The 144,179-nt window shown below is 41.8% G+C and overlaps 3 long non-coding RNA genes across 3 annotated transcripts; all 3 read left to right on the forward strand.

Moving 5' to 3' along the window:
- The first annotated feature begins 252 nt into the window (after positions 1–252).
- Positions 253–12,859, forward strand: LOC148124723 (uncharacterized). Its single transcript, XR_015745168.1, has 2 exons — positions 253–614; positions 12,773–12,859. It is a non-coding gene; the product is annotated as an uncharacterized LOC148124723 (long non-coding RNA).
- Positions 12,860–13,057: 198 nt separating this feature from the next.
- LOC148124724 (uncharacterized) lies at positions 13,058–75,156 on the forward strand. The gene is made up of 3 exons (XR_015745107.1): positions 13,058–13,286; positions 36,987–37,347; positions 72,096–75,156. It is a non-coding gene; the product is annotated as an uncharacterized LOC148124724 (long non-coding RNA).
- Positions 75,157–88,693: 13,537 nt separating this feature from the next.
- Positions 88,694–142,818, forward strand: LOC148124725 (uncharacterized). The gene is made up of 3 exons (XR_015745106.1): positions 88,694–89,039; positions 136,486–136,578; positions 142,274–142,818. It is a non-coding gene; the product is annotated as an uncharacterized LOC148124725 (long non-coding RNA).
- Positions 142,819–144,179: the final 1,361 nt, after the last annotated feature.

Here is a 144,179-nt window from a genome sequence, read left to right on the forward strand (position 1 = left end):
GGCTGGGGTGGAGCGGCAAACATCCCCACGGCTACCGGTTCCCCACCCCACCCCACCCCGGCCCCCACCTGCTTGGCCCTCGTTGCAACTCCCGTTTCCTAAGCCCAGGCGCCATCACGGATGTGTACGTGTGTTTGTTTTAATCGGAGCCCCACCAGAGTCTTAATTGAGACGGGGAAGGAAGGGGGGGGGGCGAGCGACCCTCCTGCCTCTCTCCCCCTCCCTCTCCGCGCCTCCTCCTCTTCCACCCCATCTGATTGGCTGGAGTAAGACGCGGCTGCTCTGACGTCACTCAGCCGGCCAGCAGACCCAGCATCTCGGAAACCCACCAGAGAAGAGAAGAGAAGAGAAGAGAAGAGAAGAGAAGTGCCGGGAGTGGAAGGCAGCATCTTCCTTTTCCCGAGATCCATCGGAGACGGGGAGCGGGCCGGGGATGAAAAGGGGCCAGCTGGAAGGTCAACTCGGCATCGAGGACCGGCCTGGCTGTAGCCCAAAAGAACTCCGCAGTCGCTCCGCTCGTCACCCCGCCGTTCTGCTGCGCCTTCTCTTTGGCTCGGGTTGCGTTTGATGGGCGAAGGATGTTGCCTCGCTCTCCGTTGCCCGGGCTGCTGCGCGTAAGTGTGCAAGATCTTGCTCGCTCTTCGCCGCCGCCGCCGCCTTTTCTCTCCTTCCAAGGCGGAGAGGGAGGCAGCGGAGGAAGGAAACGCGCCCGTTCTTGGGGCCTGCCACCCGTGGCGAGAGGGGGGAGGGGAGAGAGAGAGAGACGGTCTTGGGTTGGGTACCTGGGATGCGGGGCCAAGAAAGGAAGGAAGGAAGGAAGGAAGGAAGGAAGGAAGGGGCTCCATCGGCCCGGTTCGCCCGAACACGCCAGCCTAGGTAGAAAAGGGGTTGGGCTGTCAACGGTGCAGTAGCGTGTTGTGGGAACGCAGCCATTGTCTCAGCTTCTTGTCCGAACCAGGCCAACTCGTTGCCCTCATGCCGGGTTGGGCATCTCCTCTTGAGCCGACAGAGGAACGGCGATTTTGGTTGTTGTTGTTTCCTTTTCCATCCGGGTTCAGGATTTGTGGTGCGGTGTGAGCTCAGCCGGAGAGCAAGGAGGACAATCGTTTTGGGTTGCCTAGGCGGTCTTGAGTGCAGGAGGTAACGCGGGGCGGGAGGGGCGGGGACGGCGTCCGGCAAAGATTTTGGATGCAGGAAAAGAGACGTCTGTAGGTGCAGAGCTGGCCAGGTGACACATTTCTCTCTCTCCCCCCCCTCCAACGAACAGAGGAGGCAGAAGCGGTGTGTGTGTGTATGCGCGCACTCCATTAAACGAATGTGTGAAAGAGAAGCTGCTGGAAAAGGGAAGGGGTCAAGAGAGTTCTCCTTCTCCCTTGATTGGGATGTTGGATCCTGACAGAGCCGCGACTTTATTTCCACTTTCTTCTCCTTCCTGAAAAAACCAAGGAGCTAGTCGCACAGCCCCTTTACCTGGGCAATTAATACTAAAAGGTAGCAGTTGAATGTCTGAAGGTTGGTTAGCGCTAACCTTACTCAGGTTTGGTGTGTGTATGTGTAGAGAGAGGGAGGGAGGGAGAGAGAAGGAGGGAGAGGGAGAGAGAAAGAGGGAGAGAGAGAGAGAGAGAGAGAAAGAGAGAAAGAGAAAAAGAGAGAAAGAGAAAGCATGTATGTCTTTTTGTATTTTAGTGTAGCAATGTGCAAATCCAGCCCAACTGGGTTAAGATACATTTTGAGGATATGGACATGGGTTATTTCAATAGCCACATTAACCAGGTTTGAGAAAAGGTGTCCATTGGATGTATACTGCTCTGGGGTTGTTGTCTGTACACAAACACAGGCAGTTTTGGAAAAAAAACAGAAAGAAAGCCTATGGACAACAGCCTCCCCTCAAGAGGACCCAGTAGATTTAGAATTGTGCCCCAATGCACACTTCCAGACTGGCTCCCATCGCAGGAGATTGTGCCTGGAAGTGTGCTTCCATGTGCATTTATTTGGAGGAGCCAACCAAGGGGGAGAAGAAGAGATGGGTAGCAGGAGAGAAGAGGGTGAACCTGGGAACAGCCTATTTTATTGTCGTTGGCAATTTGAATTTTAGCTCTTAGAATGTGAGGGATATATTTGGGGGGGCAAGTATTCAAGAGAGGCTGGGGTTTGTAACTCCCCGTGTTATTGAGATTTAAAAAAAAATCACCCGAGGCTTAACCTCAAAGCAATTACTGATTACTTAGGATGGTAATCAGAACCCACAAATATTGGATTTAATTCAATAGTTTTCTCTTTTTGCTGCTTCTCGGCCACCTCTTAACATCTTAACATCTTACATTTCAGAATTAGGTTAAGTTTCGATTGCAAAGTTGCATGGCAGAATCAAATGGGTGGCTGTTGTTTTCACTTTGAGTTCTTTGAGCCCCTTCCACGGGAGTGTTGCTACGTGTCCACAAGAAGGGTCTCAGCGAAGAGGCAGGAGCCCATCCAACTTTGCATGCTTACAACTCCTTTTCAAAGATTTCTTGAAAGGAGAAGGAGCAGCAAGGTTTATTTTACATCAGTGGAGTTTTTTTTAACCTACTTGTGGGTTTTTTTAAAATCTTGAATGTGTTAGGACCAAGTTGGTTTGATTTACATGTGTAATTTACATGCATATGTTTATTACTATTTCTTCTTATATAATAATTTGGGGGAGGGTTGTGAAAGCTGGCAGGGGCCCACATGCAAGCGGGGTTCCGTTATCATAGGATCTCAAGCATGTTTATGAATAATTATATCAATAATTATTATGTATTATCATTAGCAACTTTTTACTGAATGAATATTTTTAAAGCTTGAGTTTGCAAAGACAGAGTTAAACTTAGGTCTATTCCCTTAATTTCAGACTGAGAAAGAGAGAGCTTCTAATTATTATTTTTAATGGATGTTTCTTCCACATTATGTGGACAGAGGCATTTTCAGGAAGAAAGGCAAACAATAACAACTCTAGTGGACAGAGGGACTTTCCTCTAATACCTTGACTTAATTTTGGATTGACTTTTTTACTGGTTAGGATTTTTTTTCTTTTGCCTTTTCTCCTTTGCCTTTTTATCTTTCGATCTATCTGCCTCCTATTATTATTATTATTATTATTATTATTATTATTATTATTATTATTATTATTATTATTATTATTAATTTATTCATTCATTCATTTATTTATTCATTCATTCATTCATTCATTCATTCATTTATTTATTTATTTATTCCTTTTCAAGTCAGTTAGGCCTCAGCCTTGACTCTGTGCATGGAGATAGTATTTTCATTCTCTGCCTGAAAGCACAATTCCCCTAGTGTCAGACCCATCACCAAAGCCCCTTGCCAGCCCCGGCCAGAAAAGGGAATTTAAAGGAGGAAACAGATACGCACTGGCTCCCTTCTATGCTCTTTACACTGACCACTTAATTTCATGCCCCCTCCAACCTCCTATTCCTCATATCTATCTATCTATCTATCTATCTATCTATCTATCTATCTATCTATCTATCTATCTATCATCTTTCTTTCTTTCTTTCTTTCTTTCTTTCTTTCTTTCTTTCTCCTCTTTCTCTTCCTCCTCTTCTTCCTCCTCTACCTCCTCCTCTTCCTCTTCCCCCTCCTCCTTCCAGTTTAAATTATGTAAATTTGCCAAACATGCATGCTTGCACATACCCTTGAATCTTCCAGGGTGGGTGGGGGTGATGGGTGATGGTATTCATGGTTAGCTAAACATGACCTCTTCCTAGTTCAAGGATCCCTGGCATCAGATATAGGAAGAAGGAGAGTACTGGCTGGAAAGTGGAGGGTTGGGGGGTGGTGGTACAAAAATAGAAGCATTTGCAACCCGAAGGCCTGATTCTCCATGAGAGGCTTGGTATGCTTGGAGGGAAGACAGGTGGAAGAAAACCCTTGGTGCAAGGAAGCACAATGGGTGGATGCCCGTTTTGGTGTGCAGGCCTGCAGGTCTGTGGTTTGTACTGCTTTAGAATGTGGTATCAGTCCTGGCTTGTGTAAACCAGCTGAACAAGGGAGGGAGAAAGGGCTGATGAGCTTTGCAGGGCGAAAACCAAGAGCTGTTGCTGCCTTCACCTCCCTGCAGTGGCCCTAAGGGAGCCGGTGCTCCCAGCAAGTGTGAATTTAACTTGGCTTTCTACCCCAGTCAGCCAGGCAACCTCCAACCTCTTTGAAGCTCTCCTTGGCCTTGAGAACAAAAGCTAAACGGCAGCATTGGGCACAGAGAGAACCATTCTCTATTTGTCTCCCCCCTCCAATCATTTCACAGTGTTGGTGGGGCTGAGAGAAAGAAGCCCTTCCCCTTCCTTCCCCTCACCTTGGCTCGGTTTCCACAACACACTGAGCAGCAGAGTAGAGTAGCTGATCTCCTTGTTTTTTTTAAGCCAAGTCGGTTGTGGGTTTGCGTAGGGTTCATTGTGTCCTGGAAGCCTAGAATATTAAAAGGGTTAAACCATGGTTTAGTTATGTGCCTTGTGCACACAGAGGTTTCTGGCCTTTGATCTGGGCCAAATGCCCACAGAGAGGTATTAATAGGCTGCTAACCTCCTCTTTTTGCTTCCATTCAAGTGTCCTTTCTCTGCATCTTCTTTTTATCTTTTCAGTCTTTTGACTGAAACGTTATACCTTTCAGTCAAGGGCTGTGCTGAGCTACAGACATCTAGGGCATTCTGCTGTGAAAAGACCATTAGAGTTCTTGTAAACAACAACAACAACCCACCCATGGCTCATAGCAAGGCCACCTTAGGTGAATTTCGTCGAGTCCACCTCCAGGGCCAGCCCAAAAAAATTTGAGCAGCCAAACCAAAAGTGGCTTAGAGGAATGTTGGCCATGACCCTAAGAGAGGAAGAGTTGGAAGGGACCTTAGGAGGTCTTCTAGTCTAAACTCCCTGCTCAGGTGGGAGACCTTTTTACCATCTCAGACAATCTCGTTTTTTTAAAAAAAACTTCCATTGAAGTAACTAACTCATAACCCATATATGTGGTTGCTCATTTCATTTAGAGGTGATTTGCAGGAGCTGATCAAAAGATCAAATATGGGGGATGTTTCTGCAATCACCTCTTCGTCCAGAATAGGACTGGTCTCCCTGAAACCCCCGCCAGCCTGTATTTTTACTAGTGGGTGGAGCCAGGATTCCAAGGAGGCGGGGTCACAAGTGAAAATGGGCAGACATACCCACAGGATTTTTGTCTTTCCTTGCTAGCCACCGGATGAAGGATAGATAGCCCTCCTTGATGCTAAATATTGTTCTACCCTGGTCCATGCCAAAGAGGCCTTCAAGATTGGGCTGCAGGCGATTAACTCAGGTGGGCTATGACTTCACTTTCTTTTTTCAGCTTTGGGAAATGGTAGTGTTTTTCTTTCTTTCTTTCTTTCTCTCTCTCTCCCTCTCATTCTCTATTTCTTTCCCTTGCTTTCTTTCTCTTTCTTTTCCTTCCTTCCTTCATCTCTCTCTCCCTCTCATTCTTTTCCTTCTCTCTCTCTCTCTCTCTTTCTGTGTGTGTGTGTGTGTGTGTGTGTGTGTATTCATATTCAAAGGGACAAAGCTTTCAATAAGATCAAGACCCCCTATAGGATTAACCCTTGACTAGGGCACAAGTTCGTTTTCTGCTGATATTAATAAAACACAAGGATGCTCACGGAGAGGAGAGGATTTTCCTTCTCTCCTCTCAGTTTGAGTGGGGAGGAAGGTTGAGGGTTTTAAATCTTACTGGAACCGTTACACAAACAGAACAGTATTGCTACGACTTTACTCCTCCTAAAGAGAGGAGAAATGGTGAAGATTGGCAAAGCAGCCAAAGACGTCAGCTAGAGAGTAGGAAGGATGGATGGGCGGCCGATTTCCAGCACCTTGGTCAGTACCCTCAACTTCTGGCAGGTTTATTGTTAGCTGGAGGTGCAGAAATTTGGTCCAGGGAGGGAAAACAGACCCACCACCCATCAAGGATGATCTCTTTCTGGGGCTGTAGGATGGGGGTAGGGGGACTCCCACATCCAAAGATCTTTCCATTAGGCCTTGGGATGCCCCCAAGCCTGTCCAAAACATGGATTATTTTGCCTGCTGCCCAGGGAGGGATGGGGGGGGGGGCAAGACTTATGTGAGAAGAAGACATTTTGTGCCTGATTAGATAACTTACTTCCTCTTAATTTTTAATCCCCGCTTGGTAGGTAGCTCATTCTTGCCCACACCTTCTGAAATCATGCTTGTTTTCTTGCTTCCTGGACTTCACTGAGGTGGTGGTGGTGTTTTTTTTAATGAATGCTTCCCTTTCTTGCCTTTTAAATTTGCTTTCTCCCCTTCAAAAGCCCCCCCCCCCTTATCCGATTACACCATCTGAATTCCCTTCTTTAATGCAATGCGCCTGCAATGACCCGGTTCAGGGGAGGCTCGATTGAGCCGTGGAGTCCGAAGAAGCTGGCCGTCTTTTCTCCCTCCCGCCAATGCAGCCTCCCGTGCCCGGCGACAATGCTAGCCTGCTAGCCGCGTACTCGGGGTCATCCAAGCGGTTTAAGGAAGGGTGGGGGAAAGAGACCTTACCTGCAGGGGTGTGAGTAGAGCTGTATGGGTGCCGAGCAAGTGCTCCGAGAGGTTCCCCTTCCCTTCCTCCCAGGGCGAGGACAAGAGGAGTGAACCGCACAAGGCTGGGGCAATCGAGGGTGGGTGGGAAGAGGCTGTGACCGCCAAGATCTCCTTCTGCTCAGCCACCCATGTGTCCCCTTCACCTACAGTACTAACTCCCCCTCTCTCAGAAGTCCCTCCACCGCTCGCCTCTCTTAGATGCGCTTAGATGCACGCCTGAACCGCAAAATCCGGAAAGCCGCTAGGCGGCGGCTGCCCGATCCCGCAAACTCTCCCTTTCATTGCCCGTTGGCATCCGGAGTTTTGCACCTCCAGCGTGGGACCCCGCGCGCCATCCGAGCAGCCGCGAATGAGCGGCGAAGGGCCCCCCTGCATTTCCCAAAGGCAACGGCCTGCCCGCCATGGGCGTGTTTCTTCCCTGCTCGAGGTCCCGAGGCGTTCAACGCTTCATTGTAGGTCTCTTCGTAAATTCCGGATCCAACCGCGAGCCGGGTTTCTACTGCGCGGAAAGAGCGGAGAGCTCCTCTGCGCACTTCAGCCGCGGAGAAAGCAGGCACGGCCGAGGGATCCGACTCCGGGCCGAAAGAGCTTTTCTGCAGCGTTCTCCTCGCCCATTTCAGACACTGGAAGGGTTGCAAGGTTTGGCTTGGAAGATGCTGGCTGGTTGTGCCGGGGACGGCCGAGAGGAAAGGGCCAACCCAGCAGCCAGCGGCCCCGGGTACAAACTCCGAATCGCCTGCTGGACGAGCGCCGGGTTCGGTACCCTTCCCGCCCCAAATGGCTCAACCTTAGCTCTGAATTCAGTTCAATTCCACAACTCTCTCACGGAAACCTCCGTGGTAGAGAAGCTCCCAAGGCGCATTCCCAGGCCCCCTCAAGCACAATGGGGCACGCACGCCAGTCCTCAAAGGCAGGACGTTGCTTGTGTGCAGACTAGCTTCTAACCACAGCTTAAACCTCCCCACTGCGTGCCTTCGCGAATTCGGCCTCGGAGCCTGAGCGCTCAAGATACGTTGAGAACTCAGAAAACTGGAGGAATTGGCTAAAAACCGTGGTTAAGCTCGCCAGGGTGTAGTGAGCCACGCGAATTACAGCACAAGGCAGCTTTTGGGGCCCTCCAAGTGAGAACTGCCTTGAAGAGGAAAAATGAGGATTTGAATAAAAGCGCCGAAAAAAAAGAGAGAAACAGACGGCGGAGGAAAGGACTTTCAGATATTACCGAACGGATTTTTAGCTCGCAGAAAACTGCGGAACGTCGACATGTCTATTTCCTGTAGTAAAACAGACTCTCGCCTGTTCTTCCCAGCCGCCAGTACAAGTTTGGGAAGTAAATTTAAATATTTATCCCGAAATAGGGAAACCGTGTCCCTATTTCTGTGTGGAAATTTCTGTGGGATTTTTTGTTTTTTTGCTGAAGCAGTTATGGGCATGGAGAAAAGAAAGAAAGAAAAAAAGAAAGAAAGAAAGAAAGAAAGAAAGAAAGAAAGAAAGAAAGAAAGAAAGAAAGAAAGAAAGAAAGAAAGAGGAGGAAGAGGAGGAAGAGAGGGAGAAAGAAAGAAAGAAAGAAAGAAAGAAAGAAAGAAAGAAAGAAAGAAAGAAAGAAAGAAAGAAAGAAAGAAAGAAAGAAAGAAAGAGGGGAAGAGAGGGGGGAAAGAAAGAAGAGAAAAGAGAAAAGAAAGTAAGAGGAGTGAGAAGAAGAAAGAAAAGAAAGAGGGGAAGAGAGAGAGAGAAAGAAAGAAACGAAGGAAGGAAGGAAAGAAAAAAAGAAAGAAAGAAAGAAAGAAAGAAAGAAAGAAAGAAAGAAAGAAAGAAAGAAAGAAAGAAAGGAAGGAAGGAAGGAAGGAAGGAAGGAAGGAGAAAGAAAGAAAAAAAGAGAACATTGGGAGATTTGTTTGGGGAGTGAGCTTCTAACCATGTTTTAACTAGAGACAAATTCTGAAATAGTGCGGGAGTTTGACTTTTGAATTTGAGCTTAAGTCTCAAGCATAGTTTTCAAACAAAAAAAAAATTAAAAAACGCGGGCAGGGAGAGGGTTTAAGTGTTTAATCCAGGCGCATTTTTGGGAGGGAAACTGGGTCTGCCAAATTTGGGGGGGGGATTATTTTTCCCTTCAGAGTTAGTCCTGCATTCTTCTGATCGTGAAAATAAATCTCGATCCTTCCCATTATCCGAGAATTATTCTTGTGGGCCTCCTGGCCTAGGGAAATTTAATTTAGGCCAATTTTTCCAGCCACCCTTGAACACACACACCTTCGGAGCGGTAGGAAAAGGCGCGAAGTTGGAGCAGAAGAGGAGAAAAGGCGCGGCGCGATTCTCTACCCCAAACTAGCCCATTTATTAATCGTTGCTCCCCACCACCCTTCCTAACCCGAGTCACAGATTTTGCGCGCCATCCAACCGCATTGTGGGAATATAGACGGGTTTATAATTCAGCAAAATGGCCTTTGGGACAGATGCGTTGCGATTCTAAAGCGCCAGCGAAATTCTTTTATTCCGAGCCAAACCTGGCGTTTACAAAAGGGGTTTTTGGGTTCGCTCTCAAGCAAAGCCGAGCGGGCAGGGGAGGGTGGAATAGAAGGCGAGGGTGCGGGAAAGGGGAAGAGGGAGGGGCTAAATTGCAGGCTCGTTCGAAGAGCCGAAAAGCCCTGAGATGAGAAAACAAGCGAGTTTTAAACCAGCGGGCTTTCCCACAGCAAAGGCTTAAAACACCTACACGACGGTACATCCAACCAGCCATCTTGGTTCTTCAGAGAAATTAACTCAGTTTTTATCAGCTGAAAACGACACATGGATTGGGCCCCAGGCAGGTAGTCAGTTTATTTATTTTCTTTTTAAGATCCTCGCCTATTGAATGTGGAACTCTGGCGATCGATGTGAAGATTATTTATGGTTGTGTGTATGTGCATTTTGCCTGAGGTTATGGAAGAAAAAATTCCATTCCGTTCCTGTCAATTTCCAAAGACAAAGATTGGGAAATCAAAGGGATTTACTTGCAAGCTAACCTATTCAGAGTAGGGAGATGGGTGGGTTAAAATACATAATATGTGATAGAGTAAATTTAATCCAGATTTCATGTTTTGGAAGGGAACAATCCCATTATTAGTTTTTCTGTATTCAGGTTCTGGGTAGGTGCCCAGTGAAAATAAGGTTTGCACAGAATATTATGAAGTGACTTTAGAAAAGATGGGGACACATTAAAAAAAGCAGCCAGTTTGAAGGGAGTAGCTTTTCTGGAAAAGGTTTTTTTTTTAAAAAAAATCTAATAAAAATAATAACCCACACAAATACAAATCAAAATCAGAGTTAAGCCAATAGGAATTCAGCAAGAAGTGGTCTGCAGGATTTGGAACATTCTTGACTAAAAGATACCATGGATTTTTATTTCTTTTTTGGATTTGATTGAATGATGATACTATTAATGCATCATGCCTTTATGCAAGAGCATTTAACCCCAATTTTCCTAAGTTTGGGGAATGTGAGGGTTATCAGAAAAAAAAATAGGACTTGATGCTCTTGGTTTGAAATCTCATCTACAGTAAGTCACACTATAGTTCTGGTTTGTGTGTGTGTGTGTGTGTGTTGGCTTTCCAGTCTGCCTTAACCCTTGATGATTGCCTGGACAAGTCCACACAATTCTCTAAGCGTCATTTTGGGGAGGTGTTTGTTGTTTCCTAATTCCTTGGGCTGAGAGAGAGAGAGAGGAACTGGCCCAAAATCATTCAGTTTGTGCCTTAAGACAGGATTACATCGCCAGCAAACCAGCACCCTAACCTCTAAACTGAATTGACTCCTATAGTTCTTAATTCCTTTCTGACTATAATCCTGACTTCCAGGCTTATGAATTCTGAAAGTCTCTCCTGTTGAGAAAGGCATGGTGACAGCAAAGCACAGATTACAGTTGGGGTGTCTGAATTAGCCCAATATATTCTTAAAATATACCCGGTCCAAAGTAATGTGCTTGGGTTTAATTCCAAGCTCATTATACAGTTTGAAGCTGGGTTAAGACTGGTGGCAGAAATGCACCCCCACCCCCATGCATTTGATGGAATACAAAGGAGGAAAGACATTGTTTTTAAGTCATCTCATTCCTCCTTCCTCAATTCTGAGTGGTGTTTGCTGCTTTGTGACTTGGTCTTTCCCCCCACACCTTCCTGGATGTTGGAATAAAATGTTTAATGGTTGTTTGTAAGATATGACAAGGGGTGGAGGGGGAAGGAGAGAATATAGAGATACATGGAATGGTTTTTGTTTTAGGACTGAGAAAAATAAGTCTCCCTTCCATTTTAAACATTTTGGAAATGAAAATAAATGTATTAGGGAAATGAGAGAGCCTGTTACAGTGGCATTTTCTTGGGTTGAAAGGACCATGTCATTTAAAATCTTAATAAATGCATTCATCTATCCATCCATGTTAAGGTTGGTCAAAGTTAACCTCGGTTGGTTATTTGTTTCTAGTGTGTAATGTGAAACCAAAACCAAATATTTTGTTCATGATTCGAGAGAAAAGATTAATTTACCAGGTTAAGGCTAAATTTGTACCTGCTGTGCCTGGATTTCTAGCCCTTGCTAAACATTGCCTTGTCTTTATTCAAGCTGGGTGCTAGAAAACATAACTTTGTGTCTAACCACAGTCCTAACAATCGTTGTTCAGCTCCCGGCCCTTAAAATTTTAGAGTAAGAATCTGGGAGTAACCCAGTGAACCAAGTTCATGGTGATGCCTCTTGGAATTGGATGTTAACCCCATTGAGCTCAATCGTCTGGGCACACACACCCCCTTGAAATTGTTCCCCTTAAGTTCAATGGGCCTTGGAAGCATTCCAGTGGGGCTGAAAATGGTGCCAAGCAGCAAGAGAGGAATGAGCAGGGCTAGATGGTTCTGGTTCTATTTAGGAGATCTCCTGTGTGCCCCCTTTCCATAATAGTTAGACAATCTCAAGTGTTAGACAATCTCAGTTTAGCAGGAAGGCTCCCATCAAAAACTGGCAAAGATGCCTAGAAATGACCGCGTTGGTACAATGAATAAACAGAGTTGGAAGGGACCTGGGAGGTCTTCTAGTCCAACCCCCTGCAAAAGCAGGAGACCCTAAACCATTTCAGACAAATGGCTGTCTGGTCTCCTCTTAAAAACCTCCAGTGTTGGAGCATCCATAACTTCTGAAGGCAAGCTGTTCCACCGGTTAATTGTTCTCTCCTTAATGCTAGGTGGAAATAGTGAGTGGTGGGATTAACTAACCCAACCCCAGCCTATCCTTGTGCTCCTTTTAACTCGTAGCGTTCAAGCAAATCTCGGATATGGTTTCAGGCGAGAACCTCAAAAGCCACGGCCACCGCATTGTTTCCTCTCCACCCAGTTAAGTAGGGTTGGGGCCTCGGGTTGTAACGAAAGGAAGGTTGGGTTCACCCCAAACGCCCCAAGCAGATGAAGGAACTAACCGCTGTTGCACTTTTACACGCGCTCGGTGCGGTGGCTTCGTTCATACCGGCCGGAGTAGCGCGCGCGCGCATCCACTAAGGGGGTTCACTTACTCTCCAGATTCGGGGGGTGGGTGGATGGATGGGAGGTGTGTGTGGGAGGGGCGGCGACCTGCGAAGCCAACCGGAGCCCTCCTCCCTCCGCGGGGGTTTGTTTTGAAGGACCTGGAGTAAGACCGTTTCTCTCTTAATTGAAGCGGGAGGGACGGCTTCATCTGCAGGGTTTTTGAAAAGAAATGCCGGAGCAAAGGAAAAGTGGAAGGCGGGGGTGGGGGTGGGAGGAAGATTCAAAGCGGCGCGAAGCTGCGATGATTTGAATGCGAGGCCAGCCATTGGTGCAAAACCGAGCTGACGTCATTTCCCAACAAGGGGCAATTCACATCAGAAAAGCATTTCGGGGCAGGGTGGCCCGAATGCAAACCGGCTGCTTCGCCCGAGGGAATGAATGAATGGCTCGGATGCTGGGGAAAGGCAGCGCCCTGAATGGGTGGGTGTTTTTCCTTCCTCCCGAATCACTTCTCCCCCCAGCTTCAAACCTGCAGATCAGGTCAGGTCTGGCTGTCGATCTGCTGAAGGAGCGGGCTACATCCCACCCCGCTCTCTCTTTCTCCCTCTTCGCGCCCTCCCCTCCAAAAACACCCTTTTATGTATATGCATGTATACATATGGTTATTTTCTCCTTTATTTTCCCGGTGGCAGCTCGAAGATCCAGAAGCATTCGACATTGTGACACAGCACGTTGAGCCTGATGCCCAATCCCATCGGAAAGAAAAGAAAAGGAAGGAAGGAAGGAAGGAAAGAAAGAAAGAAAGAAAGAAAGAAAGAAAGAAAGAAAGAAAGAAAGAAAGAAAGAAAGAAAGAAAGAAAGAAAGAAGAGAAAGCCTCAAGCAGGAGGGCCGTTTCTGTCTTTGGTTATCTAGCTGTATGAGTGTTATCAAGCCATCATAAAGCTAGATAACCGAAAGTAGAAATGACTTCCAAAGACTTCTGGGAAGAGAGAGATAGAAAGGAAAGGAAGAGAAGAAAGAAAAGAAAAGAAAGAAGGAAAGACAACTCGTGGCCATGGACACAACTGGAGGAATGAGCGAGCACGAAAGCAGCCAGAACAGATCAAGCTTTCTTTTTTCTTTTTCTTTCCCTTTTTCCCCCTTTTAATCTACCAGGTCTTTAAACTTAATGTTCAAGGAGTTCGCCTAGCCTCTCTTCATCACAGGTATCCTTTTATATATTAGTAGTTGTATGTGTTCTCTTAATTTGTTCATTCTTTGGTCGGTGATTCCGTGCAGTTCTTTTCAAGGGATTTTGCCAGGAAGCCTTGATGTCTTTGTTTTTTTTTTTTAATCAATGAAATTAAATCCAAGGTGAATGTTTAGGAATCGGGATAGCTTTGAAAAGAGAGGCTGGACGGGAACAGACCAGCAGGCACCTGTTCAGACGGGGTGGGGTAGCAGGGAGGAGGAGGAGATGCTGCCAAACGCATTCGCAAAAGAATGTCTTCTCCTAGCCACAGCATAGCTAAGAAAGAAAGAAAAAAAGCCAAATAAAACTCATGGATCAAAAGTGATAAACGTGGGCTGGAACCTGTAGTTGGAAAAGTAACTTGACAAACCTTAAGGAATGTAAAAAAAAGGAGTGGGAGAGGAAGAGTGGAGAACCTCTACAATTGGTGGGAGTAGGTGGTGACTAAGGAGGGATTAGGTTGTAGACTTTTTAACAATGCCCCTTTGCAAATTAATCCAGACACCCGGCCTCTACCAATTTATGGAATTGCTCTCCACCACCGCTCCCCTCTCCCCGTCTCACAAGGCTTCTCATGCCCCCACTTCCTCGGTTTCTTTTTTCTGGGTTGTTATAAGGCACTCCCTCTCTCCACCCCTCCCTTTAAATTCTGTCCCTCTGTGAGGTCAAGTTCTTGATAATTTGATCACTTTTCATGGACTTTATCTGCCAGCTTTGTGTACAGCTAGGGGGTCCCCACATAGAGTGAAGTGAAGCAGAAATGAAGGGGAAATTTTGAATAGAAAGCAGCCGGGATTTTGCAGCCAAGCCTTCACACTGGGAGACTCTGCCTGCATACAAACTACCTGTTTGAATGGTGGAGACTTTTCTTTCTCTCTCCCCTCCCCCCTGCCCCATATTGCCCCCTTGTCCGAGTTGCCTCAATGGTTAAGATTCACAAAGTCTCCTTTACCTCACCGCAAACCCCAAAACATAATATATATTACAATGTCTAGCAAATAAAAAAGCTATTGGGCGATATCTGCATTCGGTTCCCATGGTAACACAAAGAACTACGCTAGCTTGGCCTAGCTTCTCTCTTTGGGCACGTTGGAGTTCCCTGTTTGAGACAAATGAGCGAGTTTTTTTCTTCTTCCCCTTCTTGGAGCCAAACCTATTCAAGTCTCCATATCTCTCTTTCTCTCTCCCTCTCCATCTCAAATCAAGCCACCAAAACCATTCACGCCAGTATTTCACTATTTTTCAAAAGTCTGGCTGAGATTCCTATTAGAAGATACTGTCACTCTGCTGAAGCTTCCCTAGGAAGTTCTCCCAAAGATCCAGGCATTATTTCCTACCTTCTCTTCAAGAGTGAACAGCTTAGTGCTGTTTGAACTTAAACTTCTTATGTTTAAGGGGGAAGGGTTTCTAAACCTGGGAGACCCTGTGTAGATGTAGCTCCAATGGTAGCCATTCAAAGGCGTTAGAGAAGCTTGTAGTATCTGAGCTTCAGGTAACTATGCATTGTCTCCAGTTGGATGGAGAACACGAGCTTCCTTTTACATCAAGGCTAGAGCTGATGGTTGACCTTCAACCCAGCACCTTAGTCCATCACTGTATTGTCTGTATTTTCACTCTGCTTCAAACAAGGGGAGTAAGGGGGAGTGTTTACACACCTTGGCCTTTGTAACAATCAAAACCACTTCTTTCACTAGCAAGAATTACCAGTGGATGTCTAACTCAGGCATTCATTGATAGTACGTGTGTACTCTGTGTATGTGTGATTGCACCTTCATGGCTCCATAATGGATAAACCTTGAAGAGATTGGTTGTCTGATTCTGAGAAGACAAAGCTTTGTTGAAGTCAGCTTGACTCCTGTGACACCATGATAGCTACATGCAAATAGTTTCTCATTGCTTTTAAAAACAACAACAACATCTCAACCTGGGCTATAGCTGTAGGATTTCTCAGTGATCTCCTTCCCTTCAGAAGTCAGCAGCATGGTCATAGGATACATTAAAAAAAAGTTCAAATGATGTCCACCAAGGTCCATATGTCTTTATGTATGTTGCATGTGTTCAGTGGTTGACCTCTTCACCATATTGTGTAAGCACTGCCAAATATAATTTATGCAATAAATGGCAGTGAAACAAACCAGGACTTAACCTGATATGTGAACTGAGCTGCCCATTGCAGGATCCAATTGGGGTTGGTCACTGGGAAACAGAGATTTCATCTTCTGAGTTTTTTTATTTGTGCTGGAGCCCACCTTCAGGGAACTTCTTTCTAGCAAAGGTTGCTATTAGTTGTGGTATTCAGCCCATTTGCACTGGTTCAGGTGAACCGGTAGCAACGATTTGGTGTGGGTTACCAAACTGGTAGTGACTTCTGGCTAGCCACGCCCCCGATCCAGTCACCTGGTCGCCACTCGCTCACTTGCTCCGCCCACCCAATGCTCGCTTACCCCGCCTGCCCAATGTTCACCCCGCCCAGTCATTCCTCACCACCTATGCGGCACATTGGGTCCTCGTGGCTTGCCTTTCTAACCTGCCTTCCCACGTGGCTATAATATCACACACTCTGCTAGAGAGTTTTCTGAGGATGGGCTTCAGCACGAGTCTGAAAACTCAGATGACTAAACCTCTGGTCCCAGTGATTGACCCATACTGGATCCTGCAACATTATCCTAGGATATGTATATTTACCTTTGTTCGTAAGCAATGTGGGAAGTGACCTTGAGATCTTCTGTACATGCCATGGAAGATCTTAATCACTGAATTTACAGGCCTTTTGTTGTTATTGTTGTTGTACAATGCTCTTTTTTGTGAGATTGGCTAGGCCATCTCACTGATTTCTGCACCATTCCTCCATGAAGTCACCATACACTTATACAGAGCACTGTTGAGTTGCTGTCTCACCCACAGATATGACCCAAATTTAGACAAAGCAGCCTTCCTTTCAACTTTCCCAGCTGAGGGGAATGACATGATTCTATTGTACATATTCAAAGTAGTTTTCTTTCAAAACGGAGTGACCCACAGCTAGATCTCAGGGATAATGTAAGCGAAAGGCTTTTGAGCGCAGAAATGATTTAATGGTGGTGATCAAGGTGGTGGTTATTGTTAGTGAGCACACAGGTAGATGTATTTCTCTAGGAGGAAGCTGTAATGGTGTCCATCCAACTTCTCCATGGGTGCCCTTTTCAATTCTACCTTTCCCAGAATTATAGACTTCTCCAAAGAACTAGGACGTTGTGTACAGTGTATGCTCATGTGAGCCTGACTACTTGTGCCTTGAATAGGAACTCTGGATTGAATTCTTCAATGATCCATTTGTTTGTTTTCCTGGCTGTCTATGATACTCTCAGAAGTCTTCTCCAACACTAATATTTAAATGCATCCATACCGTAGTCTTTCTATTTTGCTTCTTTAAAGATAAACACTTGTTTTGAGAGAGAGTCCTAGAGAAGACACCTTCTATTCTGATCTTTGCTGGTATATCCTGGCACCTGGATATCTTTTTCCATGGCTTGATTGCTGGCTGAAAATTCTGTTTTCTGATAGCTATTTTGGTTTCTAGGGATGATTTGAGAGGGAAATTTTTAAGGATTTGCAATAAGAGCAGTTTTAGGATTCCACAGCATTTTCTTTTGCATTTGGGCTCATCTTTTTCTATTCATTGTACATGAATGTCTGATAATAATATGATCCAAGATCTTCCTGGGAGGTGGAATAGGAGATTAGTGATTTTATTTGTTGAATTCTGTGATCAATGGCTGCAAACTTATGCATACTCATTTGGAAATGACACCCTGATAGCCTTATTAGGGTTTACTTCTATCTCCATAGAACTGCTTTCTAGTTTTTTCTTTAAGTTTTACTCTGGGAAGAGTAATCTGATGTAAAATGTTAAAGAACATCAGACCTGGTATTTATCATTTAGAAGGTATCACTGAACAGGAAATTTTCCCATTTGCTGAAGTCTACATGTAGTACCAGAATTTAAAAAGTGCAATTTTTTGGGAACTTTAATTCAGTTGTAACATATAATCTTGGGAAAGACAAAGAATGTACCATTCACTGTTGAGCCTTCGAATGGAAAAGTAGAAAGGAAGATATCTTTATAGCATCCCATTTTATTATTTCTAAGCCTCCTGAAAAAGTATTCAGGGCAATGAGGTAGAAGTGAAAAAGGGGTTTTCCTTCCTTCTTTCCTCCCTCCCTCTTCTCTCCTTCTCCTCCCTTCCCTTTTTCCTCCCTTCCTCCCTCCCTCCCCCCTCCCTCACTATCATGAATAAGGTGTTGGCTCAAACCAGCAGAGATTTTCAAGTTCTTAATCTAGCACTTTTTAAAATTTCAAAACCACAGTGTTCACATTGGGCGTTATCCTGAAAAAAAGATAATTATGGTTAAGCATTGAATGCATTTGTGATTTGGGCCTTCTAAAAGTCTCCCTTTTCAAAATCAGCATCAAAATGAGCAGACTTGACAAAATATTGAATGTGCGAAACACCTGGGCTGCTCTGATGACAATCTATGTTCTTCTTTTTTTTCCGGCCTGCTGCTTCTCACCACCCCATTTCTTTCTTATTTTGCCCCCCATCCTTTCAGTTCTGAACAGCAGTATGAGTTATGTTGGCCATTTACTGGGGGAGAGAGGAAGAGAGAGAAGTAGATGCATTGCCAAGGAGGCAAGGAGAGATTGGCATAAATGTGCATGTACATATGCAAATGTATAAATAATTACTATAATTTAAATAGAAACAGAGTATATCTCAGCAAAGCAGGGAAGAAGACTGTAGCTGGCTAAGTGGGGTGCCCAGCTGCTAACCACTATCAGTCACCTTTAAGACCCCAGCTGTGATTTCTGCTTATAGTTTTTTTTAAAAAATCTTTAAACCAGATTAGATGTCAGAGCCCTTGAAATGAAGACAGTTCGGGTAGCAGCTTGGTAGATTTTCAAAGAGAACTGTCCTTTGCAAACTAGCATTTGTGGCAACTCTGGGTCCATGAAATCATGGCAGCCGGTTGGCACAATCACTAAAATGAGAGTAGCTCTTGATTATTGCAAAGTGGTGCTTAGACTACTGTATGTCGTGCTCTCACTTTTTTCAAAGTTTTCTTCTGGGAAACCAGCTTCTATTTTGTTTTCTTTACTGGGTTGTCAGGATGTTTGACCATTTCTTTCTAATTTCTCTTGTGAATGGTTTCATACTGGTAGCAGATAGTGTTCCAATGACAGGCGTCATCTGTCATAGCCTCCTGCAAGAAGAAAAGGGCAGAGAGCAACAATGGATGAAATACGCGTTGTGATGTTAGGATGCAACCCCTGTGATTTACAAAAGCTTGGCATTTGGGGTGCAAGTTCCAAAAATTCTAGGTTTTGCATCATTTGCAGTATATTTTTCTTATTGTCCCAGCTGTCAGATCTGGGTTGCAAAAGTCTGGATGACTACTAGAAGGCAGCAAAAATTATTTTGGGTCTCTCTTTGCTGCCAGCTGATCAGCGCCTGGAGTTCTGAACTCAGACCAGACATCCTGACTGAGATGGATTTTGAAATAGGTAGTTGAAAATAGGAAGTTTGAGATTCTTGATATAAATTGACTAGTTCAGCCCTAATTCAAATCAATAACCTTTGTTAATTACTGTAGGTTGTGCCCAGGGTTTTACAGCTTTAGCTTTCTGGGTTCAACTGACCAATGTTCCCCATGTTATTCTATTTCAATAATCTCTCTTGACTAGCCGCTGACTAAATGAAATAAACTAGCTGGTTTTGCATAGTGTGTTAAGGGAATATTTGAAAGAGACAAGAACTATATACTGATATTAACAATATTAATTTCCCCCTAAGAAAATTTCTTGCGGTTAGGATATGTGTGACTTCTCTTATTTGCTTTACCACAAATAAGATTTTGGTTTTGGTAGCAGTGCAAATATATTTTAGTGGAACTGGTGAATTTAATTAGTTGCTAGAAATGTTTTAGATTTGAGGGGCTGCCAGAGAGAGGAGGAAAGGGTAAAGCTATTTTCTAAAGCACCTGAAGGCCAGACAAGGAATAATGCATGGAAACTGAACAAGGAGAGATTTAACCTGGAAAGAAGGAGGAATTTTCTGACAGTGAGAACAATCAGCCAGTGGAACAGAAGTTGCCTTCGGGAATTGTGGGAGTTTCATCACTGGAGGCTTTCAAGAAGAGATTGGACTACCATTTGGGTGGGGGTTGGACTAGATGACCTACAAGGTCCCTTCCAACTCTAGTCAGATTCTGGTAAATATGAATGAAATATGTTCTGAGTGTTCAAAAGCTCCTTACTGGTGAATCAGAGTCACTGCATCAATGTTAAAAAGTTGCAGTTGAAGTGGTCAGGATTTTTCTTGCTTCTTCCATGTGAATATTGTATAAACATTTTAATCCACCACTTCTCAGGTGTGTGGTCACATCAATTGTTTCCAAAGTGTGTATATCTATTTAGCTAACTAGCTCCCTTGATTTATTGTATTTGGATATCTATGTAATATGGGGGAGGCATTATTATTACCCCTCTCCTTTTGCTGATGAAGAGGGAGCTTGAGTAATAGCATCTTGCAAGGGCCAAGCATTCGTGTGATGGGACTTGAACTTGTGAGCAAGAGACCATCACACCAAGCCACAATATGGTTTGCTTGGATTCGTTTAGCATTTTGTATGTTTAAACTTCAAAGCTTAGCTCAGCCAGTTGTGGTTTATTCAGTAAGCTCTGGATAAGCACACATTGGGCTGAGAATGCTTTGTGAGTTAGAATCATGCACATATTCAAATATTTGGTTTCAAGGTGGCTTGGCTGAACATCGCTTTGAGTTTTCAAAAAAATTCTTCAGATCAATTTGGTGTGTTGAATAGAATGGGGGAGGGGGTGTTTCTTCAAAACTGATTCTAAAACTTGATCTGTGTTTGAAAACATAACAATTCTAAACCCATTGTGAAATGGATTCAGCAGCCTGAACAGCAAATCTGAATGGAATAGACTCTTTTTAAAAAACTGAATTGCAAGTCTAAACTGAATCTTTTTTTTAACATGAATCTGATCAAGCCTAATTACTATGTGGTGACCTCTGGTGTGTAGAAGTTTGGATCCTCATATGGGAGATATGATAACAGTCTTCCAATATTTGAGGGGCTGCCACAGGGAGGAAGGGGTCAAGCTATTTTCTAAAGCTCCTGTAGGCCAGACAAGGAATAATGGATGGAAACTGAACAAGGAGAGATTTAACCTGGAAATAAGGAGAAACTTTCTGACAGTGAGAACAATCAACCAGTGGAACAGCTTGCCCTCAGAAATTGTGGGAGTGCCACCAGTTGAGACTTTCAAGAAGAGATTGGACTGCCATTTGTTAGAAATGGTGTAGGGTCTCCCGCTTGGGTGGGGGGTTGGACTAGATGACCTACAAGGTCTCTTCCAACTCTGATTATCTGTATCTGTATGGTCCATGAATGCTCACAGAGAAATATCTATTCTTTAGTATGAATGTACCATATAGGATGACCGTGAAGCTTGCATGGTAAAGAAAAACGTATTTCACCCTGATCTCTTACAAGAAAGTAATTTAAAAAAAAAAATCATAATAGCCCTCTATTAAAAAAAACAAATGTAAGTAGCTACTAGTCATTCTTGGATTTCAATTTTTCCTTTGTTCTTCCACCATAGTCAAGACTTGATTATTTTTTTTCCTCTGGCAAACTCCTCTTCTTTCCATCCATCCATCCATCCATCCATCCATCCCCATATTTTTTGAGGAATCCAGGAGACAGGATTAATCCCCAGAATAGATGGTTTAATATGGCCTGAACAGAAAACAAATACATAATAGGTGTACAATTGGGGTGGGCAAACCTTTGATGGCTGGATTGGATAGGAGCCCGGGGGTGAGAATATAACATTGAAAAGGTGGTCTTACATCATATTTGTAGACTCCACTGAGAACTTATGTATTTTCTAGGGATTTGCAGATTCCCTTGCTACTTTAATGAAATGGCTTTAAGACTTACACTTCAGGGGTTCGTGTGTGCTTCTGTGTCTCTGTAATTCTTGATTCAAAATGGTGGGAAATTTCCACCCTGATCCTTGGTAATTGTTATAATAAAGAACTTCAGGGTGCAGGAAAGAAAGAAAGAAAACTGAAGGAATTAGAAATGTTGCTCTGGGGCCTTGGATTGCTCACCCTTCCAGACAGAGAAGTATTTTGGTCTCTGCAAATGGGGGAACAGAATAGTAAGTGAGGGTTTCTTTTTTTTCCCTTCTTCTTGTCAACGGTCTTGGTCAGTTGGTCTCTTAGAAACCAAAGCTGCTGTTCCTATAGAAAGCTTAGTTCCTTTCACCTTGGGCCTGGCTTAAGCACCACTTTACCACGATTCCTCCATTCAGATCTGGGCTCCTTAACAGTGTTGAGATGGCAGCCATTTGAAAAGAAGGGACAGCCTTGAATTGCAGAGCCTTGGGGCATTCTAATTGGTTTTTGGTTCAAGGGGCTACTGGATTTGTGAAAAGCCCTAAGGTACCTTTCCCACGCCAGGCTTCAGTTCTTCAAATTGGAATGGGAGAATGGGGAGAGAGAGGGTTGGAAAGTTGGCTGAAATGGGGAAGAAATAGCCAAGGAAATTATGATTTTGGAAATGAGCCTGGAGTAATCCACAGCCTCGCCCCACGAGGGGAGAGGGAATTTTATGCTTGATAAACTGAATTAATCTATTTTATACATTCCCTTCCCCTCCCCCACCCAGGGCCTTGGGGCATTGTATAGGAAAGGCTGGCTTTCCACCTTGCTAACTTGCCAAGCAAGTGAGCCAAATTTGGGCTCCTCAGGATACATGAACGTGGCCAGCTATGGCTTATAACAGATAACAGATCATCAGAGTTGGAAGGGACCTTGTAGGGACCATCTAGTCCAACCCCCCCAAGCAGGAAACCCTACACTATTTCTAACAAATGGCAGTCCAATCTCTTCTTGAAAATCTCAAGTGATGACACTCCCACAACTTCCGAGGGCAAGCTGTTCCATTGGTTGATTGTTCTCACTCTGTATCAAACTCTGGTTAGGTAAACTAGGGCATAACAAAATGTGTGAACCCTTTCCTGATCTAGAGATGGTGAAGCTGAATTGGCTTATAAAACAGGGCTAAAGGAGACTCCGTAAATTCATTGTGTGAACCTTTGAGTCCCTATTTCCAATTGTTACCCAATACTCCAACTAATGCATCAACCTGAGCCGTAGGCATATCCAACCCCATCTTTTAATAAACCCTCATGCCTGTTTCTCGTAGAATTGCTGCTGATAGAATGACTTTGATTTGCACCAGCTTGCTTTTCTTTATGCAAGCTGTATATCATGATCTTTATTTTTTTTTCAGAGCAAGCACATTAGAATGCAGCAAGAATACATTTGCTGATTTGGGTAGTTGTTCCTGATGGAGTTTCCTTCTTCACCATGTGCACCAAAATATGGAAAGAGCTAGGTTGCCACCTGTCCACCTTCCAAGGTAGATAGATTATTGTATGGCTAGAATTCTATCCATTAAGATATTGTGAAGAAAAGGACCAAGGGAGACATGATTCTTCCAATATTTGAGGGATTGCCACAGAGAGGAGGATGGGGTCAAGCTATTCTTCAAAGCACCTGAAAGCCAGACAAGGAATAATGGATTGAAACTGAACAAGGAGAGATTTAACCTGGAAATAACGAGAAACTTTCTGACAGTGAGAACAATCAACCAATGAAACAGAAGTTGCCCTCGGAAGTTGTGGGAGCGCCATCACTTGAAACATTCAAGAAGAGACTGGACTGCCATCTGTCAGAAATGGTGTAGGGCCTCCTGCTTGGGCAAGGGGTTGGACTAGATGACCTACAAGGTCCCTTCCAACTCTGTTAATCTGTATGTTCGACTGTATTTCCCCTTCCTTCTCTTTAATACCTCAGGAAATAGGGATGTGGGGGCTTAACATATTGCTTAACTACTGAGCTTAACATATGCTTCTGGCCTTCTCCAAGACCTTCCCAAAGGTGCTTTCCCCCCACCAAGAGTGGACTTTCTGTTTTTCCTTTGAAGATGTTTCACTTCTTATTCAAGAAGCTTCTTCGAGCCATTTTCATGACTCCCTACACAACCCTTCTTGCCGTTTCACTTTGAAAGAGTCTGATGAAGTTTCTAAACAGGTGATTTTATTGGCTAGTCATTTACAGATTGCTTAGGTGGGGGAGCTGATAGACTTGGAAGTTCTAAACTCATCAGCCTACCTGTTGTGACCTGGTCATCTGAACATCAGCACTGATGATGGCAAAGGAATATTGAATTCCCTTCTCTAACAACATTGGGAAGATTTATAAATTGCTCTCTGTGTATTAGGATGGCTGCTTGCCAAAAGTGCTTATTTATGAGTGCTTTAACAACAGCTGAAAACAGGTGCATCTATTTGTTAACTATGGGTACATGCAACAGCTTAATTAATGCTGTAATTATTCAGGCAATGCATTTTAGATTTGCAAGTAGGATACACCATGAATGTTGATGTTATGGAATGCTGCTGCTAAGATTTCACCTACCATGTTCCTTTTCTGGTTTTCAGCTTTGCTAGGTAGCAATTGGTCAGCGCTTTATGTTTATGAAGAACATTCACTTTTTTCTGGTCAGTTTTCAGAGAGCCTTCAAAATACATTGACTGGACTTTGTACATTGCCCCAATTACAATGTCTTTAACTTGATTTCTTGAAAGCCCTATCTGGTTTGTTGGTCAAGTAGAACATTCGGTTTGTTATTCTGGAATGTTTTTTTTTTTTTTAAGTAATGGTAGAGACAGAAAACTAAGTTCATTGAAGGTGCAATGTTGATGGCTGGTTGTGTCTAGCAAGAATGTAGTTGCTTGGTGATTCTGTTGCTATTTGCTCTTCTGGATTTGGCGATGGCCACAGTGCTCCTTAGATGGTCTACCTAGGTCCTCCATGTTTTGAAAACATTCTCAGCAGAAAGCCAATAGGCAAGAAGTTTTTAGGAATATGTTAGCAGTGGTTGCTAAACTATAAGCTATAGCTTAGTGACTACAAATCCAGAGCTGCTTCTTGCATACATGCTGTGAATTGGACTAGCACCTTAGGCCATACAGTGGTTTGCTTTGATTTTTATGTGGAATCTGGTTCCTGGTTTTATTGTGAAAACATAACTTAAATCTTTCTTCTTCTTCTCCTCTTCCCTCTCTTTCTCCCTCTCTCTCTTGCTCATTTTTCCACACTTTATTTTTTCTTGAAAATTCTTAGATTGGTATAGTTAGATTAGATTAGATTAATAGATTTGATTAAAGACTCATCAAAATAAGGAATCATTATTCACTGATAGAGTTTAGGAATACAGAGTTTAGGCTTGATATACTTCATCTTTGAGGACAAAGGAAAAAGGTTGCTTCCTCCTCGACTCTTAACATTCACCACTATCAAAAGAAAAAAGAAAAAAAAAGTCAACAGCCAACCTAACTCCATACAGGATTATAAATAAAGAAGTTCCATTTTTCTAAAATAAGTTGACATCACTAGTTTTTCCAATTTGGTGCTCTTTGGTTATTTAAATTATGAATTCTGGAACTCCCAGCCCAATTACAGGGCTATAGAATTATGTACAGTTTTGGACAAATGTTTCAGCCCTGTCATCCTACTGAACATCAGTCTACCATGCTAGTCTAGAGTGAGTTAGACAGATGTTTCCCAATTTGTTAGTCTTTGGCTATGAGATGATGACTACTTTGCTTTCCTGCTTAAGGGACAATTAGATGATCTTTCTCCTCCTTGCCCAGCATCTTAATTACTACACCACATTGCACTGGCATGTGTGTGCACATGTATATGTGTTCCTGTGTGTTCCTTTTAAGCTGAGAGCAGCTATGATGTCTCTGATTACAGAGCTGCTACACACGCTGAAGATAAATGTGTCATATTAGCAAGAGTATCAGTGGGGATTGAATGAGAAAGAAATGAAGACTATGGTTACTCAGTGGAGCATTTAATACTCTGTGGATTTGTTTTTTGTATTTTTCGCTTAGAAAAAAAATGAAAGGATAAATATCTCATCAGGATATGGGTTAAGCCCTCTTCCTTGCTTGACAATTGTTCCTAGCATTTGGCCACAAGGAACGCAGATTGCACCTCTTGAGTGTTCTGTACTTTGGCAGAATGATTCTTATTTTAGATCCTACGTGGGATGTGAGCCTTTGTATCTTTAAGCTGATCCTTCTTCTTGGTTGCTTAACATTCAAAAAAGCTGGTTGGGCAGTCAGTTGGGAGTCAGATTTGAAATTCATCTCCCTCTCTATATATTATTACATGCACACGATGTGTGCATTTTAAACAGAAACATTGCTGTGAGTGTTTGATGCTGGTGAATGTCAACACAATCCTATGAATGTCTGGAAACAGCTACATCGCCTGTGAGTGGCTAGGTTCAATGCAACTTGCCTGCCCATCCTGGGATTCCTTTGGTTTGAACACAGCATGTTGCAGAAACTCAACCAATGGGGCTTGTAAACTATAGCGCATGCCTTAGCTGGTTCTGTGAACCAGCTGTTTCTGATTTATCCAACAAGCCTCGGATAAACCATGTACAATATGCAATGCCAGTCTGTTTGTTAGTGTTCATCTGTATATCTTTGCAATATCTAGATAGCAGTGGAGTGGCCTAGAATACAAATCCAAAGATTTGAAGATATATTTCAGAATGCAGGAGGTCCAAAGGTGCTTTTCCAAAAGTCAACTGGATTTCATTGTTTTTTGAAGACGTTTTGCTTCTCATCCAAGAAACGTCCTCCGTTTTGACTTCAGAACTGAAGAAGCTTCTTGGATGAGAAGCAAAACATCTTCAAGGAAAAACAAAGTCCTGTTGCCTCTTGAAAAAGCACCTTTGGGATAACCATAACCTGGATGACTGAGAATGTTCATAGAAAAAATATGGGAAGGTACAGTCAGAACCTCTGTCTACAATTCCTTAAACCGAAAACATCTTCTCCAGGAAAGATGTGTAATCTTGGGAAAGCGCATGGTGTGTTGCAGTAAATATGCCACTTGTACCAGTCATGTTTTGAAATGTCAGGTCTTCGGTCCCAAAGTGCTGATGCACCACTCTAATATCTATTTGGGGCATTCTCAATTTTATCCGGATTATTAGTAGTCTTCAGGATAATTTGGCAACATCCCCAAATTTTGGAACACGAATCTAAGGAAAGATTTTGAGGATTGTGTGCAGGAAAGCCAAGAATGATCACACCTAGCTTCCAACCCTTGGGTGAGGTTTGTGTTGGTGTGTTATTCATCTAAGAATCACACTAAAAAGGCTGTGGTACACACATTTTTCTTATCTTCAGTTCAAACAGCAATGCAACACATATCTGCATTTAGATTTTCATCTGATACAGAAAAGCATGCAGTTGGGTGTGATTGGCTTTCCTTATCTCAGTAGCAAGGTCTGTTTTGCATATAGTGACAAGGAAAACCCCTTTGTAAGCTAAATAAGAATATCATTTTATTGCTAGTCTATTTTTCTCCTTTCCCTTCCAGTACCCCCTTCTCCTAATTCCCTGGTGTATCCATCAAAGATTTGTCTTTGCTTTCCAAAGCTGTTCCATTCTTTGATTTGAGAGGTGTTGAAATGCTTATTCTGATGTACATCCATGGATAAAAGAGACACCAATTTAGTTCCAACTGGACTTTTCTCCCATTTGAGGGGTATATAAATTATTTTCTTGCATGTACACACACAATGGGTTGACGCTGATGGATTTTTATAAACACTTGAATGCAAACATCCAGGTTTTAGAACCGTGTTGTCAACTTCCATGTTAATTCTGCTCTAAATCCTTATTTAAATTTCTCATTCTTTCCTCACACCTCTCCAGTAAAGATGTCTTCTGATTTAAAGAATGTTTATTTCACCAACTGCCACTTAACTGATTAAAATAGATGCGTTATTAAAACACGATGCAAAGGATGTTTTTGATAAGAATTTTTTTTTGAAGATTGAAGCAATTCGTTCATTTAACACAGCAGCCACAGATATCTCCTACTCCATGCCGCAATTAATATTTTCTCTAGACAAACCTCCTTGCTCCAAAAGAGTGACTAGAAATTACACAAGCACACATCTTGCCTTCTCAGTAATTGAAAATTTCCTATGAACAGTGAATCAACTCGTATTTTAGCTGATTAATCTGTTGATTAAAAGCTCTGGATTAACTGACCACTAGCCATATAGCCCAGCTGTATTTAAAGCAGGGTGGGCTTCAAAATTTTTATCAATGGGTTCTCTGTCCGGTTGCTGGGTAGGTGTGGACATGGTGGGCGTGGCCTAGTTGGCCTCCTGCATCATGGGGGGGGGGCATTTTTGTCCTCCCCGGGCTCCGGAGGCTTTTCTTGAGCCTCTGGGAGGGTGAAAATGGCCTCCCCAGACTCCAGAGACAGGCCCATTTCTGGCCTTCCCAAACTTCTGGGAGGCCTGTTTTTCAACCTCCCCAAATCTCCATGAATGCCCTGCACTTACCTGTATCCAAAACAGGCCACGTGGGGACTCCTGGGAGGGGCAGGGTGGGGTGGGTGGGGCCATCCAGGAGTGGGATTTGGGGGTTCTCCGAACTGCACAGAATCTTAGCTAGGGGCTCTCCTGAACCCCCAGCAGCCCAGCCCTGGTTCAAACATCACAATAACTTTGGTGGGTGTGTAGGTGTGTCTCTCTCAGATGTGTCCAGATAAAAGAGATTATCTGTTGATAGCTCTGGTTCGCATTACTTGCCTGCAATAGCAATGCAATAAAAACATATTGCATAAGAAGTGTGTACGTGTGTATATGTGTGTGTGTCTGTGTGGTATCTGTCTAAGAGGCAGACAATAAATGTCTGTTCTCACTTTGTGTTCTGCCAATGAGACAGGTAAACATCACACATTTCAACTTCCCTGCCTTCAGCCACATCAAGAAAACAGTGACTAACTATTAATGGTAAGTGATGGTCCTAGTGTTAATTAGTGTTTTCCTCCTTCTCACCCTTCCCGCAACTGTACCCCCTCCCCTTACGTGCCTCATTTTTTGTATCCCAGCCTTTCCCTTAAGGTGGTCCCCTTTTGTTTTCAAAGATAGAAGGAATATAAGTAGGGGTGACCCTCATGGATTTCAGCTGAAGTCCACCTTTATATATACAGGTCATCCTTGAGTTATGACCACAGCTGAGCTGCAAAATTTCCATTGCTAAGAGAGACAATGGTTAAGTGAGTGTTGTCCCGTTTTACGACCTTTTTTGCCGCAATCATTAAGTGAATCACTGCAGGTTTTAAGTTAGCAACATGGTTGTTAAGTGAATCTGGCTTCCCCATTGACTTTGCTTGTCAGAAGGTCACAAAAGGGGAACCCCAAGATACCACAATCATCATAAATATGGACCAGTTGCCAAGCGCTCACATGAATACAGAGATGCTGCAATGGTTGTAGTATCAGGGCTCCGGCAGTTGCCCGAACTAAATCATGAGCCTCGAGCCAAGCTTCAAAAACTATAAGGAATTTATTAGGAGCGAACATGTTGGCACGACCTGTTTGAAGCCGATTCTGAGACATGTAATTCACTATCACCCTTGACCCTGGTTTCCTCCCACCCCTTTGGGTGCACCATAATTCATATTATCCAATGAAACACGTTCATAGCCAAGAGTCATCAATCACATTCTCCAATTAGAGATTTGCGGGGAAGAAACTCCAGTCGCTTAGTTACAATCTTTGCAAGGTAATAATGGAATGCACTTTCTGTTCCAAACTGCTGCAATGCTCTTTCAAATTCCACTTCTGTTCGTGGCAACCCTCAAACAGGCATAGAAATGTTTTATGAGTTGACAGGTAGGTGTCAAAAATGGCCACAAGTCACCCTTGTAACTTCGTGTGATCACGAAATGAACGGTTGTATGTTGAGGATTACTTGTATGGAGAATGGAACTGCAGCAACTGCCTTTTTGAAACGGCTGTGATGGACCCAATGAAACAGCCACATAGTCAGATGGCACTTGGGAAGCTTTAAAACCTTCCAATAGAGGTTGGAATTCTTTGAAACAAATCTCTTAATTTGGAGGTTCATTGTTTTTAGACATAGAAGTTTTATTTCTCCATCAGAGTTCCATCACAGCCCTTGGTAATACTTTTCTCTCTGAATTTAGAGGAATACATAGCCTAACCCTGTGATGGCAAACCTATGGCATGTGAGCCCCAGGCAAACTTACCTCATTGCGCATGTGCGTGCCTCCCAGCGGATTTTCGGGCATTTTTCGGCCTGCCAGAGGCTTGAGGGCTTTGCAGGCCAAAAAATTGGCCTGCAGGCTTTGCAGGACAAAAAATAGGCCCGTTTTGTCACTTCCTGTATTTCCGGAAATACCGGAAGTGGTGAAACTTCTGCTATTTTTCAGCCTGCAAAGCCTGCAGAGGCTTCCCTTAAGCCTCTGGCAGGCTGAAAAAAGCCTCAAATGGCCAAAAATCAGCTGGGAGGTGCATTCCAGGTAAGGGGGCGGCAGGGAGAGGGGGAATCTGTGTTCAAACCAAAGGAATCCCAGGATGGACAGGCAAGTTGCATTGAACCTAGCACTCAGGTGATGTAGCTGTTTCCAGGCATTCATAGGATTGTGTTCACATTCACCAGCCCCACTTGAGATCAAACACAACATTGATGCGGCCCTCAATGAAATTGAGTTTGATACCCCTGAACTAGATGCTGTGGTCTGATCCAGCAAAAAGCTCTTCCTTTCTTCCTTGGTCTAAAAGAGAGATAAAAATACATGCATCGATAGCTCTTGTCTTTTCTTGTGGTGATCCATTCCTGGCGCCACAGGTTTGAATAGACTATGAGAAGCCAATGCATCTTAATGACTGTAGTGGTAGGACTACAACAATCTTTGCAGGGAAAATCTTCTGACAACATTTCACCAAGATGGTTTTGATGGGAAAAGCATGTTTTGAATCAGATAATGTTCCTTGGTTGGACTTTTTTTTAAAATTGTGGTTCCATGTGCTTTAGTTTTCATGGGTCAAATGAGGTTGCTCTGAATTTCAGGATGATCCAATCTGATTTGGAGCATTAATTCAGACGTTCCCTTTCAAGAGTGAAACCAGGTGTCTATGAGGCCCACTTCAGCCCTGCAATAGCCAGAAGAGGCTTCTCTTCTATCTTTTTGGAGGAAGTCTTGGGATTAGAAGATCTCATAGGTCCCTTCCAGCCCTATGAATCTAAGCCAAAGCACCGTGCTGAGCGTAGCATGCTGCACGTTGACCTCAACGAGGCAAATCAAGGTAATCGCATGCATTGCACTCCTATTCCCAATAAAGGAGAATATTTGTAGCTCAGGGTTGAAATCAGGTGCTCTATGAACTTGGCTGTTTCCTTGCAGATGTTTCATTACCCAAACTAGGTAACAACATCAGTGCTAGTCCTGTCTGGAGATACATGGGGCCAAATTAACAGATTTTTTTAAAGTCTTAAAAACAAAACTGTGACCCTAATCTAAGAGATTAAGACAATATTTTTCTTCTGGAGGGTTGCTTCATTCCTGCTTGTGTAATTTTCCCCCTCAAAATAGCCTGTTTTCTGTAATTAGAAACCAACAGTTTTGAGTTTCTTCAAAAACTAAGGCCAGTTGCTGATTTGGTGCTTCTATCAACACCTTGCTATGCTGTTTTACTCAATCAAAAGCTTTTGGGGGGGTTCTCATTTGAATTTGTGAATGGGCACCTCTATACTTCTAAGGTTTATAAAACTTGGGATCTGAGCTATGTAAAAATGAATTTAAAATCAAAGGTGTGCATTGATTAGAACATGCTTCATAGGCAGGAGGGCTCCAAATTATTTAAACTTCCAGATGATTTTTTTAAAATCATGGAATCTCCCTACCTTATTATCCCAATGTGATGAAGGCATTTGTTTTCTTTCACTTGTGATTTGCCTATTTTCCTTTTTGAAAAAAAAAAAGCAAAAGCAAAATGAAGCATGGAATAGCTCAATAGCTGGACAATGTAATCATGAAGCGTCTTTCTTACAGAGCTTTGTAAGTTTCTCTCCTCTTTAAAATGGTAGCTGAAAGTAGCAGGCTGTAATTAAAAACAGTTCATGTGCAAGTTTTGGTCACCTAAGACATTGCTTTGCAATTTCTCAAAAGTTTATTTCTTGTTTGAAAGTTGCTCCTCTATTTTTCCATCTTATTAACTATGTGTAAAATATTTCTTCTGGATTTTTCTCGGTGATCCTTTCAGGTTGATTTGCTAGCTGGAATTAGCAAGTGATCATTCAAGATACCTTTCTGTTCTGTTCTGTTCAACAGATCTTTCTGTTCTTCTGCAACTTCTCTTGTTCTCCATATTCTCTAATATGTCAGTGCCCCAGATGAGGAGTTCCTTTCTGGTGTCTTCCTTTGAGATTAAATAGAAATGTTGAGAAGCCAGAGAAGCTGACCATCCCTAGAGATGTAATTAAACAGTGAAAGAGTCACAGATAGGACATGAATACAAAGTGCTCAGCAACCTTCTGATTAGATAAGCACAAGAATCTCACAAACTCCAGCCAGGAGAATCCTACTAAACTTTTCTTCTTCTTTGAAGTAAACTCTCTTTTTTCTCTTTCAAAAAACTGAGTTTTAAAAAATACAAAATGTTTTTATGCATGGCACTAATTAAAATTTGTTTTCACAATAGACACTGCCTCTTTACTATAATTTCTCTGAATGGATGAGGGTTTTTCTTTAGAAAAATACATTGTTATAAATATTCAGGTAGGAAACATTCAGCTATACAAATGCCAAATATAGCCCAGTTGAATGTTTTCCAGTAGATATACATATTTGTCTTAAAATAATTCTTCTTCTTCTTCTTCTTCTTCTTCTTCTTCTTCTTCTTCTTCTTCTTCTTCTTCTTCTTCTTCTTCTTCTTCTTCTTCTTCTTCTTCTTCTTCTTCTTCTTCTTCCTCTTCTTCTTCCTCTTCCTCTTCTTCCTCTTCTTCTTCTTCTTCTTCTTCTTCCTCTTCTTCCTCTTCTTCTTCTTAGAAGATATTTGACCAAACATCCAAAGAAATGGCTTGCTGAAATTCATTCATTCTTATGATTGAATGGTGCATATTAAGTCTGTTTTCTTTGTCAACCTCTCCCCTCTGCCTAAGCCCCTGTCAGTGGGCGTGTGAGCATGCACGAGTGCCTGCACCAACACTACCAATTGCTTTGCAAGCTTTCCCAATGCCAAGGATGATTCTGTTTGCTTTCACACGGGTGCCAGAGGTCAAAGAAACTTGGCTAGATTGAGCACATTGAAAATGACCCGTGTGTGTGTGTGTGTGTGTGTGTGTGTGAGAGAGAGAGAGAGAGAGAGAGAGAGAGAGAGAGAGATTGATTCACAGCGGCAGAGTTTTTAAACCTGGTGCATGAAAGCTGATGGCTTGCTCAGAAACCATATGCTGCTCCTCCCATACATAAATTCCAGGAACAATGTGTGTGTGTGTGTGTGTGTGTGTGAACCTTCTGTATCTTTGACCACAGTTTGAGCGCGCGCGCGCGCACACACACACACACACACGCACACACACTCCCACTTCTTCCTCTGTGGAAGGTTTTCTAATGCCAGGGAGATATGATCATTCTCACGGGACACATAGAAGCAGGGAGAGGACAAGGGAAAAAAAAAGCCTCTAGTCTTTGTGTCTGTTTAATTCAGTGCAAGTCCCTGGCCCTGGACTCTATGAATAGTGGCTTTGTGCAGGACTTTCCTAAGCCCCAACTGCGGGCACTTCTCCCATCCCTCCACCTTCTCTGCTCCGTGTCCTCTCCCTTGTTTCCCACCATCAGTTGCCTATTAGCAAACTAAATTATTTTTTTCTCCCCTGCGTTGCTCTCATTGATGGAAAACAAAAGGACTTCTAGCAGGGGTACAAACTCAGCTGGAGAAGAGAAAGGGGGCGGGAATTAAAGATGCAACGATGATGATGATTTTTGCTTGCGTGTGCTTGGGATGCAAAAAGGGACCCAACATTGGTCATTTTTAAAGGCTCCTTTTTTTTCCCTTTCCTTCCCCCCCTCCTCCTTAGTAGTCTTAATTTATGGGTAAGTGAGAATGTCAAGGAGATATGGGTTTGCTAGCTTGCAACAGGCAGGTGTGTTTGTGTGGGAGTCTGCAGAACACTTCCGCTGATGTTCCCACCAGTTGTCTGGAGCTGAATTCTGCCAGCTCACAGAAAGATCAAGATAATTTGTTTACAAAAATTCTACAGTCAAAATAAATTCTTTCTGGAGTCTTTTTGCCACAATAGACTATAGATTGGATGAGGAGATAACCTCCATTTATGTTAAGGAACCTACAAAAGCTCTAAAAGGAAATTTTTTAAAAAATGAACCAGGAACTTGCTAAGAGGGCAATTATTACTTTATTCCTTAGACCTCTGTAGGAAGGGAGTGAGGGAGCGCTAGCAGCAAAACATGTGTTGGAGCATCTGGATTCAAATTCCTCTCTGTGTGAGATCATAGAACAAGTACAACAGGTTGGAAATGACGTTGTGACACAACACATATTTTCCTGTTTTAGTGTCAATAGACCAGAGTAGAGTAAGTAGACTAGACTAGACTAGACTAGACTAGACTAGACTAGACTAGAATAGAATAGAATAGAATAGAATAGAATAGAATAGAATAGAGGAATGGAATGGAATGGAATAGACTAGACTAGACTAGAATAGAATAGAATAGAATGGAATGGAATAGAATAGAATAGAATAGAATAGAATACTGTATTGGCCACGTGTGATTGGATACACAAGGAATTTATCTCTGGTGCATAATCTTTCAGTGTACATGCAGACAACAGCAAAGTGATACATCATAGATCATAAATTATATGATACAATCTTAAGTCATAAGATACAAACAACAATTGATAGATCATAATATACCAAAGGGAGAAGGTAGTAGGAAAGATGAGAGGCGAGAAAGAGAAGGAGATGAGAAGATGAGAAAGATGAGAAGATGACAAGGATAATAGCAATAGATCCTACTCCATGGGTAAATATCTTCAGGCATAAGTCAGTGGTGTGGGAGTTAGGTGTTTAGCAGAGGTGTTTAATTATAATTAGGAATAGACTCCTATGCTCTGCCCTTCTCCATGAGAGTGTTTGGCTTTGTGAGAGTTATTCAATACCTCATTCTTGAACAAAAGGACAATTGAGCAAGATACAAAAATGTTGTCCTGTGTCTAGGTTGGGGTGGCAATCTTTTAATAGCCAAAGTAGACTCAATTTTTTTTTGATAGGGTGAATGGGGTAATGAAGGCAGAACAAGAATCAATGGATTTTTCCCTCTATATTTGGGGATCGCTCCTTTACCTTTTTAAATGGTAGACATAATTTTGTGCTGATGTCACTCAGAGGGCTTTTTTGGTTTTGTTTTGCTTCCCATCTCAAATGTTGCTGTGGGATTTCAAGGTGCCCACCTCAATTTAAACAAAGGGTTTCAATTCCCTATTAATTCCTGCATGTGTCCTCCAATGCTATTTTTTTTTCTTTTATGCCGATTTGTGGATAAAATACAAAATCACCCATCAAGTATGTGACAGCCTCCCTGAGATGGGGAATTTAAATTTGAATTTTCTCAGCCCAAGTAGCTTCATAACATTGTTATGAAGGGCGGGGAGGAGGGGGGAATAGAAAAATCTACCTATGAACTTCTGGAAGGGAAAAATGTAGTAAATGGATGAGAACAGAAGCAGAAGGGAAGAATATTCTTCTTCTTTTCTCAAAAAATGGAAGAGAAATATTGGATTAATAGATAATACTGGGAGCAGGTAAAATGATGAGAAAAAATGTACACACATAACCATGTTTCATCTGAATTAGAACAAACCCAGCTTGTCTTCAGCGGTGGCCTTGTTTCAACTATGTGCTAAAGCAGGGGTCCCCAACCACCAGTCCCCAGACCAGTACCGGTCCGTGGAACAATTTCTACCGGGCCACCGGTTTGCTGGGTGCCGCCATCTTGTTTTGATGAAAAAGTGCTTCCGGTGAGCTTTTTCAGGTAGAAAGCAGCGTTTGGGTGCTGAAAGAATCCTCGCGCCTTAGTTTCATCGAAGGCGGGGTGGCTTCGAACAAAACTAAGGCGCGAGGATTCTTTCAGCATGCATGGCAAGGCGAGCCGAGTGACCGTCCCGAAGCCGTCCCGAAGCCCATCGACACAGGTACAAAGGAGGAGTTGAAGGTGGCGGGGAGAAGTGGGGGACGGCTGGCTGGCCGGTCGTTTGGCTCGCCTTGCCATGCATGCTGATGCTGGTACCGGGCCGCGGATGATTTTGTGATGCCAGTACCGGGCCGCAGCACAAAAAAGGTTGGGGGCCACTGTGCTAAAGCATGCTATGGTTATTTTGGCTTTGTGACATTATGATGTGTGAAGTTATGGTTATTATGGTTTCAAAACCATGGTTTATTGCCTGGTGGCATGTGTAAACCAGATCTTATTCCTGGCTAATATAAACCATGCCATGAATCCAGCCACAAACCTCTCCTTAGCTTTGCTTAAAATCTTATCCTTGAAGAGGACTTCTTGCCAAATAAAATTACTAATGTTAAATATTGGGAGACTTCCTGATTTTCCAGCATGTGTTATATGTATAGAGGGAATGTATATATCTCTTTTCTATTTGGTGTGTGTGTGTGAGGATATATAAGGCATCAATTTTTGCATGTATAAAAAATGTTTGTATAAATTCTGCAAGACCATTACTTGCCTATCCTTGGATGAACATAGGACATCCATAACACTATTTTGGCATTTTTCCCCTGTAAGTTTACCGTTGAATTGCCATCCTGCCATTCTCCAAAGTCTGCATTTACTGTCTTTTTCTACTATTCATTTAAATAATGAGGTACAAATGGCGTCCTCTGATCAACCACATTGGGAGATGTTTGGTTCCTATTGAATCCAGCAAGATAGATAGCAAAGGTTAATTCTCACCCAATTAATGAGTTGTGAATAGCTAGGAACAAAGTGCCAATTATCTTGGTGGCAGATGGGTTCATGCTTCAACTCCTAGAAGCAAGGTACACTTGCCCTGTCAGAGATGTGACCAAAATTATTTTTTAAAAAAACCAAGAGCAAGCAAGTTGTCTAACTGAGTCTGACCAAGATGGGTTTCTTGACAGGGGCAGGGTAAGCTTCTCCATAATCAACTTCTCTATTCAAAATATCAGAAAGCAAGCATTGAAGGTTTCAGCACCTGGGAGAGCTCCCAGAGAAAAAAAGTTGTTGCCCTAAAGTTTCCCAAATTTGATTTTTTGTAACCCAACACAGGAAAGGTCAGAATGATTGATGTTTATAAAAGAAGTATCTCACCTTTTATTGAATGATTGACTCTTACTGAGCAGTAAAGTTGTGATACAGAAACAGATACACATTTTTTTTAAAATGCCAAAGGTAATAGGGGGGGGGAAATATCTCTTCTTTACTCCCCTAATGTAAAACTAGAACCTATCCTATTCCCCCCCCCCCAAACAAAACAGCTGTGCAAAAGCGCAAAGTGGATGCATCCATTCATAGGGATTATCTCTCTGGTGGGCTTTATTTTTTCTTCTTGCATGTAACCATGGCATTATGCCCGTATATCATACGGCGAGTAATGAAACTCTACCTTATTGTCTTCTGCACAGAGGCTGTGTGACATTCTGCTGTGGTGATAAGACAATGTGCTCTTTGGCAAGAGCAGCCACGACAATGGATGGAGGGCCATGGCATCTCTCTCTCTCTGGCTTAATTCCCTTGCCCTACTTCTTCCTCTTCAGTGCGCCTCTCCCCTCCTCAAACTCATCCAAGCTGTGTGGTACCCTCAGAGGACACGCACAGGAGGCAACGTGCACAAGAGAGAGACAAGAGGCAGGGAGAGAAGAAGGAAGGAAGAAGGAACACCCCTCCCTGGAAAGACCTTCACTCCTTCGGTTCACCCCATTTGATGCCAGGAAGCCATTTTGACGGAGTCACATGTCGCTTGTAAGATGGCCGCATTGACATGAGGTAGGTTGCCACGGTGGCTGAAATTTGTTACCGTGCAACTTCCTCTGAGCCCGCCCTCTCCTTTCCCCCCCCTCCCCCACCTTGCTAATTAACAACCCAAAGGCAGAACAATAGGGCCAAGCTGGCACATCCCATTTTTCCTGGTACCCCCTCCTCCTTTCGGGAAGAAAACTCCCCAATGCCTGTTCATGCTATTAATTGCGCAAGACATGCTTCCCAGCTGGTCCTTGCGATGTGTTTTGTGCCATGCCTGCGCTACCCATCCTGTGATCCAAATTAAGGGTGTGGAGAGAATATTTCTTTTTGGGGTGGGGAGGGGAAGAAGGGAACAAATGGGAGGCTATGAGGGAGTAGAGCAGAAAGGAATGCCTTTTGTTTGCCTTAAATGTAAATGGGGATGACAAAACCCCAGCCGCTAATGATATTTAAATAAAGGAAATTAAATAAGTGGGAATGATATACATCCCACAAACGAAATCCCGTCAGAGAGATGGCAAGCGCAAGCTTTTGTCATTTTTGGCAGAGGAAAAAAATGAACAATATTGTAACAGTAGTATTTCTTTTTTTCTGAAATATTTATTAAAACACTTCCCATCTTAATGATGCACACACACATACACACACACACATGTACATATGCACACAAGCACACACACACACACACGAAATGCAATCTCTTGTATGAAATATATATTAAATATTATTGGATATTACTTTCTTCACAAGGTTGTGTGGGCAATGTAGAAACCCACCTGTTTCTTTGTTAGGCTCACCCTATTTGTGTTTTATTTATTTATCATTTCCATTGTAATCCTTCTCATTAAGATATTCAGTGTGGCAGGCAGCAAAAAAAAACACCAAACAAATAAACATTAGAGTATCACTGGATTCAGGAGGAAAAAAAAAACCAATATAGCAGCTCATTACTTCAACATGTATCAAAATTGCATTGCTATTATTCCAAATGCTTCATCTTTTTCCTTCCTAAAAGAGAAGGAACTCTCTTGATGACAAAGGGTAATTATTTGTTCTGCCTTTCAACCATAGAAAAATCCCATTTTCAGCTTGGTTTCTTCCTGCGATGGATACCTTAAAATCAATAACCAAAGACAGAAAAACTACTAAAGGTCGCAGACTTACTAGGAAACAGAAGGGGAAGACAGTCTCCAGGGAACATTTCTAAGCACGTTGGTTAGGAAATCCAGGTGGTGTTTTTTTTTTTTTTTAAAGTTTACTTTGGGAAGCAAAACTTGGCCTCTTAGCAGTGTGGAAAAAATACCCTAAAATGTAAGTACCTTTTGGTATGCAAACTTAATCAAGGCTTTCTTTAATTATACAATAACGCTCTGCACATTGTCCCCATTTTCTAAAGACAAGTAGAAATGCACTTTTGTAAGATTTTTAAACTCCTCCAGCGTTGCAGAACCTCTCACGTTTTTAATAAAAGGTAAATTACAGTAGCCCTCGGCTTATGGCCACTACTGAGCCCAAAATTTAGGTCGCTAAGTGAAACATGGGTTAAAATGAGTTTGGGCCCATTTGACGCGTTTCGTGCCACAATTGTTAAGTTGAGCCACTGTGGTTGTTAATTTAGTGATTGTGATGAGCCAGGGTGGGAAACAAAACAAACACAGTCACAGAAAACAGGTGAAGCCCCTTTTATTCCTTCAGTTTGCTTCCAAGCTCCGAATATCTTTGATGGAAGACAAAAAAACTCCCACACAGTTACACGAAGAAGGAAAAAAGCCACACAAACCAGGCAAGATAAGGGCTGGAGGATGTCCACAGATGTTTCTTTAATTTTTCTTATATGTATCCATGTATTCATAACTATGTTTTTACTTATACCTATTATCTTGTAAGCAATTGATAAACCTAATAAAATTAAAAAAAAATAAAAAAAAAAAAAAACACACAGGGAAGGACGCCAAACGCAGAGAGGAACTATAAATTAGATATTATACGCTTTGTTTCCAGCGTTTGCCAGTACGCAGGTCCAAACTCTTATTCAGTTGTCACTCCTGCAGCCCATGAAGAGGATCAAGGCCCTCTCCTCCCAAGGAGACCACATCTCTTCCTTATCCTCTCCTCCCTGCATGCCCTAGGATGAAGAGGGGATGGGCCTGGGTCCTCTGACTGCTCAGCCAGCCTCTACCCTTCCCCAGCCACCTCCACAACCTCTGGAGCCACACTTCCACTCCCTGCCGGCTGTTCCTCCTCTCTATCAGAGTCAGTCTCCACCAGGAGCATGACAGTGATGCGGTCATTAAGTGAATCTGGCTTCCTCTGACTTGGCTTGTTGGGCGACCATCATAAAGACGAACTCATTGCCAAGCATCTGAATGGTCACTAAATGAACCATTGTAAGTCAAGGACTACCTGTAATGGCACGATGGTATTCATGATGGTGGCTTTTAGATGCTGTTCTGTTCAAGCAGAGGGAAAAAAGACGAGAACTGTTTCATGGGAGATGGAGATGATGATGCTTTAGGGAGAAACTGCACAGTTCAAGCAATGTTTATTGTTCAGGAGCAGTTTTGCTTCTATAACCAGATGGCCAGATTCTCATATAAAGCCACTTTTCAATCTAAAAGCATTGGTGTTTTAAGCTGTGGGTGATCAAGGAGGAGGAGGAGGGAGTTGTGTAGAGGAACAAACCACGTGGCTGTGATCCTAAACCAGTAGGATCCTATCCAAAAGCTTTTAGTATTTAAATAATCAGTTTTAGAGCAATTATAAACTGCCTCTCTTCCCCTCCCCTCCCCGGTCCAAAATGACAGGTTCTTGAAAGGCACAGGCGGCTTGGTTTGGGGTTTTGGCTTTTTGTTTTGCATTAAATTGTTCCCCACCCCACCCCCTTTCTGGTGATTTGGCCTTCAGAGAAAAATCACGTTTCATAAGATCAGCGTTCCAAATTTGGAAAGCCATACCGTGTGTGCTACGGAGCTACAGCACCTGCAGTAATCCATTCAGGGTGGGGGCAGTGGTGGGATTCAATTTTTTTTTACTACCGGTTCTGTGGGTGTGGCTTGGTGGACATGGCAGGGGAAGGATATTGTAAAAACTCCATTCCCTCCCCACCCCACTAACCTGCTTTCCAGCTCCGTTCTCCTGTGCAGGGCAACCAAAGAAGACCCTTCCAAGCAGGTGGGACTCAATGGGAGGCAGAGAATAGATGGGATATAGAATATAGAATATTCAGTCAGAGGTGGTATTTGCTGGTTCTCCGAACTACTCAAAATTTCTGCTACTGGTTTTCCAGAACTGGTCAGAACTTGCTGAATACCACCTCTGCGTGGGGAGTCTCTAAAATGTTACCGGTTTGGGCCAGTTCACGCGAACCGGTAGTAAAAATCACTATCCATTCAGCCCGCCTCCGATCAGCTGAGAGGAGGGGAAAAAGCCTCCAACAATCAGCTGAGAGGATAAAAGACCAAAAAACTCATGGGAGGGTGAGAGGGTCACCCCTAGCTTTTTGTTTCTTCATCCTCTCAGCTGATTGGCTTGTTAGGTGCACACACACACACACACACACACAAAATAACCCACGGAACTGGTAGCGACTAAAGTATGATCCCACTACTGTCTCTAAGCATTGAAACGCAGCAATATCTGGAAGCAATAGAAGGGAACATTTCTAGCTCCGGGTTGAACTGTGGGGTCCTTGGTGCTCTCTGAGCTTGGTGGTTTTCTTGCAGACGTTTCATTCCCAAACTGAGTAACATCATCAGTGCTCTGAGGAGGTGACCTAGTTTGGTAATGAAATGTCTGCACGAAAACCATCAAGCTCAGAGACCTACCAAGGTCCCCTCAAGATCTGGAAGTTTGCCTTGAATGCATTGGTGAAGAGAGCAATGGCCAGTGACGAAGGATGGCAGGAGGTGCAGGATGGCAATATTTGGCAGGGCCAAATTCTCTATTCATGGTTGGCACACCCAATTCTCCAATAGCCACATGAGTTGCCAGTTAGGGAGACTATTGCTCCAATGCAGTTGGAAAACACAACTAGAGGGCTGTAGCTCTATCCTTTTTTTTTTAAAGGGGGCTAGCAATGAAAATAAATCATTTAAAAAGAATAGAAACAGAATGATTAAATAATAGAATTTGTGTGGACTCCAGTGATGACAATTTCTGTGTTGATCTGGCCAATCTCTTAGGCTGAACTACAACCAAATCAGTCACTTTTTGATCATGCAAATGCAGTTCCTCTATTTACCTGATAGTAGTGTAGGTTGACCAAACCTAAGAAATGAGTAAAATTCCATAAACTGTGATTAAATTAACCCTAGATACAACTATTGTGTAAATGTATAGAAAAGACAGAATTTAGGCTATTTTAGGAAGAGTATTTATAGAGATTGGTTAAGGAGGAATAAACCAGAGCATAAGACTAGCCAAGATGCAACATTGCTTTAAATTGATCGTTAAGCTTTCCAGAGACTTCATTTAAACAATTGCTACAAATGCTTCAAATGGCCATCTTAAATTAAATTGTTGCTGAGAGTTTCCCTTTGGCTGTGTTTTTCCTTCTGTTGACTGGACCGCCTATCTGAAATCCATGTTTTGATATTCTCTCCCTCTCTCCCTCCCCCTCCCTCCCTCTCCCTCTTTCTCTTCCTCTTCTCTCTCTTCTTTTGCAAGATCAATAGCATTATATAACTAGATTAAAAAGGGTTGACTTAATAATTGGGTGAGCTGCCCCAATAAGCTTTTTTACAGGCTAGTTGTAAAATTGTGAGTGAATAAACACAACATAAACAATGTAGGGGTGTTGTTGTTCGGGTGGTGGTGGAGGAAATACATTTCAGCAAGGCCTCTATCCTCTTAAGCAGAGCTGCCAGTGTAATGGAGCTGGCAGTTAGCAGACGCGGAAGCTTTTTAAACTGATCAATCTGCCTTTACAAGGATGCTTCTCGACACAATAGATGTTTATCTGCCCTCCCGGTTCCCTTCCCTTCCTCCTCCTTTCCTGCACTCCCTTCTGTTCCTTGAGGTGTGTCAAGGATTAAAAATCACATTATCGGTAAACAGGCAGGCATTGGGGGTGTTGGGGGATGGTTGCTGATGGGTGTCAGTGGTTGGGTGGGTAGGGGGGGGAGCAGAACAGGAGTTCGTCTGGCCTGTAGCCCAAACATGCCATTCAAGCTGGGTGTTGTGTCAGAAACAAGAGTGTGTCCAGATGGTGCAAAAGCATTTCCAAATCCTTATCACAGGAATATTCCTCTCTTGAACATTACTAGAGACCTTGGTGCAATGCATTTTCATGATCCCCACCTAATCTCCATTGTATGGGATAAAAATATATCCGTCCAAGCAGAAACTGTTTCAGCCTCCCTCCCCTGTCTTCGCTCCCTGAATATGAGATCTGGGATCTCAGAAAACTATACAGAGATAGCGGATGTAAAGTTAATTGCATTATAATGGGAGGGAGGGAGGAAGAGAACTTGCAATCCAGCACATGCACAATAGATTGATGAATGATTGATTCTGTCCTTTCTATACACAACAGGCATACCTAAGGTTAATTTAACCACAGTTTATAGAATTTACTTGCAATCCAGCACATGCACAATAGATGGAGGAAGTATATATTCAAAGATGGGCAGAAATTCAAAGAGAGCCAGAGACCTTGATTCCTAGGTACCTTTTGGCATTGAGGCAAAATGGGGAAACCCTATTCCTGTCAGCCTGAAAAGCTAAGAAAGAGGGAAAATATACATGGATGAAATAATTTTTTCTTCCTTTGAAATGAAAGAGTAAGAAAATGTGAATTTGGGGGAGGGGGGAAATGACCTGAGAATTTCTAGAATGGCACAACTGGGTTAGTCTGTTGCAACCAACACAACCAGGAGTCTTCGGGTTGTTGGATACAGTTCTTACCAGTGATGCTTTGGATGGACCAGATGTGATCATCTTAAGTTGGTAAGCACCAAGCATGCGGGCAGAGAGATTGGTGAAATGAAAAGAAGTTGAAATGGGATAGGTTGTGTGCGTCCATTTGTGTATGTTTACAGAAAGCAGTTGGGCTTTTGAGTAGTCCCCTTGAGAAACCTGGGCAGCAAAACCTATGTAGGAAAAGAGAGCTTGGGACAAAATTTACCCCACTAACAAACATTATAATTGTATCTTTGCTGCTCCCACTTGCACCCTTTGTTCAGCTGAGCTACCTCCTACTCAGAATGTTCTATGGACCAGGGAACGATGCAACTGGCACTATGTGATATTTAAGGTATTATGGGAAGTAACCTCCCATGATCTCAGCACAGTTTCTGGAAGCACCAAGAATTGGGTCCTAAAAGCCTAGCACCTCTAGTCCTAGGAGATGCCCTGTTTGAACAGATGGGACAGGTGGTAGACAAGGTGTGTTTTGTGTACATTTGTCTCCATCCTAGCAACAAAATAATATAATTTTCCACTTTGTTTGTGATCATGTACATTGAGAGTACATGTTAAGTATGGAATTTATCCTGTTCGTATTTGTATTGTATCCTGTGGGGAGGGCGGGGGTGAAAAGAATAAAGATGGGAGCTATGACCATGCAGTTGAGGTCTCAAGAGAATATTTTTATAGCTCCAGGTTGAATTGTGGGGTCTTTGGTGCTCTCTGAGCTTGGTGGTTTTCTTGCAGATGTTTCATTGCTAACAAGGTAACATCAGTGTCAGAAGGAGCAAACCCCAATCCCTTCTAGCACTGATGATGTAACCTGGTTTGATAATGAAATGTCTGCAAGAAAGCCACCAAACTCAGAGTACACCAAATACCCCCCCCCCCCTTTTTTTAAATGTATGGGATGTGTCCCATCTGAACATTTTAAACTCTCCATGGCTACCCCATAAGGATTCAAAATGTCTTTCCCCCATTAGCTTGTCCTGTTTCTTCCTGGGTATAGGTCTGTACTAGATCTTTAAGGCTCAGATTCAATAATGCTCCAGTAAACCAAAAGAAGCAAGAAAATATATTAACCAATGGGATGTGATATTGCAATTTTTAATTGTGTACTTTGGAGATCTATCTAATGCCTTTGCTCTGTAATGACAAAGGAGAAGGACAAAGACGAGGCAGGGAGAAGGACGGACCAGGCAAACTGTGATAGCCACATCTCCTTCATACCCTCTTTCAATGATTTTGGAATGCAGATTGGGCTCTACATAGAGCTGGGTTGTAGCTGTTTAAACCTGGGACATATGGCTACCATCAGGCCAAGCTCAGTATGGCTTTATCTGCTGAAGGAAAGCAGTGAAAGTGAACCAAACTGGGCTGTTCTCCTGTGGAACAAGCAGGGAAACAGGAGCGGCTCTCAGCCAACCCTGGCTTCAGCAGGCTTTTGATTTTGGCTTGTAGAACCATGCTTGGCAATCCATGATTTAGGATTTAGCTCTCAGGGTTTTCTTCATCTCCCTCTGTTTCCTTGATTTTGCTTCTTCTTCTTTTTTTGAAATAAGGCAGGTTTAGCTTTGGCCTCGTGCCAGCATGGATTTTCTTGGGTGCTCTGATGCATGGCTGTGACTGCTGGGGGCTATCCAGCAAATGACAAAAGCCAAAACAAGAGGCCCCCAAAAATACAGGCTTAGGCACGTGTGTGAGGACTACAGGGGAGAGATGCCAAGCTGTAAAAGGTTGGTGATGGACACGTATTTTGTGCATGAGAATTTGCGGGGCGGCCAGATCAGTCATAAATCTGTGGATCTTGACTGACATAAAGCGGCTAGTGGAAAAACCACTATCATGAATTTTGCCTATCCAAAATCCCATCCCTTCTCTTTCATTCACTCCTGAATAAAATGGGAATATTATTTGAGTCCTGAGAGTAGTTTGATGAAAAGAAGGACCAGGGTGACATGATATCACTGTTCTGATATCGCAGAGGCTGTCACAAAGAAGAGGGAGTCAAGCTATTCTCCAAAACATCTGAGGGCAGGACAAGAAGCAATGGGTGGAAACTAATCAAGGAGAGAACCAGCCTAGAACTAAGGAGGAATTTCCTGACAGTGAGAACAACCATTTGTCGGAAATGGTATAGGGTTTTCTGCCTAAGCAGGGGGCTGGACTAGAAGACCTCCAAGGTCCCTTCCAACTCTGCCATTCTATTCTATTCCATTCCATTCCATTATTGTTCTGTTCTGTTCTATTCTACTCCACCCCACTCCATTCCATTCTTATTCTATTCTATTCTATTCTATTCTATTCTATTCTATTCTATTCTATTCTATTCTATTCTATTCTATTCTTCATTCCAATACATTCTATTCTATTCTATTCTATTCTATTCTATTCTATTCTATTCTGTTCTGTTCTATTCTATTGTACTCTACTCTACTCTACTCTACTCTGCTCTTCAATTCTGTTCTATTCTATTCTGTTCTGTTCTGTTCTATTCCATTCCATTCCATTCCATTTCATTCCACTCCACTCCACTCCACTCCACTCCATTCTTATTCTATTCTATTCTATTCTATTCTATTCTATTCTATTCTATTCTATTCTATTCTATTCTTCATTCCAATACATTCTATTCTATCCTATCCTATCCTACTCTACACTCTACTCTACCTCTCTCTACTCTACTCTACTCTACTCTACTCTACTCTACTCTACTCCTACTCCACTCCACTCCACTCCACTCCACTCCACTCCACTCTTTATTCTATTCTATTCTATTCTATTCTATTCTATTCTATTCTATTCTATTCTATTCTATTCTATTCTATTCTATTCTTCCATTCCATTCCATTCAATTGCCCATCCAGATCAATATTTGGGATGGGTTTGCATGGTGTTAAATCACAACTTCCTTTTGACTTAGTTATGATACGATAATATCACAATTGTAGCATGTACATAATAGTCTGTAGATTAGTCCCTGATGAATTTAACCAACGGTGACTTACCTTAAGAAATAAAGATTTGGCATGGTAGGTAACAGAGCCATTGTGGTTTACAAATGATGAATGGATGGAGCCTATTAAGTTGGTTAAAGTAAACCAGGGCTTATCTGATAGTTACCATGACTTAGTACTGGAAAATGTTTGAGCCCATTTAATTTGTTGAGGTGCAACGGGCCACAATTTTGAAAACATAGCACATCACGAGAGAACATATTTCTCTTCACTGTAAGATTCTGCGAAGGATTCCCAAAATTCTGTTTTATGGAGCACATGTACAGAATGCATTATACAAAACATGAAGGTTGCTATCCTTGATTAATATAAACAAGGATCCTAATGTTTTTTATTGTAGACCTTTATCCACAACTGTTGCTCATAAGGGCACAATGGAATTGAGGCATCTGCTTTCAGTTGGCTTATTAGAGAAATTCTCTGTGCAAATTACCAAGATAGAAATCAGACTTCTGTGGTTCAAGGTAGTGTGTCTGCGAATACAATTGTTAAGGTAAGAGTCCCAACTGAGTCAGAACTGAAGAGTTTCTTGGATGAGAAGCAAAACGTCTTCAAAGAAAACCCAGGAAGTTCAGTTGCCTCTTGAAAAAGTTGCACCTGTGGGACATGTTTGTCAAGTGTTTCTTAGGAGAACAGGACCAAAGGATCCTTCTTGTTTTTCTACCCAACTTCTGTCAACATTGAAAAAACTGCAACAGCCTTTCCAAGGTGCTGATGTCCAGATACATAATCCCCTTATCCCTCTCCAATGGGAGGACACTAGGTGAAAGGAAGACTCCAATGCTATTTCCTTTAGGAACTTAGTGTAATGACGCAAAATTCAGCAGTTGAGGTTTGCCATTTCAGGTGGTTAATACAGATGGACAGGGATTATTATTCAGAGAAGATTTAGCCTCAGGATTTGAAGATTTCTTTCTGCTCGCTGCAGTTGAGTAGCCTTGAAAGGAAAGGGGAAGCAGCCTAGATTTTTTTAGAAATGTCAGATGTGATCAATAGCCAGGTGGGAACAGTTAGGGAAAGCAGATGCTTTGACCTGCCAGTGTTAATTCCTCTGGATGGATGACAGAAACCTGACTGATAAATTTCCTGTATTTCTATTCTGATAAGGTTAAAGACCACCAGTTCCTAATTCAGAGAAGGTCTGAGTGCAGGTCTCCCTTGGAAACAGCAGCTGCTACTGTTTTACAGAAGTTCAGACTGCGTTCAGAGAAAAAGTTGATTATTTTTGGGTTACTAAATGAAGCACAATTTTCTCAAGTCACACATCCCTTTAAATCATCAACCCTGGCTACAGAACATCAGTAAGGATAGCTATCAAAGATAGATCTTTCTCTTTCACAGTTTGAGACTTCTTATAGTTCAGTTTTTTAAATGATTCTGAATCAAAATTTTGTCCTATATCTAACACACAGATTGCTTATGTACCAGGATATGAGGAAGGGAGGCAGGCAGGAAGGAAGGGAGGCAGGCAGGAAGGAAGGAAGGCTGAAGCCAGATAGCTATAACTCTCACTGGTCTATATGAAGACTGTTCCAAAGTAGACAGAATTTTAAAAATAAAATTTCACAGATATTTAGTCTAATTATGTGACTCTATCATGGCTCCCACAAGAGAAGCTGACAGAGGAAAAATAGAAATAGCTATGAAGTTTCTGATGTCTATATAACATTATGCATGTATTCCATATGTCACTAGTAGATAATAAAATTACAGAATGTAATTGAAGATTTTTATATATTAAGGAAGTCACATTTTGTAAGCATGATAACATCGTTCCATAACATGTACCTGTTAATCTATGCACATAGTGCTATTTATTGGGGAAATTATCATTTTTTACATGTTCCTGGTCCTCCGTTCTTGCTGTTGATGTTGGTATGCCCAGTTCTGTCTTCTGCTCTAAAGGAGAGAGATTTACAGGCAAAATTTAGGAAGGGAATAATCAGATAAAGAACTACTCAGATTCAGTTTTGTTTTCTGCTTGCTGACTTATTTCACAGGTATGGAGAGAGGGCAATTCTCTGTATTTCAAAGGACCCCTATATTCATTGGAAGGTTATTAGGAACTCTTCAAAGAGAGGATAAGGAAAAGAAAATAAGATGGCTTACATCATGTTGTTGGGCTCATCCATTTAACTCACCATTGACTACTGTAGCTGGCAGAGTTTCTTTAAAGTCTCAGGAAAAAAAATCTTCTATAATATTGTTCCTTGATCCTTTGGACTTAGGAGTGAACAGCTATGAGGCACATTTTAAAGAAAAAGAAAAGAAAAAGAAATAGCTGAGGATTACGGTGGGCAGCCCAAATCACAGTGAAATGGCTGGGTTGAGAGTTCCATATCTTTGGTTTGTCTGTCTTTTTGTATGTGTATGGCAGGGGTGTCGAACTTGATTTCATTGAGGGCCGCATCAGGGTTGTGCTTGACCTCAGTGGGCTGGGGTGGGTGTGGCCAGCACGATGTCACTCATTGAGGCTCTATTTTTGGTCACGTCAGCACTCCCGGGCTCGGTTTTCGGCCATGAAGGCCTCCTGCAGCCCTCTGCCAGTGAAAAGGTAGTTTGGAAGGGCTGCAGGCAGCCTCCCTGAGCTCCCTTTTCACTGGCAGAGGCACTATGGGCCAGTCCTTTGTTGTTTCCAGGGTGGGCCTGCAGGCCAGATCTAAGTACCCTGTGGGCCAGATCTGGCCTCTGGGCCTTGAGTTTGACACCCCTGGTGTATAGGCACAAGGTAGAGGTGGTATTCAGCAGGTTCTGATCAGTTCTGGAGAACCGGTAGCGGAAATTTTGAGTAGTTCAGAGAACTGGCAAATATCACCTCTGACTGGCTCTGCCCCAATCTATTCTCTGCCTCCCATTAAGTCCCAGCTGATCTACTGGCTCTTCTTTGGTTGCCCTGCACAGGAGAATAGAGCTGGAAAGCAGGTTAGTGGGGTGAGGAGGGAAGGGGGTTTTGCAGTATCCTTCCCCTGCCATGCCCACCAAACCACACCCTCCAAGCCATGCCAGTCCCACCAAGCCACGCCCACAGAACCAGTAGTAAAAAAAATTGAATCCTGCCACTGGCACAAGGGTATATTTCCCACCTTTTCCTTTGCTTCTAATGGAAAAAAATCATCTGGCCTTTGGGTGGTGACTAACAAACCTTGTTTTAACTGAAGATTGACCTGTGAGGTCCCAAATTTGCTTTTCCAAAAGTCAACTGGACTTTCTTGGTGTTGGAGTGGGGTTTTTTGGAAATGTTTCTATTTCTCATCCTAGAATTTTCTTCAGTTCTTTAACTGTAGAAGCTTCTTGGATGAGAAGTGGAAACATTTTCAGGGGAAAAAAGCCAAGAAAGTCCAGTTGCCTTTCAGAAAAGCACCTTTGGGACAACCATGATCTGGATGGCTGAGAATCTCCATAGATATTTGACCTTTATGGTCTTCTGCATGAGAAGCATTTGTTTTAGCAGTGATTTCCCCATCACAGCCAATCTTAACAGAATAACAGAATTATAACAGAAAGGGATCTTTGGAGGTCTTCTAGTCCAACCCATTGCTCAGGCAGGAAACCCTATGGTTGTCCAAACTCTTCTTAAAAACTTCTAGTGTTGGAGCATTCACAGCCACTGGAGGCAAGTTGTTCCACTGATTAATTGTTCTGTCAGGAAATTTCTCCTTAGTTCTAAATTGCTTCTCTCCTTGATTAGTTTTCATCCATTGCTTCTTGTCTTACCCTCAGGCGCTTTGGAGAATAGCTTGACTCCCTCTTCTTCCAGTGTAATGTACAGTTGTAAATGTATTGGTTATATTGAAAGGAGATTTCCCAGTCCCCTTTTGTGTGACCTCTAGATTCATTTCAATTCCCTCCTAGATTGCCTGGCTGAAAAAAGGCAAAAGAAAAAAAGCAAAAAGCCTCACCCCAGAAGAACAGAAAAGAGCCAGGATTTGCATAATTCCTTATGCTAATTTGTAATGCAGATTTAATTGTCAATTTAATTACTACACACAGAAGCTTGTATCGTGTAGTTAAGAGGAAAATCAATCCAGCACCTATCTGCCTACTCAGCCTTTAATCTGAGAGCTAACTGATGGGCAACTTTAGACGTCCAACTACACAACCTTCTTGTGGGCTTTGCATTGGAGCCAAATGGATAGTCCTGCAAATTCATCTGAGTTGCACAGAAATATCAGACATACCAACTCCAGATTCCCCGGGTCTCAAATTAGAGGGAAATGATGGCCAGACTGGACTCCAAATGACTTTCGTGTTGTGTTTGTGAGAAGATTATGGAAGGGCTTGGCCAATATCTTTCTGGGATTCTGCATTACATCTCAGTCTAGCTTACAGCCCTGAAGTTCTATGGAGCTCAGGTCTCCTTGTTTAGTTTAAACAAGCCTGCTTAGCTTCCAAGCCTTGTGTGAACGGGGAAATCAGACTAGTGCTTCCATTGGTGGAGGTGCAAATGTTGGCTTTGGGTAAACTGGTCTTTTGTATTTGAAACATGGAAGCAACTTGTTCTTGGGTTCCAACTGGGTTTCAATCAAGAATATAATTTTGCACAATAATGGATGGAAACCAAACAAGGAGAGATTCAAGCTGGAAATAAGGAGAAATTTTTTGACAGTGAGAATAATCAAACCATGGAACAGAAGTTGCCTTCAAAAATTGTGGGAGCTTCATCAGTGGAAGCTTTCAAGAAGAGACTGGATTGCCATCTGTCAGAAATGGTGGAAGGTCTCCTGCTTGGGTGGGTGGGAGGTTGGACTAGATGACCTACAAGGTCCCCTCCAACTCTGTTAATCTGTTAGTATTGTTAGAATTCCTTGAGTTGTCCATATCATCTCTTTTGGGCAACTTGGTGGTAGACGGGAAGGACTGAAGCAACAAAGTGCAGGAAAGACTCAGATAGAAATAAATAAAGCAGGTTTTTGTATAGCTACCATTCTGGTTCTCCCCGGGGAAAGAAACTTCCCCTTTAAATACACTCACTACATCCAGGACCAGTTTGGAAAGTGGAACAGATCAAAAGAAATAAAAAACGGGCCCAACAAGATCCAGAGGAGTGAGTAATTCAGTAGTTTGATAGGTTAGGAGAGAATCATAAGAGGCCATTTCTGGTGATCGATTCCCTTCTCTGCCTTCCCACTCCTTTCTACAGAAGCTCTTTGTCTGGAGGAACCTATGTCTGGGACAAGGAAATTTGCATGCAAACTTTATCCTTCTGCTTAGCCAGGGCCAGACATCCTTCACCCAACATCCCCAGAGCAATGGCTGCTCTGCAAGCTAGGTGTAGCAGGGCCATTCTACTGTGTGAAGCCCATCTGCTCTGTATTTGATGGGCTTGTTCCTTCCATGGACGAAGGGGGGTGAGTTTATTCTCAAACCCTCCCCCTCCCCAGAATCAGCTCTGTAATTTATTAGCCGAAAAGGGGAATATATAAAAACCACAAAGGCAGCTCAACATCTTTTCTCTTCTCTCTCTCTCCCTCCCTCCCTCTCATTCTCTCTCTCCATCCCTCTCCTCCTCTCTCATTTTCTCTCCCTCCCCTTCTCCCTCCCTCTCTCTCCATCCGTCCCCCACTCTCTACTTCTCTCTGCCTCTCTCTCTCTCCATCCCTCTGCCCCTCTCATTCTCTCTCTCCCTCCCCCTCTCTCCATCCCTCCCCCTCTCTCTACTTCTCTCTGCCTCTCTCTCTCCATCCCTCCCTTTCATTCTCTCTTTCCATCCCTCTCCCCTCTCTCATTCTCTCTCCCCTCTCCTCTCTCCCTCTCCATCCCTTCCCCTCTCTCTCTTCCCACCCCACCATTACCTCCACCCCACCCCAGGAGAAAAGCCTGCAGCTCCAGATAAGTGATACATCAGCCTTTCCTTCTCTCCTTTCTTCTGTCTCAAATCTACCAGATTCCACCCAAGGCAAACTGCCCTTGTTAGCTTTGCAAGGCTGAGATTTAAGCAAATGTTATCTTAGCTGTGCAATGCCAGATTGGGCCTAGAGCTTCCCATGCCTTGTGTGTTCTCTCCCTTTCTCTCTCTCTCTCTCTCTCTCCTTTGTTGCACAACTGAAAAATCCCAGTTTTTAGTTTTATTTGTCTTCTTCTATTTCATTGCACCAGTTCAGGCTTGGTCATTCATAGCAACCTGATGAATAGGAACATGCAAATCCTTCAAAGCTTGAAATGTTTCAAGTGTTTTTCAAATATTCTAAACTTGGGGGGAAGGAGAAATTCTATATTTCAGGTTTTGGGGTCCCCGCTCCAATCTGCAAGTAAACTAAGGAGCTTTTGTTTCCATTGTTTCAAGATTTTCAACATCAAGTGTTATAGAAAGTTGACAGGGGCCTTGCTCCATCATTTTTTTAAATCCAAAGTGAAAAACATAGATTAGTGGACCATACTGAGTGTACCAAAATAAAGTCGATTGAAAAGTCATAACAATTCCCAACAATTGAAACATTAGCCATCTGTAACATGCTTGTTTCACTTTCATTTTTTTAAAAGAAGCCAAATTATCCACTTGACTATTTTTTTAAGAGGATAGGTGGTAGATTGCTTTAGTTAGTATCATTTTTAAAATATTTTTCTGGATCTAAGATTCAAAATAAAAGAAGGGTTTCTATGATTTCACATTGTTTTCTGTGGGCAAATGCTCAAGTTATTTCAAATTAGGCTGTTTTGTTCCAAGCTTAGAACAGATTAACTTTTTGTTCATAAGGCTAATTTACTCACATCGTTAAATACCATTTAAAGACAGCAGGTTGCTAATGATTTCATATATATACAGCATATGTATATTGTATAGTATTCACACACACACACACAAAGTTCTGCTTGCTTTTTTTCTTTTGCACAGTGTGCGGGGCTGCCAAAAAAGCCAATGCAATCTTAAGTTGCATTAACAGAGGGATACAGTCAAGATCAAGTGAGGTACTCATAGCACTCTATAAAGCTTTAGTAAGACCACACCTAGAGTACTGCATCCAGTTTTGGTCACCACACTTTAAAAAAAGATGTTGAAACTCTAGAAAAGGTGCAGAGAAGAGCAACCAAGATGATTAGGGGACTGAAGGCTAAAAATACAATGAACAGCTGCAGGAACAGGGCCAGGCTAGTCTAGTGAAGAGAAGGATCAGGGGAGAACTTGATAGCAGTTTTCCAATATTTGAGGGACTGCCAGAGAGAGGAGGAAGGGGTCAAGCTATTTTCCAAGGCACCTGAAGGCCAGACAAGGAATAATGGATGTAAACTGAACAGGAAGAGATTCAACTTTTCCTCCCCACCCCAGTTCTGCCAGGGTTCATATTTCTAAATATGCCATTTCTACCAAATTAAACCATTTTGGGGATTCAGTTCAGCCACTGTTGGATCCTGGCCCCAACAGTTATCATTTTCCCTTCTACTAAGACCAAACAGAATTGGCTTCCCTTATAACCTGGATTCCCCCATGTGTCTTAAAGGCGAATCCCTTAACAAATGCTCCCTTTTGATTATTCCCCTTCAGGCTGTCTGGAGAGACTGCAGATAACTGCAAGGAGAATCTTGAAACAGAATGACAGAATAAGACAGTTGGAAGGGACTTTGGAGGTCTTCTAGTCCAACCCCCTGCTCAACTCTAGTGATCCCAGACAAGTGGTTGTCCGGTCTCTTCTTAAAAGCCTCCAGTGATGGAGCGCCCACAACTTCCAGAGGCAACCTTGTCCCACTCATTCCAATAAAAGGGAATATTTGTAGCTTAGGGTTGAAACGACAGGTCCTTGGAGGCTTCTGAGCTTGCTTATTTTCTTGAAGACGTTTCATTACCCAGCTAGGTAACATCATCAGTTCTAGTAAGGAGTGGGATTGGCTCTAAATTTATATTCTACTGACAGGGCAAGTCACTAGAATATAAATTGAGAGCAAACCCCACTTCCCACCAGCACTGATGATATTACCTAGTTTGGGTAATGAAATGTCTCCAAGAAGACAACCATGCTCAGGAAGCACCAAGGACCCCTTGTTCTACTGATTAATTGTTCTCACTGTCCTTCTGTCCTCCTTTGCTTATCTCTCTTCTCAATCTGTCATTCTCTCCTCCTTGTTCTCCTCCACTAGTCCCAATGGTCCCCTTCCCCACATTTTCTTCTTTTTTGAAAGGGACCTGGTGGGAGGCAGGCTTTCCTATCTGGCACAGGCAATGCAATCATTGGGGAAGGCTAATTTGAAGGGGGTGGATTCCCGTGGGCCTATTCCCAGCTCTGTGGAAAAGAATGGGGTGAATGGAGATTGCAAACTTTTGTGGGCCAGCCATGAATGATTGGCTCAGACATAGGTGTCTCATTAACAAGAAAGCATTCCCCTCTGCTCCCTCGGCCAATCCAGGCACTGCTTATGTTTTGGGCCTAACCTACACATGTGTGCATAAGTGCACATGCATGTGAGAGAGTTTAGAAAGAGAGTGGGAGGAGAGCAGGCAGCAGCTTGTGCATTTCCTCTTGTTAATTAGTTCTGCATGGAAGGCTGATCTGCTGCCCATGGATATAAGGTGCCTTGGCAAAGGCGGTTTTAATAATGGAGGGGGGAGGGAAGGGAGAAGAAACGAGGGGGGTGCCAAGTCTTTAGAGAGTATATAGACTGCATGTGCATAGAATACAGCCCTGGTGTGATAATTGAGCTGCATCCTCAAAAAATTAAAGAAAAGATAAGATTGGAGAGGGGGATTTGTATAAAAGTGAATCTCCCACCTTGAAAAGGCTAATGGAAGCTGCCATTTAGAAACTCTGCTTTGTAGAAATGTGTGTGTGTGTGGATAGATAGAGATAGAGATAGAGATAGAGAGAGATGATACAGATAGAGTTAATAGATAGATGGGTAGGTAAGTAGGTAGGTAGAGATGGTAGAGATAGAGATGACAGAGATAGAGATGATATATATATACAGAGATGATAGAGATAGAGATGATAGATAAATAGATAGATAGATGATAGAGATAGTTGATAGGTAGGTAGGTAGATAGAGATGATAGAGAGAAATGATAGAGAGAGATGATAGAGAGAGAGATGATAGATATATTTAGATTGGAGGCGGAGACTGGGATTGTGTATTCGTGTATCTGTTTGTATGTGTGCAATTATAAATGAATCACTATTTATAAATGCTGTATGTTTCCATGCCATAATTCTAATTTTGGAGGCCACTGGGAAGGGCTGAGACGATGGAAGGAAAGATTCTAGGATCGCTTTGTTTTCATCATCTCTTGTTCTCCATTCATAATTTTATAGGTCATTTCACACACGGAGACATATGTATGTATGTAGGCATGCAATTTTTCATGGAGTACTTCAAAAGGAATAGAAAAGAGAAGCCGGTTTTTCAAAAGGAACTTTAAATTAAATGGTTATATAAGGGGACACCTAAGGTATATATAGTGTGTGTAAGGTGGGTTAGAATCACAGACTGAAGGACGTGGTTGTAGTAGTAACCAGGACAAGATAGACTGCATGAAAGACATTTGGGGCTTTCCACTTGGGTCCTTTTTTGGTTTTATTTAAGTTCCTCTTTCAGTAATATAGGAAGTCCTCAACTTACCACCACAATGGAGCCCCAAACTTCTGTTGCTAAGCGAGACATTTGTTAAGTGAGTTTTGCCCCATTTTACAGCCTTTCTTGCTGCAGTTGTTAAGTGAATCGCTGCAGTTGTGAACTTAGTAACATGGTTGTTAAGTGAATCTGGAGTCCCCATTGACTTTGCTCGTCAGGTCACAAAAGGAGATCAAGAGACCCTGGGACATTGCAACCGTCATAAATATGGGTCAGTTGCCCAGTGTCTGAATTTTGATCAGGTGAGGGGTTGCCACTAGACTAGCCAGGCCCAGTTCCTGTGAGAACTGATTAAATTTAAGGACGGACATGCATATGGGCCAGTGCTGGAAACAAAGCATGGAGATATCTCTAGTTTATTGTTCCTCTCTGAGTTTGGTGTCCTTCCCAGTGTGTGTTCCGATATCTGTGGTCATCTTCAAGCCCTTATCTTGCCTGGTTCCTTTAATTGCTTCAATGTGGTTTGTGTTGTTTTTACTCTTTATAATTTATAGGCATTTTTAGTTTAAACGGCATTTCCTCCTTTTCGTAAATGCTTGTTGGGGAGTTTTTTGTCTCCAGTCAAGGGTATTTGGAGCTTGGAAGCAAAGTGAAGGAGTAAAAGGGGCTTCACCTGTTTTCGTGACTGTGTTTATTTTGTATCCCACCCTGGGTCATCACATGTGGTGAGTAAAATTGGATGCAGATCACTTAGTTGGACCAGGTTTGTGGGGTGGGGTGGCTACAGGTTCGCCTGGGTTCGGGCGGACCCATTGCCTATGTTATGACTGGTTTGGAGAACCACCAAATCCCACCCCTGGCTGGCCCCTCCAACCCCGCCCCTCCCAGGAATCTCCCCATGGCCCATTTTGGATGCGAAGTTAGTACAGGGCCTGCTTGAAGGCTCGGGGAGGGGAAAAAATAGGCCTCCTGGAAGTTCTGGAAGTCTGGGAATGGGCCCATTTCTGGCCTCCCGATGGTCTCTGGGGCTTGGGGGAGGCAGTTTTTGCTTTCTCAGAGGCTCAAGGAAAGTCTCTGGAGCCTGGGGAAGGTGTGAAAACAGCCCCCCTCCTGCCATGGTGCAGGAGGCCGACTAGGCCACACCCACCATGGCCACGCCCACCCAGCAACCAGGCAGAGAACCTGTTGCTGAAATTTTTGAAGCCCACCCCTGCCAAGTTTCTGCACTCGCTAGTTAAATTTGCACAGTGAGGAAGATGGGCCCTTTTTAAAATATGTGATAAATAACTAAATAAGAATAATATCAGAATAAAGAGCCCTGGAAGCCAAGAGAGGACATTTGGAGAACAAGGAAAGCCATCCAGCCAGCAGCCTTGCAGAGTTATTTGCTTATATTTTGCCATATTGGTACACGGCCCACTTGGTGAGATAAATGAACATCAAGAACAATGTGTGTCCTGAGCAAAGACAAACTGTAGATAGAACTATAGAAATAGGAAGCCCGCATAAATATACAAAGCCCGGCTAAAAGGGAGATAATCAAATCTGTCCCTCTTAGATCCTTGAAAGTTTGATCAGTTGTCAAGATTTGGTAACTACAGAAGGGTTGGCCATTCCCCCACCCCCCCCGCTCTAGCTGTGATAGTTAAATTACAGTTCTTTGTGTACAGAAGTAGCATCCATCTGACAAGCAGATGCTGAGTACAGCAATTATGGGATGGATATGACCACCCTCCTCTGTTTTGCAAGCTTCAGTGAACTTCTGGATGCATTTTCGATGAAGTGGACATTTACACTGATCCTGAAAAACAGTTCAATCTACCGGTTGGGAGAAACCCTGAAGGCCATCCCCCCCACAAAATTCATAAGCATGTTGTCAATTTTTTTTGGCGTTGTGTTATTATCTGCATCTCCACTATACAAATAGATAATACTCCCAATTCATTGTGTTATCACCCAAGGAGTTTTGTGTCAGCATAATGATATGTAAATTATCACTCCTGTGTACTAAATTTCTGATTATCTGAGCATTTTTGGATATCCCCTGGCCATTTTGGAGAGATGAGATTGTACTTTATTGCAAAATGCTAGAGCAGTATTTATTAATTGGCCATTTGTAATGCTGCGATTCATATTCTCTTTGGCAACGATCCCATAGATCTTAAATTTTCCACTTGCAGTGGTTAATTCACAATTCATTATTTCAGTATTCATTATTTTCATACTTAAATAAGTGGAGATTTTAAACTATGCACTTCAAAGCTTTACTTCACATGCAGTGAGATTTGGACTTCCAACTACAGTGGCTACGATCAAGAATATGATTTTAAGTGTAATTTTAAACAAAGGAGCCCAACAACATGAATATTTTCTAGCCTAATGCCTTCCACTTTGTGTGCAGGGGCTATGGCTCCCTGAATTGCCAATCAGATACTCCGATGGAGGAGGCTGAATTAAATTATGTTGATCTGTTTCATGTATGTTTAAGGCTCTTGACTTATATCTCAGTGGGTCTTTATTTGGCCTTGTTTCTAAGAAAAAAAAATCATGTTTTAAACCTGGAATTAGAATGAGAATGTAATAACATGCAGGTAGGCATTGACTTACCATTACAATTGAACCCCAAATTTCTGCCGCTGAGTGAGACACTGGCTACATGAGTTGTGCCCCATTTTATGATCTCTCTTGCCACATTTGTGAAGTGATTCACCTCAGTTGTTAAGTTAGGAACATGGTTGTTAAGTGAATCCGGCTTCCCCATTAACTTTGTTTGTCAGAAGGTCCCAAAAGTTGATCATGTGACCTTGGGATACCTACCATCATAATTAGGAGTCAGTCGCCGAGCATCTGTATTTTGACCAGGTGACCGTGGGAATGTTGTCTAAGTCGTTAAATATGGAAAATGATCATAAATCGCTTTTTTCATGCTACTGTATCCATATCTATAGCTCTCCTCTAGTTTTATATTGGCTTTTCTGTCCTATAAGGACTTTTCTATTGCAGTAGTTTAGATAGCAGAATAATGTAATTTCTTTGGTTGATTTATAGCCAATATTCCCCTCAGAAATTCAGTGAGTACAGAATATCCTCCTTCTCCTATTTTATTTCTCCCTACAAAGAAGGTTAGACTTAGAGAAAGGGATTAGTCCAAAGTCACTCAGGGAAACTCTATGGCTAAGGGTGAACTCAAACCCTGATCTTCTTGAGTCTAATCCAACACCTGAACTAGTGCGGAAAGCTGTATTTCACTTTTAAATGTCCTGTTGCCATATGAGATTGCTTCTATTCAAGTTAACTTAGAAGAGCAGGGTTTTTTATTTTTAGTGAATTGGAATATTTTAAAATAATATTTTGAACATCTGGCAAAGCACTTTGTAAGTACCATGGACAGAGCTACAATGTTGTTGTTTTTCCTGGTTAATTTACAGCAACTTTCATTTGCTGGAAAATAGAGTAGAGTAGAGTAGAGTAGAGTAGAGTAGAGTAGAGTAGAGATGAGATTATGATGGAATGGAGGGGAGGGGAGGGGAGGGGAAAGGAAGGGAACAAAACAGAACAGAATTTTTAGAATGTCAATCCTTCTAAAATGCAGGATTATATGGACCAATGCAGTCTTAAATCCTGAATATATCTTGCATTTCTCTGGTTCCTGGGACTCATCCAAGCACCATATGCATAAATTTCTAGGGTGGGTATGATCATTCCTTCACCCATGAAAGAAAATAACTATAAAAAAACAGAGTATTTGAGTATTTATGTCAAGAATGCATGGCTATTTTTCAAGTTGTTGTTCTAGTACCAGGCTAGAATTTACAATCCAAAAAGTAAATAACATCAGGGCAACGTTGTGGCTGATATGATGACAAAATTAGATTTAATCACATTTGAATCTAAATTAGCAAATCAAGTTAATATAATTATTCCTCATGTATTTAAAAATGTTCCACTTTGCTCAAAGGGAAAATTAGAATTTGGTGGCAACTTTTGAAGGGCTACAGCTTAAGGTTTTGCAAGACCTTTTGACCTCCAATTGTGGACTCTCAGTTTATGCATTGGAACCAAATAATGTTTGTCATAGGTCAAACCAGGGATGGTGAGTTGTGCAACTACAGTTCTTCTGCTGTCAATGAGGGATAAAAAGTTTGCACTCTTTCATATAAAAATGAGCATAGAAATCAAAAGTTGCACAGGAAGTTTGTGTTCTCAATTTGACAGCTTGCAATGTGCAAATACTTATTATGTTGTATGGAGGTATATTTAGCTGTGTGAACCTGCACTGGAGCAAACTTCAACACACATTATTTGATTTTTAGAAGTCTGTGTGGTTGTATTAGTGCCATTTTTCATTTTACTCAGGACAATTCTGGCTTGTGTTATTTGAGCATGCAAGGGCTACTGTATAACTTTAAGCATTCCTTCATAGATTAAATTCACATGTCAAGATGAAGAGTGTAGCTATTTTACTAGATGGAGGGAGCTTTGTGTCTTTTTAATGCAGAGAAATATTCAGAAATATGTTTTTTAAGATGAGATAGCAGTCTCTCTGCTTCTGCTGTCTCCTGCATAACTTATAAAAAGCCAGAGCAAACATATTTCTAAATCACTTCTATGATTTATAGGTATCCTTTGGCAGTTCTCTCTCATTCTTCACATCTACAACAAATTGCAGTTCCTGCTGTTTTGAGACAGCTTAAATTCACTTTTGTGGTCTGTGGCTCTCCAAATATCATGGGACCCAAATCTTTCCAAGTTGTCTCAGTTAGTTTGGACAAAGGTCAGAGATGACACAACTTTTAATGCAAAATATCTGAAGATCCTTAATTGGGGAAGACAGTCCTACACAGTTAAACTGATTTAAGGGGATTTATTTCTGCAGGGGAAATATGATCCGAGTGGCAGGTACATGAGTAAAACGATAAAATACAACCCCAAAAAATTTTCAGAGGAAGAAGGCCAAATGTTTTAGAGTGCTTTTATTTTGGGTGGGTTTGTCGTGTAGTTCCTTATACATTTTCATGTTGGCTTTCCCAGATACATTCATTCATTCATTCATTCATTCATTCATTCATATATATATATATATATATGTATATGTATATGTATATGTATATATTATATAAAAGATATATATATCTTTGGTTATTCAGGTTTTCTCCCATATAAAATTGGAAGTATCTAGGCGACGTTTTGATGAAGTCTCATTCATCATCTTCAGGCTTGTGTCTTCGGCTTTGTGCTTCTCGGAGTAATGTGAGCTTGCAGCTGCTTCTTCCTTTTAACTGCTAGTGGGGGTGTGTTCTCATTGGTTGGGGGTTTGGCTGTGTTCTGATTGGGTGGGGGGCTTGGCTGTGTTCTGATTGGCTGGGGGGTGTGTGCTGTTCAGGTGGGAGCTTGGTTGTGCTCAGGTTGGTCTTAGTTGCTGGGGGATTTGAGTTGGTGAGCTGTGATCCTGTTGTTTGGCTTCACGTTCGTGGTCGTGCCACATCTTCATGGTGGGCGTCAAACCCAACTAACCAAAGATCCACATACAAATACCCGCGAAAACCTCAGAAAACACACACACACACACACACACACACACACACACACACATATATAGTATTCAGCTTTGTTCGAGTATTTTCCCACGTCATTGTAGTTGTGCTTTTAAAGTTGTAGCAACGTTTCGGCAGAATCTCATCTGCCATCATCAGGCTTCTGTATTGTACAATACAGAAGCCTGATGATGGCAGATGAGATTCTTCCAAAACGTTGCTACAACTTTAAAAGCACAACTACAATGATGTGGGAAAATACTCAAACAAAGCTGAATACCATACATGTAAGTACCCGCGAAAACTTAAGAATATATATACATACATCTACATCTACATCTACATATATGTTATGACTCCCCTTCAAAATTCAAACGAACAAAACAGAAAGCAGCTGTTTCACAATTAAATCAAACGGAAAGAAGTCTTACAAGATAACGGCTGGCAGAAACCACAGCATAAATCTTTACTCTGTCCGGCAAACCAGTCCTGGCAATAAATCTCCAGTCTCAGAGATTCTTGCTGTAACGTCCTCACTCAAATAGTCATTTTGTTCCTGGCAAAATGTACCAGCCCAGCTGTGTCCTTTTATACTCATTGAGGCAACGTGCTAATTTACTGACTCGCTCTCCTCATTCGCTCCAGCTGATGTTGCCTTTTCAACCGTCTTCTATTTTTTACATTTAACCACAAATTTTCCAAGTTCTTATCTCCACTAGAAGACTCTCTCAAAACTTCCCTGTCAGCCATTCCCGGCTGTTGATCAGATAAGGAACCAGAGGAGGTCAAAGGTCCTGACAATTCTAATACATCAGGTCTGTCGTCCTTTATCACGTCCATCTCCTCATCCTGGTTATCAGTCCAATCACTAAGCCAGGCCGGCTCATATTTTTCTGCCATGACCTCTTCACTTGAACTCATATCAGTCACAGGAGCTGAATCCAAGCCCGGAGCCACAACACATATACATATACATATACATATACACATATACACATACATACATACATACATACATACATACATACATACATATATATATATATATATACTGTGACCACAAAATGCCTTTAACCCCTCAGGTATCAACTCAAAATGCATTTAACCTGACAGGTTGCGTTTGTAACTATTATGCTTGATTAGTTGTCACAATGGAGCTTTTTTCCAAAGTGCATTGGACTGTGTTTTTTCCTTATTTGTTGAAGACATTTTGCATCTCCTCCAAGAAGCTTCTTCAGTTCCTCAGAAGTGAAATTTCTTCAAGGAAAAAACAAAGTCCAGTTGCCTTTGGAAAAAAAGCACCTCTGGGACAACCATGACCTGGATGATTGAGAATCTGCATAGATGCTTGGCTTAATTGTTTATTTATGGATAAGAGCTAAGGTTGCCTCCTTAATTCACACCTCCTAGTGATTTCATCCCATAATTTCCATGAGCAAGACCTCCTGTAGGGTTGGAGTCCTTATTTTAGTAGAGGGTTCTTTTACATCAGGGGTCCCCAAACTCGGCCACTTTAAGACTTGTGGACTTCAACTCCTAGAATTCTGGGAGTTGAAGTCCACAAGTCTTAAAGTTGCCAAATTTGGAAACCTCTGTTTTACATTTTAGATTTCAGTTTTCTTCTAAGACCGAGCAGGGACTAAGGTGATCCCATAGATGTTGTTGAACTACAACTCCCATCTCACATGACCGGTCATGGAACTAGTAAAAATTGTATTTTGACAACATGTGGAGACATTAAAAGTTCTTTGTTTTTAAAATGATGTATCCAAAGTAAGTATCCAAGTGCAGATGATTCGCTTCAAATCAAATAAGTCAAGGCATTAGCAGGTATATGAACTCTGCTAGGCAATTCAGAAATGCCTGCAGTCTAATTCTCCCTAATGTTTGAGAAATGTTATCAGGATCTTTGCAGTAAATCAAAATAGGAGGTAATTCTCAGTTGTAACCATCCAATGCTTCCTAAATGTGATGGGTCTGTCTTTAACCATGTGCAAGTCTACACTTTTGATCAACTCTATTGTCTATCATAATTCTCTAATGAGGGGAAGAAAATCTTGTTCACCATCCTTTATGTGGATGCATCTTCCATTGATCTGTATGGTTCGGTGAGTTGGCCCACCGTGATTTTTCACAATGTCTGGAAATCAAAGTGTTGCCAAATCCCGTTGAGTTCTAAAGTGTTGGGTAGGCGAAGAGAGAAACAAGGGCAATTTGACCAAACCTCTCTGTTGATCATGAAGTTTCTTCAAAGTGAGAAAATGAAGTACATTGAATTCCCCACAAAAACAGACAACTGGACAATGATTTGTCTACGTCCCCCCTCTTTCTTTCTCCTGTTCATTCTTTCACTGGACACAGGCTGGGCTTGTTTGCTGGACAATCACTCACCAGGTAGAAGATCAGGGAAAGATTGCTTTGCTGGATTGATGGATGGATCAGTTGATGGATCTTCTAGTTGGAATAAAATATGTACAGTAAATGGTCCTTTTTTCATCATGTGAACAAAGCTGATTAATGAATCCATAGCAATAGAAGTGAGCTTCTTGACCCCTTAAGAGTGACATCATCTAAGGTGATGTACCCATACATAAGAAGTTGAATGAAAGCATAACTTAAGCTACATTCAGGGACTGTATTGTAGGTGTCCCCCTCTGAGGACTCAATTGTATTCTTGTCCTTGATCTTTGCTTCTGGCTGTTTTCCAGTGTTGCCTTTTTGCTGAGAATCTTGTATGAACATGAGATTTCAGTGAGAAAAACAAATGTCCCAGTAAGACTCCGAGATCCCCCTTTCCACAGGCTGTTTAATTTTTTCTATCATTTACAAAAATAAGCAGTGTAGCATTCAATAGTACAATTTTTCATCTAAGCTGGAACACACAGACAACTCCTGAGGTGTAATCTCTGGAAGAGCTCCATCTTCAGTTGCTGCTGAATGCCAGAGAGTCCTTCATGTTCTAGTTATATTCAAGTATAAATGGCAAAAAGCCAAAAAGACATATTTTCTATGTGTTGCAATGCAACTTTTTCCCCCTCCCCAATTTTGTAGTCATGTAGACAAATATAGGCACGTCAACCATTGAGAAGACTCTCTTTAGAGTGCAATTCTCCTTTGCCTGCTTTCGCCCTCCCCCCGTATATTATTCATCCAATAATCAAGGCAGATTACATCAGCTAAGAAAACACCAAATGCCAATAAAGTAGTATTATAATGGAAGCTGAATTTACAAACCTCTTTGCAATGGATGTCAGATACACTAGAAATGGTATCCCTTGAATTTACTGTAGTGTAGTTCATGCTGTTTACATAATGAAATGATTATGATTAAGAGCCATGGTGGCACAGTGGTTAGGATGCAGTATTGCAGGCTAATTCTACCAATTGCCAGCAGTTCGATCCTGACCGGTTCAAGGTTGACACACAGCCTTCCGTCCTTCCAAGGTCAGTAAAAAGAGGACCCAGATTTGCAATATGCTTACTCTGCTAGAGAGGGCTTAAAGCACTGTGAAGCGGTATATAAGTCTAAGAGCTATTGCTATTGTGAAAATAATGCCAGTGATGTCGTTTTTAGTATTTACATAAAGACATCACCACTGATAATGTACTCACTCATTTACTGGACATTCAGCAATAATGGACCACTTCCTCCAATGGGCCTATTAAAACACGGCTTCATTGCAAATACATTCAAATCAGAGTCAAAATCGAACATGAAAATGAATAAAAACAATCAAAAGTTTGGGAGATCTAAGTTTTTACTGAATTTCTGCATATTGAGAGAGTGGGAGCCAAGGTCTGGTCCTCCCCCAATGAATGGGCTACCCAGAAAAAAAAAACCTTTCTCACACACCCAATTATTAATTATTATTTTTCAGATTCATTGCCCTGCTGAGAGTCAAGTCAACTGCTCAGTATTTTAGGCTTTTATAGATCTTTACCACTTGTCCCAAAGGTGCTTTTTTTTCCAACTGGACTTCCTGTGTTTTTTTTCCCCTTTGAAAACATTTCGCCTCTCATCCTAGAAGCTTCTTCAGTTCTAACTCTTCTTGGATGAGAAGCTAAACATTTTCAAAGAGAAAAAAAAAACCAAGAAAACTCAGTTGCCTTTTTAAAATAAATAAATAAATCACCTTTTGGACAACACAACCTGGATCATTGAGATTCTCCATAAACATCAATGCCACTTCCTTTCATTGTGCCCAACAGACAATGAGCTGCTGGATGCAGAATGTTGATAGGATGACTCTACCCAGTAGCTGGCAATAATCAAGCAACCACATTTTGCCCCAATTCTATCTAAAACCCAACTCTCTCTGTTGTCCTCTGCTTTCTTTTGCCACTTTGCTTCCCAATGCAATGGTCAAGTGGGGTGGGAAGGCCCCCAACACTTGCAGGGATGATGATGGCTTCAAACAGATTTGGTCTGTTCCCCCACTCTCCTGCCTCTCACTCCCCTGGCCTCTGCCATCGGTATCAGAAGCAGTGCTTATTTTCTTAATCTGGAGATAAGCGTGATGATGCAAGGAAGAGCTGCCGTTGAGCCCTGGAATGGTAACTGCCCGAGCTTCCTGGTTGCACTTTGCTGGTAGAGTGGAGCTTAAAGCCAGAGAATCAGATTCTGAGCGTGGCTTTGCATCTCCCTGTTTGCTGGGAACATAAGCGCAGGGGCAAGGACAGGAGTGGGGCTGGGTGCCTTATGAGGACTTTGCTTACAAGGTGGAAAGAAAGTGGGGAGAGGAGAGGGTTAGGGGTGGGGAGAGGAACACTCACTCCATTTCTGCAGTGAACACAGATGGAGGCCTGCCAGAAGCACGCCCCATCCCTTTGAGGGTCTAGGAAGTTCCAGGGATTTGCTGTGCTAATTTCCCATAGTGGTTTATCCCGAAAGAAAAACCACCTCCAATCTAGGAGGATTTACCCCTCCTAAAATCCTCCCCTCACACAAAAAAAGCCCCAGATAGAAAAAAGGCAAGGCACCTGCTTCTATCACCATATTATTTTTTAAAGTGTTTTTTTCAGGTAAACATTGTGTTTCTTTGAAGGCCATTAACAGAATGTCCTTTGAATTCTTCCTTTGCTTCCTCCCAAGCTGTACGATCTGATTTTTAAAATTAAAAACCCAATGCCCTTCAATTTAAAGCAGAATGAAGTGATTTTTGCATGGGTTACACATGCAAAATCTTTTGTGAGCCAAAGGTTTGCGGTGTATGAGCCAAGGCTGCATGTTTTCCTGGTTGTCTGCGGAGATACTCCGTCATCCAGGTGATGGTTATCCCAAAGGTGCTTTTTTTTTTCAAGAGGCAACTGGACTTTCTGCTTTTTCTTTTTGAAGACATTTCTCATCCAAGAAGGTATTACAAGATGGCATTATAAGAATAAAGGGTGAGAAAACCAACTCCAACGTTTTCCATCGACAAAAAGAGAAAAACATATGAAATATTAGCCTTGCTTGTATGTAACCAGTGTGCTTGGCAGCCAAATCTAGACCCTTCGTATTAAAAATGTTCTTACTCAGGTCTAGCACCATGCAGTACATGGGTGGGGTGTCACTGCACAATTTATTTTTGTTTCTGGTAAAGCAACGAGGAGATGCCTAGTGTTATAGCATTACTCATAAGATGCACGCAAAATGGAAATTGCAGGAAAACGGTAGAAGATAGAGAAAGAGAAAGATTTGTAACACAGCATCTCTACTATTTTAAAACCCTGTTTAAGACACAATGGCCCATCTCTTTATCTCCATCTCTCTCTCTTTGCTGTTGCATTCACAAATGGGGGGTCGGTTAAAAAAAAGAAAAAAGAAAACCCAGCAGCCGCCATAAGTCACAGGGTGTTGTGTCTGCAAATATAAAGCAACTTAAGGTGTGTGTTTTTCTATTGTTCGAAAGCAGGCAGCCTTGCCAAGAAAAAACAGTCGTTCCTGTTCCCTCCCGCCCCCCACTAATCAGCCCCAAAGCAACAGGGGGAAAACGGTTGCCTGATTTAATTCAAAGCACATGCTGCCAATTGGAGCTTCATCCTCTAATCTTCCAAATTGGAATTCAGCCAGTAGATTTGCATCAGGTGAATGCCCTGGTGCAGGGTGGGGGGAGATGGGCCCTTCCATGCCTCAAAAACCAGGCACGCCATGCTTGGATCAGAGCAGGGTGAGGCTCCCCCCTCCTCCCTGTTAGTTTTCTGTCAGGGCCGCAAACACCGCCTTTGTGACTGAACTTGCTCTCTGAAAGGATTGTTAGGAAGTTTCCTGCCTGGCTCACTAGCCACCTTCCTTCTTTATGAATTGTGGGCCTCCCCTCTGCCTTGCAAAAAGCAAGCCAAGGTGTTCGCATCCAACTGACTCATAGGAAAATTCCAATAAAGAGGAACACAGACAGACCACAAACAATAACGCTTGCTTAAAAGATTCAGAGGTTTATTTCATGAGCAATTTGAAACATGAATAGCCATCATAACATTACTTATAGTAATAACCTATTCAGTGGTGGGATTCAGTTTTTTTTTTTACTACTGGTTCTGTGGGCATGGCTTGGTGAGCGTGGCTTGATGGGCTGTAAAATCTCCATTCCCTCCCCACCCTACTAACCTGCTTTCCAGCTCCGTTCTCCTGTACAGGGCAACCAAAGAAGACCCAGCCGATCAGCTGGGACTCAAGGGGAGGCAAAGAATAGATGGGGGCAGGGCCAGTCAGAAGTGGTATTGGCCGATTCTCTGAACTAGTCAAAATTTCCACTACTGCTTCTCCAGAGCTGGTCAGAACTGACTGAATACCCACTTCTGAACCCATTGCAATGAAGTCCGGAGACAATAGCTAGGTCCAGCGAGGAATAGCTGTGGCCAGTGGCTCCAAACTCATCCCCAGACATTCTTTTTATACTTTTCTGCACTCATTTCACAACTTATTATTGTTCCTGACAGTTATTTTTTCTTCCTGACATTTTCCACATATACCCGTGTACATCTCAAACCTCTATCCACCAGCTACTTTCAGTTCCTTATGTCTCGTGGTTTCATCCTTCTATGTCCAAATATATTTATACTTTGCAAAAATTGTGTTTCACAATTAGCCATGGCTCAGCAGGATTACAAATAGTTCTGGTACATTTTGAAATCATCCTATCTAAAACTTTGGTTCATGTCTCTGTATTCTGGGGCTTGCTGTCATCCAAAAGGCCTTATTGAATCTGATAGATCAATAGCCTGTATTTTTGTTTCTCACTTGACGAACGAACAGGATGAAATACAGATCCAGGGGGAAGAGACTAATGTAAGTTGAAAACAGCTCTCTGAAAACCGGGCCCAGAATTTTTAAAAGCAACTGAATTGCATCATGAAAGGATTGGGGGTGGAGGAGAGAGAGGGAGGAGGGGGTTTGGGGGCGGAATTGTGCATGTCTTCCCTCCTGGCGTTCCATCGTCTCCTTCCAGCCATAATCAAGTCATCTCGTTTATTACGCAAGTTGTTCAGGGAGGAAGCCAAGTTTCGTTAGGATTATGGGAGAAAGGAAGAATGGCTTAGCTCGATGAAACCAAAGGCTTGTCTGTGATCCGGCACCGTTCCAACAGCGGCTATTCAAATGCCTCTAACAAGCTCCCATGGCTGCAGAATGCATTCTTTGGGTTTTGTCCTCATTCAGAAGGAAACAGCCCCGAAAATGGAAGCTTAATTGAGCAACCAGGTCTGGCCAGCAGCTTGTTAGCCCTATCACCTGTTAAAGCATCCAATCATAACATGCCTGAATAATAGCATTTAATGCTTGGCCACCCGAACCTGTGAATGGACTGTGGGAAAGCATTGTGTTCGAGAGAATTCAAAAGTCCCATTGGGTTGTGTTTGGGCCTGCGTGGAGCTCCTAAGCAAGCTGCATCTGGCCATGTAATTGTCACGAGGGTGGGGATTTGGGGGGAGGGCATGAAAGAGTTCCATAGCTAGCTCTGATCCAATGCTTCTATTAACCTTCCTTCGCCTCCGACCATTTTAAGTTTTCTTCTCCCTGCAGGATTTCCTCTATCAACCTCTCAACCATCTTGGGGCCTTTTTTACCTTCCTTCCAAATGATCTCCCAGGAATTGCACTGTTTTTAAAGGAGGCTGCGGTGCTTTTAAAGGAGGCTGCTGTGCTTTATTCCTTCCTAGGAAAAAAAAATGTCATCCTCTCGCTGCTGTCCCAAGGGTCCAGCTTCTGTTGGTGTGCGCAGTTTAGCATACTTTGCATGCTGCCTTATTGGCAGTGATGTCCAGGATACAAAGACTTGGTCCATGGGGGGCAAATGCTCTCCTTGGGATTTTCCCAGCAGCTCCAAGCTCCTGCTGCCCCGGTCTTCCTCCTTTCCTTTTTGCAAAGAGGCTGAGCTGAGCATGGTTGCTAGGGAGCTGGGAAGTGAAATGGAGACTCGCAAGGGAACAGCCCGTCCTGTCAACATGTCTCAGCTAAACCATCGGCCGAGGAACTGTACAGCTGGGTGCGGGCTTCTCTCGCTTCTTGTCTGGAGCCTGGGAATAGCCCAGGCCTTTGAGGTTCAAGGGCAAACTTGCTATTCATTCGTTGGAGTCCTTGACATTCCTCCTCTGCCTCTTCTCTCCTCTTTTCTAGCTTGTCTAGGCATGTAAATTCCCCCTAGGGAGACATTCCTGGGTGCCCCTGCTGAAACCACTCCCTCTTCTTTGGCCCCCTTCCCCTCCCATACACAAGCTGTCCCCCTCCCCAGAAGATGCTGAAGTGGGAGAGTAGATGAACAATGACCCAAGTGAAGGCTATTCAGACAAGGAGGCCCAGATCGCTTGTCTCTTGCCTCTGGCTTTCCCCTTTTCTGCATTCGCAGCCTCTCCCTGGAACCTTCTGTTCACCGACCCTTGTTTCCCAAAGCACCTCTGCTGGAAAGAGATTAGGGGCTCATTTAACTTGGGGATGGTTGATTTCCTCATTGTTTGGATGACGGTGGGAAATCGTAATTTACGATAAAGGGAAAAAATAGGAAGCGGCCCAGAATCACTGGGTTGAATGGGGCGGCAATGGAAATTGAATAAATAAAAATTAAAACGGAAATAAAAATAAAAATCCAGCTGCCTCAACCCTCCTTGGTCTCAGGGGGTTCTTTGAAAGAAACTTGCTCCTGAGAAGAAATAGCCATTGCTGCTTAACCGTGGCCTTAACTCTGGATCAGTGAAACAGCTAATAAAAAAAATCTTTCCTGCTGGTGTGGACACATATATAACTCCTGATCATAGCTTTTTGAGATCTCTTGTTTTTCTTTAGAATAGAATATTTCCCAGGGATATTTTTTTTTAGGACTGGGGATGCTTTATATTTATTGTAAGGCAAATACCATGTTCTGCTGGCTTAAGGCATTTGTCTGTCTGCCTGCCTGCCTCCCTGCTTATCTGTCTGTCTGTCTGTCTATCTATCTATCTATCTATCTATCTATCTATCTATCTATCTATCATCTATCTATCATCTATCTATCTAATCTATCATCTATCTTTCTTTCTGTCTATTTTTCTATCTCTATCGTTTATCTACCTAACGATCTATCTATCTATCTATCTATCTATCTATCTATCTATCTATCTATCTATCTATCTATCATCTCCATCCATCCATAAATAATTTTCTCCCCACCCCTCCCCCTGGCCCCAGGAGCAAAGGAGGTACAATCTGTGTTGAGTTAGAGAGAATGCAGCTTTTGCACTCATTGGAGTTGGAAGTCTGGAGCAACAGAAAAGAGCATGAAAAGCACTGATTTGCATAAATAACATGTGTTTCCACATTAAAAAAAGAAGCAGTGGAGGGGGCGGGGAGTTGCAGAGGACAGAGGAAGAAAGATATCAGGGGCCAGTAAAATTGAATTGAGGCTGGAGAGAAAATAATGGGAGCAGGGGTAGAGAGAGAAAGCAAAGGAGGACTGGGAGGGAAAATGGTCAGTGTGAAAGAGGGTTTTGCTAAGTAACACCCTGGTGAGATTAAATTGTCCAGAAAGTTTGCTCCCTGTGTGTCGATGAAACGGTTGATGGGGTGAGGCGAGGGAGGAGGGGCAGGTCCCTCCTACCAGAGACCATGAATAGAAAATGGGCAAAGGGAAAAGAATCCGATTAGGCAGAAGAAGAAAAACCCTGACATTTTACTTTATTATTGGAAGGAGTTGTCAGGGGAAGCACTTTTCAATCAGAACTTCCACACTGATCCATTTCCTTTCCAAAGAAATGTGAATTGTAGCAGAGTGAGGCAGTTGCTATGGAATAACAATGATACTAATAACCCTGGTTCTCTGTGAGGCTATAGATGGAAGGCAATAGACCATTCACTTCAATTATTTACCCTACTTTTAAAAAATAGAAATGTCATATCAGTCCTAGTTCTTTCTATCCCACCTCAGGGAGATTATTCGGCAGAGGGTAGCTTGCATAGCTGGGCTTGTGCAGTTGGATGCTAAACTAAAGTAAAATTTGGTAGTGTGTGGTTCCTGATGTTAGCCTAACATGGGAAGTTGAATAAATGTCTTAAAAGAAACTTTGGTAAGCTATTTCTATATTGTTGCCAAAGAAAATTACATGGACATGTTTAGGGGATAATGATGAATTAGCCAAGATTTAGAGGAAATTTTATTGTTACTATGTTAGTCTGTGGTTCACTTGTGAGAAGCACACCATTGCGTTTGGCCATAACATTGTTCGTTGCTTGTGCATAACATGTCACGCAAAATCCCAAAGTGTCTTTTTAAGAAACTTGTGCATATCCAAATTTTTATACTGCTGTAAGATTTCACAAGCATCTAATTGAATCACATGAATAATTACTATTTTTGTTTCTTTTATTTTTGTTATAGATTTGCGAGAAGGGGAAATTCAAGAACTTGGAAATGATGATGTCTCAACCAGATATGCTACAGATGAAAGCACCTTTCTCTTTTTTTTCCACCATATGGACCTGTGGTTGATTTTAACCAACCTCTCTTCAAGATGACTTGCACAGAAAATGTTTTGAGACAGCAGGCCATCCATTTTCTGCTTTGCCTACTCTCTGGCTGAGTAAAGTGGATTTTTCATTCTTCACCTGTCCACTTTTCTTGTTTTGATCATCAAGAAAAATGGAAATTTTCTTAAAACTGTTTGGAGAAGGTGGAGATGGAGGAGGAGGAGAAGGATGAGGAAGATGAAGATGAAGATGAAGAAGAAGAAGAAGAAGAAGAAGAAGAAGAAGAAGAAGAAGAAGAAGAAGAAGAAGAAGAAGAGAAGGAGGAGGAGGAGGAGGAAGAAGTACTCTTGTTATTTGTTCTTTAAAGTTGTCATTGGTTGTGCCTGTTTACATATTGTGTTATAGCGTGCTGTGGCTGGTTTGCAAGATTGTGTGAGATAAGCCACTATAATTTAGTTAAAAATTTATATAACCAGGCATACATTTTAGCCTGTATGATAGACATTGATAATTCCATTTGATTATTCAAAAGTAAGTTGGTTTGGTTGGGCTCATATACTAAAGCAAGCAATAATGTTTGGTTTGCTTTGTCAGTTAAGTGTACTCAACCAACTATATTTAATGGAATTTAATAGGGGTTTTGTTTTCCCATGAGACTCATTTGTAATAATTTTGATTGGTAAGGGTTACTCCTTATTTTCTTAGAGTCCACATTAACCCTAATGGAATTATGAAATCATGTTTTTGCAAGACAGTTGGACACAACTGTCAATTCTGATGAGTTTTAATGGGGAATTAGACACATATCATGGAGAATAATAATCATGAACTACTTGATCTTTATGATTTGCTGAATGTCTGTGCAAGTCAGGTTAAATCCAATATGAATCATCAGTTCAAGAAATTAATCTAATATGTACATTCAAATTGGATCCTCAAATGGGATTAATTCATAACCACCCGAAGTCACCTTATAGGAGCTATGGACAGCATAAAAATTAATAAAAATAAATAAAATGGGAGAAAACCATTTCTGAACATGTACAAGAATTTATGACTCATTGGGATTCATTTAGAACATCAAAGTTGACCATTCAATTCTCCTGACTGAACGTGTTCGCAGGCTTAATTTCTATGGCTAATTTTGTTTTCAGCCTTTCCCAGAAGAGTTTATGGCACCTTAAAGATTGCCATATTTTATGATGCCACACTGACTGTGGTCTGGGAAAGCACATGAGGATTTTGGTCATGAGGATTATAAGTCTTCTACAGAATGAGAGGCAGACTACCCTTAAATAATATTATTTGGGAACCACAGGTGGCACAATGTTATGTGCTGGTTGTGTGTTTCCCCTGTGTTTCTTGTGTGTTTCACCATGGAAATAAGATTGGTGTGCACCAACCCAGCAAAAGTCTAGAACATCAGAGTTGGAAGGGACCTTGGAGGTCTTCTAGTCCAACCCCTGCTCAAGCAGGAGACCCAGTACCATTCCAGAAAAGTGGCTGTCCAATATCTTCTTAAAAGCCTCCAGTGATGAAGCAGCCACAACTTCTAAAGGTTCCACTGGTTAATTGTTCTCACTGTCAGGAAATTTTTCCTTAGATCTAGGTTGCTTCTTGGTTCCATTTGTGGCTTCTTGTCTTGCTTTCTGGTGCTTTGGAAAATAAGTTGGCCCCTTCTTCTTTGTGGCAGCCCCTTGAGTATTGGAACACTGTCATGTCACCCCTAGTCCTTCTTTTTATTCTGGTTTGGCTCTGCAGCCCAACAAGACAGACACAGACTTCAGAGGATAATTAGGACTGCAGAAAAAACATTTGCTACCAACCTGCCTTCCATTGAGGACCTATACACTGCACGAGTCAAAAAGAGGGCTGTGAAGATATTTACAGACCCTTCACATCCTGGATATAAATTGTTTCAACTCCTATAGAGCACTGCACACCAGAGCAACTAGACACAAGAACAGCTTTTCCCCCCAAATGCCATCACTCTGCCAAACAAATAATTCCCTCAATACTGTCAAATTATTTACTAAGTCTGCATTACTATTACTATTAATCTTCTTATCACTCCTTATCACCCATCCCCTCCCACTTGTGACTGTATGACTGTAAGTTTGTTGCTTGCATCCTTACAATTTATATTGACTGTTTCCTAGTACATATGTTTACTTATTGTACCCTATGACTATCATTAAGTGTTGTACCTGATGATTCTTGACAGATGTATCTTTACTTTTTATGTACACTGAGAGCTTATGCACCAAGACAAATTCCTTGTGTGTCTAATCACACTTGGCCAATAAAGAATTCACTCATTCACTCACTCACTCACTCACTCACTCATTCTACATGATTCTAAATTACTTAGTTTCGGATAATAAGTGGGATATTGCCTCCATGGGGTATTGGAATTCAGCTAGGATCCGCTCACCTAGCATCAGTATTTAGACAAGAATAAAGCTCTGTCTTACTATTGTTTCAATTATACAGTGGATCCAGTATGTTGTTTTTAAAATGTTCCAGCTTTAAAATAATGTCATTGAGGATACTGGTGGTATCGAGGCCTACTTTGCACACAGCTTTCATGTATTATGGTGTTAATGAAAAGTAGATAATAACATTTCATAAAAAAGAACTACATGTAAAGAAGGTTACTATCTGGGGAATCCACTGGTTTGTTCCAAGGCTTATGTCGCAACGAATGGTGGTGAAGCATTTCTGGCAGTCTAAACCAATTCAGGAATTCTAAGCTGCAATATTATATCCACTTATCTGGAAGAAATCCTCACGGAATATGGTATATAATATGATGTATATCTAAGCACACATAGGATTTGAAAGTCTTTTGCTTTCAGCAAGGTTTTGGGATTCCTGCATTTCTACTTTTGACTCAGTTCCCTGTAGATTTGGGCTTCGTGCCTCTCTTTGATGTGTATTTGTTTTGAAATAAAAATTACTGTTTGATTTTACATCATTTTCTTGCTGTCATTGGCTCTTGGGATACCTCCATTTGGAATGAGAAAGTAGATTTATTCTATTGATCACTGCTACTTTGTTCTTCAGCTTAAAAAGTTGCCAAGAGAATTTACCAATCAATAAAACCAAAGTCTCTTTCTTTGGGGTTATGAACTAAAAATGTGAGCTATAGAAAGGCAGGAAAACTCCTGCAATGCTTCATGTTAAAGTCAACTCTAACTTGCTTTCCTTTATATTCTATAGCGTTTTGCCACTCCATTCATCAAAGCTTCCAGATAAGATCATACCACATATTTTTAAAAAGCAATATATGCAAAGAAGTTCTTATTGGCAGCAATGAACATTTGTTGCGAGGAATCAAAATTGTCTCCATAATTTTAAAAGTGTCTATGAATACTAACAAATATACCTGTTTGGAGGAAGATGTTGACAATGATACTTATTTTAATAATAAAACCTTTCCCTGTTTTCACTATCTGTGCTGTTCATTTTAATATCTTATTTAGTCAATAAGACGAATGAAAATAAAAGCAGTTTGGGTTTGGGTTTTCTTTCTTTGACAACATTTTTGGTTCCCACCAAAGAAATGTGCCACCAGAGACAGGCTTTGGAATAAAGATCCAGATCCTATTCAGCAAATGGGCAGGAGGTCAGCCAAACAGAGCAATGCTGACTTTATTCCATTTTTAAGTAAGATTTTTATCATTTGGGGCAGCAGTGGGCACATAGCTAGGAAAACAGGAGTCTAAAATTTACAAAACTGCTTTTTTCCTAAATGGTCGCACAAATTCAGAAGATTCTCAATGGCTTTGCATTTGCACCAGGCTGTGGAAGCCTTTGGTGTTGGGTTGAGAGATTCCTGCAGCTTCAAGCTGAGTGAGCAATTAGATCAATTCTACTTCCTCTATTCTATGCATGTGGGAGAGAAATGCATTCACTTTGTAGTGGACATGCAGAAACAAGCTATTTCCCCGAGACTGGTATATTGTGACTGCTGACAATCTGGCAACTGTGTTTGTGAACCATCTCTCTCTCTCTCTCTCTCTCTCTCTCTCTCTCTCTCTCTCTCTCTCTCTCTCTCTCTCTCTCGTCAGCCTGTATACATTGGCAGGTTAATGTGAGTTGAATGGCAAGTGTGCATAAATACGGACCCATTGTCTGTATTCACCACAAGGGGATGGGGAATCTACACATATTAGCAGCCTGAATAGAAGAAGCTGTGTACATTGTCTGGTCAGTATGCAAGTGAGGCTGGAGGAGGGTGGGAGGGTTTTCGCACCCTCACTAGGAAAAGGGGCATTATGGGACGAGTAAGTCTAAGAAATATCCTTTCTACAAGGTGCCATTTGTTCATTGCATTCTATCATGATCATAATATGTACACAGGGTTGGTTGTGATGTAAAATGAATGCTGGAGAAGGGTAAAAAAAAAGAATTGGTGTGTGTGTCCATAGCTAAGACATAAGATAACCCGGGAAATGTTGGGTTGAGTGCTACTCAGTCATGAAGCTTGTAGTCTTCTGCATAACATGCTCTCAGCTCAACCATTCCCCCAGCTGCTAGAAGAAAAGCAATGGCAATAGCACGTAGACTTATATACCACTTCACAGTGCTTTCCAGCCCTTTCTAAGTGCTTTACAAAGTCAGCATCTTGCCCCCAACAATCTGGGTCCTCATTTTATCGACCTTGGAAGGCTGAAAGGCTGAGTCAATCTTGAGTGATCAGGATCCAACTGCTGGTGGTAGGCAGAGTTAGCCTGCAATAGCAATAGCACTTAGCACTTAACCATATACCACTTCATAGTGCCTTATATAGCAATAGCAACAGCACTTAGACTTATGTACCACTTCACAGTGCTTTCCAGCTCTCTCTAAGTGGTTTACAGAGTCAGCATATTGCCCCTAACAATCTGGGTCCTCATTTTACCCACCTCGGAAGGATGGAAGGCTAAGTCAACTTTGAGTAGGTTAGGATCGAACTGCTGGCAGTTGGCAGAGTTAGCTTGCAATGGTGCATTGTAACCACTGCGCCACCATGGCTCTTCCTCCTTCCTTCCTTCCTTCCTTCCTTCCTTCCTTCCTTCCTTCCTTCCTTCCTTCCCACTTAGCAATAGCACATAGACTTATATACCGCTTCACAGTGCTTCACAGCCCAGTCTAAGGGGTTTACAGAGTCAGCCTCTTGCCCCCAACAATTGGGGTTCTCATTTTACCCACCTCGGAAGGATGGAAGACTGAGTCAACCTTGAACCAGTCTGGACTGAACTCCTGGCTGTGAGCAGTGAGTTAGCCCTGTAGTACTGCCTTCTAACCATTTTAGCCACAGCTCTGTACAGACAGGTAGTCCTTGACTTGTGACCACCGTTGAGCCCAAAAATTTCTGTGGCTAAACGAGACAGTTGTTAAGGGAGTTTTGCCCCATTTTACGACCTTTCCTGCCACACTTGTTAAAGGAGTCACTGAAATTGTTAAGTTAGGAACATGGCTGTTCATTGAATCTGGCTTCCCCATTGACTTAATTGCCTGAAGGTTGTCAAAGGGGATCACATGACCCTGGGACATTGCAACCGTCATAAATATGAGCCCGTTGCTAAGCACCTGAATTTCAATCATGTGATCATTGGGGGTGGGGGGAACTGCAACAGTCATTAGTGTGAAAAGCGGTTATTTTTTTCAGGGCCATTGTAACTTTGAACGGTCATTAAATGAATTGTTGTAAGTCAAGGCATTAGGGTTCTACCAATAATTCTATGCCTGTGTTCAAACCACATTCCAGGGCAGTTGCAAACTGAGTGGGATGCATTCATACAACTAGGCTTGGAAGTTTTAAACTTAAAAACAACAACAACAGCTGAATGTAGGTCATTTAGTTGGTTTGTGGTTTGCCTCTGTAAACTGCTATAACAGATAACAGATAATCAGAGTTGGAAGGGACCTTGTAGGTCATCTAGTCCAACCCCGCACCCAAGTGGGAGACCCTACACCATTCCTGACAGATGGCAGTCCAGTCTCTTCTTGAAAGCCTCCAGTGATGATGCTCCCACAACTTCCAAAGGCAACTTCTGTTCCATGGGTTGATTGCTCTCAATGTCAGAAAGTTTCTCCTTATTTCCAAGTTGAATCTCTCCTTGTTCAGTTTCCATCCATTGTTCCTTGCCTGGCCTTCAGGTGCTTTGGAAAATAGCATGACCCCTTCCTCTCTGTGGCAGCCCCTCAAATATTGGAACAAACTCTTGGAAGAAATTTTATTTTATTTTATTTATTTGTCAAGCATTTATTAGATAACAGATATAAGTATAAACATGATTTATAGCAGCAAATGGATTTATAACATGAAATGGATACAAATAAAATGAACATTAGGACAGGGACAGTAGGCATGTTGGTGCACTTATGCATGCCCCTTACAAACCTCTTAGAAATCAGGTTAGGTCAACAGTAGGCAGTCTAAGGTTAACATTTTGGGGGTTTAGGGAAGAAACCACAGAGTCAGGCAGTGTATTCCAGCCATTGACCACTCTGTTGCTGAAGTCATATTTCCTGCAATCGAGTTTGGAGTGGTTTACCTTGAGTTTGCAACTATTTTGTGCTCATGTATTGCTGTGGTTGAAGCTGAAGTAGTCACTGATGGGTAGGACATTGCAATAGATAATTTTATGTACTATGCTTAGGTCGAACCAAAGGCAGCATAGTTCTAAGTTGTCTAAGCCTAAAATTTCAAGTCTGGTGGCATAAGGTATTCTATTGTGAGTAGAGGAGTGGAAATGTGGGAGAAAATACAGATAACTGAGAAATGCCCTATTCCTCTGCTCAACTCCAGGAAACTACAATGAGGAATTTCAGTATCATTCAACAAAAAGCAGAATGGGAAGTTCCAAAGAAGACACAAGATTGGATCTTTGTCTAGCTGCACTTGGAACTGAACCAGCAATATCTCAGGAGTCCATTGTAGGTTCTCTTTGGGGTAAAATGAGATGGAGATCCAGAATCATAAATCTTGGCTTGGGGTCCCCCAGCTTTTGACTTCACAAGAGAATCAGAACAGTGATGTAGTTAAGATTTCTCCTCTCAGCCGCCACATAATGGAGGCGGGATATGGGGAAGAAGGGCCCTTTCACACCCAGAAATCTACAGATGAACAAGGACAATGGAGGGCCTAAAGAAAGCTCATATTGTTTCTCTTGAAAAGACATGCCCAAGGATTCCCCCATGGCCAAGTTCAAGGCAAGTGTTGAAAGATAGGGATGTCGGCTTGGGTGAGACGGTGGGAACCTCATGCTAATTTCCACAGTGCAAAGGTACAAGGCTAGAAAATCTGCATGGGTGATTATTCATTGCCCATCCAGCCTTAGACAGTGGTCCTGTGCCCCTCCTCCACCTCCCACCCAAGAGCACATTAAACAGAAACAATGAGGTTTGATTGCCATCTGCTCAAAAAGGGGGGGAGGGGTGTGCATAAAAAGAAGGGGAAGGTGCCCGTCCCAGCACGATAAAAATGACAGATTTTATGGCAAGATAGATGGAGATCGGCTGTATAATACGTCTGTCTATCAGGCAGCAGACAGAGATGGTTTGATCATAAATCATCTCAGCCTAACCGTGGTCATTGCCACTGTCAGTCACATACTGCTTCCCAGGTTTTGGCATCCAGCACTGAATCTGCAACATCACTCCAACTTATGGTATTCAATACATTTAGGGCATTCTGAAGCACAGAAAATCCGTTTGCAGCTTAAAAAAATAAGCTGTAATGGATTTGAACAAGTATTTATAGGAGCCTTTCTCTCTCCCTCTCTCTTCCTTCTTTCTCCTTTCTTTCTTTTTTCTTTTTTTCTTTCTCTTTCTTTTTCTTTCTCTTTTTCTTCCTTCCTTCCCCCTCTCTCTTCTTACTCTCTTTCTCTCCCCCCCTCTCCCCGCTCTCTTTCCTCTTTTTTCCCAGTATGAGCTTGGGTGTGGATGATTTCTGTGTGAAATAGACTACAGCAACATTTCGATCAAACTGTATTGCATGCACACAATTCAAACAGAAATAAAGCTACAGATATAGCAGCATCCAAGTCTGCTGAAGGAAGTGAGCTTTAACTTGCCACCTGTATTCCCAAGAGCTGTGGTCTGATTTAAACAGGCCAATCAATGCACACCATTTCAGAGATTTATATGCCATCTTAATGCCCTCCTAAGGCAGCTTTCATCTGCAAGTGGGTGAATATTGCCAAGATGGCAGGCATCAAAATGCAAATCGGATGCCTTCTTAATGTCGTTTTCTTCCATGAACACACTGGCACACATTAAAAAATGAAATTCTGATGGCCTCTTCCACATGTTTCCAACCAAAATGGTCCTAAGCTTTCTTTTGCCAATTGGGCCCTAATTTTTCTATCTCTATCATCTATCTACTGTATCTATCTAATCTTTCTATCTCTGTCTATCATCTATCTAACTATTTATCATCTATCTATCTATCTATCTATCTATCTATCTATCTATCTATCTATCTATCTATCTATCTATCTATCTATCTATCTATCTATCTATCTATCATGTATATGAACAATGAGAGAAAAGGGGGTGGGAAGGTGAGGTAAAGTTTGAATTACAATGCTACATCATTGTAGCACCATAGGACCAATTTTTATTTCCTCCTGGGGCTTAATACAATTAATACAAAACAAACAAGAGGTTTTTTTTTTCAAACTTAGTGTTTTCTAGATATATTGGAAGGCAATACATGAATTAAGAGAACTGAAATCTAACTCATCTGCAAAGAATACCAGCTGAGATGAAATGATGTAAAGGATTTGTACAAGACTGGAAGTTGAGTCATGGCAAGTGGACTTGTTTTCTTGTTGTTTTGAAAACATTTTGATGTTCATCCAAGTAACTTTTTCAAACTGAATAAGTTGGGAGGGGGTGAAATCTGAGTAGGCACAGAATCGTTGTCATTTGCTAACTCCTAAAATTCTTAGGGGTCATTAAGTATGGCCTTCTTGGTGAAACTGTGAAGTGGTCTTGAATTTCTTGTGGAAGTCTGAAGCAGCTACTTGGATAAGCAGCAAAACATTTCAAGTGGTCAGGACAATAAGTCCAACTGCCATTACTCAACTTCCAGACAATTCTACATGGATGACTGAGAATCTGCATCAATAGAAGAGAATATTTGTAGTTCAGGGTTGAATTGTGGGGTATTTGATCCTTTCTGTGTCTAGTTTAGCATTGATGATGTTACTTAGTTTGGCACTGAAACATCTGCAAGAGAACAAGACGCCACATGTAAAGAACCATCAAAATTTATTAACCCACTACCAGTTACAGAGCATCACATTTTTAAACAGCAGGAAAGTCAGAAAATATAGGACGCACATAATTTCCTGGAAATGAAGTTCCACAAACATTCAACCACCCAGATAGCACATTTCTTCTGAAAGTTGGTTGAAAAGAATTCAAAAATTTTCTTTGGGAAGAGACATCTGGTAGGACTCTCAATTCAGTGGACAAACTTCCACCTATTTTAGGAACACCCCCCCCATAATGGTCCCATGACTTTAAAAATGTTCTGACCAAACTGAACCTACTCCAAGAAAATTATTGCCTATTACAAACAAACAAAGGCAGTTAACCCTAATCCTTTAAAATGTTAGTGTTCTGGCAAAAACTTGCTAGATTTTAGCTAATCTTAAAAAGCTAAGCAAGGTTAAGTCTGGTTAGCACATGAATGGGAGACCAAAAGAAATTCCCAAGCTATAAGTTAGACTGGAAAGAAGGAAAAGAAAACTCTGTAGTAAGCAGCCATATTATCTACCATATTGCTGGCTACGGAACAAATGGAATTGGCTATGAAATCATCAGGAAGTGAGCTTCGCTCAAAGGACACTTTATCTTCCAGATGCAAGAATTTTAAAAATATAATTATCAGGCTTTTTTTAAATGAAGGGATATTCATTCACTTGTCCTGAATCTGAAATATGGGGGGGGAAAGTCTGATATGTTCTAAGTGAGATATCTTAATCTTGAAACTGGAAGCAGGAACCAATTTCTCATTGCTCATGATCTTCTCTGGACTTGGAATCTAAGTATGAAACATCTCTAAGAAGCTCCAGAGATGTAAACTGGACTAGGAATCCAAAAAGGCTTTTCAGAAGATAGAAATGGCAAAACCATTTTTGTAGTGTTGTCAAGGAAACCAAACCAACTTCCCCACTATTCTTAGCTTAACCCAAGTTAAATTGATTATGGAGCTGTCCTTTAACCCAGTGCTGAAAGAATTACTTGGGTGTGTGTGTGTGTGTGATATCTCAACATATTCTAGTGGAGATTAATACATTTATTATACCACATGCCACAATATATTAAAGTCCAATTCATCAGATGCATGAGAACCAACTTAACCACACATGGACTAATCCTTAAAATAACACAGAATCTCTGTTGTTCTCTCTCTCTTTTTCCAATCAACAAGACTAAGTCCCAAATGTTATAAGTTAATAATAACATGATAGCAGTCTTTTTTTTAAACAAAGTTTTTTATTTTTTACAACAAACATACAAACAAAACATAAAAACATAAAACCCTCTTTCAATTATATACATACAGTGTGTCAGTTGGTTACCATCTTTTGTGCTATCCTTTTTTTACCATTACTCACAAGTTATATAAACTCTCACCTTATCGGTCTAGCTTGTGCTTATATAATATCAATTATTAAACATTCATTTAACTATTTTTCCGTCATTTTATATGAGATATTCTAATTTTCATTATGATTTAATCTTATACATTCATCCAATGGTTATATATTTTATACTGTATTCTTTATCAATCTATTAACTTTTATTGTAAGGCTTACTAATCTATTTCTTTACCATGTTTTTTTATCGAACCATTGATAAAATAAATCCCATATCATATAAAATTGTTTATCCTCTTGTTCTCTAATTTCAAATGTCAATTTACTCATTTTGGCACAGTCCATGATTTTCTTAATAATTTCCTCCTGCATAGGTATTTTTTCATTTTTCCAATTCTTAGCAAATACAATTCTAGCTGCTGTTAAAACATTTACAATCAAATATTTCAATTCTTTACAATCTATTTATGGTATAATTCCCAATAAAAATATCTCAGGTTTAAAGTCTATGTGTTGTTTTGTCATTTTTTCCAACCATGTGTGGCTTATAGTCCAATATCTTTTTGCATCCAAGCACGTCCACCACATGTGGTAATATGAACCAGGTATCTGATGACATTTCCAACATTTGTCCGATTTATTCTTGAACATCCATGCAATTCTTGTCAGGGGTAAGTGCCACCTGTAAAATATCTTATACAAATTTTCTTTATACGAAGGTGACATTGTCATTTTATAATTTTGAGACCACAATTTTTGCCATTTATTTAGGTCAATCCCATATCCGAAATTAAAATGATAGCAGTCTTATCCTGGGAAGATGGAGGGGCTTTGGGTTCCTCCCCATGCCAGGACTTGGTGATTTTGTCATTTTGGATCCTGGATGGGGTTGTACTTTGCCAGACTGAACTGGTGCACTATTTGGGGGGGTCAGTAGCTAAGACGCTGAACTTGTCAATCAGAAAAGGTCGGTAGCTCGCTTCCCCCCCCTCTCTCTCCTTCCCTCCCTCCCTCCCACTCTCTCTCCCTCTCTTTCCCTCCGTCCCCCTCTCCCTCCCTCCCTCTCCCTCTTTCCCTCCGTCCCCCTCTCCCTCCCTCCCTCTCCCTCCCACTCTCCCCTCCCTCCTCTTCCTCCCACTCTCCCTCCCTCTCTCTCCCACTCTCTCTCCCTCTCTCTTTCCCTCTCTCCCTCCCTCCCCTCCCTCCCTCTCCCTCCCCCTCTCTATCTCCCTCTCTTTCCCTCCCCCTCCCTCCCCCTCCCTCTCCCTCCCTCCCTCCCACTTTATCTCTCTCCCTCCCCCTCCCTCCCTCCCTCCCACTTTATCTCTCCTTTCCTCTCTCCCTCCCCCTCTCTCCCTCTCCCTCCCTCCCACTCTGTCCCTCCCTCCCTCCTTCCTTACCCCCTCTCTCTCCCTCCCTCTCTCTCCCTCCTTCCCTCTCTCCAAAGCAAGGTAACACAGGGGGCCGGGGTGGAGAGAAATATTTTAGGTTGTAGGTCAGCAAATAAATGAAATAACTTTTGGGGGGTGGGGGAAAGCCCCAGTGGGGCAATCCCATTAAACTGAATGGATCTGACTTCTAGATAGAAAACCGATCAACATGGCACTTGTAAACTTGGAGGGGGGGGGGTGAGAGCAAGACTGAAGTCTTTGTGTGCCTTTCACAACACCTGCCCCCCACCCCACCCTTGGAAAACCCTTTCTTCCCAATCCAGGCACCTCACTTGGAACCATTTAGCTCTTTTTCCTACTATTGATAGCTGACACCGCCTTCCCTCCTAGCGAGGTTTTTTCCCTCCCCTCCCCCCGGCTTTAGGACAGTTTTAGATCTGTCCCAGACTGGCCTGTTTTCTCTTCTTTCGCGGGCTCCTAATTTATTTCTCCCCCCCCCCTACACACACACTCGCCTTCCTTTACGGGTGGGGTGGGGAGAAAGGAAAATAAACTACTCTCTTGCTTCCCTCCTCTCTCCGCCCCTGGCTGGGGGAGTTGGTGGAGAGAAAGAGCGAGCGAGAGCCGTGGAACTTTATTTGGGGGGACGGGCGGAGTGGGGCAGGGAGCGCGAAGCCCATAGAAGGCCCCGCACAATGGGGGTTTATTCAAATTTGTTTAGAGTCGAAGGGATTTGCATGAAAAATGTGTGAGAAACGCCGGCGCCACTGACCTCATCGCCAGCTGCCATTGACGTTCAATTACAGGCTGAATAGCTGGAGCGGTAGAAGAGACAGGGACGTGCCGAGAATCCAGCCAGGCCCCGCGGAGGGTGAGAAAGGCCTCCATTACCCCCCGTCCGCCCCCTTCCCCTGAAGGAATGCGGGCAGGGGTCCTGAGCGCTCGGCCCTCCGCTCCCAATCGCTCCCCGGCCTTCTTGCCCAATGCCAGCGCCAATGGGCCCGTGGGGAGAAGGGGTGGGGGAATGTCTTCCTCTCCTTTGATCCCTCGCAGAAATTCGAAAAGGGAGCCGTCGGAGTGTTTTTTTTTTTTTTAAAGGAGTGCCGATAGATATGTGCAAGTTTCTTAGGAGGAGAGAAGGAGGGAGGGAGGGAGGAGGGAAGGAGGGAGGAAAAAGGAAGGAAGAAGGAGGGAGGGGGGAGGAGGGAGGGAAGGATGGAGGGAAGGGAGGAAGAAGGAAGAAGGAAGAAGAGAGAGGGGGGAGGAGGAAGGGAGAAGGAAGGAGGGAAGGAAGGAAGGAAGATCTTGACTCTCCCACCCCAGGGAGCAAGGACTAACAAGGTCACCCTATCTTAGATATGTGCTCACCAGGTAACTGCAAGGCAGGAAGGTAAGATGGGCTTCTAAATGCTACCAGCATCCAAAAAGATGGCACACTCCCCAGCTGTTTTGTGGTTTGTTTGTTTTTCTGGCACAATAGGCTTGCCCTTGATTAACATGAGCATATTTTACAGAATGTTCCGATTCTTTGAGTTCCCAGGACACCCTGAGCCCTAATCAAATCAGGAGGGGCTGCTAGGCTAAAATGCCTGAAGTTGCATGTGGTCTGAAAACACATGGTAGGTTGCTCACTTTTACCAAGGAGTTAGTCTCTATGAGCAGGATTTCCTTCCAAGCGCCTGTGTTCATACAAGTTGATTTAGGTGGCTGAGTTAAAAGCTTAGCGTAGGGGTCCCCAAACTTGGCAACTTTAAGACTTGTGGACTCCCAGAATTCTCCAGCCAGCTATACTGTTGCCAAGTCTGGAGACCTCTGGCTTAGCGGCTGCCTGTGTGTGTCCAGTTTTCTGACCTTGGGAAGTTGTGATTTTAGTTTGCTGGGTGCGTTACTGCATAATGTAGTAAAACCCAGGAGTCTTGCTAACTTCATAGTTCAGCATAATGAGCAAGTGCAGAACTATCTCCATTAACTCTGGTGTAAACACAAATGGTAAATGTGTTCAGACAGGATCTCTCATACAGACAAAACAGTTCAACTGCTATCAGCTGGAAGCAAAGCAAAGCAAGAATTGGTAACAGAAACTTCAGCTTGGGGCAGGAAAGGGCCTTTCAAAATTGTACAAGCGTACTATAGCCCTATATTGAGTTCTTGTTGTTCTCTGAGCTTGTCTCCCTTCTGGAAGTTCTGTCACCAGGCTAGGAAACCAGAGGTGGTATTTAGCAGGTTCTGACCAATTCTGGAGAACCAGAAGGCAAATCCCACCTCTGACTGGCCCCGCCAACCCCATCTCTTCTCTGCCTCCCATTGAGTCCCAGCTGATCGGCTGGGTCTTCTTTGGTTGCCCTGAAGAGGAGAACGGAGCTGGAAAGCAGGTTAGTGGGGTGGGGAGGGAATGAGATTTTGCAGTATCCTTCCCCTGCCACACCCACCAAGCCACACCCAGAGAACTGGTAGTAAAAAAAAATTGAATACTACCACTGTAGGAAACCCCATTAGTACCAAAGTTTCCTAGCTTGTGATGTGCGGCTGAGGTTGGTTCACACTTCCTTGGAAGGAACCAAGTCTCCAGAAGATGCATGGACTCTTTCCTCTTATGCATGAAAGCTAGACCATCCTTCAGTGGACTATGCATAACTCACTGGGGACTTCAGATCACGGCCAACTACAGTCTTACCATAAAAAGTAGAAGAAGCTCTCGTCTTATTTTGCTTGGCTTCATTCCTGCCCCCACCTTCCCCACCTGTAATTGAATTATAGCATTTGATATTATCTACCTACCTACATCTATCACCCATCTAGCCATCATCTATATCAACTACCTATCATCTATTTATCTACCATTATATATATTATATTAGAGATAGGTAGGTAGGTAGGTAGATGGAGAGAGGGGGGGAGGGAGAGGTAAAATTAAAATCCCTACTATTATAATGATTGCAAGCTATCCAGAGTTACCTTGTGGTAAAATGGGCGGCCAATAAAACTCCCTTTTATGACCCTATAATTCTTTAATTCAGGGTAGAGTCAGGTTGACTGGATGACGGCCAGTCAATTTTACAAATCAATAAATCTGAGCAAAGTTGAAGACAGGATGGAAGAAGCAGATGATTGAAAGGGGTATTCAAACCAAGAGATTCCCACTAGAAGAGTCTGTATTCAGACTCAGTTCAGGGGTTCCCCACTTTCTGTCAGGGATGGAATCAGGATTGTTCCCCCCTCCCCCAAACGGGAGCAAGGCCATCGCTCCTCCCAATCTTATTCTATATCCATTTATTTCCCTTTCCTTGCAGGGGTGGATGGTGATTTGAGGTGGAAGTAGTGGTTTGAAGTCAGTGGCACAGGAAACAACATAGTGAGCTTCAGTGAAAATTACTCTGTCTCTCTCTCTCTCTCTCCAAAGGACCTGGATGGAAGAATGATGTTAAGCGCCTTCCTTTCCTCCAGAAGGCACAGGGGAGGTGGGGCCGTAGAAAGCAGGGAGAGGGCACCTCAGCTCTCTGTACATGCTTCTAAGAGTGCCTTCCTCTTCCTCCCCCATCCCTGGGGTGGGGGTGGGGGGAGGAAAGCAGCCTCAGCCATTTCTCTAAGGCCCCCTTTCATTTTCTTTGGCTGGTTATTCAGCTTTTATTTCCCTAGCACCCTCCTCCTCCTCCCTCTCCCCCTCCTCCTCCTCTTCCTCCCCCTCCTCTTCTTCTTCCTCTTCCTCTTCCTCTTCTTCTTCTTCTTCTTCTTTAGCAGGGGGGCGTCTTTCTGCGGGAATCAATAATTAGAGCGGTGCATGAGAAAAGTGGGCTGGCATTGTACCGGGGAAGAAAGGGTGGGGGATGGGTTTTGAATAAATCAGAGGTTTAATTGCAATGCCGTTAGAGGGAGGGGCGTTGGAGGTTGTACCCCCGGCTCAATTAACTGTACTTTAAGGGGGAGAGGGAGAGAGATGGAAAAAGAGAGAGAGAGACGCTGCCTCCCCAACCTCGAAGAGACTGAATCGCACCAGTGTTTGGGTGTGCGCGGCTTCTCTTCTCCCCACCGGCTCTGCTTTTGGGGGCGGGGGGGGGACAGAGGGCTAGCCTCATTTAGTATTCCGTGCAGGGACGGAGGTCCTGAGAAAAACAGGGAAACACCTCCCTCCTTCTTCCCTTCCCAGCCTCAGACAGGCCGCCCCCGTAGGTGCCCCTTAAGATTTCTCAGCACCGAAGTTTCGCCCCCACCCAGCCAAGTTCAAGTTCAGTTAACCGTGCGGACGGGCGCTCGCTCGCTCTCTCGGGCCAGGGGACTGGCCCGCCTTCCCAGCCGGTGGGGCCTTTTGTTCTTCTCTGGACAATCGCTCTTTATCCATCCCGGAGCACCCGCGCTCCGCTATCGCACAACCCCACCCCCCTCTCCACTTTCCAGCTTCCTAGTTATCCACCGCCCCCCTTCCCGGCTCCTCTTTTCTTTCCTTGGCACCGTTCAGGTGATGGGGCTGCAAAAGACTTCGCAGCTCCGGTTTGTTGGTTCTCTAAGCACTCCAATTATCCCCCTTCTCTCTCTCTCTCTCTCTCTCTCTTCTACACATATTCCGTATATCTCCAAGTATCCACTGCCTGGTTCCAGGCATCTGGTTCTCCTCACTCTGGAGCTCCGCAGGGTGGAGAATGGACAGGGCAGCGGCACCCCGTTCTGGCTTCGGTGTCGGGGTGGGCTTTGAACATAGAAAAGGGTCTCCCGCTTAAAATGAGAGAGAGAGAGAGAGAGGTTTCCAAACCACAAAAGTTAACTCTCTCCCCCGCCCCCCCATCTCTCTAACTTTTAAAATAGGCCCAGAGAATTTAGAGAAAGAGAAACACCAGCTTGGGGGTTCCCTAAGAGGACTGCACTCAGGTAAGAAGGAATAAGAAGGAATATATATATATAATAATATATATATAATATAATATAATTGTGGAAGGAGCATCCCTATACTCACAAGCCCATCTCCAGGGTATTTTGTGCAAGGTCAATATATATATTGACCTTGCACAAAATACCCTGGAGATGGGCTTGTGAGTGGAGACTTTGGGAATTCGAGTCTCTTTAGTAGCCAATGAGGACTGGTACTATGAAACAAAGCATTAAAAAAAAAAGCTGGTCAGGTTTACCTCTTCCTTGATTGAGGTAGGGCCTTTCCTACAACTGGTATTACGACCTCATTGTTGTGTTAACAATATACGTATGGGGGGTTAGGAAGGGAGGGGGAACTTCTTATTGTTTCCCTGGGTGAAAGATCAAGGAATGGTCTTGTGTCAACTTGTCAACCACATTGTAGCTTATAAAGGCCCAGCTCCTGGAGTGTTGTGTGTTGTATTTTACTCTATTGTCTCAATTTGGTAGAGAACTGAGTTAATTTAGTGAACTGCAGGTAAATAAAGGAAGTGATAGTGTATTCTGGAAGAAGGGCAGGAGAAGTGGGGAAAATTAATCTCTACACACTAAGCCCAGTGTGTGTGTGTGTGTGTGTCTGTGTGTCTGTGTGTATGCCATTACCTTTCTCTGGGTTTTGTTTCATTTATTCAATTCTTCCACGATATTGGGAAACAGTGATAATGTCCCTTTCTTCCTTTTCTTTTGTGATAGTTTTCTCACTCTTTCTCCACTTCCTAATTCATAACTGAAAGAAGAAGGCCAGGCATCTTCCCCTCTTGAACCCTTAGGATCTGGAAATACAGAAATTAATCAGAAAAGAGAAAAGATGGGCTAGAGAAAAATAAAACCCATTTGGATTCATGCTTAGCACTAAGGCATTCTCCCATATTATTATGAAGTGGTGTGCTGGTTTTAACCCAGATGTTGCAGCTTGTAGATCATGGTTTATGAGCTGGTGTTACAGGCCAAACCAGCTTCTAGAAGAGACAGAGAAAAAAAGCAATGAATGAAAAGGGGTAACAATCTCTGGTAAATCTCCTTTCCTCTGACCTTAATACCCCTTTTGTAAAAGGTATGGACAATTGCTTAAAACTAAGGGAGGATTGAATTTAACTTCAAATTAAATAGCCAACAGAATGCGGTAATGCAGGTACATAGTTGTAGCCTTTTGCAAAATATATATTTTTTAAAATGAGGGTGTTGTGAAGGATTATAACCAAGGCTTGATTTCCTCAGCATCTGTGACAATCTGCCTCTGCCAACGGGGCCCCAACTGAACCCCACAACTCTCACTGTCCCATCACTTGGTAGTTGGCTTTTATGCTGTAAGAACATCACCATTGAAAATGGTGCAAATGAAATCTCAGCTCTTCCTCCCTGCCTATAAAAGAAAGAAAGCCAGAATACTACATATCTATGCAAGACACTTCAAAGATAAATTCACCCCAAATTCCAGCAGTGAAAAGGGACAAAGAGAAAATGATCTCTACCAAAAGGGGGGAAATTGTAAGAAAGAGACATTAAGTGATGCCTTTTAAGTTGTGTGAACATTTAGGATCTCTTTGTAAGGAGAGAGTTGAGACCTTGGATAGTAACCAAGGCCATTTCTCAAAGGCATTTAAGAATTTTGGATACAGTTCAGAACTTAGAACTTAAAGGCAGCTTTCTTCACAAAGGGATCCGATATAAAATGAGATAAGAGTGTAAAGGTGGAAGTGATTAGAACATCTTCTTTTCTTGGGATCCCATCTCTAGGAAAGGTTGGAAAAGATGCTCCCTTAAATATAGAATAGAATTCTTTTATTAGCCAAGTGTGATTGGAGACACAAGGAATTTGTCTTGGTGAAAATGCTCTCAGTGTACATAAAGGAAAAGATACACTCATCAAGAATCATAAGGTACAACAATAATAGTTATAGGGTACAATAAGCAATGAAATCACACTAGGAAACAGTCAATATAATTCCTTGTGTGTCCAGTCACACTTGGCCAATAAAGAATTCTATTCTAAATCAAATGTTTGGGCAATCTGATGGTGCCTGCTGAAAGTTGTAGGCCACAGCTCTCACAATCCTTAGCATCAATCAATGTGGGTGGAGGCTGGTGGCGTTGGAGATCAAAATGGCTGGAGAACATCTTAGTCATGACCATTCAATTATACATCAGGTCCTATTCCTAGGATACTGAGTGAAGTACAAGAAGTTGGACACTGCAGAGGATCAAAACCGGCCAAATCAAAACCTACCTTTGACCACATTTTCTTTAGTTGGAAATACAAATTAAAAACAGCTTAATTACTCTCCCATGATAGATATGGTAAATTTTCACTTCTATCCCATACATTTTACTCTTAGGTAACTCAGTTTGCAGCTACAGAGGGCTGCACTTGGGGATGTGGGGTGGGGGCAAACCATGGATGCTCACTTTGTGCACCTCCCATTTTCTATTAGGCCCTGAGAAAGTTTCTAATGGATATGGAAGGGCCCCTGGGTCTTGGTTGTTTAACCATAAAAGTCATCCCATTATCTGGAGGTGGTGAATATTTGATGGATTCAAGGGTTTCACGAAAGCTCTGAATTAAACTGACTTTCTAATTTTATCAGGACCAAACCAGGAATGTACTGTTTGGATTGGAGAAATTCACACACACACCCTAAAATTCTTCTACAATATGAATACAGTTGCCATTAAAAACAATAACAGTAACACTGGGAGAAGGGAAAGGAAGATCTGGTTAACCTCTAGAAGCATTGCATGACTCCATACAACACGATAAACCCAGGCTTCTTAATCTAAACATGTATTCCCATCACTTACACACAAGCCAAGGGTGCGGTCTCCAGAGTACTTAAAGCCATGTTGGTCTACTCATGTTGGAATCTTCTTCCAGAGGTTCCTGGAACCCTGGCTAATAGATTCAGTAGAATGCAGTAGATTCAGTAGAATGTGTCAGCATTCACACATCACAGTGAATCCTGCTGTCATTTATTAGATTTTGATTTGACAGAATGAATATTACAACCTGTATCATATTGTTTGCAAAGTCTTTGCTCATTCTATAAGCTCAGCTATACAGTCAGCCAATAAACCATAGATATGCAGATAATTATCATATTTTTTTCAAATTCCACGTGTACTAAATAAATCGTAGGGTGGCTTTATTTATATGAACATGGCCACTCTGGACCACTTCATTCTAAGTGTAGACATTATGTGTAATATTAGTGCATAACTTTAGCACTAGACAAAATCAGTGGTGCCTTAGGTCAGGATTTTATTGCAGACATCTCACTCTCCCATCAAAGGAAGGAAGGAGGCTCACAAACCCAGATTCTGAAGTAAATTAATGCACTCTGCAAAATAGAGGAAGAAGGACATTAAGAATTAGCATTTATTTACCCAAATGCACCAATGATTAGCCAAGAAAGTCAGTCTGGTGTAGTGGTTAAGGTATCAGACTAGAAACTGGGAAGCGATGAGTTCTAGAACTGCCTTAGGTGCAAAGCCAGCTGGATGACCTTGCGCCAGCCACTTTCTCTTAGCCCTAAGGGAAAAGAAAGGCAAAAGCAAATCTCTTCCAAATTCTAGCCAAGAAAACTGCAGGGACTTGTCCAAGATAGTCTCTTGGACTCAACACAGACTTGACACCCCCCCCTCTCAAAACAACAACAACAAACAAACCCTGATAGATTCGTTAAACATTCCAACTTGCAAAACAAACTGGAAGTCTGCTCAAGGGATTAAAATATGCCCTTGGTTTGTGGCAGCTTCTTATAATTGGACAAAGGGCCACAGGACTCCTAGCAGATTTTAATTTTTGATGGAGCAAGAGAAATTGGTTTGTTTCCTTTCCTACCAGAAATTCTCCTTGACCTACCCTCCTGGACTTAAAGAAGACTACTCAAAATCTTGACCCAGAGCTTCTAAGTTCCGCAAAGCTCTTCATTGGACTAGGGTTGATTTTTCGGTTGACCAAAATAAAAGTATTGCTCTAATATAAATTTGAGGATTCTTTTGACTGCCAATAGAGCTGCCCTCACTTACTGGCTGGATTCAGGTGATACATCAAAATGATAAGGTGCTTTATTCAATATACTCGACGTTTAAGCAACTCAATGAGCAACCCTCACAATGGAACTCTTCCTGTTTGATGGAATCTCTCCAGATTCATTTTATTCTAAAGCAACTTCAAAACAATTTCTTCCGCTTCCTTTTCCATTTGCACCCCATTTCTTTGCACAAGGCTTTCTGTCAATGTTGGCCAAGCAGATTGTGATGCAGGAATGTACTGACATGGAGCCACGTAGGACCATAATTAATTGCATTTCACTTTAAAATAAAAATAAAAATAAGGGACTGAATTAAATATCTGGGAAATCTCTATTGCTTCTACTTTGGGGTGCCAGTTGACTCTCATTCCTTTTCCTTTTTGCCTGATAAAACTGATTTTCTATGACTGCCTTGCTGGGCATGTTCTAACATTACCTGGGTCCATTCTCGCCCTGCAGGATCCTTTGTTTGGTGTGATTCTTTGCCTTCTTCTTGTCTTGTGAATTTCAATTTATCAGATTTATCAAGCAGATGTTATACCCTGGTCCGATACCCATCTGTTTGAGGTCCCTCCCAGCCTCGATCTGTTGAGCCAAGTTTTTTGAAGCATCTATTGGATTTCAGCACCGGCGTGCAACAAGGAAGGCAGGAGGGGGTGGGAACCTGCTGACCATTAAGTCACAAATTCCTTTAGTCACTTTCTCAATGTTTCTAGTCCATAAGAAGTGAAATGCAAAGGGGGAGGGGGCAAGCAGGTACAGCCCGAGTACTTTCTGGCTCCAAAATAAAACTCAACCACTTCTGAACATGTCACTTTTGATTCATTTTCTTGTGAAGAGTGCTTAGGGGGAAAACACATAAAGAGGAGAAGAGGGGGGCAGCAGGAGGAGGAGGAGGAGGAGGAGGAAGAGGAAGAAGGAGAAGGAGAGGAGGAGGAAGAGAAGAAGAAGAAGAGGAAGAGGAAGAGGAAGAAGAAGAAAGAAAGCATTGATCTAGAATCAGTAGGTAGATTGTCAGCTTTGGGGAAAAAAAGCACTCCAATTGTTAAGATTCTTGATGTCTGTGGAGATTCTCAGCCATCCAGGACACAGTTTTCCAAAAGGTGTTTTTTTTTTTCAGAAGGCAACTGCACTTTCGCATTTTTTTTTCCCTTGACGAGATTTTGCTTCTCATCTGGGAAGCTTTGTCTTTTCTTCTTGAATGAATAAGCTTCTTCAATGAGAAGCAAAACCTCCTCAAGGGAAAAAAAACCCAAGAAAATACAGTTGCCTTTTGAAAAAGAAAAAAGCACCATTGGGAAGATGGAGAGGACAGTCATTTAATTGAGATGAAATTAGAAATAAAGCAGCGGAGTCCATTCGCCAAGGTCCAATGACCCTGGCAGAAGTAGACAAGGCACCTTACACAAGATGGGCAGTAAAGACCCTAGCCCTAAGCCTAACCAATGGATCTGTTACAACTGGATATGAAACTGTAGCAGACTTTTTAAGATGTAATATTTCTCACTTAAAGTGGGCAGTTATAAAGTTGGAAAGTTCACTACTTGCTTCTCTTTTGAGACAAATACACCCTCGTCCTCTGTTATGTGTCAAAAACTTGCACACTGAGAGAATAAGGTTGGGTGCAATTCTCTACAAAATGCAAGGGATTTTTTATTACTGTTAAGATATAGTATTTTTTTCCTTTGTAATCTGAAGTGGCAGGGCCTCAAAAGTTTATCTTGCTTTTTTAAAAAAAATAGGCAAATCCATTTTTTACACTCTGTAGAAACCGATTTATATCGACAGGTGGAGTGATTGCAATCCTATTTATAATTGGGACTGGATTTTATGGCTAGCCCTGTTTCGGTTCAGAGAATGCAATTCTTATACTTCTTCTCTAAAGTAAAATAATCGCAAATGCTAAGTATTAAAGATTAAATGTTCACTCTGTATATTTGCAATAACTCTTCCTTCTGGTGGGGCTTGGATAAAGGGGAAAAAACCCTCAACCCTTCTATGGGAGCTCATACAGAAACACCCTTGTCCAAGATTTCAGCACCACCTGTAAATTATATGGGTCTTCAGCTTTAGATAGCTTGTCTTCTAAGCCCCTGGAGCAGGGACAAGATAAAGGTACTCATCTGTTACCTTATGAGAAAGGATGTTTGCACACTGAATCGACATGTGGAAGGAGCGAGCATGATTATAGATTAGATGTACAGTGTTTCCACATTTCTGAATGGGTGGGTGGGCTTTAGGCAGACAGTAATCATATAGTTGACAGTTCCTCCAGTAAGATACTCTGTGGATTGAACTATTTAGCAATGGTGGGGGCTGAGAAGGAAGCAAATGAGATAGATAGACTAGTGGGAGCCGGTGAAGTATTTCTCTCCCCCTCCCTCTTTACCTCTTGTTCTTTTCCTCCTTTGATCGCCTGCCCAACCTTCATCCTTGCAGAAATCTCAAACCTTTGGAACAGGACCTTGGGAAAGTGGCTAATTTGGCAGTCAGTTTCATTGAGTTCCAGCCTTATTCCCAAGTAAATATTTTTCAGCACAGCTCATACTGAAAAGTGCCTGCCGGGCCTGGAAATTGGAAACTCCTAGATTGATAGAGAGATCCATTTAATTCCCTCTTTTGGGGGGTGAATTTAGGGCCTTCTAAAAGCAATATCTAATATTATAATAATGAATTATGCAGACAGAATTATAGTCATAGTAACAGGTGAATAAAAGCAGGTGGTTTTCTATATAAAATAAGATAGCTCCATTTCGGGGTAGTGTTTCTATTTGCACCTTTCCTCCATTGTTCAAATATTATTCTCTTCTTTCATGGAAATTCTCCTTAATCTGTTGAATGACCTAACTCATTTTTTTACATTTGCACCAAGCAATAACCAAGTAGGTGGGACCCATGCAACAGGCTACCTACCCTCAAAAAAACAATATTTAACTAAGAGTAAAATTCCAAATCTAGCATGTTTTGAGAACAGAGCATCTGTACAAATGGTGATTAGGAATTGCAGTCTTCATATCAGTCTACACTTCCCCCCACACCTGTTTGCTTGACTTCCTGCCAAATGAACTTCCTTCCTTTCACATTCTGAACACAAGTCATCCAAGTGAGAAGATAAAATAAAACTAAAACAAAGACATTTAGTGGAAGGTAAATCCTTAGGATTGGGGAAAAAATCCTCCCTGACTTGTCTTGAGATCTTCTGAATCTCGATTAATTCCACTTACCTGGAATGTGGATTTAAGAAATAAAGGATGGGGGGTTTTTTGCTCCCCAGTTGAGAGAGGCTAAAAATTGGATCCTTTGGTTTTTGTGGAAATTATTCTCAAAAGCTCCAAGAATTCTCTGCAAAGTGGGGGAAGGAAGCTGTATCAGAAATCGTGACACCATTTTAGGGATTTGTAGAGGTGGAGAGAAATGATAAGGTAAAGGAATTTAATCAATTAGTTTAATACATTTGCATGCAATTGGGAGTGGATAATTGAGATCAGCCACTGTTACTAATTGCAGCAGATGGCTACTCCTGAATGATCTCTGCCATCTATAATAATAATAATAATAATAATAACAACAACAACAACAACAATAATAATAATAATAATAATAATAATAATAATAATAAATAATAATAAATAATAAAAACTAAGCAATGCTGGTTTGGTTAGATGTTGACTGGGGGACCACAAGGAAATCTCAAGGTTTTAGGCTGGGAGTCAGGAAGCACCCCAAAGAAGCCAATGGCAATACTGTCTATTTCTATATTATTGTCAAGTCAACTGTCATGGATATACCCATCAAGTCACCAAGAGTTGGAAGCGAGACTTTAACCTATTGATAAAGAATTATAGTAAATTATTGGTTTGTAAGAGAATACACTAGACTTCTCCACACAAGGGTTGAATTCTGGCAACAGACTAAAGAAGGCTAAAATGTGTTTGGGCACTAAAACAATCAGTTTGCATGTGCCACATTTTCATCTTCAGGCGGAATAGAATTCACTGTTTGAGCTTTGGTTTTGATGTGAACAATCTTTAAATCAAGAGAAAGGGGCAACAGAGACTTGACTTCCTCACGTTTTGTGATGAGCTTTTTTTTCCTGGGATGAGGAAGGACAGGAGGCGGCGATTACAACGCCTCTTTGTGGAAGGTGGGAAGCTTCAAATAGAAGCTTCCAACTTTGTTTGGCCAGGCTTTCTAAATTATTGGATTTTGCGTGTTTCTGAGAAGGGGGGAGGCGTTAGCCAGCTGACTTGGAATTCTGGGAACCGTAGTCCAAAATATCTGGAGGGCCTCAGCATGGAGCGTGGTGCTCTTACGCTAACGGGCACAGAATACAGAAATTTCTCCTTCCGAAATTCGATAGGCCCACAAATCACTAGTGGCTACTTCTTTGGAAAAGCAAGTCTAAAAATTTTTCTGCGCTGCGAAGAGGTGGCTTATCGCCCTATACGGAGGGCGCCGTTGGACTGAACGATTATTTACATAATCGTAAATCCATAACCGTTTTGTTAAGCGGTGGCGACGGTGCTTTTTCGGTTGGAGCTAAAGGAAGGAGCCCGCGGTGCTTTTGCTAATCGGGCTGTTTTAGCTCTATTTTGCTTCTGTGGCTAAGACTCTGCAGCGGATAGACCCCAGGTTCTCTTTCCAAACCGTTTTGCTGACGGCAGAGAAGAAAAGAGGCCGCTGTAGTTTGACTAGATTCGTAAACACACAAACAAAAAAGGGGGGGAGGGGAAGGGGGGCGTCGGGAGATTTCTGGAAGGCCGGTTCAACGAAGAGCCTCGGTTAAATGCCGTGCAGAAAATTACCGTGGAGGTTTAACGTGAGAGCGTGGCAAAGTTCGGGAAGAGGCTGGGTGCTAATGGATTTTTGAACCGATAGGACGGCCTATTCTCTCCCCACCACGCCCCTCGACACATTTAAATCCTTTACAATAATCCTCCCCTTCCATGCGTGTGAAAAGTAGTGCAAATGGTACTTTCCGAATGTAATGTGATATATAGATTAAATTCCCAAATGCGCGCTCTCTCTCCCCCCTCCCTCTCTTTCTCTCTCTGTATGGGAGAGCGAGAGGGAGGGAGGGAGAGCGAGAGAGAATTTTTCTGGCCATATCTCCCCGTTATTTGCAAAATGCAGGCAATCCTCTTTAGCCCACTTTCAAAGTGATTAGCAGAAGGAAGCCAGCTCTACCGCCGTCCGTTCCCCCTTTCCCTTCCCCATGCACAAATATTTTTTAAAAAACTTGCACGCCAAATAATCCAGTGCATATTAAACAGGGAGGTTAAAAATCTAAAAAAAAAGGCGCCTCCGTTTCCTTAATCAATGACAAGGCAAGCAGAGTTTTCTTCACTCCAGAGTTGCTCATTTTATCCAGAGCGCCTTCATTTTGACCGCAGGGACCGTGGCTTATGGAATAGGACGAAGTGAAACTCAGGCTCAGCAGCCAACTATTTAAAGTGGGTGAGTGAGCCTGTACGCAAATCTACCCCTGAGTAAGAAGGTGGAGGACCTTCCTCCCCCTCCCTCATCCCCCCATTGGAAGAAATCGCCGGTTCTCTGGATGCTATGGTGTTGCTAAATACTGGCTAAAAGGAGGGGGAAATTTACGTTTCTCTCTGGGGTGGGACCCAGCTGTGCCTACCTACAATCAACACCTAGGCATATCAAGACTACGGGGAATTGATCCACTGCCTTCACCCAACGTGGCATGAAATCTCAAATTTAATCCAATGGGGGGGGGGGAATTGGTGGAAGGCTTCGGGGGGCCCCTAAACCAACCCGATGAGTCCACCCCTAGGCAACCAATATAAGTCCAGGGAAAATGGGTGTACAGCAATATTACTTAGACTTATATACCACTTCACAGTGTTTTACAGCCCTCTCTAAGCTGTTTACAGAGTTAGCCTCTCACCCCCCAACAATCTGGGTTCTCATTTGACGCACCTCAGAAGGATGGAAAACTGAGTCAACTTTGAACTAGTCAGGAATCAAACTCCTGGCAATGTGAGCAGAGTTAGCCTGCAATACTGCATTGTAACCACTGGGAAAGAAGGAAGGAAGGAAGACCACTTAGACTTATATACCACTTTACAGTGCTTTACAGCCCTCTCTAAGCTGTTTACAGAGTCAGCCTATTCCTCCCAACAATCTGGGTCTTCATTCTACCCACCTCAGAAGGAGGGAAGGCTGTGTCTGTTGTATCAATGCAGCCTCTTGGTTCCTTGTGCTGCTGCCTCCTCCCCACAGCTGAATATGTGGGATGAGTGATGGTGGAGGGCATTTATATGGGCATAGATCTTCGATTAATATACTGATAGATAGTGGACATCCCCCCCCCCCCCGCCAGTTATATGAGCTATGTGCTATAGCAGCAAAGTGAATGGAGTGGGGCCAGCTTACTTCTGAATCGAATGACTGTGATGGTGGTGGTCCTCTAACTCTAATATTGGAGGGGAAGGCTACAATCCGGGTCAGGCTCCGGGTGAAGAGAGTGAAGAAGGTGTGTCTATGGAGATTCTCAGTTATCCAGGTCATGGCTGTCCCAAAGGTGCTTTTTCAAGAGGCAACTACTGGACTTTCTTGTTCTTTGAAGACGTTTCGCTTCTCATCTAAGAAGTTTCTTAGCTCTGACTGAATGGTGAGGAAGGGAAGAATCTATATTCCTTGCCAACAGCTGGTCATTTGCATCCTTTTTTAGAGAGTCGTTGAGGCCACTTGGAGGTTTATCTGTATCCTCAGGTTCACCTGAATAGTGCAAATGGTTCGTGCAGTCTGCAATACCCACCCTGCAAATCTGTTCACACTCCCACGCCCTTCGAAGGGGGTTCACCCCAAAGCGCATGGCTAAAAGTCTATGGAGATTCTCAGTCATCCAGATCATGGCTGTCCCAAAAGGATGCAAATGACCACTGTCTGCAAGGGGTGTAAATCCTTCCATTCCCCACCATTCAGTCAGAGCTGAAGAAGCTTCTTGGATGAGAAGCAAAACGTCTTCAAAAGAAAAAAAACCAAGAGAGTCTAGTTGCCTCCTGAAAAAAGCCTCTTTGAGGAAGACGTGGGTTCTGCAGGCCGTGGTAAAGCAATCACGGGGCGCGTCGCTTTTCCCTTCCCCCCTCCCCCGCGACAATCTCTGCGCTTCTAAGTTGCTTTCTCTTTTCTGCTTTCCGTGGGGGGGGGAACCAACCTCCGCCTGTGCTGCGTGGGGAAAAACACGCTAACGTTTCCCTTAGCATGGGATCGTTGGCTCTGGGTTCCCCTCCTCCCACTTCTACCTGCTAATTCAGCCTTTCAGCCAAGTTGGGGAGAGTGTGGGGCGGGGGCAAGTGGGAGAGTCAGAGCAGAATCCCGCCCCCTTCGCGGGCAGCCATTTTGTGGCAGTGGGCGAGGATGGCATCTCCACCAGCTTTGCCTGCTATCGCTTCCCTCCCCACCCACCCCCTCCTCCACATCCCACGCCATGCCATTAAGGTGGCCCGGAAGGGGAGAGTGTGGAGAATGGACATGGCATCCCGACGCTTGCGGGGGTAGAGAGGAGATTGGCAGAGGGGCAGATCTGACGGGGCAGGCAGGCTGGTGCAGTTCAGATATGCAAACGAGCTGGAACAGCAGTCCCGGTCAAAGCACGCTTCTGGCTACCTCATCGGTGCTCTCCACACAAGTCCACATCGGGGCCTGGAGGACGCTCAAGCCAACGGCCTCTTTCTTCAGAAGGGAATTGCAGGCCCCACCCGCTTCCATTTCTAGAGAGAGGGGTATCTAAGGCCATTGGCCACCAAAGTTTGGCCGATCAATTAGACCTCTTCCTCCGAGGTCTCCAAGTAGGTTGGACATGCTTCTGTTCCCACCCCAATATTCTGGGTATCCTTCTGATTCCTGCAACCCTTTGGTGCAAGTAATGTGTACACCCTAGAATTTGTGGTTTGCCAAGTGATTGTAGAAGCAAAAGTTTCTGACTTCACAGCATGCTTGGAATCAATCAGGTGGAGCTGCACAGAGATTGAGTTTTCACAAGAAACTGATCCCAATGTGATTAGCATGCGTTCAGTTGCATATCTTTGAGTCTCAGTTTCCCCATCTATGGAAAAGGGATGTTTCAGCCTTAAGGAAGGTCTTGGCAATGCCTTTTAAGCCTCAAGCATTGAGTGCTGCTTGGTGGAATAGATGTTTCTCCAAGCCTGACATCTCTCATCCCAGAGAGCAAAATTTCCCCATGTCACAAAACTTAACTCTTGTTTTTAAATCCTATCACTACCCATAACCTGGGGATGTAGGTAGGTCATTCTTTAAAATGTTAATAAAAACTTGAAAACAGAAACAAAAATAGAAAGAGGAGGCAAGGAAAAAAAGTCTAATTTTTTTTTTCATAAAGGAGAGTTTTAGAACATTACAATCATTCCTATTGATTATAAAACAATCAACGTGCACTCTCAACCTGCTACTCCCAAAGGACTAACTTCTGCTTTAAGAAGGAACAAGTAAAGCCTTGGTGTTTTTCCCTCCACTATATGTGTAAGCATCGTTTCACCAGCATTCATTTACTCAGGGTTTACGAAGTTAAGGACTCCCCAACCATCCCATTGCTTTCTGACCATTTCCTTTTAAAGAGAGAAGTAGGGCTGCCCCCTGCCCCACAAAGTACCCAAGATCAGGTAGAAGAACATGTTCATCCAAATGCCATCTTGCAGCATATCTATCCCTATGAAACCTTTAGAGAAGTTGTAGGGGCAATGAAAACAATGAATGAAAATATTTCTGCAGGGACAGGCTGATTTGAAGAGGTAAGAAAACTTCTGGGCTCCAGTTTCAGATCCATCCAACCAAAGATGCAACTGACTGATGGCAGGAAATCTTGCATCAGCTCAAGCTCAGACTTGGGGAGGTTCTGACCACATTGCTTATTTGTGATAGGCTGGTTATATTTCCAATCAATCTTCCTTTAGGTTCCTGGAAACACTGTATTATTTTGCCAAATCTGGTCCTATCAAGAAAAGGAGATTCTGAGAGCTAACAGATAGGGTGGGTTCACTGTTTTCTTATTGTTCCTTTCCTTTTGCTCAGGATATACTGATTCTATACTACAATAATTGGCTTTTATCACTCCTTACCCTCATGAAGTCAGTGCAATGATTTTTTTTATATTAACAAAATGAAAAAAATGGGGGTGGGAGGGAGGGAAGGCATTTTTCATTGAAAAACAGACTTTCTGGATTATCCCAGGATCAGTAATATGTGCTCTAATTCCAGTATACCTCTAGCTGGCTATAACTTTGTCTTACGAAGGAAAGAGCTTCATTTCCTAGCTTTCTAAATCTGGAGGCACAGCATATTGTAAAATCATACTGGAGTAACATCCTAGGGCATTGGTTTCCCAAACTATAAATGATTTGACTCAAGTTGACCCAATGGCAAGGAAAAAGTTTTTGGACTGCATATTCTTTCTCTCCCCACCCATCTCTCAGTCCTAGGAATTCTATTTTTCACCAATACACTCAAACTTTGAGAAAGTATTACAAGAATGGAAACTGCACTCTCCAATTAGCTAATCTGAGGAAAGGATATAAGAAACCTTGGAATGCTTCTTGGAAAGAAGTATCTGAAAGTGAATCCCTTACTCTCCTTCTTTTCTTCAGCTATGGGACAGCTGGAATGCAATTGAACTTTCTGTTTTCTTTGTAATGATGATTTGACAAGCATCCTTCTCTTCTTGCATAAGTCCTCTACCTCTCTGATAACTATGGTATGCATTAGAATTTGCTGAGAGGTGTGCCTTGTCAGCTGAAAACATAGCCAACATGATTCTTGCATTTTTTTTATCATGGTCATAGAAAGGTAATGTGCTGGTTGTGACTCAACCATTAACAAGATAAGCATTTGTGAATGTTTATATCTCTGGGCCAAAATTGGACCTGCTTTTTGGCAGACGACAATGAGTTTTGTTCACACTTTGGATTAAAGCAGAAGGTGATTTGTATGTGTGTGTGTCTGGGGTTTGTCTTACCTCTGCTATAGCATTTTGCAAACTATGATTATACTTAGCTGTGTGCAAAACTAGCAAGTTGTGATTCATTCCATAAAGCATGATTTAGAAAGATGTTTTGACACTAGATGATATCTAGCTCATGGAAACACATTCAATCCTTTATATTCTTTTGTTCTTTGTCTCAAAGGCCCATCTCAAAGTAAAGGGAGGGAAAATTTTCTGAGACTGGCTTGAATGGAATGAGTGGGTTACCTGTCCAAGGTGCTGAAATAAGAATCCAAGGAACCAGTGTCTTACCTTCAGTGAGTAATAAGGAAATTTTAAGCCAAGTCAGCATTAGTGGAGCAAATATTTCAGGGGAATGTTGTGGTCAATTCTTTTGACGCTTAGCCTGCACTTTAAACACTCCACAGATTTGTATCAAACATTCTTTAGGATTGATATAACTTGCTACTAGGCTAAAATGGAAATGTAACATTCATTTGGCATAATTTACCATCATGTAGAAAATCCAACCATTATTTAATGTATTATGTCAACCAGGCCCCCAAACAGTGTATTTGAGAAGGTAGGCATAACATGTTCTCACAACACAGAAACTGTATTGTAAGCTTGCTTTTAAAGTTTTAACTTATTCCCAGAAGTACTAGCAAAAAATTAGGCACTGGCTAGAGGAAATAACCATGGAACAAATTGAGTACAAACCAGAGTCCTTTCTTCTAGGAATTTTTGATAAACAAATATCCAAAAAATCGAAGTATATTACAATCCATATCTTAACCGCAGCCAGACTGGCATTTGCCCAGTGCTGGAAACTACCCTCTATCCCCACTGAACTTATGGTTATTCAGAAAATTTTACAATGCACCGAAATGGACAAACTAACCCAAGCATTAAAAAATAAAGAATCTTCAACCTATTATAGCAATTGGAATCCTTTGTACATTTGGCTTAATCAAAGATAGATCACCTCTATGAAAACTAAGGCCGAGGCCTCCGAGGCAGAGATAAAGAAAAGCACTGCCGACGATAGTTTGGAAGATGAAAAGACCTTACAGACAGTCACAAAAATATGGTTTTATTATAATTGTTTTCTCTACTTTTGTTTTCCCCACTCCCCCCCCCCCTTCCCTTCCCTTTCCCTCTTTCCTCTCTCAAGCTTTCCTCTCTTTCCCTCTTGGCCTATGCCAAGACCTGTTTGTCTTTTTGTTGTATATAATTTGTAACTGTGTTGTTGTTTTTTAAAATGTAAAACTAATAAAGTTTATTTTAAAGTTTTAACTTATTATGTAAACCCAACCATCTCTCTCTCTTTTAATTGATTTTCATTTCTTTGGCTTTGTTGCATCCTTTACACAATAACTACTTGGAGAGGGCCTTTTGAGTAGGCAGCAAAAGGCTCACCCTGTTAATATGTTTCAAGCAACAAAGCTGTGTAAGTTGCACCAATGGTTAAAGGTGTATTTTGTCAGGTGCTCATACACAACAGATTTTGAAACAAATCCTCCATAAAAACAAGAGCTTTTCTTTTTAACCATTTTGTTCATACATATTTCTGTGCACTTTAAGTAAGTAACCACATAAACAGCTGCACAGATGTTGTATTGAATCTGAACCGCATTAGGCATGTGAGAAAATTCTTGCTAATATACACATTCATACAGATTTAATCTGCTCCATCAGTCCTTATCAAGTGGGTGCTAGTCAGAGAGATGAAGGCTAGCTAGCTATGATGAAACACAACTGCTGTGTTTCTGGGAATGGAGGGATTGTAGTCCATTACATCTGGATGATGCCATTCAAGCAATTAATTAAATATTTAGTTTTTATAGGCAGAAATGTGCCCCCCTAGAGACATCAGACCAATAAATATGATATATTATTCTCATACCTCTATCAAAACATTTTTTAAAAAGAGATTTGGGGGTAGTGGATAATAATGGAAGCTCATTGTGAGTTTCTTCTTTAAACAAATTGAAGCTCAACTTTAATTAAGATTTTTTTTTCTTTCTCGCCAAGCTTTCATTGGGCAATGGTGACTATGGCTTTGATTGCTAATTGCTGCTAAATTGCTAAATTTAAGCCATTTCCTTTTGGCACTGATTTTGCACATTGTATCTTCTTGTTTTTCTTGTTCACCAGATTGATTGATTTATTAAATGGCTTTGGACATTCCAAGAGAACTTTAAAAAAAAACCTCCTGTAACATAATTTGCACAGACCTCCACATCTCACCATGCTCATTTTGTCAATTTTTCCCTTTGTTGAGGAGGGAAAGACCTTTTGAGAGCAACTCCTTATTCATCATTTTTCAAGGGAATTGGTCAGAGGAAAATGCAGACAAAATATTTAGCACAGCACTATTACAGATAAGTTATTGAAAGCACAAAGGAGGCCCAGTGGGAAAGGAATTAAAACTTTATTGCAGCACAGACTAAACAAGGATGGCATTGTGAGGTTATTAAAAACGTATACACACGGGTACTTGGGAGCAAGCCTCGTGGAACTCAGTGTGACTTTAACGTGAGCAAATATGCACAAGATGCTGCTTTAATGGCCAGTTTTTCACAAAACCTTGCTCACTACTATGGTATAGGAATTATACACTACAACGTTTCAAAGTTAGGTTAGTTCTAAGTTTTCTGTATGTGTGTGTGTGTGTTTTGTGAACATGTGTGTGATTTCATGTGAGTCCAGCCACTTTGGTGAGTTTTATGGTGTGATGTGCTCTGCAAATCCAGAAAATAAGGCAATCCAGAAAGCAAATGAAATGCAGATAATCAACTTTGACTGGTATGTCATTTGATTTGGCTCAAAATTCTACAATACTTTTTAAAACTTGTTGGCAGGCAAAGTTATACCTTACATAGCAGGACTAATTTTAAGAATGCCTGGTTAAGATATATTTGATCCACAGCCATTGCTTGAGAAAAGGGGGATTTCCACAAATGGAATGTATAAATATAATTGACCCTTGTGGAATAAGGACAGGTTTTTCCAGGTGCCATCTCAGTTTTTCCCACTTCAGGCCTTAACGCTAGCACGTCAGTCACATGAACTAATAACAGGGGATAGGAAATAAGGCCTCTGTGTGAGACCTGTGGTTCTGTAATATTGAGCATTGCTTGTGGGTGTTTGCATTAAAGAAACCAGTATGGGAAGCCTGGGTACATTCACAAAATGGCTGCTGGCCAACAACAAAGCAGCCCTCAAGCCCAATAGGGGAGGCTGATCCTGCCAACTTGAACTGTCTTCAGAATTGGGGCCTAGATTACTGGAGGAGATGCCTCAGTTGGCTCTAGATCTCTCCAGATTCTTTTAAACATGGCCTCTGAAGCATTTCTGATCCCAACTACCAAGAGCACAATTTCCTACAATTTGAGAGTGAGCAAAACCTGAAAACGGTGCTTATTGGCTTAAAAGAGTGGAACAGGAAGAGAAGCTTCTACCAAAACAGGAGCCAGATAAAAGAAATCTGAGTCAGGACCAGAACTGCAAGCTGAGTAAATATCTCAGAAAAGTTCTCACAGAGCAAAGAGAAAGAAGAGGAAGTGCATACAGATTTGCAAGATTCTATTCCTATAGCTTTACAATAAAAGCAGTACTGACCTACACAACATTGACTTCCTAGCCTGGCCTACCTCGAAGAGCTGGCATTTCTGCAGCCAAGTTCTGAATGCCTGTAGGTGGGAGGGTGTCCCCTGGTTCAGGCTGATGATTTGTTTCCATTTCGCTTTTCTTCCTTGGTTTTCTGCTTGTCTCCTAGGGATGAATGCGTCTCTCCTTTGTCTGCAAAAAGCCAATGTCCTGCTTCTAATCTTGCCAGAGAAGGTTTAAATAAATACATAAATAAAAGAGAGTGTGGGAGAATACTGCTAAATACGCATTGTAGTTCAAGTGGTTTTCACTAGGCCTTTCTGAAGCAGAAGCTGCCCACCAGTGGCCAAGGTAGAGGATTGTCTTGTGGCAGCGTAAAAAGAAATCATGCCTTTTGTCTATGGAAAGTCTTGATCGTCCAGGTCCATGGTTGTCCCAAAGGTGTTTTTTCCAAAAGGCAACTGGACTTCCTTGGGTTTTTTTTCCCTTTGAAAATATTTTGCTTCTCAAAAATTGAGTGGAAACCAGAATTATTCTTATTAGGTATAATAAAGGACAATTTAAGTAAAACAAAATCAGTATATCACACTTCATATAATGACAGCGGCCAGAATTGTTTTTGCACAACATTGGAAACAGATCAATACCCCTACAGAAGATATGGTGATTTTAAAAAAAGTGCTTGAATATGCAGAGATGAATAGACTTAAGGATGGAGTTAAGTGACAAGGAGGAAACAGAATATTATAAGATTTGGGACATATGGTATGAGTGGCTAGAGGAGAAAGGCAAAGAATGTGTATAAAAATTATTTAAGAGTAGCAGGAAAGGCATATATATAAGTAATTATAAAAAGGTAAATATAAATGTAAGAATATTAGAGAAATATATCAGGAATTGAAAATGAAAATGAAAGTATTACTATGTAAATAGGAAAGAAGCCGACTCTGAAACACTATCAAAAATGGAAATGTGGTGTAAATGTTTTAAAAATATGTAATAAAGTTTATTTTTTAAAAAGGGGGGGAAAAGAAAATACTTTGCTTTTTCAGTTCCTACTTAGTTAAGAATTCAGGGGTTTAACTGGTCCAAAAGACTCAGGTGTGATGTCCAGGTTAAGAAGCTGTACTAGAAGCAGAAACATCCTGGTCCCATCCTCCATCCTCAGACACTGGAGCCTCCTGGGTGACTTTGGGTCACTGTCACTGTCAGCCCAACCTGCCTCAAAGGGTTGTGAGAACATATTGCAGGAGAGAATCACTAAGCATGCTACCAGTTGCATTAACAGAGGGATACAGTCAAGATCAAGTGAGGTACTAATACCACTCTGTAAAGCCTTAGTAAGACCACATGTAGAGTACAGCATCCAGTTTTGGTCACCACACTATAAAAAAGATGTTGAGACTCAAGAAAAAGTGCAGAGAAGAGCAACCAGGATGATTAGGGGACTAGAGGCTAAAACATACAATGAACAGTTGCAGGAACTGGGCCTGTCTAGTCTAGTAAAGAGAAGGACCAAGGAAGATATGATAGCAGTCTTCCAATATTTGAGGGGCTGCCACAGAGAGGAGCGGGTTGAGCTATTTTCTAAAGCACCCAAAGGCCAGACAAAGAATAATGGATGGAAACTGAACAAGGAGAGATTCAACTAGAAATAAGGAGGAATTTTCTGACAGTGAGAGCAATCAACTAATGGAACAGAGTTTGCCTTCAGAAGTTGTGGGAGTGCCATCACTGGACACTTTCAAGAAAAGACTGGACTGTCATTTGTTAGAAATGCTATGGGGGTCTCCTGCTTGGGCTGGGGGGTTGGACTAGATGACCTACAAGGTCCCTTTCAACTTGGTTAACCTGTATCTGTATATAGATCTAAATAATGATAATAATGGCAACTTAGGCATGCACAGGAAGAAGGATGATGATGTGATAATGATATCCATTCAGTTGTACCTGACTCTTGGTTACTCTATAGAACATAGAACAATAGAGTTGGAAGGGACCTTGGAGGTCATCTAGTCCAATCGCCTGCTTGAGCAAGAGACCCTACATTATTTCACCCAAATGGTATAGGGTGTCCTACGGGCCAGGTCTCTCCACGTCTTTTGTTCTTGCACTACTTCTTTTGAATTATTCTATGCTGTGGCTGGTGTCTATGCTTTGATGGAGTCTAACCACCATGTTCTTTGATGGCCAGGTTTCCATTTACAGTCCTGAAAAGTTCATTTGGGATGAGCTCATCTTAATGGGAAGTTAAATGGATGGTTGCAACAATTCAGAGTACGACCATGGCCATCAGTGTGTGGTGACAGCGTTGTTATCAGGACACTTGGTTATTATATGCACCTGGCATTCCATCCCTCCATTTCTTTCCCCAGTACATCTTGCTGCTCCTTTTCATCCTCCTTTTTAAAAAACAGGTTGGATCCAGGGCAGAGCAAAGCTGCAATTGCACTTGGCACCTTGACAAAGGGAGCAAGAAAGATGCAACGTGTCTTCTGGAGTTATTTTTAAAATTATGTGTGCCCCTTCATTGGGGGAGGGGTGGGGTCTAGCCTTAAATCTGTGGCTGATATGCACCAAATGTATTGGTATCTTCTTTCTGATTCCAGACTAGCCTCCTTTTAGCTCCCTGGCAATGAAAACAGCTATAATAACAACCCAGGTGCCGAGTTATTAATGGGGCTGATCCCAATTTCATTATACTTAAAGCAGATCCAATGATTTTGGGTGGGGAGGGGGGAATGACAAAAAAATAGCATTTTCAAGAGGAAGAAGAAAAGATTAGATTTGTCCTGGTCTAAAGGTTAACAAATCCTCTAAAGGTGGGTGGAAGGGGAGTATGTTCTCGATAGATTTACAGTCTTCTTACAGCTATACTGTAACTTATACTGCTTTTAAAGAAAAATATGTATAATACACTGAACTAATGACTACTTTTCTAACCAGGGAAATCAAGCCATAAACTACAACATATACCTCTGAAAGAAGGGACGTTGGTTGGAAAACCCACCAATTTATTTTCTCAAAGAAATATAAATATATGAATATAGTGCTGTCAAACCTGCCCCCCAAAAAACATTATTCTGCCAGGGATCTTTCAATTTGAGGAAAGACCATTTGTTTTCAGGATTTCTTTCAAAGAATATGAGTTGGGGTGTACTTACATGTTCTGGAATTCAAAGGGGCTGACAGTTGGGGATGAGAACCTTTTCATTGTGGAATATTCTTGTCCAGTCTTCTCCAGTCCTCCTGGTATCACAAAGTTCCATTAAATTCTCATAGTACACTTCAGGTGATAATTCCTCCTATAGGAATTTTTTCACAGGACCAGCTAGGGAGATCTGGGAATGATGAAAAGGTGAATGTCAGAAAAACAAACCAATTCCCTTCTGAAAGTATTTCACACGCACTTGGATGGATGTTTGGATGGATGGACAATGAATGGATAGAGATAGATAGATGTATAATAGATAGATGGATGGAGGATGGATAGAGATAGATAGATAGATAGATAGATAGATAGATAGATAGATAGATAGATAGATAGATAGATAGATATAGATAGATAGATTTAGATACATACATAGATACATAGATGATAGATATGTAGATAAAACCAGAAACTTCTTTTGTATTGGGACAAAACTTAAAAAAAATTAAGAAGACTCAAAAACTTGCTGAACTTACTGTTATAAAGCAAATAGTCAGTTGATGGCTGTTTTAATAACTGGTTTGAATTGTTCAGAGAGCAATTCTTTCTTCTCAAAGTCATAGAATCTTATCAATTAAGAATGTTAACAACTTTGAGGGTCTATCTGATTATTTCAAATCAAGGGAGCTTCTTCAATATTATATACAATTCTGAAATATAACAGACTCTACTGAATGTCTTTCATTGGGAAGAAAATTTGAGATCTCAACTTGACTTAGCTTTTCAATTCATTTCTATGAGTCACCTTGAATTTATTGTAAAAGTCACTCATAATAGTGTTACCCATTCTTACATCAGCACCATCTTAATCAAAGTCTATCTTGTTGAAAAGGTTGTAATCTAATGGATAAATATTACTATCTCTGATGGCAATGAATATTTTGCTGTTCTTTTTAATTGAAAGGTTTTTATAAACTTGGAAAAATCCCACAATAGACTGTAATAATTAATGCTGTTATGTTTTTTGTTAAACCATTTTTCCCAGGACATTAAAACCTTGTGCAATATAAGAAAGACATTCCATTCTTATTATTTGCTGCTAGATTTACCAAAAATAACAAAATATTTTAAAATCTACATACATGTTTTGCAATAATACTTAACAACATGGTCTTCCCAAATTAATAGCAGCAAAAACCTGGAAGAAAAATTTTTTTTCAAGTGATGAAATATTGGATTCTTATTTGATTTTATTTTTCAGTTCCATCAACAGTCATTCCAAGTAGTTTTCTTCTCTACAAATGTCTTTTTGATGTTTCAAATGGGGTGCACAGGAGCCTAAAACTGCTGCTTGTGTATTCTCCAAAATTAGTTGAGAAATGCCCCCCCCCTCTTTTGTTTGTTTGGCCTTTGGCTTTTTAAAAAGAAAAGCTTTTTGTTGTTCTTTGTGTGTGTTTTTTTCTCTGCAAAGTGGTGTTGCTCACAACCTTTTTTTAAAAAAAAAAGCTTTCTACCCAGCACCTAAACAAAAAACTTCCTTTTCTTTACTGCCTGGACAGAGGAGATCCTGTTCAATTCTCCAAACCCTGGGAAATGCTGCGCTGTCCTAAAAGTTATCTCTGCCAGCCGCTTCCCTCCAGCCTCTAGTCTTTGAATCTCCCAGCCTTGTTAGAACTGCCTTCTTTAAGCCACTGGAAGGAACCACTTGGCAATTAGCTAGAGTACCTCTCTGGCCGTGCTTCTCCCATTCCCTCTCTTAACATAAGAATGGAGGCAGCCCCTGTGAACTCCTATAACCTCCTGACCTTGATTCCTAGCAATGAATAGCATCCCTTAATGCCGGTCCTTTTCTTTTGCTTTTCCAGCCACCTCCACTGCCTTGCTTAAATTCCTAATCAGGGTAATTTAATATATCTTAAGTCCCCAGGCGGCTTTATTTGCTCTCCTTTTGGAATTTGTTTTAGGCTTTACCCTGCCTTTCACTCTGCCTCCCCCCCCAATAAGGGTGCCTTCTTTGCAAGCTCTAAGGCACTCTTATGGGGAGCAAGTTGCTTTTCATCTTCTAAATAAATTGTACTTCTCTGACATTTAGAATGGTATTCACAGCTATTGAGGCCCTTTCAAGTCAAGGCCCCTCCTCCAGAGAAAAAGGGGAAAGAGGTTGGGGAAAGGCTGCTTTGGAGGGGGGGGCGGAATACCTACCTCCCAACTCTATAGGACGTAGCCAAAGCAAAGAACGCCTTCTGAGTTGGTTGGGAAGAATGGAATGGAATGGAATGGAAGGGAATAGAATGGAATGGAATGGAATGGAATAGAATAAAATAGAATAGAATAGAATAGAATAGAATAGAATAGAATAGAATAGAATAGAATAGAATAGAATAGAATAGAATTCTTTATTGGCCAAGTGAGATTGGACACACAGGGAGTTTGTCTTGGTGCATATGCTCTCAGTGTACATAAAAAGAAAAGATACATTCGTCAAGAGTCAAGAATCGCCAGGTACAACAATTAATGACAGTCATAGGGTACAAATAAGCAACCAAATCATACTAGGAAACAATCAGTATAAATTGTAACAATACAAGCAACAAAATTACAGTCATACAGACCCAAGTGGGAGGGGATGGTTGATAGGAACAATGAGAAGATTAATAGTAATAGTAGTACAACACTTAGCACAACAAGGTGATGCAGGAATTCTGCCATGGTGCTGGGGCCAAAATTGAACTCCTTGGCCTCTCTGATTCCCTCTGGGTTTTTTTTCAGAGTCCAAACACTCAATTGTTTTTCATTTTCTCATTCCTTGATAAGGACACAATCCCCGCCCCCCACCTCCCCTGGTCAGGCCCAATCAGGAGTCCAAGATTGGTTTCCATAGCAGATTGTCCTTGAGCTTGTCCTTGGGGGAAAAAAAATGGATCATTGTCACGAATTGTCTTCTCAACAGTGGGGTTTTCAATTTGGATGTGAAGGCAAATTTATCTGTTTATTGATTTGCCTTCCATCTGCAGTTTGAAATAGTTTTTCAAAACAACGATCTGAGTTAGATGGGCAGCAAATGAATGCCCAGAAAAATACAGATAAAATACAGGGCAAATATCAGCTTGATAAGGCACTCAGAATTTTATATCTATATCTATAGCTGTCTATGTCTATATCTATTTATCTCTTTCTCTTTTTCTCTATCTCTACATCTATATCTATATCTACCTATATAGCTACACCTTTATATCTCTCTATATCTAAATCTATATCTAAATCTATATCTAAATCTATATCTCTATATATCTAATCTATATATCATCTATATAGGTATATCTAATCTACATATCATCTTTATATCTATGTCATCTACAGCTATATTAGATTAAATTAACAGAGTTGGAAGGGATCTTATAGGTCATCTAGTCTCCCAGATATTTATCAAATATTTCTCAATTGGCATAAAGCTCTGGAAATATATAGGAGGAGAAAGAGGAAGAGGAAGAGGAAGAGGAGGAGGAGGAGGGAGGAGGAGGAGGAGGAGGAGGAGAAGAAGAAGAAGAAGAAGAAGAAGAAGAAGAAGAAGAAGAAGAAGAAGAAGAAGAAGAAGAAGAAGAAGAAGAAGAAGAAGAAGAAGAAGAAGAAGAAGAAGAAGAAGAAGAAGAAGAAGAAGAAGAAATAATAATAATAATACCCCCTTCTGCTGCAAGGGAAAAAAATCAGGAAAAATTAGAAACCAAGCTTTGTCACAGCATTACGTTCCTTTTTGTCTGGTATGTTGATTCAGGATCTGAAAAAGAATATTAAAGGGGGAAAAAAACAGCCTTTGTCCATGCCACCTCCCAAAATTCCAGACAATGGATTTCTAAACAATACAACGGAAGCAGGTTTTTGTAAGCTAATATTCATCAATTCATTATATAATTGGCAAACAAAATCCTAAATAACTTACTGACTCACTATTTTCTGCAGGTTCTTTCAGAGAGGTGGGTGAGCTTAACTGTGTTTTAAAGCTCTTTTTCCCCCTGAAATGCACAAACCCCAGAAGCCCAAAATAAGCACAAAAGAGGTGATAATGTGGATGGGTAATAGAGAGAGGATGTGTTACTTTTGAGATTCTATTCGCCACCCCCCAGGAACACACTGAATCATAGTCTTGAAGTGAATGTAAAAATATGCACTCCTTCCCTCTCCTCTTTACCCAGTTGCAAATTATGCAGTGAGACAGTGAAAAACTAAAACATACTCAAATCTGCAATTCACTGCATGCAGGCCACAGCTCTCAGGCTCAGGAGTTCAGTGCTCACCTAAACGTCTGCTTTTTAAATCCCCTCATCACTTCCAGGAGCTGAGATTATGCATGAAAAGAATATTTTCACAATTGAACACTTTCACTACCCATCCTTGACTATACGACTTGCAAAAATGAGAAGAAATGACATTGCGGCTTTTCTCTTTCCTAGACTATTTTAGGTGACTTGCCAATTTAGGAAAGGATTTGCTGAACCTAAGCAAGAAGTTAGTCTGGCCAATGTTTGAACGGAGAACAAGAATTAAATCAACATATCAAATTAGGTCCCAGTCTGGAAGAAAAGGTAGAATTTAAATGGAACGTAACTTATACTAGTTAAGCCAATATTAAGATTTTCACTGAATTTAATTGATAAATGCTCTGCCAAAATCCAGTGGATTGTGAAATCTTGAAATATATTAATTTTAAACCAGCAATTGTTATTCCTCCCACCCCTCTGTAGGATCATAATTATGCTTTCCTTTATCGTCTCAGAAAAAAGGGCATTATACAGATTTATGATTTGATTCCAGAGGAGATTCCCCTGAGGAAGGGTCAGCAAAGAGAACAAAACACATTTTGTATATTCTGCAAGTACTTTTAAAACTGGCTTGTAAAGTTTGCCTGTTATACCTAGGCTATCACAGAGTACTTTATTTTAAAATCAAAACTTAATGAAGGGCGTTTCCAATATCAAGTTTCCAATATCAAGTTTTACTGTTTCCCCTCCCCAGCCTTGTGACTTTCATTAGATCTTAAAATCTAAGATCCATGCAAAGTATTGAACAGCACTTGAAACTGAGTATTTGGCAAATATGAACATTTCCAAACATTGCAAAAGGGGCCTTCAATTTGCTGGGGAGAATTTTGAAGGAAATTTATGAGAGCAGACTCCATTAAACTCTAGCATTATCAACAGGAGGTAGGAAAGAGGGGGGAGAAAGAAGAACTAAGAAAGAAAAAAAGCAGGAAAAAAAGCAGGAAGGAAAGAAGGAAAGGAAGGAAGGAAAGAAGGAAAAGAAAGAAAGAAAGAAAGAAAGAAAGAAAGAAAGAAAGAAAGAAAGAAAGAAAGAAAGAAAGAAAGAAAAAGAGAGAGTGGGAGAGCTAAACTTCTTTTTAAGGATTCATGGCAAAAAGCTCCGTTAATACTACTTCCCCCCCTAGAATTAAAAAAGTGACTGCTACATTATTTTTAATGCCTTCCTTCATCCCTCCCCCTTTAAAAGAGGAAGCAGCATTTCTTCCCCCAAATAATAGCACTCTGTCTGTACAACTGTTTGGAAGACACATCTTTGAATTCACGTTATTCCCACAGTCCACTTATATGATGGTCATTAATCTTCTAGCCTGTTATTATTTTAAACACAAAAACATGGCACTGACCTTGTCACATAGCTAACTGCTGAGATAATTCAAGGTATTTGATTTGCCTAATAACCTCAAATATTTCATTGCAGATCGTCCCTCTGTTGATTCTTCCTTCTTGTTAGATGGTATTCTTTCTTTCCTTCTTCCTCCAGCATTTCCCCTGAACAGCATCTCTCTAAAATTGATTGGTTTCAAAGTGCTGACTAGTTCAAAGTTACCCAGAGAGATTAAGTAGCCCAGAGTAGTTTTAAACTGGATCTTCACAATCCTAAACTAATATTTTAATTGCAATATTAAATGGCCTTTATTCCCTTATCCTGTTTTTATTTTGCCCGTAAATGCTATGGGCACAAGAGGTGTGGGGTGCATGAAACATGCTCCTTTGAGACTACCTATTTCTGAGGACTATCTAGAAGTTACTGTTCATGCAAACTGCAGCAGCTTGGCTCTCATGTGATGCAATTGCATTGCCCTCATATCAAAAGATCAGCACTAATTGATAATGGCTTCCCATTAAGAGTTTCAATCTTCGAAGTCCTTTTATGAATGGTTTTCACTTTGGGCTTAGCACAGTAATCAGTACTGCCTAACTAGTGATATTATCAAGCAATATATTTCAAGTTGATAAAAATGGGACAAAAAGAAGGAAGGAAGGAAGGAAGGAAGGAAGGAAGGAAGGAAGGAAGGAAGGAAGGAAGGAAGGAAGGAAGGAAGGCATGGAGGGAAGGAACAAAGGAGTGGGAGGGAGGGAAGTAAAGGAGAGGAGGGAGGAACAAAGGAGTGGGGGGGAAGGAAGTAGATAAGGAGAGGGGAGGAAGGGAGGAAGGAAGGGGAGGGAAAGAAGGGGAGGGAAAGAAGGAAGGGAGAGGAAGGCATGGAGGGAAGGAACAAAGGAGAGGGGAGGAAGGAAGGAGAGGGAGGAAGAAAGGATGGGAAGGAATGAAGGAGAGGCAGGGAGGGAAGGAAGTAAATAAGGAGAGAGAGGGAAGGAAGGGGGGATGAGAGGATGTTGCCTTGTTCTCATGAATACTGCTGATTTCTCCTTTATTATTCCCTGAGCAAGGGGGCTTGCATGTGAATGCTTATATTTGCTGAGTGCCTTTCTTTGTTAGCTGCCCCTCCAGTCTGATGTTCAGAAGCCACCTGTTTAGAGTTGATAATGAGAGGAACCAGCAGGCTTTTCTGCCCTGCCAAGTGATTGGCATGTTGCACCACTCAGAAGGCTCTTTCCTTAGCCAGCACCTCCTAACAGGATTGCATTTGATCCCTCTCCCTGGGTGTGTGTGTGTGTGTGTTTCCACAAGGGTGTGTGTGCTCAGCCCCTTAAGGGAGAGAGAGCTGAATCAGGCCAGCATGGAGAGCCCGAGGTCCAGCTGGCCTCATGGCGTAATTTCTGGCTTCCTTCCTAGACCCCCAGTTGGATGAGGGCAAACAAATCATCTTTGATTCCTACAAAAAGAAAAAGAAAAGTTTTCAGCCACCCCACATCCAAAGCCAAGCAAAGGTAGCTCAACAAATTCAAGAGAAAATTCTTACACGACTGTGGTAGGATTCCCCCTTCGCATCCAATCTGTTGGCTCTTGGAAAAGCATGCTGAAAATGTGCCACAAAAGCCTGGCAAGGTTTGTGGTGAAAAAGCGTTGATCCAGAATAACAGAGTTGGAAGGGACTGTGGACAACTTCTCGTCCAACCCCTTGCTCAAAGAGGAGACCCTATATACCATTTCCGACAAGTGGCGGTCCATTCTCTTTTTGAAAACCTCCAGTGATGGAGCATTCACCGAGGCACTGATTAATTGTTCTAATTGTCAGAAATGTCTTTTCCTTAGTTCTAGGTTGCTTCTCTCCTTGATTAGTTTCCATCCATTGCTTCTTGTCCTGCCTTCAGGTGCTCTGGAGAATAGCTTGACCTCCCTCTTCTTTTTGGCAGCCACTGAGATATTGGAACACTGCCATCATGTCTCCCCTAGTCCCTCTTTTCATTAAACTAGACATACCCAGTTCCTGTAACAGTATGTTTTAGCCTCAAATCCTTTAATCATCTCTGTTCTTGTTCTCCGCACTTTCTAAAGATATTTTTTTATATTATGGCAACCAAAACTGGACACAATATTCCAAAGCATTATAAAGTGGTCATAACACTTCGTGTGATCTTGATTCTACCACTCTGGTGATGCAGCCTAGGACTGTGTTGGCATTTTTTGGGGGGCAGCTAAAGCACTTATAAAAGACCATCACTACATTGTCCAATATAATGTGATCAGACCTTACTGAAAATGCCTTGCTGCACATGCAGAATACCACAAAATGTCCAGATTAAAATCCTCCCTTGCAGCCCTATGTTTTTTCTGCCATTTTTTAAAATTTTCTTTCCTCCAATTGGACTGGGGGTGAAGATGGGGAGTATGGCGCATAAGGAGAAATGACAGAAGAGCCATGGGAAATACAACAGGATGGAACAGCTCTCCAGTAATTCAATTGCAGAGTGCCAAACTACACACTCACTTTGTGAATTGCACAAGGAATCAGGTTTAATACCTGGTATTTTCAGCTAAGGCAGGGGCAGACTTTTTACACTGTGACCTTGGGAAGCTGTGCGTCCTGTCAGTGGATCACAGATCTTACTTGCAAAGCAACTTCCCATGTCTGGGGGGCTGCACCACTCACACTTATGCTGTATTGAAATCTGGCCTTGACATTTCTAATGTCAAGTATTGTTTTTCTATCTTATTCCCCAAACCATGAGAACTTCCTTTACAGTTTTCCCATGAAGCTACCTTGAATGTCTATTTTTGCTGGAAGGGGTGTAAAATATTGTGCAAAGCTTGCTGTTTTCCCTGATTCGCCTTTCTATCCATCTGAAACTGCTCCAGCTGCCCTAAAAGAAAGCAAAGCAACTCTTGGGAGCAGTATTAACCATTAAGCAGACTAAGCACGTGTTTAGGGCACCAGGCCCAAAGGGGGCACCACAAAATTGAGAAAGAAAAAAAAATCAACGAAGATTTGTAAAAAGGAGGGAGGCACCAAGATTTGTCAGTGCTTAGGGCCTTAATCTGCCACTGCTTGGGAGGAATCAGTGCATTTCTCTTTTATCAAACCTGAAGGAAAAGGGAAAAGGGGTTGTGCAAGATGCTTTTTTAAAAATCTAACAGGACATTTTACCTCCTTCCTATTCTGTCTTGATATCTGTCTTGATTTGGAAAGAACATTATCTAGTTCTTGGGATGGATGGGTGGAAGGAGAAGAGAAAGAAAAAGGGGAAGTTCCCTTCAAGCTGGGATCAACTTCTGGCCACTTCACAGCTATAATCTTGGCATTTTCTGAAGAACAGTTTCAAAACAGAAACATCCTGCTTCTGGGATGTGGCTAAGCTTCCCCATTTAGGATACAGACCTGAGGTTTCCTAGTGGTCTCCAAAGCAGATGTGACTTCCTGCTTAGCATCCGAGCCCAGCAAGGTCAGCCAAATGCTTGCCACCAGCTAAGATGGGATAGAGGACGTTGGGGAGGAAGGATGGCAATGATGTTATCCAGTGAATTGAGTCCAGCTGTAGGCAGTTCTATGGGCCAGGTCTCTCCACATCTTTTGATCTTGCACTATTTCTTTGAGTTTTTCTATGCTCTGGCTGGTGCCCAAGATTTATCTTTTACCACCAACTCTTCCAAAACCTAATTGCTTTTCCCACTGAACCTCCCTGCATGACATGGCCAAAGTAAGTGAGACAGGGAAGAAAGAATAAACATTTAAAAAAGCTCCATCGTTGAGTGAAGACTCAGCCAAATCCATCACCAGTTAAGACCACACTTGGAATACTGCATCCAGTTTTGGTCACTCCATCAAAACAGATGTTGAGACTTTGGAAAAAAGAAGAGCAACTAAGATGATTAAAGACCTGGAGACAAAAACATATGAACGGTTGCAGGATTTGGGTCTGGATAGTCTAGAGAAAAGAAGGACTAAGGGTGACATGATAGTAGTATTCTAGTATTTGAGGGGCTGTCACAAAGAAGATAGGGTCAACTTGTTTTCCAAAGCACCAGAAGGCAAGACAAAAAATAATGGATGGAAACTAATCAAGAAAAGAAGCAACTTGGAATTGAGGAGAAACTTCTTAACAGTGAGGACAATTAACCAGTGGAACAGCTTTGCCTCCAGAAATCATGGGTCTCCATCACTGGAGGCTTTTAAGAAGAGACTGGACAGCCACTTATCTGAAATGGTATAGGTTCTCCTGATTGAGCTGGGGGCTGGACTAGAAGACCTCCAAGGTCCCTTCCAGCACTGTTCTATTCTAAATATTCCAAATTAGTCAATGGGCCCCATGATGGGATCCTAGCCTGCTACACAAACCCATGCATCCTATTTTAATAGGTGCATCCTCTCTTCTGTTGTGTGAATTGGATCCGAAACTATGAGGGCCCCAGCTGTGAAGGAAAGGATGGTGGGAGGGAGGTGGCAAGAGGTCCTAGCGGACCGGCTACCAGTTTGCTGATCCTGAATTAAATGAGGGAGAGCCTAGCTTGATAGAAGCAGCCTCCCGTCTTGTTCCAGTTTATGGGAATAAAATATGCAACATTTCCTCTGGAAACAATCTGCCAATCTGGGATCTGGAATAATTGCTTCCCTCCCGCAAGCCTCCAGGCATTAAAGCTTGAGACTTTCACTTGAGACTTTCAAGAAGAGATTGGACTGCCATTTGTCAGAAATGGGGCAGTGTCTCCCACTTGGGGGGGGGGGTTGGACTAGATGACCTACAAGGTCCCTTCCAACTCTGATTATCTGTTATTAAGCAGATAAACGTTCCTCCAGCCCCAGAAGGATGCATCACTGTCAGCAGCCCCTTTTCGTACACGTAGTTAAGCCACGTGGGAACCGCCTCCCCTCCCCTGTGGGTTTACCCAAAGCGAACTTTTAAAGCCCATCAAGAGTTCCTGGGGAACGAATTGTAAATAAGGCTGAGGCGCGCCCTCCATACCTGCCGGTTGCGGTGGTACAGTCCATTCACTCCCCCCCTTCTGTTTTCTCCACTGGTGAGAAGTGGGGCGGGGGAATTCCTTCGGCATCTTTCTTGGCGCTGGTGGACTTGCTCTCTGCCCCAAATAAACCGGGGGGTGCGGGGAGAGAAGAGATCACAGCCTCTGAGCCCCTTTTCCCTTGGAGTCCCGACTGTAAATAATCCAATTGATCTAACTTTCAATAATCTTGAAGGCGTAGCTACCAACCTTCATTGGCTGCGTTCACACGTGTTGAACTGGGGACTGTTTTTTTTATTTTTTTATTTAAAGAGCAACCTTCCACGAAGCCTTTAAGTTCTCCTGGCTTCTTCCTGCGGATCCAGAAAACGGAGCGATGCAGAAGCTAAGATTCGCAGTCTTGGGAGCGTGCGGTTTGAGGCTGCGATTTATTTAAACGCCCACCTCGTTTCGTTTAGAAAAAAAAAAAGCGGCGGGGCGGGGGGAATTCAGCGAAGGTCACGCCAAGGCTTAAAAGATACGGACGCCGCTCTTCCAGGCTGGCTTTCCCCACGTGTCCCATCATGCCCGATTCTTGAATTAGAATGGGAGCACAACAAAACCTGTGAAGGGTATCCAGGTTGGATGAGGAGGGCCGTCCAGAAGCACAAAGGCCCCCAACCACCTAAAACAGGACCAGTTTAAACTGAGAGCAAACCAGCACTGATGATGTTACCTAGTCTGGGTAATGAAACGTCTGCAAAAAACCCACTAAGCTCAGAGAACTTCCTTCCTTTCCTTCTTTTCTTTTCCTTCCTTTTCTTCCCTTTCCTTCTTCCCTTTCCTTTTCCTTCCTTCCCTTCCTTTCCTTTCTTCCTTTCCTTCCTTCCTTTTCCTTCTTTCCTTTCCTTTTCCTTCCTGTTTCTTCCATTCCTTTCCTTTCCTTTCCTTTCCTTTCCTTTCCCTTTCCTTTCCCCTTCCTTCCTTCCTTCCTTCCTTCCTTCCTTCCTTCCTTCCTTCCTTCCTTCCTTCCTTCCTTCCTTGAGTTAATAACCCAGGAATAGAAAAACTCAAGCTACTGAAGTATTTTCACATCCCTTTTCCTGCCTCAAATGGGACTTTTCGATCCGTTGCTAGAAACCCCGAGGCATATTTTTATGGTGGGGTCTCCTCTTCAAACTGGTTTCACTATGCCACTCCCCCTCCATCCCAGCTCTTCGGACTTGGCTCCTCCTCACCAACGTAGCCTGAAAGGAGGGGGAGGGGGAAATCCTACGTTAATAATTCCCGTTTTCACAAAATCCAGGCGATTCCTGAACTACCTAAGCCACCCGTCTCCCACAAGCCGGCCCGCCAATGAGAAACAAACCGCCTCTCAGCTCCACGACTAGGCGCCACTCTTCCCAACGCGCAGTGACATCTATAAACAAAATGTTAATTCCAATAAAGGCATAACAAGTTGCCCAGGCAGAAAATTAAAGCTGACATTGAGTTTAATTAAATAAAAACAACTAGCCGAGGGGAAGGAATGAAGGGAGGGAGGGAGGGAGGGAGGGGAAGGGAGAGAGGGGGAGGGAGGAGAGTGAAGGAAAGAAGGAAGGAGTGAAGGAAGGAAGAGAGGAAAGAAAGGGGAGGGAGGGAGGAAGGAAGGAAGGAAGGAAATTCTGACTTCAGTTATGTAGCTATAACATTAATTGCAAAAGGTCTGTTCCTACCTCAGTGAAGTTCACTATATTCCACCCCTCTTCTTATGGCCCCTTCTGGCAGATTCATATAAACATAGCCTGGTGCAAACATTTTCATACGCACACACAAATACACACAATCTCCTATTTAAGCGCCCGTGGGTTCCTGAAATGTTTTGCTTTGGCAATTTCTTTTGGCAGAGCTGATGGATTGTCTTCTGTTATGTGACTTAATAATAAACCCCAACACACACACACACATAAGCTGTGCAAGTGAGTTTCCTAGTATATTGGACTTCTAAAACTCCTAAATATGGATGGAATTGACAAGAGATAAGACCAGCGAAAATGGGCGCCTGTCAAATCGCTTCTTAAACCCCCTAAGTTGCAACACACAGGGGGCTACTTAATCAATAGTCTGTCCTCACCTACAACCATTTGATAATTAGGGGCACTCTTCTGGCCTTGTATAAAAGAGATTGCTTGAAATATTCTATCTCCTGTTTCTTTAATATTTTCTGCACATGAACATCTAAATGAGGATGCCTACCTACCTGTGTGTTTTATCTTGTAAAATATCTTTGTGCAGTTACGAAAAGCAGGCTAAAATCAAATGGCACCCTTTAAAAAAAACCAGAATGAGCATTAAAAGGGAAGGGAGGGAGGGAGCGCAAGGCAGCAAGGATGAGATGGGATGCGGGAAGGAAAGGGAAGGAAGGGGGGGAGAGAGAAAAAAGAAAGAAAAATGAAGGGAGGAAGGAAAGGAATGGGAGAAAGAGAGACAGAGAGAGAGAAGGAAGGAACAAATAGCATTTTTGGATCAGTCCAAAAAACTTTTCCAATCCATCCTTCTTTTTCTATTAAATCAACTGGATGGTTCTGGAAGTTTTCAGTACCGACTCAAAGGAACAACCATTTCCAGCTCCTGTTTCCAAATCCTACCTTTCACCTTCCTTACAATACTCTCACAATACTAGACAGTACAGTATCAACAGTAGAGACCTTCAAATTTCTAGATTGTACTATATCACATGACCTAAAATGGACACCTAACATCAAAAACTTCATCAAAAAAACACAACAAAGAATGTTCTTTCTGCGCCAACTGAGAAAGCTCAAACTGCCGAAGGAGCTGCTGATCCTGTTCTACAGAGGAATTATTGAGTCTATCATCTGCACCTCTATCACTATCTGGTTTGGTTCTGCAACCCAACAGGACAGACTTCAGAGGATAATTAGGACTGCAGAAAAAATAATTACTACCCACCTGCATTCAATCGAGGACCTGTATACTGCATGAGTCAAAAAGAGAGCTGTGAAAATATTTACAGACCCCTCACATCCCGGACATAAACTGTTTCAACTCCTTCTTTCAAAACGCTATAGAGCACTGCACACCAGAACAACTAGACACAAGAACAGTTTTTCCCCCAAAGCCATTACTCTGCTAAACAAATAGTTCCCTCAACACTGTTCAACTATTTACAAAGTCTGCATTACTATTACTATTAATCTTCTCATCACTCCTTATCACCCATCCCCTCCCACTTGTGACTGTATGACTGTAACTTCGTTGCTTGTATCCTTACGATTTATATTGACTGTTTCCTAGTATGATTTGATTGTTGATTGTACCCTATGACTATCCTTTAAAGTATTGTAGGTTATGATTCTTGATTCTTAACGAATGTTTCTTTTCTTTATGTATACTGAGAGTATTTTCACCAAGACAAATTCCTTGTGTGACCAATCACACTTGGCCAATAAAAGTATTCTATTCTATTCTTAAAGCATTAGCACCCATTTCATTGCTGCAGATAAGGCTTGTTGTTATTATGCTCGTGGCCATTCTGCCTCTTGTGGCAGATGATTTAATAAGTAAATGATTATGCAGCGTGTCGTCCCTCCCCCTCAACAAGTCAGGGTAAATGGTTCTCCCCCGCTTCTGTATTTTATAATCCTCCATGGCTTCCTCTTTCATATATTGGGTCCTAAATTAAAGTTTTTTTTTGGGGGGGGGGATTCCTTATTTTGAGTCAAAATAGTCCCGCTTTTTAATAATTGGTTTTTGCATCTATTCCAGGCCCTTGCCTTCCGTGAAAGAGATGTATTTTAAATACTAGTCTCCCGTATTAACCAAATAAACCATTCATATTACACTGAAGGTTATCCTAAGGAAATATACATATAACGGAACAACCTCACCTATGTGACAAGAGATCTAGTAGGATCCTCGTGACTTAATTGACAGCAGGACAGATTCCTATGGAGGCGGTCCCCCACTCCGTAAAACCAAACATAAGGGACGGGTTGAAATTCTATTTTGGAACGGCTTTAGCCCATCTGGCAGACATCCAGATGCTCTGGACGAAAATTCTCACTGTCCCCATGGGAAACTATAGCTCCACCTCAATAGAGATTGTAAGTGAAGAAAAGTTGCAGGAGACTAGCAATCGAATCAAGTCAGCAAGGTTTTCCAAATGGAGGGGAGTTTTGAGTTTCTACATGGTTTTTGTAAGAGGAAGTAGTTCAACAGATACAGCTCTGGAGAAGTAGGGACTTGAATAATGCTTCCTTCCAATTCTTTTCCCTTACAGTACAGTGCGCAGTTGTTCTGTTAACCAACATAAAGTGGTGATGTTGGGGAATAAAATAATGCTTAGGTCTATTTTTTTTTTACTGAGAAAAGAGTTGCGCGTTTCATATAGTATGCAAGGAGAGAGAGACAGGGAGAGAGAGAGGGAGAAAGAGGGGGAGAGAGAAAAGAAAATAGCACAAATAATTTTAATGTGCCCCAAATCTGATTTTGCCAGAGTTTTAAAGTTACATTAACTAATAGATATTGATAATATCAATGTAATGAACATTGTTGTAAACACTTTGAAGATTATTTTCTAAAACTATTTGTACCCAGACAACACACTGTTTAACCAGAAAAGGAATTTTTATATGTTATAAAATAAAAATCTTTATGCAAAAGAAAATTAGATTAAGTTCCCCTCAGTTGTTTAAGCTTGTTGGTCCACTTTTAATCAGAGAGAAAGCAACTTTTCTGATAAGGCTGAAATCTCCCATTTTATTGATGGCAGATGAATCGTAAATATAGCCAAAATATTAAAAGCCATCTTTCTTTAGCCCAATCATCTCGTCGAGTGTCGTGCTTGCATTCCTTCGTTGTTTTAAAAAGTTTCCCCTTGAAGGTGCAGAAAGTCACTTGATTTAATCCGCGAATGGGAGTGGGGGGGTCGTCTCGCCCTAGAAGTACGGAATGTAACCTGATGCTCTAGTCTAATGTATTAAAAGAAGCAAATACAAAAAGAAAAAAGGAAGGAAGGAAGGAAAGAAGAAAGGAAAGGAAAAAGGAAAGGGAAAGGAGGAAAGAAGGAAAGGAAAAAAACGAGAAGAAAGAAAGGGAAGGAAAAGAAAGGAAAAGACGAACGCATCGACGAGGAAGCAGAGAGCCTCATAGACGCTGCAAATCTAGGGACGTTCACATACACTCGTTTGATCTGGCTACTAGACTATCCCATTTGTCTGGATTCGCACAGTATCTGGAGCCCTAAAACTAATCAAAACTTCTGGAGTTTCGCAGCCTGCTAAACCGCCGCCTCGTAAAAAGCGAAGGAACGCACGCGGAGCCTAGCAAAACTGGTAAAACGCCTGTTGCCCGAAATCAAGCCACCAGGCTGCAAAGATTTTCATTAGTTCTTTGTTTCCCACATTTACACACATGGCGCTCGGTCCAGGCTTATGATCTCTGCATTCTCTTGTGCTAATCATTTATTTTAAACCTAGTCAGGTTCAGGGGTCCAAGCAGCCGCCCCCGATGAACTTACAATCCTGTTCAGTTCGAAAAAGGCTGGAACAGAAAGGAACTAGGCCAAAAAAAAAAAACCGTATCCGCAGCCCGGATAAATTTTATAACGGACGCTTATATATTAACAGAACAGTTGTGGTGCTGATTTATGAGGAACACTAGTTAAACACAAACACACACCGGAAACGGGGCGGCGGGGAGAGGAAGGATGGTTCGCATAAACGTTTAGAAAATCGTTCTAAAGGCTCTCGCTTCCTAGGAAGTAAGACGCCTACGCTGGAGCGAGAACATGGTGACTTTCGTTAAGTCTGCATTTTTGGGGGGAGGGAAATTACAACTGGTTAGAAATAATTACATTCCCTACGTAGAACAAAATAAACTAACAGCAGTGAACAAATCAACAGTTGTTATTTTTCAGTGAGATATATATATATATATATGTATATGTATATATGTATGTATGTATGTACACATACATACACACACACACACATATATAATAATAATAATCTAATTTTAGCCTGAATGCACATATGGTATTGGAAGGATTGAAAAGTTTTTGTTTTACAATTAAAGAAAAGGAAATACTTTAACTACAATCTACAAAGGAATAATGGATTTGATTATTACTAGCAAAAAACCCACTTACAGGGGCTCAGATAATTGTGAATATACACAAGCACATCATGTATATATAAAAACACAAAGTGAAGGATTTTATCAAACTCCTTCTAAAAAAAAAATCCCAGTGTATCTTAACACAATAAATCTGGATTGACCAAAGAAGTAAAGCTTATGAAATTAAAAAAGAAAGTTTTAATATGAATTTCAATAATAATAGAGTGACTATAAAGGAAGAAAGCAACGGTTGTACCTACAAATAGTAATAGGAGCCCTTGGGTGCAATATCCTAGATACATGGAAAATTTGAACTTATTAGACATGAATATTCTGATTTTGCCAAAAACAACAACACACACACAAAGAAAGAAAGAAAGCATTTTTTATTGGCCAAGTGTGATTGGACACACAAGGAATTTGTCTTGGTGCAAATGCTCTCAGTATACATAAAAAAAAAAAGATATGTTTGTCAAGAGTCAAGAATCATAAGGTACAACACTTGATATAGGGTACAATAGCAATCAAATCATATTTGGAAACAGTTAATATAAATCATAAGGAAACAAGCAACAAAGTTAACAATAACAGCAACAGCAACAACAATTGCACAGGTTGGATAATGTAATTCAGAAATAGGTCTGTATGGTATAATAGTAATTGAACAAAAAGTGCACAATGAAATATTTTAATAGCATAACCCTCTACATGTCTTCTGACATGTAAATCCATCTGAGGGTAAGCAAATGGGGTTAGGATTCTGCCCTAGATGCCATTGGTTTCTGTTGGAGAATTAAGCATGTGCTTAAATATGTCCTTCTTGAAGCAAGTGATTTATTCTTTTTTAAAACAATTTTGAATTTTCACTGAACCTTGTCTCCATTGTGGATGTCAAAAGTTAAAAATAAATTATAAGATTGGAGCATGAGAGACAAAGAACTGTGTTGGCTATTTCTTTCAAAATCAACCCCTGTCATATTGTATGCTTTTATTGATAAAAAAAATTAGAATATCACAATCTATTGCAAAACATGTGACTTCTGAAATGCTCGGAAGTGAAGAAAGGGAGAAAAAAAACAAGTCAAAAATGAGAAAGTACTCTAGATGTGTGTATATGTGTCCATGTGTTTTGGGGAATGGAAGAATGCACACACAAATACACACACACACACACACACACACACACATTTTACTCTCTGATAAATGGGGACATGGCTTCCATTTTGCTCCAAAATGGTCAAAGTTGGAGAAGCCCCAGGTTGACCGATTTTTCTTTTGAACAATTCGCTGTTCCCAATTTGTGGTGCTGAATTTCAAAGGAGCTGAGGCTCAGTGACTAAAACTTACAGCTTCTTTTTGTCTTAATTCTGAGCCTAGGTTTAGTGGATAATAACCCTTTATCTTGAGGTGAGAAAGAGAGAAATGAGATTTTAAAAAAGATAACAGTCGGTCATGAGTACTTTCAACGATATACTGTCCAAAGCCATTCATTCCCAAAGATGTATGAATTTGTAAAGCGGGACAACTTGGAAATTCAATTCAATTATACACAACAGAATTTATGCAGAGGATGTGCTATTTACAAAGCTAGAAAGAAAATGCAGTGGGAACAAATGTATCTTTACTGTAAAATAAATTCACTACATCATATAGAATCCAGACTGTGTAGTAGTAATTGTTGTTTAGTCTCTTCCATACCATTAATGCAATAAATCATCATAAATCATCATCATAAATCATTATCATCAACATCATCTCTCTTCTGAAATGAACTGATGGGATCGACCATTTCTACAATATGGATGAGTGAGCGGGGAGCCACTTCAACAACAATCAAATTCGGAGTCTTCTGGATAATACAGGTTAGTTTGTGGGCAATATGCCTATATATACATTTCTCATTATATATCAAATCTCATTTCTGCATAATATATATATATATATATATATATATAAAATCCCCTGTAAATATATTTTTACCTGATGAAGGCCATTTTTTTCTTCTTGAGAGAATTCAGCAACCTTTTATATGGGATAATCTTCTTGGTGACCCATTAAAGCTAGTAATGGTAAAGTTGGATAGTTGACTTTAAGGAACTCTTCTGCTTTTCTCCCAGAGGGACTACAACCTCCACTGCATCTCAGCTGGTAGGGAGTCATGGATATTGTATGCTTAGCTCCTCTGGAGAGATGCCCAGTTGGGGGGATACTATTTAAGGAGGTCATGGATAGGGGTAAAAATAAAAAAAGGAATGCATGAATACATGGTTTGGGGGAAAAAAAGAGATGCTATACTTCCATCTGTATAATGAGATGATGCTTTTCAGGTTCTTTCTCACACAGAATGACCTAAACTGCAAGGGATTATTTTTTTTCCATTGCAGTCACAAGTTTTATTATCTCCCCAAAGGTTCTTGGTTTCTGAGTGGGCTTAGGAAGTGCTGAGGTTAACTTAAGCACAGGGTATTTGGACAGAGCCTATTAATGGAGCTTTCAAAGGAGAGGGGGGGGGGGAGGGAGGGAGGGGGGGAGAGGGAGAGATATAAATGAATTCTTTATTGGCCAAGTGTGATTAGACACACAAGGAATGTGTCTTAGTACATGTGCTCTCGGTGTACATTAAAAGAAAACATACATTTGTCAAGAATCATAAGGTACGACACTTAATGATAGTCATGGGGTACAAATAAGCAATCATACTAGGAAACAGTCAATATAAATCATAAGAATACAAGCAACAAAGTTACAGTCATACAGTCACAAGTGGGAGGGGATGGGTGATAAGGAATGATAAGAAGATTAATAGTAATAATAATGCAGACTTAGTAAATAATTTGACAGTATTGAGGGAATTATTTGTTTGGCAGAGTGATGGCATTCAGGGGGAAAAAGCTGTTCTTGTGTCTAGTTGTTCTAGTGTGCAGTGCTCTATAGGAATTGAAACAATTTATATCCAGGATGTGAAGGGTCTGTAAATATTTTCACAGCCCTCTTTGACTCATGCAGTATACAGGTCCTCAGTGGAAGGCAGGCTGGTAGTAATTGTTTTTTCTGCAGTCCTAATTACTCTCTGAAGTCTGTGTCTGTCCTGTTGGGTTGCAGAATCAAACCAGACAGTTGTAGAGGTGCAGATGACAGACTCAATAATTCCTGTGTAGAACTGTATCAGCAATTCCTTGGACAGTTTGGGCTTTCTAAGTTGGCACAGAAAGAACATTCTTTGTTGTGCTTTTTTGATGATATTTTTGATGTTATTTGTCCATTTTAGATCTTGAGATATGATAGAACCTAGAAATTTGAAGTCTCTACTGTTGATATTGTGCTGTCTAGTATATTCAGAAGGTGATCATGTTGCAGTGAGAGAGAAAAACACAGGGAGATTTGAATGCTATCCATTAACATCAGCTCAATTCACTGTAAAGGAACGAGGCCCTGGATTTATTGCAGCCTTTTGTGAAGAGAGGAAGAGGGGAAGAAGTATGGGAGGAAGTGCTGCAGATGAATGGAACAAATTGATGGCTTGTAGAGGCATTGCGTGCTAGACTGAAGAATTATTCTTTGAATGAGGAAAGCAGGTTATAAAAGCAACCCCATCTCATGTAGTTTATCAAAAAATGAACACCATGTAGAAATAATACTATTTCCTCTCTCTCTGACTTCTCCTGTATACATCAGATGGAACCATTGGCTCTTGCTCTGTATACTTAATATTGAGATTTGTTAATGTCTATTAGTTCTATTTACAAAAACACAGCATCATTGTTACATCAGTGCATGTTGCCCTTGTGATATTATTGTATAGATTCCACTGGCCCCCAAGAAAGCCCAGACAGCCGTGCATAGTGTTTTTCTATCTCTCTAAGCAATCATCACAACAAACTATTTTCTCAACTTGACTGTCTACAGAGAGGTTGGACGATAGGGCCCCTCGTGTACAACCAACATTTGGAAACTTAGACATAGCATAGAGGAAATGGAATGGCAGAGGCTGGTTGGGATGACCTGGGCGTGGCACAAAAGCAACATAGTCACATAAGTAAGAAAAGTCCCTTTAATATCTCCAACTTTGCCCCCAATGTCCAGGTTACCTTTGGCTGGAGAAAAAACTCTCCCAGGAACAGTCTTTAAGTGGAGGAAATTCAGTCTGAAAACAAAGTACATACAAACTGTAAATAAAAATCCACACAAACCACGCTGCAGCAATTAACTTGACAGGGCAGGATAAGGAATTGCAGACCTGAAAGGCCAAAAAAACACACAGTTGGGAAGATGCCAAGAACTCAGATAAGCCTCGACAATAACAGATAACTCATGATTTGCTTCCAACAAGTTGCTGTGCGCAGCTTTCTTTTTTAAACATTGTGTTCCAGCTGCAGCTAATGAAGGGGATCAGGGCCCTTTCCTCCCCCATAAGCCATGCAACTCACATTGCTCTCTTCTCCGTTCCTCCCTGCGTGCCCTAGGATGAAGAGGGGGTGGGTCTGAGTCTTCCTCTGAATTCACTCTCCCTTGCTCTACCTCTTCCCTGGTCTGCACAGCCAGACTGTGCCCTTCCCCAGTTTCTTCCAAAGCCAATGGAGCCACACTCCCACTTCCTGTCAGCTGCTCGGCCTCCCCCTCTGAATCAGATTCCAATAGGGGCATGACACCGGTCTTGGGTGATCTATGAAGCTCCTAGTTGAACATGCCTCCACAGTCCCTGTTCATCACATGATTGATTCCAGAAGAGAAGGCTTGACTTTGGAGGAAAACATGACATAGGCATTGAACAACTGAGAAAAAAGCCAATTATGGTTACCTAAAAATAATTGTACCCAGACAATACAGTTTGATTGAAATGGATTTTTTTTTATATTTTATATTAATAACCCAAATAAAACTCTAAAGAGAGAGAGAGAGAGAGAGAGAAAAGTTGGGATGGGTGGGGACACACATAGACACAGACAGACAGACACAGACACACACAAATATGTGTATACACACACACAAGTATATATATCCTAATGAAGCATCCTTCCATCCTTAATTGTTACCAAGGTAATGACCCCAAGCCAGCCATCTTTAATTAACTTTGAACAGATCTCCCAAAATGAGATTCTCAGCAAATTGCTTGCCATACCTCTCAGACATGAAGCAACATCTGCAGATCCCACCCAGCCTGTCCTTATCTGTTGGCAAAATAGTCATCTCAGTGTCCTGAACACGGAGAGTGATGCTCTCATTTTAGGTCAACCCTGATCTTTCCTTGGTTCCCATTCCTTCTACGCTCATTGCTGTTTCTCCCCTAACAACAGAGGGCATCTTGTGCACAGAATATCCCTTTCTCCCAGGAAGAAAATCAGCTCTTAACAGGGCCACCAGTGTGAGGAAGTTGGCAGTAGTAACAATGGGTCAGAAAGTGTTTCATTTTATGAACTCCAGAAGGAAACGCTCATCTGGGCATGCTAATTTTGTTCCTGCTAAGCTCACAATGGAGAAATATCCACACATTTCCACCCAGATTTCAGCGACTGCCAGAAAGCTATTTTGCAGAGTCCTTCAGAGGAAAGGCAGGCCTCGTTGTTGCTTAGCAACTGCCAGGCTCAAGTACATCCAGGTCATTCCAAAGGGCTTGATGACTATATTGTAATGATTGCTGGGGCAACCTCTTTATCATGTTGTCCCCTGCTTCTTGGCCAAATGGCTGCCATTTGTTTGGGAGCCACAAACAAGGCAGGCTTTTGACACCTAGTTCTGCTGCATTGAGAGGAAAGGATTGTAGAGAAAGAACATGGACTCAGAGGAGGACATGGAAACCAGGAACTCATTCCAGGAGGAAACATTTCTCTTGGATCTCCCTAGCAGCTCTCATACTGTTGAATGAAAGAGACTTTGCTTTGGAATCCCTTTCAAAGAGAAGAAGGTGTGGTTGAAATATCTGCGGGATGAGTGTGTGGTAACTCCTTCTCCTATATTTTATGTCAAAGCCCTTTCCTCTATTGTGCAGCTTCACAGGTTTCCTATCCTTCTAATAAAGCTTGAAGGCAGAATACTGGAGAAACCCCTATACTTTGTCTTCCCAGTAGAGAAGGCTTCAGAGGGGGAAAGAGATGTAAGCCCAGCAAACCTGGAAACCTAGGGAAAGAACATTTTTGATACTCCAGAGCAGATTTCGGCACCCTTTTGGTCAAGGTCATTTGGTGGACTTGGGACTCCTAAGCTAACTAACATGTACATTTGATTGTTTTTTGGAACAACAGTGAAAAGATGGAGCAAAATCCTTCCTCAATGGAAAGAGATGGGTCAGATGCCCAATGCTACTTGACTATAAGAAATGGCATTTGGGTGAAATATTATTTTGGGGTGTTGTTTGTACCTACACCAGAGGAAATGGAGCACCAGCAATGAATGCGGTAGTAGAAAGCTTGGTCGTATATTTTAGGCAGAAACTAAAGGCTTATAGTTAAGAGTTACTAAACAGTCTAACCTCTTAAGGATGACATTTGCCATCATGCAATCGAAGATCTTATTGGTGACCTACAGAAGATGTATGATTTGACAAGCATGCTATTTATCTCCTGTACATGGCACAGAGGGGGCACTTGTCCAGAGCTGAATATTCTGGGCTCTGTAAGGTTGCATTCCCACTGCATGATCATTCCAAAAGCTGATGTGCAATTTTTAATTTTTTAGGTTGTGGTCATTCAATGCACTTAACTTGAAACTCAAATGCTCCATTGCCAATGTCTACATCTTACAGTAAACAACCAAACATCTTGGGTTCATTCAACTTGCTAAGCCAGAAAAAAAAGCTAACCAATGTTTATGCTATTTGCTACTAGGTTGTGTAAGTAACCTGGTCAAGCAAGTTGTGTGAACACAGCCTTAATGGGATAGAAGGGGTAAACAGTTGTATACTTCATTGGGGAGAGAGACTGTTTACTTTTAATTAAATGTAAATCCAGTGAAACCAAAGTTAGGTTTTGTCCTGCCACTACTTGTTATATTTTGGAGCATGCTCCAAAATAAATAGCTCAGCTCTTGGATCAGAAAAAAAAACTTGTGTCCCCCACCCCATCTAGCCCAAAATGTTTGGGGTCCACCTGCTGTTTATGTCCCTCCCTTCGCAAAACCGCTGAGATCTTTTATGAACTGACTTGATGGCAGAAGGAGGAGAGGCCAAGAACGTGGTAGAAGGCTGGTCAGTTTGTTCATCCTACAATGGAGTCCTTGACCAAGCACAATTTACTCCCCTTGTCCCCCTCTCCCTTAGGAAAGATGACCTTACTGGGTTTGCTTTCATTGTGGGCACTTCATAAAGATGCTGTGAGTTGGGAAGATAAAGAGGAAGGGGGGAGGGCAATTGAAAGCCAATTACGAAGCAGTAAACTGCTCCAGCCCTTACTGTTCATTAAGCAAGCACAAAGCAAATTTAGTTTAGAGGTTGGAAGGGTGGTGGCGTATTTTTCCCTCCTCCAAAGTAGATGGGGCTGGAGAGAAATGTTTAAAAGATGTCCTTGGCTTGGAAAGCCTGGACCATTAAAAGGGGATGCAGAAGTAATGAAAACAACTGCTTCTATCAAGTCTAACACTGCTGCCTCTCGATTTATTGATATATTTTCATTTCAGAAATATGATCTTTTGCATATTTACCTTCTTGGAAAAAAAAACAAAACAAAACAGCTCCAGGCCAGACTGTTTCCTTTTCTCTTTTTCCAAACTACTGAAGAGAAGCAAGAGAAGTTCCTGTATCTTCATTCCAAAAGAACAGAGCAGCATTTAGAACTTCCAAAGGCTATGCAAAGTGTTAATTAAATGTAATGTGCATCTCTCTCTCTCCCTCCCTCCCTCCCCCCCTCTTTTAATAGGGGTTGGTCAGAAAGAAATAGACTCAGCTTTGAAAAAAGAACAGTGTAGCTTATCCAGGGAAAAAAGACTTGGGAAAACATAGTATAATTTCATAAACAACTTTTGCAACTACACTGAGAATCTTTTCTGTGTTTTTCACCCCTACCAATTCTACTTAGTTTAATGCAAAAGAGTAGCTTGCTTTCAAAATGTGTTCAAACGTATTTCTGTATGAAATTCTCTTGAGTGAAATGAAGACAAGTTCTTGGTTAGCATTCTCTCTGGCTCCCATAACTTTCCAGCTTTATACACCTTTCTTCAGTCCCCAATTTTGAGGAGGAATTTTCACTTATGGATTTGCTTTGACAATTCGGGAAAAAACATGCTTTTGGGAAGCATGTTGGAGAGGTTCTCCTTTCTCTGCAAACAACCTTTGAACAAACTCTACAGCCCTACAAACTCTGTCCACAAATTTAGCAGAAGATTTCAAAAAGTCATTGTGGTCACTACTGATATTGCCCATTAAGGCCAACTGAATTTCTTTTCTAGCATTTGCTTCCATGATGGACAAGTGAACACCAATATCTAGAATTTTACTGGATTTGTTTCTAGAGGTAATTCACTGCAATCATGACTAGTAGTTGTGGATAATCTTATTCTTCAGTGAGCTATGTAAGAATTGTCCCAAAGATGCTTTTTCAAAAGGCAGCTGGACTTCCTTTGTTTTTTCTTGGAGATGTTTTGCTTCTCATCCAAGAAACTTCTTCAGTTCTGACTGGATGGTGGAGAATGGAAAGATTTATATTTCTTGCACTCATCTGGTTGCTAGCATTCCCTCTCATTGCATCCAGTCAGAACTGAAAAAGCTTCTTGGATGAGAATTGAAACATCTTCCAGCAAAAACAAAGAAAGTCCAGTTGCCTTTTGAAAAAAGCACCTATTGAGAATCTCCATAGACACCAAACAGAATTAAGACTAATCAATGCCCTGTGGCTGAATTCTACTCAGGATGCAGAAATATTACCTTTTGTTTTTTTAAAATTCCCCATTATTCCTTTTTTATTTTTCCACTAACGGATCACTGAAAGCATCACTGATGCAGTGACATTACTGGAGAAGATGGATGAAAGCTGAAAGCTGGATATTTGTGCGTTTTGGTTTGTTAATTTCTTCTGAATAGATGAGTTAAGCCAACCAGAGGAATATGCCTTTATTTTGGAACTTGCTCTCTGTGTGCATGCCTGGTATTGATTTAAGTCTGAATTTGATCATCTTACATCCTGGAAAAGAATCATTTCTCCTATGTTGGTGTAGTTCTTCATTTTACCATAATATAAACCCCTAAATATTTTTCCTCTCTTTAAAGCAATTGCATATAGAAGTGACATTAGCTTTGCTAGAGAGTTTCAAATAAACCAAACAAATCAAGCAGAGAATGTCACTTTAAGTATGTATCAGTTGATCATCACAATCTTGTGTTACATTCTCTATGGTCTGTGCCTTACGATATAATCAAATCCATACATTTCCAGATTACAGATCTCCAGGAATTTGTGAATGTGCAAAACACAATTATTCATGCACATCACCACAGGAAAGGATGGCCAAAGATTCCCCCCATAATAAACAGAGTTTTCTAAAAATAGAATAAGATACATTGAACACCCACAATGTAGCAATAAATTCTTTCAACGTCAGTCAAAATGTTATTGTCACTGATTTTTTTAAATGAAAACGAAGGGAGGGGAAGCAAGACAAAGAGAACATAAACAATCTCAACAAGATAGTAGTATCTTTAAATGCTCCAGTAGGCAATATTTTGAATGGTTGTTTTAAACATCTAATTTACCTTTCACAAAACCAAAGAAAACTTCAATAATAATGGATATATCTCCAATATATGTATATATTATAATAAATCGTTTCTGCCATTTCATTCAGAAAGGGCCATCAAACAACTGTCAAACCAGACAGCAATGTTAAGTTGCAGGAAAATGTATCACTGGGGGAAAAATAACATAGGGTTTTGCAGCGTTTGATGCATTTCAAGGCTAACATTGATCAAAGGTGCAATTATATCTTCAAGTGATGACTTAGCTTTTTTTCCAGATGATGATTTTGATGATCAGCTACAGAAGACAAAACAGCCACATATATTAATAGTTGTGTAAACACAGTTAATAGAGAGGCAGTCTGATTCAGGTAAGGCAACAGGCTAGAACCCAGGAGTCTGTGAGTTCTGTGAGCACTTTAGAAATGAAACAGCTGGGTGATTTTGGGCCAGTCCTTCTTTCTGAGCCTTAGGAAAACCACTTCTGAAAAATGTCATCAAGAAAATTGCAAGGAGTTTTCCAGACAGTCACCAGAAGTCAAAATTGACTTGAAATTGGGTATGTGCACACACCTACACACACACCTACACACTCACATACACACACACATACACACACACACACACAGAGAGAATGCAGAAGAGGAAGATGCCTTGGGACTTCCATGCACAAGGGGCACCACCTGGTTTGTGCTGCAGTCCCACATCTTAAACAAATTTGAATGTGTGGTGATGGGTTACCATATCTAAGGCAATTATTTATGTCCCTAAGCCAGCAGTCACTACTGGCAATAGCAGGCATGGGGAGCAGAGTCCTTGAAGTGATTCTTGAGTGTTTAACTTCTGAAATTTTTCCAGATTGAATTGGAAAATTCGCTTCTCTCATCTAGAATTTTAACTTTCCACAGTGCCTCTTACAGACGAAACAAGCTGCCCATTGCAGTTTCAAATCTGCACATCTTTTAATTCTCCTTTTTCTGGCCATAAATTTAATGCTCGACTTTCTGGCCATAAATTCCGTTCATCTCATTTCTGCATGGGCTGAGACTTTGCTGTAGTTCACTGTGAGATTTCTAGGTATTGTACTGCATACTGAGGGGCATGTGCCTCTGTGTACATTTTTTTGTCCTCAAGCATCCATAATATAACCATTGTATGTCGTTTTCATGAACGTAGACCTGCTTGGGTCAACCCAAAGTAATGCTCAGGTTCAATCTGATTGGTGAATTGCATTGCAAGGTTTGGAGAAGGGAATAATTCCATTTCGCTCATTACTGGTTGGAAACAGCAGTCACAATTTTAAGATGGATGGTGCAATTTCCTCTTTTAACCCTGTGAAATTGTTCTTGTGGAGCAAGTGAAAGCAATTGTTTTTGCTTTCTTTAGACAGCTCTTTTACTTTCTGGAACCTCCTTCTCTCTCTTTTGCCAGATTTCTCTGTTTATATATATATATATATATATATATATATATATATATATATAAATAAAACTCAGCTGTACAGTTCACAGGTGGATTTTCCCTCCTTAAGTGAATGCACACAGTCAGGGGAATGAATGATTTATTTGGGGATGAATGTGAATTTTAATTGCACAGAAATAATAAACCTACTCAAAACACCAAAATCAATAAATGAAACCAAAGCACGAACTGATTCTATAATATACTGATTCTATAATATACAATGGTCAGGTAATTGCTGATTATACAATGTCAACCAAGCCAATACTTAGCAGCCAAGGGAGGTAAGTAAACCTGTCCTTTCTCAACTCAAAATTGTCAAATTAAAATTTCATGTAATACACGTGTGGCACTCTGAAGCAGCGAAGTTCGAAATATGAGGTGATTGCAGTTATCCTAGGAATAAGGAAGCTCTAGAAAAGAAGTATTTATTCAATGCCATGGAAAAAATAATAATTCCACAAACAACAAAACACAACCAAATATTTATAAAATATTAAAAGGGAAAATATATAGCTAGTGCTTTATGACATGGAAAATAATCTACCAAATTTTATTGATAGCCAAAGTTTCCTTACAGGCATCATGACCAAACAATATTTTCCAAGCTTTGCCCCACCAACCCACAATTAGACTATTGTAGATTTATCTGCTATTAGAACATTTTGAAAGAATTATCATATAGCCAGGGCTATGTATAGAAGACAGATTAGAAAAAACCAGCAGATTCTATTATTTGGTATGAAAATGTACTGGGTTTTTTCCTTCCTTCCTTCCTTCCTTCCTTCCTTCCTTCCTTCCTTCCTTCCTTCCTTCCTTCCTTCCTTCCTTCCTTCCTCCCTCCCTCCCTCCCTCCCTCCCTCCCCCCCTCCCTCATACTTGTCAAAATACATATAGAGGTTTACTAAATCTCGAAAGTGAAGGAATCCACTCTCCAGCAACGCAGGAATTTAATTTTATGGGCAGTTGGTGCACCCATTTCCTCTAATTATCCATAACAGTTTGGAATGCTACAAAATGAGTTTTAGTAGACACCAGGCAGAGTGACAATTTAAAACAAGAACCATCATAAAAGCCAATATATTTGTGCAACATTTCAAAACAAATTAAGCTGTTTTATCTTTAACAAATTAAATGTTTTATCTTTTTTTACCAGTTTTGTAATCTTCACAGTGGTCTTTAAGGCTAAGCAATCTTATTTTCCTTTTGTTGTGGGATAACTGAAGGAGTGAAGGGTGAGTGGGAGCGACTCTTCAAAAAATTCTTTCAGAATTCATAACAGAAGCAATAACTGACTTGCCACCTCCTGGATATATCACTGAGTCATCAAATTTAATCAGTCCATTTCAGGGAAAATGAACTGAATGGAACAGTTGAATTTATTTTTGATGTCACTTTTTCCAAAAAAGCCCAAACAAACAGCCTCACAGTTCCCGGTGTACAAAAGGAGTGCGAGTTGCTGTTATCCTTCAGCTATAGATGTAGTCCAGCAATGGTTGGAAAGAGAGAAAGCATAACTTTCAAAGGTAGAAGAGCAGGACTCACCCAAGACAGTTGGGAGTCTAAGATACAGCAATAAATATTGACTTCTCAAATCAAGTTCTAAAGTTCTCCAGCACAGGACTTGAGACAAGACATTCTGTAAGTGTGTTGCTCTCTGACTTTTGTCTTCCTCTGGAAGGAACACCCCAATTGATACTGCTCGTTCTTTGTATCTCAGATTAATTACTCGAGGCAGTGACTGATGGAAGGACTAACCATGGATAGCAGCACAGGTATCTGCTTTGCAGAAGGTGTGCAATCCTACTTTATAATACTATTTTAGGACTTTCAAGCATACCTATATATCAGAATTAGAGGACTATGGAAACATGAACCATAATTGGTTTATCTAATTCAGCAATGAAGCACTTATGACCCTCCAATTCTGGCTGAATGATAACTCCTGACAATAGCTCAACATTGATCATGCTGCCTGAGAGATGCTGGGAGTTATCATTCAATAATACCAGAAGAATCTCTGCTTCTCCACCTCTTGATGGCAGCTCCCCAGGCTTATAAACCATCGATTTCCTTCTACCCCCACCCCAATCCTGGAGAAGCTGAGAACAGAGCTGGAGCCCTTCTGCATGAAAAGCAGATGCTCTCTGACTTGGTTATGGCTGTTTCCCAACCAGACCTTTTGAAACTGGATGCTTTGTCCCAGCCTTAGCATAAGAATGGTGTCTGAATCTGTGTAATCTGTCACATACACTGTAACGGCCAAACAGGTCCAGGCAAGCATGCCTCTTGGTTTGTCTTTCTATTAATTTCTTTTTTCAAGTAATGTTCTGCTGCACTACCATCTAGCGGTGAACATTCAGTCTTGCTAAGGATCTTGTCTCTAAAAGCCAGCATAGAGGCTGACAGCCAGAGAGATCAATCAGAATAGAGCTGGAAGGGACCTTGGAGGTCTTCTAGTCCAACCACCTGCTCAAGCAGAAGACCCTATACCATATCAGGCAACTGGTTGGCCAGTCTCTTCTTAAAAACCTCCAGTGATGGAGCACCCACAACTTCTTGTGGCAAGCCATTTCACTGGTTAATTGTCCTCACTGTTAGGAAGTTTCTCCTTAATTCCAGGTTGCTTCTCTCCTTGATTAGCTTCCATCCATTGTTTCTTGTCCTGCCCTCTGGGGCTTTGGAAAACCATCTTCTTTGAGGCAGCCTCTCAAATACTGGAATACTGCTATAATGTCACCCCTAGTCCTTCTTTTCTCTAGATGATCCAAACCCAAATTCTTCATATGTTTTTGTCTCCAGGTCTTTATTCATCTTAGTTGCTCTTCTCTTTTCCAAAGTCTCCACATCTGTTTTGTAATGTAGTGTCCAAACCTGGATGCAGTATTCCAAGTGTGGTCTTAACTGGTGATGGATTTGGCTGAGTCTTCACTCAACAATGGAGCTTGCTGGATGAGTTTTGACTTGTCACTCCTCTCTTTACAGAAATGATCTTCATACACTGTATTTTTCCATGAGTTCTCAGAAAAACAGAAATTTAATTTAAATGATGATGATGGCAGTGGTGGTGGATGATAAGTGCATCAATCTATTAGTGCCATCTCACTGCATATCCTCCAGATAAACTGATCTTCACCTTTCATATTTCCAGTTCACCTGATCAAAAATCACAAGAGTCAATCCAATGAATTTGGAACACAGGTAGTTGGGAGAATGCTGCCTTGTGCAACCCTTCACTGCAGCCCCCCATTCTTATGCATGCCTGATTCTCTTGAACCAACCAGAATATCAGTCAATTGTTTCATGTGTTGCAACCCTCTAAACCTGTGATGGTGAACCTATGGCATGCATGCCACAGGTGGCACACAGAGCCATTTGTGCAGGCATGCAAGCACCAGCCAAACTTATCTGCGCTGTGCATGTGCACATCTCCCAGCTGATTTTTGGTTCGATTGAGACTGTTTTCACCCTCCCAGAGGCTTGAGGGAAGCCTCTGCAGCCTTGGGAGGCCGAAAAATGGGCTTCCAGAAACACCAGAAGTGCCAAAACGGGCCTATTTTCAGCCTTCTGAGGCTCCAGAGGCTTCCCTCGAGCTTCCAGGAGAGCGAAAACAGCCTCACCCAAGCTCCAGAGGCCACCCAGAAGCTGAAAACGGGCACTTCCAGTATTTCTGAAAGGCCCATTTTTCAGCCTCCTGAGGCTGCAGAGGCTTCCTTCAAGCCTTGGGAGGGCAAAAATGGCCTCAAACACTGGGAGATGTACAGTGCAGGTAAGGGGGTGCGGGTGTTGCACGTGCATGCACAGGGGGGCAGGGCGCATTACATTGTTGATGCTGGCATGTGAGTGTGCACGCGCTATTTCACTCGTGCACACTTTTGGCACACCAGAACAAAAAGGTTCACCATCACTGCTCTAAACAAGTTCCAAGGGACTCACTTACTACTGCTTGATCTCTCCTTAGGAATGAAGCCCCAAGAATATTTGCGTTTGTTTACAAATGTACTAGTTGAGGAGCTCAATACTAGTTGAGGATGAAGAAGGTATTGGGTTTACAGTTAGGAGAAAGTTAGCTTTCCCCTAACTGCAAACCCAGTTCGTTCTTCATCAATGTTAGATTCATTATTGATCTATTAATTTATGAATATTCATTCATTACAACCAAGGGACATATTTGTAATGGTTGATAGTACCCCTTTTTAAGGCAAGAGATGCTACAGTACATTATGTATTATGCATATGTGTGTATATGTGTATGTATATGTGTGCGTGTAGGTTTTATTTTAAAGCCATATGTCTTTTTTACTGAAATAGTTTTATTATTATCTTTCTATCTTAATTTGTTTTTATGGAATTTTATAAATCATTTGGAAATAAATTAAAAATGCTCCAGAATTCCAATCTCATCCCCGTCCTCCTCAGAACCACTATCACTGTTATTTCAGTATTTTGGCAAGTCTGAAACAGACCTGATATATTTTGGGAAACTTACATTATTTAAAAAAAACACAATCACAACAAGAATCCAAAGGAATCTGGCAACACCTTTTCTGACAAATACACTATATTAAATATAAACTCTTTTATTTTTATTTTTGGTTACCATAGATGAACATGGCTCTCCTTGTATAAAGTCAAGAATCAGTGACTGGAAGAGATCACAGAAGATCATCCAGCTGCACTTTCAAGCACAGCCTGGAGTACTCTTTTCTACTTGTTCCCTTTTCTGCAACAAAGTTGGATTAGGGTTGTTGTGTTTTTAAAGTCTTTCATATTTTGGGGGTGAGGGGTTGGAGATGTTTGAATCTGAATCTGCTGTACAGTTACTTATCCTTCTACTTCAATCCTTCAGTTGAAAGGCATCCCTTATTATACTGTGAGCAGCCATTTTGTAAATAGAAAAGTGTGATGAATAATTTCAATAAACAATTCTAGAAAACAAATGGAAAATATTATTAAAGTTGGTCACACGGCCAGGTGTTTAAGTTGAATTTGGCATTTTTAATCCACCGATCAAGTCCTTCCCAAAGACCTGGGGTACACAGATGTTGTTTGATGGTATTAAAGGTATCATTGCAGGATGTAAGCTGTACCATGTAAAGCTGCCTTTTGCTATTGACTGAGAGGGATTTTGTAAATGCCAATGGCATTCATTAAAGGTATTATTATTATTATTATTATTATTATTATTATTGATGATTTTGGCTTCTTCAAGCCAATTTTTGAATCCTGGGGACTCAAAATGAGCAAATCCCTTTGATTTTCTTGTCAAGAATTTTAGCAGTGGCTTGCCATGGCCTCCACCTTCCTAGGGCTAAGAGTAAGCGACTGGCCTGAGGTCACCCAGCTGGCTTTGTACCTAAGGTGGGACTAGAACTCACAGTTGTCCAGTTTTCAGCCCGATGCCTTGTCTTTTTTGAACTGGATGCTTCCATTTCAGCTTCCATGCCACATCACCTTGGGAACTTATCTATCCATACCCCCAATATTATCAGATACATTTCTATAAGGGACAGAGAAGCCTCAGGAAAATCGAAGAATTGAGATGTGCCCAACCAGGCAGCAACCAGGATGGAACCTAAGCACCCACAGATTTCTGTTTGTCCCTCTGATGTTGTGGATGGCTATGTTGCATGACAACCATTCACAGCTTTTCTTTTATTAAAAATAAGAAATGGGGGAGAAAACAATTCTCTTTGATGCTCACCACCCCATGCCATGTTACCAGCCTCATTTTTCTGATGCTACGACAGGTCAGTGGGCGCTTATGTAGAGGTGCCAGCTGGTATACACAACCATGATTATCATGGCCAGTGATTGCAAAGGTTTCTCTCTCTGGAGGGCAGGGCGAGTTGACACAGTGAGTTCTTTGTTTGTCCCGGCCCTCCTGCCTGTCACAGCACTAGTTGTTGGCATTCCTAACCATCTTTCACAGAACAGAGGGACTTTGTAGGGGGTGGGGGGTGGGGGTGGGGAGCTGCCTTGGAATTTTAATGTGCTGGGGGTTTTGTGTTCTCTTCCTCCAATCTGGTAGTTCATGACCATGCAGAGTTTGCATCCCTTAATGCGCGAGGTAAATAAATAAATGGCACAATCTTTTCTCAATGCAAAATGGAAGCAGGGAAGAGGAGGAGGAGGAGGAGGAGGAGGAAGGGGGCAGTGGAAGCTCAGGAGCTCTCAATACACAGAAGGGCTTTGTATACCCAAATTCAAGTTTGTTTTTTAACACGCTGCATGCCCCTTCATGCCAGAGAAAGGGAAGGCTCAGGAAGGGGGAAGGGGGTTTAGTAGATCAGGAAGAAGGAAATGAACGAATGAGGCCCTTCTCTTCATTAAGAAAAGTATCTTTGATAGGTCTGCTGTAGATCTTAGTTGCTTCATGAAAGGAAAATAAGTAAGGCAGGGTGAACTTGGATAATTTTATTGTTAGTAGGCACCTTATCACATTGCTTTGTTTTTCACTTAGTTCTATGCCCAGTCTTTAGACTATCCTAAATATTCAAAATATCTATGT

Source organism: Pseudonaja textilis, chromosome 13 (assembly GCF_049901715.1).
Source record: "Pseudonaja textilis isolate UNSWEBS1 chromosome 13, rPseTex1.2, whole genome shotgun sequence".
Classification (NCBI taxonomy): Eukaryota; Metazoa; Chordata; class Lepidosauria; order Squamata; family Elapidae; genus Pseudonaja; species Pseudonaja textilis.